General features: G+C 33.9%; 4 protein-coding genes across 5 annotated transcripts in view; 1 reads left to right on the top strand and 3 right to left on the bottom strand.

The window, feature by feature from the left end:
• Positions 1-32,123: 32,123 nt before the first annotated feature.
• LOC133185529 (glutamate receptor ionotropic, kainate 2-like) lies at positions 32,124-80,457 on the top strand. 2 transcript variants are annotated; one of them, XM_061320823.1, is made up of 15 exons: positions 32,124-33,032; positions 63,872-64,027; positions 71,218-71,475; positions 71,808-71,986; positions 72,391-72,444; positions 72,564-72,737; positions 73,009-73,161; positions 73,248-73,349; positions 74,897-75,004; positions 75,210-75,245; positions 76,757-76,969; positions 77,219-77,779; positions 78,132-78,354; positions 79,219-79,481; positions 79,678-80,457. In XM_061320823.1, exons 1-15 carry the CDS (start codon positions 32,933-32,935, stop codon positions 79,951-79,953), a joined length of 2,856 nt encoding a protein of 951 aa, XP_061176807.1. In that variant the 5' UTR covers positions 32,124-32,932; the 3' UTR covers positions 79,954-80,457. The 2 variants fall into 2 exon arrangements, with proteins under 2 accessions (XP_061176807.1, XP_061176808.1); XM_061320824.1 differs by lacking the exon at positions 75,210-75,245.
• A 751-nt stretch (positions 80,458-81,208) lies between these two features.
• Positions 81,209-102,612, bottom strand: LOC133185127 (glutamate receptor ionotropic, kainate 2-like). The gene is given in 26 exon segments (XM_061320186.1): positions 81,209-81,502; positions 81,713-81,975; positions 82,329-82,554; positions 82,675-82,892; positions 82,992-83,334; positions 83,509-83,700; positions 84,389-84,502; positions 84,906-85,070; positions 85,235-85,411; positions 86,084-86,243; positions 86,530-86,611; positions 86,874-86,969; positions 89,882-90,145; positions 90,622-90,847; positions 93,490-93,707; positions 93,901-94,243; positions 94,606-94,797; positions 94,946-95,041; positions 95,434-95,541; positions 97,133-97,294; positions 98,201-98,377; positions 98,477-98,530; positions 98,844-99,028; positions 99,291-99,566; positions 100,067-100,225; positions 102,376-102,612. Coding segments are annotated over 26 exon segments (4,908 nt in total). The 5' UTR covers positions 102,494-102,612.
• A 3,644-nt stretch (positions 102,613-106,256) lies between these two features.
• On the bottom strand, positions 106,257-108,389 carry LOC133185128 (protein toll-like). Its single transcript, XM_061320187.1, has one exon. It carries the CDS (start codon positions 108,387-108,389, stop codon positions 106,257-106,259), a length of 2,133 nt encoding a protein of 710 aa, XP_061176171.1.
• A 9,003-nt stretch (positions 108,390-117,392) lies between these two features.
• LOC133186118 (uncharacterized) overlaps positions 117,393-120,564 on the bottom strand; it is a 5,005-nt gene continuing 1,833 nt past the window's right edge. Inside the window, exon 1 of the mRNA XM_061321391.1 lies at positions 117,393-120,564. This exon is cut by the window's right edge and continues 1,833 nt beyond it. Within this exon, the coding sequence (XP_061177375.1) occupies positions 119,650-120,564 (915 nt within the window). The 3' untranslated portion in view covers positions 117,393-119,649.

The raw sequence follows: 120,564 nt of genomic DNA on the forward strand, positions 1-120,564 counted from the left end.
AATATATAATTTGTTTTAAAATTGGATTGCGCATTTTCTAGATTTTAGGTACTGTCATTTTCCCCATTTACCTAGTGTGTATACAATGGGCAAAGAAAGATAACTCTGACTTGTAAGTGAGAATAGAACTTTCGAGATAAAGGCGGAAATAGTATCGATGACGTCAGAGACATATACACTCTCCATATCAAAAATATTTAGACGTTCCATATATATGCACTCTTCTAAATGTAAGAGTACATTGGTTACCGCTTCCAGTGCATGTATAGTTTAAAGTTGCCAGTGTAGTGTAAGTCTGTATTGACAGTTAATTGATTTACACATGAATATATCTATAAAAAAAAATTAATATATATACTAGGTACCTAATTCAAGTAAATATATTATAAGCACTGAATATACATTTATAGTGATGGACAGACATGCAATTTTATCTATCTCGTATAGTAAGTTCAGAATACGATAGTTATAAGCCTTCTATAATGTAGACGATTTATTATTCTCTATGATTTGAATGCGAAATTATCCCGATTCCCGAGTTTTATTTTCGATATTAAAAAATAATACATACACTCAAAAAGGAATTGAGCGATAGAAAATTGTAATACAGTACTGTTTTAAAGCCTTTATAAATAAACTGATATCTGCCACTTAAAAGAAAGAAAATCAATCTATAGATTAGATTTGGTTATTACATGTATATTTGATAAATAGTTGAATTATTTATGACACATGATCTATACTCTATATACCCAAGGAATTATAAAAGATGTAAAAAGACGATTCTTGGATTCTTGTGAAATACTGAAAAGAGTTAAAAAAATATATGTGAAAACGCGATTCTGTGTGAAATAATGGTACGCTATATGTTTCTTTTGAAAAAAAAAACCATGATAAAAAAATTGCACAGGTCTCTTGATATGTGGGATAAGTATACCTGAATGAACACAATTTTATGCAATGATATATAATTATGTACATGCAACTGACGTCCGTACTTTTCCTTATAATTCATAAAACATAAAACTATCTAATTCTTTTGAAGAAGCCCCCCCCCCCCCCCGTCTTGATTAATATTTGGAGACGTTCGTGCAGCTAGGCATTTGAATTATATATTCGGTTTAGATTTAAATCTGGAACATGTGAATATAATTACCATTTACATGTATACAGAATTTCATATTCTATAATGGTAGATTTGTCATTATGAAATGTTCAATTTACGTCAGAGAGAGAGAGAAAAAAAAGAGAGAGAGATTCCCTCTTAATCCCGATCCTCCTATCCATTTACATAGACCAAAAATTAGTTCTTTATCGGTCACACCCATTCTTTATTAAATGTTTTCTTATTTCATAGTCAGGCATGGTCACATCCTGTATATTTTTCAGCTTAAAAAATATCACACGAAGTGCACGTGTGTTGACCTGTCAATCAAAATCACTTGACGCTGTATGCACTGCAATTAAGTAGCCTGAGTTCGAAATAATCTTGAAGTATGATCTTTAAGTAAATCTGATGCTACAAACTTGTGAAAAAATAGAACAAAACAAAAAATAAAATATCTCGGTATTGTGAACTTCGATTGTGGGACGTGGAGACCGGTCCTTTGGATGAGATCGTATAAATCGAGGTCCCTTGTCACAGAAGGTGCTGGCATAAAAAAGATTCCCCACTGCTCAATTGCGATAAGTGCTAAATTTGCAGTCTCCACCGGCGAGTGGTGGAGTCTCCATGTGAGTGAAAAAATTCTCGAGAGGGACGTTAAACAACATACGTATAATTAATCAATCAATCAATCGATTGCCGAAGAATTACTGTAATTGAATAATCTGTCTCATAGGTATGCTGTCAAATCTTGATATTTTAACTTTACAAAACTCAGTGACGTTACTAACTTAATTCATTATATTTTTTTATAACACCATCACAATTATGCCAAAACATACACATAGTGAAGTTTATGATAGTACGGTGTTCGTTCGTCTGTTTGTTTGTCTTGGAAATGATTGCAAACAATTTTTTTTAATTGCTAATGATATACGTATATCTCTTATAGGTGCCAAATGTATTATACAAGATTGATAATGAAAATCAAAGTACCTTAAGTACTGAAAGAACTTTTGTCCAGTTATTTTTTTTTCTTTCACAGTAAATATGATATATACGTTTTTTACACAGAAAAAAGCAAATTCTTACAGATTTAGAAGAACGGAAGACTTTTTTGTTGCCATGGCAACAAGAGTCTAGTTATTATTATTTTTCTTCCTGGGTACTTTTTTGTCCGTGAGTGATCTCCGAAACTATACATCCGATTGAGTTGAAACCTTTTTAGGGTAAGTAGGAATGTTATGTAGATTTGCGGAACGAAGGTCATTTTGCGCGCACGTGCATGCACGTGCGTGCGCGTGCAATGAGTAAAATGACCAATATACTTGATATAGCCATAACTTTCATATCTTTTGATGAAATACTTTGATACTCAGAATATAAGGATATATTAATAGTGTAGACAAGATGACATGGTCAGAATGTACATGCATGCACGTGCGCGCATGCGCATTGATTGAAATAACCAATACAATTGATATAGACTTTACTTGTACATTTTTTGATGAATTGCTTTGAAACTCAGAATATAAATATATATTAGAAGTGTAGACAAGAAGACTTGATCAGCGCACACATGCATGCACGTGCGTGCACGTGCAATGAGTAAAATGACAAATATACTTGATATAGCCATAACTTTCATATCTTTTGATGAAATGCTTTGATACTCAGGATATCAGGATATATTAATAGTGTAGACAAGATGACATGGTCAGAATGCACATTCATGCACGTGTGCGCATGCGCAATGATTACAATAACCTATACAAATGATATAGACTTAACTTGTATATTTTTTGATGAATTGCTTTGAAACTCAGAATATAAATATATATTAGAAGTATAGACAAGATGACATGATCAGTGCGCACATGCATGCATTTGCATGCACGTGCGTGCGCGTGCAATGAGTAAAATGACCAATATACTTGATATAGCCAGAACTTTTACATTTTTTGATGTAATGCTTTGATACTCAGAATATATAGACATATTATAAATGTAGACAAGACGACATTGTCAACATGCATATGCATGCACGTGCGCGCATGCAATGCTAAAATGACCAATATACTTGATATAGCTGTAACTTTTATACTTTTTGATGAAATGATTTGATACCCAAAATATGTAGATATATTAATAGTGTTGACAAGATGACACGATCATCATGGACATGCATGCACGTGCGCGCGCGTGCAATGCGTAAAATGATAGATATACTTAATATAGCCGAATTTTTTTTTATCTTTCAATGAAATTTGAATATAAAGATGTATTAAAAGTGTAGACAAGTTGACATGGTCATTTTGTACATGCATGCCCGTGCGCGCAAGTGTAATGCGTAAAAAAAAAACAATATACTTGATTGCCTTATTTAATGAAGCTTACAGGGAATAAGACATCAAAAGGAAGTTGGGGAGCGTTTGGGGAACATCTGTAACGGTCCCCGTTACAATTAATACTAGTTATTATTCTTTTTTATTCTTATTTCTTCTCCGGTACTTTTTTGTCCGCGAGTGTTCTCGGAAACTGCACATCCAATTGAGTTAAAACCTTTTTAGGGTTACTAGGTATGTTATGTAGATTTGCGGAACGAAGGTCATTTTGCGCGCACGTGCACGCACGTGCGTGCGCATGCAATGCGTAAAATGACCAATATACATGATATAGCTGTAACTTTTATATTTTTTGATAAAATGCTTTGATACTCAGAATACAAGGATAAATTAAAAGTGTAGACAAGATGACATGGTCAACATGCACATGCATGCACGTGCGCGCACGCGCAAATCGTAAAATGACCAATTTACTTGATATAGTCGTAACTTTTATATTTTTTGATGAAATGATTTGATACTCAAAATATTTATATATATTAAAAGTGTAGACAAGATGACATGGTCATCATGCACATGCATGCATATGCATGCACGTGCGCGCGCGTGCAATGTGTTAAATGACCAATATATTTAATATAGTCGTAATTTTTATATTTTTTGATGAAAAGCTTTGATATTAAGAATATACAGATATATTACAAGTGTAGACAAGATGATGTGGACATCATGCACATGCATGCACATGCGCGCGCGTGCAATGTGTTAAATGATTAATATACTTAATATAGCCGTAACTTTTATATTTTTTGATGAAAAGCTTTGATACTAAGAATAAACAGACATATTATAAGTGTAGAAAAGATGGCATGGTCATTATGAACATGCATGCAGGTGCGCGTGCGCGCAATGCTAAGATGACCAGTATACTTGATATAGCCGGAACTTATATATTTTTGATGAAATGTTTTGATACTGAGAATATAAAGATACATTAACAGTATAGACGGGATGACATGGTCATACTGCACATGCATGCACGTGCGCGCGCGTGAAATGCAAAAAACGACCAATATACTTCATTGCCTTATTTAATGAAGCTTACAGGAAATAAGACACCAAAAGGGAGTTGGGGAGCGTTTGGGGAACATCTGTAACGGTCCCCGTTACAATTATAACTAGTTCAATGTACATTTGGATTTTATAAAGCTTGATTACTGTTCGTTATCTTAACATTTCATTTTTTTGAATATTATATTCACGTGTAACATAAATCCTACGGCGTAGGACGATGTGTTTGCAATAAAGAAGTACATATGGTTAACTGGCAATTTATATAGAGCATTTTTGAGGGTTTCTTTTTTTATTGTACTATAGTTATAACATTGTAGTCGTATATAGATCCTCTAATTTAATTGTTTGTAAATAAAGAGACAATTAATAATAGCCCCAACAAAGATTAAAGAATGGTGTCCATCGGGAAAATGATCGAGGGAATAAATGTCACCATTCATTATTTCACTCTTTGTCATATCATTGAGTATAAACAAATCCTATTAGAGTTATCAAGAAGTAACGAAACAAATCACATCTACTAGATATATTAATGTCAAACTCGGAAAACAGAATCTTATTAATCATCAATAGTACGTTTTGATTGTGTACTTTATTTTCTTACAGTGAAAATAATTTAATGAGATAAGGTGTAGAGTCCAAATGTTCTACATCTGATCCGGAACGTCATTTATCATTTAAGTTACTCTCTCACTACTTAATCCCGTGTGACAAAATATTTCTGCACAAATATGCTAATCAAAAGCTGGCATGTCCTTAAACCCAGATCACGTGACCTAGCGGTCACTGATACTCCCATTGAGAAAACTGGCTTTGAATTCATATCAGCCAGCGTGATCGAAGCTGAATATGCGCTAATTATTTATCACTAAAGAAGAAAAATATCCTAAATTCAAAGACAATACTCATCTCTGGGAAAATGAAATCACAATAAATACCGAATTGGTTTTAATTATTTTTTTTTATTTAATTGATTATTGTATTCTGAGGAAAGTTTGTTCTGTCTCCAATATTCGCAAAATGTCCAAAGCAACTAATAAAGAGTTGTGTATCTGAAAAAAGTAATGTATCTGGCATGAAACTTAACATGACCAAAACAGAGTGTCTTTTAACAGGTCAGTGGAAAAATTTGTACCAGCAAATGGAAAATGTTGATGTCAATAATTCCTGCATAAAAGCTCTAGGGATTTACATAGGACATAACAAAGAAATATGTTACAATAAAAACTGGACAAAAATTGTAGATGATTTAGAAAAACTTTTTGAGTCTTGGAAAAAAAGAAAATTAACAATTTTTGGCAAAGTCTGTGTAATTAATAGTCTAGCAATATCAAAGATTATATATGTTGGGTCAATTTTAAGTTTTCCAAATGAATATATAGTTAAGAAATTACAAAGTCTATTTTTCAATTTTGTATGGAATAAAAAAGACAGTATTAAAAGAAACACGCAGATTGGAAGTGTCCAAGATGGAGGAATTGGTATTGTTGATGTACCTTTAAAACTAAAATCCATAAAAGTATCTTGGATTAAGAACATATTAAGTAAAAAAATTTCCTTATTCCTTTTTGTAGATAGTTTGTGTAAGGAAAGAAATTTTGATTTTGAATATCTATGTAAAACAAATATTATTGATACAAAAGATTATCGAATTATGGAAAACTTTCCTTTGTTTTACAAAGAAATGCTTGTATTTTTTAATGAATGTAAAAGAAACAAAAGAGAACTGAGTCTGAACCTTTATTAAAGGAACCATTGTGATGTAATAATAAAATTAAGTACAAAAAAAACAAGCCGTTGTTTTTTGTAAATTGGCTGAAAAGTGGATTTAAATATATTGGTGATATTGTAGACAAAAATGGTATGCAACCTTTAGAATGGTTTTATGATAAACTTGTATGTAAGAGAAACTGGATTTGTGAATATGTGATAATGAAAAATGTAGTTTTTAAAGTTTTTGTAGATCATGAATTTACAAATATACAGTATGAAAACATCATGTATGAGAATACTTCCTATGAATTACTTTATCAACATCAAGTTAAATTGTATGATATTACTTCAAAATTGATCTATAACATTTTATGTCATGATAAATTTAAACCTCCATTACATCAATATTATTATGAAAAAATGTTTGAAATTCCAAAAACAGCTTGGAAATCTATATATGAACAAAAAATATTAGCTATTGCAGATAGAGGCATATCAGACTTCAATTATAGATTATTAAATAACTTTCTATGTAATAGAGAAATGTTGAAGAAATGGAAAATTGTTGAAAATGAAATGTGTGTTTTTTGTAAAGATGCAAAAGAAAACAATGAACATCTTATTCTAAAATGTCAGAATGTTTCTCATATATGGAATACTGTCCAGCAAGTTTTGAAATTTGATATATCATGGAAAAATATTGTTATTGGATTTTATAATGAAAAAAATGAAAAGATATTATTTTTGAATAGCATAATATCCCTGATTGCTTGTAAAATTTACAAATACAAAATGTACTGTAGACTGGAAAACAAACAAGAAAAGCCTCAAGAAATATGTTATCATATTAAGAGTATATTGAATATTTTTTCTAAGGTATATAAGAAATTTCACCACAAAAAATATTTTAATGTCATAAAATGTATTAAAGACAAATTATGAATCATTAACCCAGTGTAGAATAAGCCTGTTGTTCTACAAATCTTATCTGGGAGACAATTGATAGACTGTATCTGTGCTGGAGGTGTGGTCTCCCAGATATAACAGGGTACCTATATACAATATTATACATATAATACTTAGCTGTTTTTTTTTTTTGTCTATTTTTTTTTCTTTCTCATTTTGATAGTTTGTGATAGGTTTTTCTATGCAGCTCTGTAAATGGCAGATGGTGGTGTTTCAAAAAGTCAAGTCAATGCATTGTATGTAGCATGTGTGTAATGTTTTGTTTTCAAATAAATGATTAAAATTAAAAAAAAAAAAAAAACTAATAAAGAGGCTTAATTATAGTAGTAAGTAAAATGGTCATTAGTTTTGCATGCTTTTTGACTGTGAGATTCAAGGTAATATTTTTTTAAAAAAATTTTCTTAAGAATATAAGCAGAAATTTCCCACATATCGAGGGTTCACAAGCATGTTGTTAAATAAACATGCTATGAATATTCATAAACAAAGACCTTGAACGACCAAAAAAATTTTAAAAAAAACTTTCATCGATAATGCGTTTGTGTCAAATACCTGTTTCAATTGACTCTGATTAGATCAGAATTTATTTCAGTAAACAATGGTCTGCCACTCTGCCTACGCTCACGCAATGTCTTGATTCTGTATGAAGCTTAAAGTTCCTCGACCTCGCTACTCTGCGTTTTAAAATAAGCTTAATTTCTCTTTTTTAAACAAGATCTGTGGATTTTGATTTTGTTTTATAAGACTCACCATTCCTTTGGTTAAGAATAAAAAATATATATCCAAAGTACGTTTCTTATAGTCTTTATCACTCAATTTAGAGTTTTTATATTGAATGTCTTTGTTGCTAGTGTTAAATGATAAAGTCGCCCGCGTAGCGCAGTGGTTAGAGCGTTTGCTCTAGAGTCGCAAAGAAGGAGTTTATCTTTACGTCGAGGGTTCGAATTCTACTGCAGGACGTGGAGACCGGTCCTTTGGATGAGACTGTATAATCCTAGGCCCCTAGTCGCAGTAGGGGCTGGGACGAAAAAAGATCCCTCGCTGCTCAATGTCCACGAGTGCCGAGTTCAGGTCTAAATTTGCAGCCCTCCACCGGCAAGTGGTGGCGTCTCCATATGAGTTAAAAATTCTTAAGAGGGACGTTAAACAACAAATAAATAAACAAAACATAAATGATTATAAATACATTTAAAAATTAGGAAATGGACTCATGAATTTCACTGCATTGAAGTCAAACCACAACAAACATAAATAGATAAAACGTAGCTCTCGCCTTAAAATACTATTTAAATCCCTTTCCCGAGCGGTCAGCATGATTACAAAGCTGTTTCGACTTCACAAATCATGAATGCGTCTTCAAGAATATACAAGAATACATATACAAAAAAGCAAAGAATTTTTACTTGTTTTGTTGAATAAAACTTTGAAAGATGCTTGGTACAGTGAATCATTATTGGTTAAGAAAATTCATGTATCCTCTTTGCGGCTTAAACCCTGTACGAGTTAAACTCACACTGAAGGATAACATATTATAGCGACATAACTTCATAGCTACATTTATGAAGAGTTGAAACACATCGATAATTTATAAGTAATGAATATCTCAAACCTTCCAACAGTGATTAGAACAAGCAACTGAACACATATGTCTGTTGTCAAACACAAACCAGCATTAAAGAATAATACTATTCTATGGAATTTCGTAAAATGTCATACTTAAAAGTCAAAGTTTGAAGAAGGCAAGCATCACCGAACATTTTGTTTTTAGCTGAATTTTCTTTTAACTGAAAGTATTTTTGAAAAAAAGAAGAAAAACTAGTCGATTCAGATTTCTGTTGGTACCAGGTATGTAAAATCCATCTTGTGCGTATAGATCAATAAAGAGTCTCCAACCTTACACCACTGAGCGTCTGGGAATTTCTTTGCAATCAAAGTTATTGTAAAAATATTTTCCTCCAAATCCTTCATAAAGATCACAGAAAAAATGGTAAACAAAGAAAAAACTGATTTATCTGTCAAAATCAGCCCAATAATTATATTTCCCATATAATTTCGAACTATAGAAAGAAGGTCAATGTCTTTGAAATGTAAGATTTATATTCTAATAATTGCTCAAAAGAAGGAAAAGATACTACTGTATCAGATCAATTTGAGAAATTTATTGCATCTGTTTCTGATTCTATTCACAATAAATTCTATAACTTTGTGGACTTGGTGACTTTTTCTTTGATTCTAAAGACTTTGTTAAGGTTCTAGAGTAAGACCTCCATGGGTTAGATCATTTTCCCCCTAAAGGAAAAATCGATACACATCAAATAGAGACAAGGGAACATACGAAAAGTTAGCTGAAAGAAGATGACTTAGATATTACAAGCATTCTGAGAGTATTGCATTAGCAACACTATAGTCCCCTAGCGGCAAGTGTAATCTGGTTCCTGTTAAAAATTGAAAATGCCGTAATTCCGTCAAAAATCATTGCAGCGGAACGAAATCTATAACTAATCAAGGTCAAGTCAAATACCAGAAATCAGCTCAATGTCTGCAAGCATTTAGAAAAAAAAATGCGGAAAACCCTTAAAAATCGAAAAGGTTGTAATCCCGTCAAAAATCAATGAAGCACAATGAAATACAAACTTGGTCTGTAATTCATCAAAATTCACTCACATACCAAAAATCAGTTTGAAATCTGCAAGCGTTTAGGAAAAAAGGGTGGAAAACCAAGTGGAACAGACTGACAGACAAACAGAGGGACAAACGGTCGGACAGACGCAGAGGAAAAATAGTCCCCTCCGGTTTCAACGGTAGGGGACTAATAAAAAAATCAACAAAATCCGAAACATCAATATAAAGATATCGCTTACTGGTTAAAATTTTGCATCTATATTTTTGAATTTTTTAGAAAAATAAGACAATTTATAATTATAACATGAATTGCATGATAGCACCTGATTTTGTATCACGAAAACCGCTCACTGATAGAAATGGTTGAAGAAATGTCCAGTGATCGTAGCCAGTGTGCGTGGATTCTTTATCATTTCAGGCGTAATTAAATTACAGCTATTTTTATCAGATATATTATATCATGACGTCAGCGACTTTTAATTCAGTAATATTGACCTGTGTGCAATATTGTGTTTCCTTGACAACAATATGGCTATCCTTGTACAGAGTCTGACACATCTGTTTCATATTTGGATATTTTACTTGGAAAAGACGTTAATGGTAATCTAACAACCAAGCTTTATGATAAACGTGATGACTTTAACTTTTCAATCGTCAACTTCCCTTACTTACGCAGCAATATACCTTCATCACCTGCATACGGGGTTTATATCTCTCAGTTGATTCGATACGCACGAGCATGCTCTTCGTATGTACAATTTCTAAAACGAGGTAAATTATTGACAAACAGGTTGATGAAACAAGAATATCAGCTGTCTCGTTTAAAGTCATCATTTCGTAAGCTCTACGGTCGATACAATGACCTTGTCAGCAAATACAATTTATCATTGAGTCAAATGCTGACTGACGTTTTTCATACTAATTGTTAGGCCATTATTTACACACTGAATTGTCGACGGATTTTTCCGTTATTCCTGATTATGACAAGGAGCACACGGCGGGTGTGACCGGTCGGCAGAGGATGCTCACTCCTCCATGGCACCTGATCCCACCTCTGATGTATTGGAGGTCCGTGTTTGCTCTGCACCTATTTTGTAATGTTTAATGGACTTTTGAGCTTGAATACTGTTCGTTATCTCCATATATTTCATTGTGTTAAGACAAACTTAGCAATATGTGATTAGAAGACAACATACATGCATTTAGAAATATATATGAAGTCTAACTTTAAGTTTTTTCAATAAACTGGTCTTTAATTGTTTTTGAATATAGAAAGTATGACGTCCATTTCTAATGGACAAACTTTATTTTCAGTCTTACTAGGTCTTTTCATTGCATCCTCTAGTTATACGGTGATTTGATGTAAGAATATTGATATATAATATTAAATTTCTCTGCATTTCTCTACTTAGCGAAGCGTTCTTATTAAAGAACATACCAGTATTATTGTGCTCATTAGAATGAGGCCAAATTGCGAAGTATGTAGATATATTGTTCATTAAATTCTTAGGTTTAATCAGAAAATGTATCGCTATATAACTATAGGCTCTGCTTTTGCACTTTAAGTTAAACTAAAATATGGTTTATTTTAGAATTTATATCAATAAAGTAAAATTATGAAAAAAGGTGAAGATAACAAACATATATCAATAAAGTACAAAACATAAGAAGATATATAAATAAGATTTATTTAAGAATTCATATCAATGAAGTGAAATTTTATCCCATGCCAGACTGAGTGTTGAAAAATTCCTAAGAGATATAGAGTTATTTGAGGAGTATGTCAATTTCATCAATGGAAATACCAACCTCCGTATTGTTATACTCACTTTACGGTAACCCACGTATAAACCTGTCCCCATAAGACAAAATCTCCCTAACTCCGGTGTATTGACACTTCCTTTGTAAGACAATGACCTTTGATATAGAGCCCAAGTATAATTACATTATTAAATCAAATAATATGATCACTGTCTGGGTATGAATTATATATATGTATATACATCAATCTAGAATTTAATCAAGTCTGAGTAATTAAGAGAAATGTGTAGCCAGGCCTACAAAATGTTTTACCTCCATGTAAATGAGAATGCATAACTACAACAGTGAATCCAAGCACTAAGACCATAAACTGAGAACATACTTAGGTCGAAATTTTTATTTTTATTATCTTTAGTTGTATCTAACGTACTTGCTAAAAAAATTTGTACTTTTGTACAACATTTAAACATATGATGAAAGTTTTCTTTCATTACCAAAATTACTCAAAAGTTGTAATGGTTTGAAATTTTGACTTAAGTCTGTTCGCAGTTTATGGTCTAGGGGCCAGGTTGTATTCATTCCTTTAATCAAATAAGTCTCATCTTGTAATATCAATCAATCAAGAGCAGAGATCACCAATTTTTAAAGTACTTACATAAGATTAAAAAATATTCGAATTAGATTTTGTTTCGTGTTCCGAAAAAAACATGCACAAGAATAATATGCATTTGCGGAGTAAAACTACAGAAAAACGTGATGAATGGCAATATTGAACATATCGTATAGAGAAACAAAGGGTTCCAATTATGTAATACTTCGTTTATAATTTATTGTAATGGCATAGCTTTATCCGGAATTTAGTGTCTAGAAGGTGCCATTATATAACTAATCTTTTATCTTTTCTGAACATGTGTTTCCTTTGAGTCTCCTTTTTTTCTACTTAAAAGAGACGTGGAATCTTACCAAGGTCGAGCTTTTAATTCACATGTGAAATAAAAGAAATTTTCTAAATATCATGATAATTTTTGTTCTAACATCAAAAAGAAATGTTTTTTTCCCGGAGGGATTTGATGTTAAAAAAAAATCCTTATCATTTGACTATATTCAGCGCAAAGCACCCAATAGCTTTCTCTATTATACAGTCATGCATATGTTGTATTTTTTTTTTTTTTGAAGCAAGGTCATGCATAGAACAAAATATTATGGCAATCTGTTCTTTCTGAAACGAAAATAATTAATCCTTTGTCAGCAAATTGACTTCGCTGAATTTTAATGTTCATGAATGTTAATGCTCCGAGTTCAATCGGGCTTGCTTATTTGAAGGTCTCTTTGTATATTGGTTATTTTTCTCTTAAATAACAACATGATCTTTAGGTTTTTTTCTGTTAGAATAAGTATCATATGTATACTATAAATACCATGGCCAAAGATACTTAGTAATAATAAAAAATAATGAATATAAACATTTTTACCTGTAAAAATATTGTTCAGTAGCGTTTAGTGTTTGAGGAAGATAGATTTATGTCAATGCTATTTCGTTACATAATACCACAGTAAAAGGTGGAGATAACAAACAGTGATCAATCTCATAAATACAGTAGACAAAACGAAAAAAACGAATCGTGAAAAGCGCAAAAAAAAGCGGACCACTGGATACACAAGAAATGGGATCAGGTGCCTAGGAGGAGTAAGCATCCCCTGTCGATCGACCAGTCACACCCATCGTGAGCCCTATGTTTTCATCCGGTTCGAAACAATATTCGTATTCGTTGACATTAAACGCTTTTTCAAAAACCCGTGATTCTCATTACTACCTACATTAATCAGAATATTTTATCACGAAACAATATTTCCTATCTTTAAGCATCATAACGGACAAGGCTGGGAATCGAATCGTCGACTTTCCTTATATTAAGGACCGTTCTACCAATGATTAATATTTGTTGTATTTTACACTTGCTATACAGTAATAATTTCTCAGATTTCTAAAACTCGATATTTTACCTTCTATGCAATCATAAAACATTATCATGAGCCAGGGAAATCATCAATCACGACTGAGTTGTTTTATTGTGGTCGTGTCCCCGGGGTAACATACAGCCTACGTACATAATGCCTCTATCACCCTAATCAGCCATAGTTTCCTTTGTACATCCTGCATCCCAAACAAAAACGAACATCGAAACTCACTGAAATGTTTAAGCCTGAATGATCATAAATATCCTGATATCTTTATGATGATGGGCTTTGTTTTTTGTTAAAAATTTATCCTCTACATCGGGTTCGGCATGTTGTAAAGTCTGTGACCCGCCATATTCCGGATGTATTGCTCATTCTAACGATTGTTCCCGATAGAAATCATGTTGATATCAAAGCATTAAAAAAAGGGATTGGGAATACAGATAGATGAGATGAAACAATACTGCAAGCAGTAACACAATTTTATCACATTAAATAAATTTTCTCATGGCTAAAGGGGTTAATCATTTAGATGGACTAGTTGCAATGGTTGAACAATTTGTTCCGTAATGTATCTAATAGTTTTCAATTTGTGTGATTCAATTAAATTCTAAAGACACAAGACGCCAATTGGCCTTCACTTTGTACTTAAACAAGCCCTATAAGATAAGACAGTCAGGGAGTTATTGGTACACAAAATCGGGGGAGGAAGGTAGATTTATATATGCAATTCTTAACCGGAAACAATTAAAATTCACCATGTAAAATATCCAAAAGCAGTACATTTCTGTTAATTTACACTTTCATATATATATATATATATATATATATATATATATATATATATATATATATATATATATATATATATATATATATATATTCACTCTATAAGGATATTTCCTTCCTCCCCAACCGGAGTCTAGACCTACAGAATCTAGACCGCTCGGCCATTCTATGCAAGTCCACCCCCACTCCATCCCACCCCCCTAAAAGAAAGAAAAAAAAACTCGTGGCACCAACCTTTCCTACCCTACACAGGTATGGATGGAAGTTAAGTTAAACATAAGTTTTATTAGAGGATCGTTACAAACCACATTGCAATGAAGTGTGTGCGATGCGTGTGTGTAATTTTAAGCGGGGGTATAATAAAATGAAATCCGCGTACAATTGTTTATACTATGAAGCAGAATTTATTCAAAATCTTCTAAATAAGAAGGACAAAACACTTGTTGTGGCCGTCAAGTCCACATTACGATATATCGACGACGTTTTATCAATTAACAACACGAGTGCTTTAGGTTTTACCAAACGTCAACATGCTCAAAAATTTATTTTTACAACAGCTCCAAAACTATGTGATGTATAAAGTTAAAACTTTTACAGTTTATAAAAATATCATTGATTAACAGATAGAAAGTATCACTTGATAACAAATACTAAAAGAAAGTATTTAACAAGAAAAATTCTTTTAAAAAAATGCATATATTTTTTTAAAAATACACCTAATTAATTCCGTACTTTTAGTGAAAGCCATCATTGCAGAAACAATATATGTTTTTCAATGAAAGGCAAGTTGGACTTCGATAGTCTCTGGAAAGTTGTTTTCCCTGTTTATTTTGTCCAAATATTAAGATTTGAAACCGAAAGTACATTGCAAATGGCGGATTTTATAGGGTACTTGTCTTTATACATGTCATGCTTTCAATAATAGCCTTTCAGAGACCATTCACGTCCAACTTGCCCTTCATTGATAAACATATATTATTTCTTCAATGATGGTTTTCACTAAAAGTACAGAATTAAGCAGGTGCATTTTTTTGAAATATGCAAATTTTTTGAAATTGTTTTTTCTCAAAAATATATTTTTAAATATTTGTTTTTAAGTGATACTTTGTATCTGTTAATCAATGATATATTTATAAACTGTAAAAGTTTTAACTTCATACCTCACATAGTTTTGGAGCTGTTGTAAAAATAAATTTTTGGGCATGTTGACGTTTGGTAAAACCTTAAGGACACGACCTCCCTCCTGATATAGACCCCTGGGCCCTTTCGACTTTTTTCTCATAAATTATCTTAAACTTACTTATTTACAAAATATCTCTACTATATACATTCTTGTTGTTTGTGCGTATCCTTAATCAAGGAAATATTTTTTTTTCGAACGTTTTCTAGATTTTACACGAAATATTTAGAGAAAAGTAGGTATTTTAATAAATTGTGTTTTTAAAGTTGCATAACTCTCAAAACGAAACCTGCAAATCAGGTAGTTAAAAGACACAGTCAAACCTCGTTATCTCGAACTCAATGGGACCTCGAAAAAACTTCGAGATATCCGAGGATTCGGGATATCTAGGGTAAAATATTTAAAGAATAAGGGATTGGAACTTCCAAATCACGTCGACATACCCATTTAATTCGAGATATCAGTGTTTGAGATACCGAAGTTGAACTGTAATTAGAAACATATCATTTACACCAGTGGTTTTGAACTCTACGAGAGGTTATCAAAAAGTTCGTGGACTAGCGCCATAAAATTAAAACCTCTTTAGGTACTTCAATGAATTTTAATAGATTTAGTTAGCATCATCTTTTCCATCTATAGAATAAATCATCAGTTTTAATTTTTAATAAGTGGTAATGTTTTGCAAGCAATGGTATGTCCAGGCGGCGCAATCTCAAATATGACGTTTTTTTTTTCTACCTGAGTGTAACGGAGAAAAAGTCGTTTGATAGGAAGGGAATGCTTAAACGGGATACTGAAAAATAAAATGCATCCAGAGTACTCGTTTTAAATACCCAAAAAGATTCAGAGAGAGGAAAGATGCACAGTTAATATCGATTTGTAGTCAGGGTGTCAAAAGTCAGTCACGTCGAAAAGTGACGTTGATCATATGTTGTAGAAAATGAACTCAACAAAGCTAAGTATTCTGGCATAATCAAGTGAGTATCTTTCCATATGTATTGATCCATTTACAATATTATATGCATTGAAAGCAGCTGTTCATGACATTGTAAAGTCATATAAAAAAAGACAATCTTAAGTCCTTACTTACCTCTAGGTAATCCCATCAAGATAGGTGTTTGAGGTAAAGAGAGCGGACATTGAGAAACAATGACGTCGTCAGACGTGATGAAACTAAACGGCAACAGCCCCGGTGATCATGTAATGTCTTTTTTATTTTAGAATAATTTGGCAAATTATCAACGTATCAAGCTAAAATTTTCAACATTTCTTTAACTTTTATTGAATTAAGTTCGTTATAAATTACTACATAGACTACATACTATCAATTTTATCGCATCAGTCCACGAACCTTTTGATAACCCCTCGCATGATTGCAATACATTTGAAATACATTGTTGAATTGTATAACAACATTTCTTCAGATGCTTAGTTAAAAACAGTGTTTCAGACTTTCTGCAGAATTGTGTATTTGGGTAGAAAGTCGTCTCCTAATCATTTCCAATGACTAAGTTTTGATCAGTTTAATTAAAAACGCTTACATCCTTCCGGAAAATTGGCTGCATCGACTGTTGAAGTGCCTAAACCTTTATGAGAGTTTGCGGTTAATGAAAAGAATATTTAATCTACGATATGATTTGTTGATTTTAGGGGTATTTGAAGATTTATGAGACAATTCAATAAAAATTCCTCGGCTGTACCTCTCGGTTTGCAGACGAAGTTAAAATTGGCAACCTTGTTTAAATTTATATATAGATTGAGGTAGTAATTTCAATACATGTACATTTTCTGTTTAAGCAATTTTCCGAATTGATGGTATAGATTATACCATAGACGTGTCGTTCATAGATAATTAATGAGAAAAAAGTCTAAAAGGCACGGGGTCTAAATTGGGGGCGGGGGAGTTCTGTTCTCAAGCACCTGTGATTAACAATAGCTACTTCCATTCTTATGTCGTACCGATATACACCAGTGAGATACCACAGAGTCTGCCACATCTGTTTCATATTTGGATGTTTTACTGACTACAGACGACAAGGGCCAACTAGCTACTGAATTGTATCACAAACGAGATGATTTCAGCTTTTTCAAATTCAATATTCCGATATCACTTGCACATAGTGTTAATGTCTCCCAACTTTCTTAATATCCGATATTCAAGAGCATGTTCTGGGTACGATCGGTTTTCAACCGTGGAAGGATACTGACAGGAAGGTTGCTGTTACAGAGATTTCAGCAACTTTCTTTAAAGTCAGCATTTCGTACGTTCTGTGGTCGTTATAATGATAATGTCAGCAAATATAACCTAAGATCGGGTCGTATTTTGGCTGACGTGTTTTATACCAATTGTTAGGCCTTTGTTTTTATACTAAATTTGACTACAGAATTCCTGTCTACCCGATCAATACATAGGACTCACGGCGGGTGTGACCCGTCAACAAGGGATGCTTTCTCCTCCTAGAAATCTGATCCTACCTCTGGAATTTCAGTGAGTCCGTGTCTTGTGCCCTTTTCACAGATCGGTATTAATAATTCGTACAATAATTAAGAATCATTTGCACATTTTAGAAAATTGGAGTAAACGTTATTTTATCGGTAATTAATCTGGTTAACTAAATTCTGTTCATTGTTTAATCCAGCTGAAGAGATGTAAAACTGTCTTTACCTCATAGATATTTAATCATATTCTTTATATAAATGTAAAGCTAAATTCTCTCAACTCATATATTTACAGGAGAAATTGATTCTTTTCTTTTAACAAAGTATATATAAGGAGGAGATATTTATTTGAGTATCGAATAAAGATTTGTTGAACAAAGAAAATCATTTCAAAAATTTTCTTTAGGACAAAACATATTTTTTCAATCATATTAACGATTTTAAAAATAATGCAAAACGATTTTTTAAAGAAGTTTATGACTATTTTTTTCTCTTGCATGAAAATGGCAAAACACACTGCCGTAATTAGATACATACTACGCACATACTATTATTGAAAATCGGTTGATTTTTTTTTTCTTCTTTTGCTCATAATACATATGACATACTCCCCTGCATTGCCCTCTTTTCGTTTTACGTCTTATTTATCAGTACACTATTTTCACAATGAGTTACATTCTCTTGTTATTTTGTGTAAAAAATAAGCGGAAAATTGCAATTTATAGCCATTTGATAAGTTTAGCTGGCCTTCTGCGTAGCGTCATTTAGGGTGATTGTTGATCAAGGTTGTTAATGCCATATTCTATACGTACTACGCCTCAGAACTGCAGGAAAAAAGAATTTAATCTTGTGTCATTTTTTATGAATATTGACATAAACAATGTAATTTAGAATTGAATTGATACTGTAAAGGAGATAGTAATAAAACGTAAATTTATGAAGATACGAAGACCAAAAAACATTTCCTTTTTCTTTACCAGGGAGGTTAATCATAAAGATAATGTTTGTATATTATTTTTTTTTATTCTTATGCAACCATTGTATTTTACAGAGCGTTATCAAATTACAAAACATATGACATTTTCAAATGAGTAAATACTACTTCTAAACATTTCACAGATTAATAAAAAAAATTACAGTGTTCATATTTACGAGAACTTTCATTGCATGCTTACGTTTAAAATTATTTTGTTTCTTTACTTAAGTATTATTCAAATTTTCTATTATAAATATATATAGTTTGCTGAATAAGCAGGATGTCAATCAGTTGTTCATTCTATCGTGAATAGTTTGTTTGTTGTTTAACGTCCCTCACGAGCATTTTTCACTCATATGGAACGCCACCACTTGCCGGTGGGGGACTGCAAATTAAGACCTATACTAGTACTCAGCTCTCAGGATCATTGAGAAGTGAAGGATCTTTTTCGTGCCAGCACCTACTGTGACACGTGTCCTCGGTGTATACGGTCTCATCCGAAGGACCGGTCTCCACGTCCCGCAATGGGATTCGAACACGCGACGTAAGGATCAACTCCTTACTCCGCAACTCTAGAGTAAAACCTCTAACCATGACGCAACGCGGGTGACTTGTCACTTAGTATATCGGTAGAATTGTAACATCATCAGAGTCGTACGTATCAGAAAGTCAATGTGCAAGCCACTTTCACTAAATTGAAAGTAATAAAAGAACTCGGAAGACTACATGAACAATTAAGCATTTAATCATTATTTTTTGAAAGATGTTGTCTCAACTGCAACGGTGTATGCAAACAAATTGAGTAACGCGTAATGAAAATTTGTTAGCATACACCGTTGCAGTCACGAGACTAAATCTTTAAAAAATAGTGATTCAATGCTTATATTTACATTTAAACCCGTTGCCTTGACTACAAATGTGATTTATATTTCAAAATCCTTGTATTATCCTTTGGGTAAGTTAATAGAAGAGCCATTTGCAACAGCTTCTGTTTTGATTTTCGCTTATAACGTTGCACTTGCAGGGCGTTCATTGTTTGTGACTTCAAAATAAATTGCGCACTTTAAACTTTTGACCCCTGTTCTGTGTTATTATATTATATTTACATTCCACATGTATTTTGCTTAAAAAGTGATGGCATTCAAAACACCATAACACGGACAGGGGGTCAAAAGGTTAAAGTATGCGTTTTTTTACGTCACAAACGTTGAACACCGAGGAAGTGCAACATCATAAGCAAACATCAAATTTGAAAAGAAAGCTGTTGCAATGATTCTTCTATTAATTGTAATTTACCCGAAAGATAATACAGGGCTACCGTGCGTTACTCAATTTGTTTGCACCCAACGTTGCAGTTATGAGACTATATCTTTCAAAAAATAATGATTCAATGCTTAATTGAATGTCGTCGCTTTCCACACGTTTAGAGGCAAAATAAATGTGGAATGTAAATATTATATCATTTACGAGGCTTGTAACAATTTTGTCTTTGTTTGTCTCATTATTATAACTGTATTCTAGAAGAACTTTGTTTAAATTCTATCTTGAATTTCAACTTTTACTTACAGTGCACTTTCCGAGAATGAAATTCTTCAAAATCACATTTCAGTGTTTAATTCTTTTAAAATCCAGACAACCAAGACGGTTCGATGTATCCTACCTATACTGGATTCCTGAACTCTCATAAAACTCCATAGAACAAAGATACATTGCCAAGTCCAGCAAATGCTCTATCAAGCTCCTATCTTTACTCCTAAAAATATTAACTGCTGTAAAGAAGTAAACTGTGCTACAGTATGTTCCAGAAGTTGTATAAATCAGATGTAAATTCTTAAAAACTCCAAAGAACTTTTCGAAAATTAAAATTTTTCACAAGTCACTAATATCAAAAAGTAAGACTTTTCTAATCTTTATTCAACCATTTCTAACCATTTCTAACAATAAATTAAATCAAAGAAAACTGCTTCTTCAATAAAAATGGAACTTGGAAATTTTGGTATCTTGTGAGTGGTCATTAACAAAATTATTTTGTTAAAATTCGCCCCGATTCTAACACAAGTACTCTGAAGTTGATATTGAAAGAAGACTGGAATTCCTCATTGACAACATTTATGTAGTCTTCGGAGACAAGGTCTTTATACAAACAGTTGGAATTTCAATAGGCCGAACTGTTTTTAAATTTCTATGAAGATATTTATTAAAAAATTCCTACATTCGAAAAAGGAAACAATTTCTGTGGCCTTCAGTTCTACATTCAGATATATTTCGACAACGTTTTATGAATTAACAACGGTTACTTCCATTCATATGCCGATTCGATATATCCCAGTGAACTTGAAATAAAAGATACTACAGAGTCTGCCACATCTGTTTCATTTTTGGATGTTTTATTGACTACAGACGATGAGGGCCAACTAAGAACTAAATTGTATGAAAAACAAGATGACTTCAGCTTTTCCATTGTCAACTTTCTCTTTTGTTGTAGTAATAGCCACCTGCATATAATTTTTACATTTCATTTTTTACTTATTCGATATTCAAGAACATGCTCCGAGTACGATCAATTTTAAAACCTAGGTAGGCTACTGAGATAAGTTGATGTTACAGGGATTTCAACAACCTCGTTTAAATTCGTAAATTCTTGGCCCTTATAATGACCTTGTTAGCAAGTATAACCTGAGATTGGGTCGTAATTTGACTGATGTGTTTTATACCAATTGTTAGGCCTTTCTTCTTATACTAAATTTGACTGTGGAATGTTTCGTCTACCTCTCTTTAAGTGTGGCGTAGCAAACGATGATGCGTGGACCTGAAATGACCAAAATGAAATTAAATAAAAGAAATGAATCTTTTGAACAAGGATTATTAAATTTGATTGTGAATACACAATAATAAGATACAGTATTGCTAACCAAAAAAAATGGATTGACATTTTCTGATTGAGTCAAAGTAAATTGTGTGTTGGCAAGTAAAGCTACCCAAAATGAAACATATTTACGAGTAATCTTAAACTTAGGATTATTTTATTGAATATTAAATTTTGTGCATGTCAATCCTTTGACAGGTTTGACATATGCAACACATAGTGAAATACTAACAAAATGTTAAAAATAACAAGAATTAGACAATTTTAGAACCTTACATAAAGAACGTAGTATCTTCTCATAAAAAGGCAATGCTTTATGTTCTTTTAATTATGTTAATTTTTTTTCAGACAGATTTCTTCAGACTTCACAAAACTTCAATCACCTTGAGATAAGAGCGCTCCACACCCGCAGAATAGAAAAATTTGACGTAAAATCACAGCAAGAATTAATGTGGTGAGATTTCTTTAAATATTGATGCTGGTAAGAGATTTATAGATATCGTCCTTCCTCCACTACAAAGATGATTTAAAATCTTTTCATCGATTTTTATTTGGCTGTAACACTGCAAAGTCTGTACAATGAAATTCTTTTAAAAAAAAAATCTGATAAAATATAACGTGCATGTATATCAGGGAGTTTTCCCCCTCTAATCAGAGCCGGAAACAGTGTACTTAATTTAACGCGATATTGCTGTACCTTATAATTCAGACTTTGAAACACAATGAAGTTACTTTAAAAAAAAAGATTGATTGATTGACTGAAAATTTTTCACTCATATGAGACGCCGTCACTTGCCGGTGGAGGGCTACAAATTTTGACCTATACTCGGCACTCAGGGCCATTGAGCAGTGAGGGATCTTTCTCGGGCCAGCACCTTCTGCGACAAGGGACCTCGGTTTATACAGTCTCATCCGAAGGAATGGTCTCCACGTCCCGCAGTGGGATTCGAACCCGCGACGTAAGGATCAACTCCTTACTCCGGACTCTAGAGCAGATACTATAACCACTGCGCCACGCGGGCGACTTTAAAATATGAAAATGTAAATGAATTACCCTGTTTATCCAATCAAGGCAAAGGACTCAAGGCAGGAGGAACGGTCGACATGGGATGCTTTCTTCTCAACTTCCCTTATTTATGTAGTAATATTCCAACATGACCTGCATTAGGTGTTTATGTTTCCCAACTGATTCGATAGCAAGAGCGTGCTATGAGTACGATCAATTGTTTAACTGAGGCAAACTTCTGACAATTAAGTTCATGTTACAAGAATTTTAACAACCTCTTCTAAAGTCGGTTTTTCTACGGTTGTTAAAATGACTTTGTTTGTAAACACAACCTAGCTTTGGGTCGTGTTTTGTCTGATATTTTGAAATGCATTTGTTAATTCATCGCTTTTATACTAAATATGACTAAGGAGTACTCCGTATACCTGAACAATTAATACATAGGGCTCACGGCGGGTTTTATCGGTCAACAGGGGATGCTTACTCCTCCTAGACACCCGATCCCACCTCTGATGTTTCCAGGGGTTCGTGTTTTTTCCTGTTCACGATTTGTTTTGTTTACTGGATTTATGAGATTGATCGCTGTTCGTTATCTTCACATTCTACCTTACCTGATCCCACCTTTGATGATTCCAGGTATCAGTGTTCTTTTAATTTGAAATATTTATTTGGACGATTTAGAATTATTATTGATCGTTATCTTTGCCTATCACTGTTATGCAAATTCATGTTCTGTTAACAATCAATTTCGAAACTGAGGCAGGCAATTGACAAATAAGTTAACGCTACCAGGTTATCAAAAATCTTCTTTAAAACTATTAGTCTGTAAATCTAGTCTTTCTAGGGTTGCAGGAGGTGGTCTTAAAGGAATTTCACTATATCTTAATAGTAATCAAATTTAGTATAAAAACAAGGGCCTAACATTTAGTATGAAATATGTCAGACAAAATACTACCCAATGATAGAAAGTATTTATAAACCAGGTTATTATAACGACCATAGAATTTTAGGAAATCTGAACTATAAACCAAGTTGTTGAAATCTTTGTAACATCGACTTATTTCTCAGTAGCCTGCATACGTTTAAAAATTATTCGTATTCAGAGTATGTTCTTGTATATCGAATAAACATCATATGCAGGTGATAGTGGAATATAACAACATAAAGAAAGAAAGTTGAAGATGGAAAAGCTGAAGTCATCTAGTTTGTTATACAGTTGGTTGTTAGTTGGTCCTTATCGTGTATAGTCAGTAAAGCATCATAATATGACACAGATGTGGCAGACTCTGCGGTATCTTTTATTTCGATATCATTGGGATGTGTCAAGTCGACATATAAAAAGAAAAACATCGTAGATATATTGAAATATCGAGTTTAGGGCAATCACAAGAGTTCTCCTCTTTTATTCTATAAGGTGTAGAAAAGTCATACGTTTTGATGTTACTGACTTTTGAAAAAGAATTGCAATTTTAACTTTTCTAAAAGTTCTCTGGAGTTTAAAATCTTTTTTTCCTCTTCCTTGTGAAAGTTTTGTTCCTATATAGTGGTCCAAATCTAGACGTAATGAGTGAATTTGAATCCACTCAACTTCAGGATGCTATAATATGGATAAATAAACCTAGATGCTCTGGAGAAAAAGATTTTTAATTTTTTTAAAAATATTTTTCCCTGTATACATGTATATACATTACATAAAATTTGATCTCTGTATGAAATCCCATCCTTACCCATTTTTTTAAAACATGAGAAAAAGTGAATTCAAACAATTAAGGAATGTTTACATTTTAATATGATTTAGTGTGCACCTGCTACTCTTCAAAAAATTCTTTATAAAATCCTTACCTCTTTCCCAACCAATCCTTCCCTTTGCACCCTGATTTGAACAAACATTTAAATCTACGCTACACTATTTATCATGATTTTGCTATTATTATTTTTTTTTCATTTTATAGGTTTTTCCTTTATATTCCCCAGTAAAAATAAATTCAATTTCTTAATGTGGCTCCACCCTGCTCCGAGGGCGAGGGGGGATATGGCATGAATTGAATAAACTTGGATCTGCACTACCTGAGAATAATTCCACATTTAAATGACTAATCAAGACACTTGTGTTCTTCAAAAGTTTTTTTTTGAATATACACACCTTTCTAAAACCTCCCCTAGGTGATCTGAATACATTTGAATTTAAAATTTATGATGAACTTTTCGCATAAGTTTCATATGATTTGGCCAACCTGTTCTTTTCAAAAAAAAAGATACAATCAAATATCACTTATTCTTAATTATCTCCCATTAAAAGAGGATGTGACTTCATTGGAACAAACCTGAATTTCCTTCATCCAAGGATTCTTTTTGGCAAGTTTGATTGAAATTGGCCCAATGATTCTGGAGTAGCTGAAAATATTAAAAGTTTAAATACTAAAGACATTTCATAATGTATTGCAAATGTAATGACGTATAACGGACGGATTCGGCTCAATTCTGGATCCCGTATTTTTGAATATGTATTTTGAGAGTATCGATAATTTCTTTATTGTGTATCATCCCCATTTTACAAAAAAGACTTTTGTCAATTATAGGAGTTTTTGTTTGTTCGTTCGTTGTTTTTAAGTTTCCTTTGCCTTTGTCTATGCATCAAAATTTTCAAAGCAGAAAATGTTTCCAAGGGCAAAGAAAAGCAAAATTATGAACAAAGTGAAGAAATGTTGAAGATTGACAACATTGTTATGTACGAGTAATTATAATGCAAGAGTACAATTTTCTATACATTTTTTAGCAGTAAGAATAACCTCTACCCATTCCAAAAGCACAAACGATCATAGTACAAAGTTAGATTAGGAAAGGAATGTGGAAGCAGTTAATGGTCCACTGCATCTTCCTTTTCAGCACCCATGTATTTGTCTACATATATGTGTCGATATTTAGTTTTTTCAATATTTTCTTCATCCAAAACTGTGCTTCATTTTCAATCTTTCAACTATGTACATTTGTTGTGGATACATTACATAAGAAAGTGAAGATGATAATGCAGTTACACATTGGAAGGCACATGGTCATTTATTTATCTTTTCTTCTCACGAACCTTTTCAGTAAAGAAGATGTTTTTATATCTCAAATTCACGCAAATAATTATGGTGAACTATGGTAAGGCAATAAAGGTATGTAAAAAATTAATCGAAAAATGCCTGAACAAATTGCAAATAAAGTATTATGTAACTATTCTGCGCAAAAAGATTGGTTAAATAACGTGACTGAGAAGAACTTGTCTAAGGATCATTATTCTGATATGTGGCTTGAATTTTCTTGTATAGTTTTGCAGCATTAAAACCCCATTCATGAAGAATATTATTGCTAGTCGAATGCTGAATTGAACTGGCCATTCATTCCCAAAGTAGCTTATTCCAAAAGGTAACACTTTCAGAAGGAAGAACTTGTAAAAACTCGGGAAAAACCCAAATGCTAGCTTCTACAAAGCATTAATATTTAAACTGTTGAGCATGGACAAAGATTTTAAGACAAACTATGTTCTGATTCCACAACTTCGTGGTGCAAATTTAATTCCAGAGAAAAGATTTTTGTGTTTTATCGGTTTTTATGTCTTATCAAAGGCTCAAGTGACCTTTTCTGAAAAGGTATCACAGATAACCGTCTTTTTGTCTTAGTCATTTGCTCTGTGTTGTTTGAAAACTTAACATTTTAATTATCCCCTCCAGAATAAGAGTATCTTTTTCTATAAAACTTCAGGTAAAGAAAAACAAAGTTAAAAGCCTTCGATTTTTCTTCAAATGAAGAATCATATCCATATCAAGGGAAATTATTAGTCCCCTACCGGTGAAACCGGAGGGGACTATAGGTTTCCTCTGAGTCTATCCGTCCGTCTGTCTGTCTGTCTGTCTGTCCCTCTGTCTGTCTGTCAGTCTGTACCCTCTTGGTTTTCCGTACTTTTCTTCTAAACGCTTGCAGATATTGAGCTGATTTTTGGTATGTGAGTGTATCTTGATGAGTTACAGATCAAGTTTGCATTTCGTTCTGCTTCATTGATTTTTGACGGAATTATGGCATTTTCATTTTTTAACGGGAACCAGATTACACTTGCCGGTAGGGGACTAGTATTGCTAATGCAATACTCTCAGAATGCTTGTTAGTCCCCTACCGGTGAAACCGGAGGGGACTATAGGTTTCCTCTGAGTCTGTCCGTCCGTCTGTCCGTCCGTCTGTCTGTCTGTCTGTCCGTCTGTCTGTCTGTCTGTCCCTCTGTCTGTCTGTCAGTCTGTCCCACTTGGTTTTCCGCACTTTTTTCCTAAACGCTTGCAGATATTGAGCTGATTTTTGGTATGTAAGTGTATCTTGATGAGTTACAGATCAAGTTTGCATTTCGTTCCGCTTCATTGATTTTTGACGGAATTACGGCCTTTTCAATTTTTACGGGTTTTCCGCAATTTTCTTCTAAACGCTTGTAGATATTGAGCTGATTTTTGGTATGTGGCTTTACCTTGATTAGTTATAGATCAAGTTTGCATTTCGTCCCGCTTCATTAATTTTTGACGGAATTATGGCATTTTCAATTTTTAACGGGAACGGAACCAGATTACACTTGCCGGTAGGGGACTAGTATTGCTAATGCAATACTCTCAGAATGCTTGTTGATTTTAATATTATTAAAAATGATGTCAAAAAAAAATTTCAAGAACCACTGGTTTATGTATTAAAAAGAACAAAATTTACAAAAAGCTTCCTTTTTGAGTGCAGAATCAATTTTGTTTTAAACACTACAATAGGGACCACAATGGAAGTTTAAGCTTTAACACAGGGATATTCGTACATAAGTTTAACATAGGGCTATGAGGCTCCCAACCTATTGCATGGTCATCGCAGCTTAAATCTACTTTTGTACATATTTGGATATTTTACTAGCAAGAGACGTTAATGGTAACCTAATAACAAAACTTTATGATAAACGCGATGACATCACTTTTGTATCGTCAACCTCCCTTATCAGTCCCCTACCGGTGAAACCGGAGGGGACTATAGGTTTCCTCTGAGTCTGTCCGTCTGTCCCTCTGTCTGTCTGTCCCACTTGGTTTTCCGCACTTTTTTCCTAAACGCTTGCAGATATTGAGCTGATTTTTGGTATGTGAGTGTATCTTGATGAATTACAGATCAAGTTTGCATTTCGTTGCTTCATTGATTTTTGACGGAATTACGACCTCTTCAATTTTTAAGGGTTTTCCGCCATTTTCTTCTAAACGCTTGCAGATATTGAGCTGATTTTTGGTATGCGACTTTACCTTGATGAGTTACAGATCAAGTTTGCATTTCGTTCCGCTTCATTAATTTTTGACGAAATTATGGCATTTTCAATTTTTAACGGGAACCAGATTACACTTGCCGGTAGGGGACTAATATTGCTAATGCAATACTCTCAGAATGCTTGTTTATATAGCAATAATACCCTTATCATCTACGTATGGAGTTTATGTCTCCCAGTTGATTGGATACGTAAGAGCATGCTCTACGTACGAACAATTTCTAACACAAGGCACTGTTGACAAACAAGTTGACGAAACAAGGACATCAGTATTCTCGTTTTAAGTCAGACTTAAAACGAGAGAACTGTGAGTCAACATTTCGCAAGTTCTATGGTTGATACAATGACCTTGTCTCAATTATATTCTATCATTAAGTCGAATGCTGACTGAAGTTTTTCATACTAATCGTTAGGCCATTATTTACACACTGAATTATCAACAGATTTTTCCATGTGCCCGATCGTGGCAGGGGCACACGGTGGGTGTGACCGGGCGACAGGGGATACGTGTTCCTCCGTGACACCTGGTCCCACCTCTGATGTTTTTGGAGGTCTGTCTTTGCTCTGCTTCCGATTTGTTTTGATTCAATGGACGTTTGAGCTTGCTTACTGTTCGTTATCTCCTTATTTACACAAATTTTAATTGAAAAAAATTAAAAAGCAAAGAATTTTTTTTCATAATTTGCTGTCATTCCCTCAATTCAACAAAGTATTTAGTCATTAAAATAAAATTGCTATCTCCACTGTCACTGTTTCAAATGAGATGAAAATTGAATAAATAAAACATAATTAATCTATCACACTTTACTTGCAAAAGTGAAATTTTCCTTTATGCAATGGGCACTTAAAATGTCTATCAGTTATAAGAACTAATTAAAATTGCCGCTTTTGGGGATACAATTTTCAACATTCCATAAAATGGAAAGACGACATTTCCCATTAGACAAAAATGAGTGTACCAGCAGATTGGAAACCGATTACAGAGAGAACAGTCAAGGTGCAAACTCATCAGAGACAGTGGAGTTAGCGGGTATCTGTAATACTGCAAGCAATGGCATAATCACGTCATCCCAAACTGACCCTAACTGTGGAATAAATGAGTTGAACTCAGAGTAAGCAACTACTATTTATTAATTTTTTTTTCAAATGGTAAAATTGTCAGAAATGTACACTTCTTTGTTTCCACGTCAACGACAGCTTCAAAAAATTTAAACCCTAGAAACTTGGGGGAGACACTTACACATCAATATTATACAGTTTGAAATGCCTTTAGACGAAGAAGTAAGTTTTTTTAAAAAAAAAATCTCCCTTTTCGTTTCCATGGGAACTGGGACAAACTTTACCAATCAATTGCAATATTTTAAAAAAATATAAAGTAGTTGGGATTTGATGCAAGGAATATCATTTAAAATTTCAAAAAGATTAGTTGGACTGAGAAAAATGAACTTAGAAAATTTCGCCTATTTACACGACAATGGTCACCATTTGTATAATTTAAAACGTTGAAAAAACAATTAGACTTGGTGATTATAATTTCTGTGAAGTTTCATTAAGATGGGCAGAGCCTTCTGCGAGATTATAGGTGAAACAATAACAATATGTTGTTCCGCCTTCGTTCGAGTTGACATAATTAAGAGAAAAGAACAATTAAAAACAAATCTATGAGTGGAAAGATTTTGCTTCATTTTGATTTAAATAATAATGTTGTATTAATTGTATACTGTAAAAAGTAGGGTGTTTTCATGTCGGTATATTCCTTTTCATACAGTTTATAGTGGTATATTGGTTACGTATCTATATATATATCCTTTGATAAAGACTTTGCATATTCTGTTTTATGTATTTACAGACTTTTGCCCTTCACTGAATATGCTACCCTTTATCCATCTCTATATATCAGTAACATTGTTAAGAGGGATCATGAGACAAAAGAAAGACTCCACTTGTAATTAATATTTCAGCAAAGGAGAAAGCACGTGGAAGTCAACCAATCAATATATTCTTTTATTTTCTAATGTTTGTTTTCCAAAAAAGCATTACAAGATTTTTCTGTCATTAATCAACATTTCGCATGGCATAATTCTTTAAAAAGTGTATTTTTGTGAGGAATCCATATAGATATGATCAATAGATCAAAGGGTTTCCTTTCCCATAATCCATAAAAAGAGACTGATCCAGAATTCAAAGTATTATTTTTATTTGTGTCTTAATATAGGTGATTCAGCAAGCATATTCTATCAAAACAAGAATAGAGAGTCAGAGAAATATGAAACAGCTGAGCATTAAAAGATATCTTTTTTAATCGATGGACAGTATGATGAAAAAAAAGAGTCGTCTAGGATAAAAATGGAAATAGGTTCATGGTCATTTTGGGTATTCCGAGATCAAATAAAAGATTTCATTTGCGATTATAACTAAATGGTGATGACAGATAAGAAATTTGAATATCTATTATTTTGTGCCAAATGTGGATGAAATAGGTCTTAAGTTCTATAGAAAATGTCTGAAGTGTGAAAAAATTAATAGATGACAATTAAACGACAGACGAACAAACAGTAACCAGAAAAGCTCATTTCGAGTCTTTGGTTCAAGTGAGCTAAAAATATGCAAGAGTTCAGGCGATATTACCTTCATCAATTGCTGTGGTCTAATTTTTTAAAGCCACTTTCCCATAAGACAGAATCTGCTGAAATAGTTTGAAATGTGAATCTGCAAGCTACATTTCTTGTCAGAATTCTCAGTGGCGTATGCACCTTGACAAAAACATGCCAAATGGGAAAAGCGGTTACACCGTAACGTAAATATGAAGAAACTTGGATCTTATTCCAACAAACATGTGAGATTTGTGTATTTAAGATGAGAAGACATTCCTACTTCATGTTTGTGTGAGGTTGTCTGTTACGGATAATTTTATTTTCTATTCTATGAAAAGAACATTGTCATAGCTCCTTCTTTCATAATTGTGGAACAAAATAAATACAAAAGGACCTCTGAATTATTAACAATTATCCAGCTAGAGCTTAGTGTGTGTTCCAATGTAATAACACCAGAGGAATGAAAAATTGTCTTATACTCAATAACTTCCTAACGGGAAAATAACAAGTCTACAGGGATTTCATAAACATCATTTCGTACAGTATCAAGGCAATAACTGGACAGGACCACAAAATATGAAGTCATTAATAGAAAGTCTCTGCTTATGAAGGACCTAATCTGGAACCAGGGCAGGTGGACCTGATAGAAATTATTTTTGACTGTTTATTCATCAGTCGTCTGGACTAAAGAGATTTGTCAAATTATGGATATGGATATGTGACGTTGTTTTGTATTGAGTTTGTTCCTTCAAAGGGATGAAAAGGCATTTTTAAAAAATTTTCTCGCAGATATCATTTAATATGATATAATATATATAATATAATAATATAATATATAATAATAATATAATATAATATAAATTAGTTTGGTTATTGCTGATGAGTAAATCACATGTTGGGGGTACAAAGTAATTGGTCTCTTTAATGTTATGAGTAAAGAATTGAAAAAAATCACCCCTGTTCAAATATGCAGATATTTGATCTTTTCAAATGATGGCTAATTTGCTCTTCCACACGTTTTAACCTTTAGCCTCTTTGTTTCATGTTTGAAGACATTATGTCTAAGAGCTCGTAGTTTTTAATCATACAATGGGATAATTCTCTGATGATTGCTTTTCTTGGGTACTTGACTGAATATCCCAATTACACGTGTTTTAGAGAGCTATCACATTTTATGCGCAGGTATTGTAACAAAACCCAAACTAACAATCACAGAGATAATTCGTATAACCGTTCATTTTAACAGCTCGTCTACATAATGGTTTTACGAGTCTTTGAAGTATCAGACCAGTTCAATTTAATGGCGATAGGAGCAATTTTACCCCTATCTTATCACAAATCGACAGATCCGATGATCGGCAACGACTTTCACAATGCGCATCAGTCAACCGTGAGTGCACTTCAGCAGGGTAGGACTTTATTAGACAACCACACACCAGACTGATTCTCTGCACTTTTTGCTGTATAAATCTCCTATTGGGGTTATAAAATTCAATTAGGTTTTGATATCCGCCTCCTCCTTGATTTTTTTTTCTCTCGTTGATTAAGGAACATCTCGGACCTTGAATAGACCTCGGTCGGAGCGGGGTACACTCGGGCCTTATCTCTGAAGGGAATTGCATCTGAGCAAGAAAAATCAATTATAATCGTCCTGCTATTGTTCTCCTGCAAGTTTTGACTCCAGGGTTTCTTGGGATTTTTTTTCGCTACAAATCGGCTTTGACATTACATCGTTCCAGCTAGTACAGTCTTACGAAAGAACGAACAGGCGTATTTCATCGATACACGACGGGCCGATTGCTATCACTGCGAGATACCATGTGGCATTGGGCGCGTGCTGCTGCAATAGATTTCTGTGGTGTATTAAAGTGTGCCAGTTGTCAAAGTTTGTGAAAATAAATACTGCAATTTTAATTGAAGTTGTATAAACAAAGAATTCTGGATGAACTTTCTTTGATGATCCTGCACAGTTTGGTGTTTATCCTTAAAGAGTGCATTTCCGTAAGATAAATACGTTTGGGATTTTTCCCTACCTTATGGTTCCTATTCCGACATGCAGAAGTCCGTCGTATATAAGCTGTTAGGAATCAACTCGAGATTTTTTGTGTTTGAAAATTATTGCGGTGAATTTACACACAATGAATGATTCAAATAAATGATATTAATGTGTGGAATTGAGGTTTGTTTCGGGACTCTGAAAGTCCTACATACAGCTGAGAAAAGCTCAGGATGCCGCTCTATACATGTATAAAACCATTTATAACATATCACTTGGCAGGACTGCTGTTTATTCACTGTGTTAATTGTCTACCGAGAGAAATAAAGATAGGTAAGTCATCTCATTAATTAATTAATTTTACTTTTATTTTATAACATTTATCCAATTTTATGATACTAATTGAGAACAAAAGTTAATTGAGCAAACACAGTGAAAGAAATCTACTCCGTAGAAAAAATTTATTTATTTCCCCGTCTGACCCCACAATCATTTATGTACTTCGCGAAAACCATGCCAAAGTAACATGAGGAATTTTCGGAACTTGTTATTATTAAGGCCATCGCTTTCATCTTCATCCTATTCCGGAACCTGGTATGCAGAAACTACTGCTATAAAACACCATTAATTAATTATTCAGATTTAATTCATTAAAAGTGTAAAAGAACACGACCAAATAATGCTAAATAGAACCCGAACACACTCGGGGGAATTCTTATTTAAGGTCCATCGAAATCAAATGTGCAATTTTAGAATATTATTTCGACGGCGAATCAAAATCACATGCTCGAGGTCATTTTGTGTGAAAGATAAGTGATTATCAAAATAAGATCAATGGATTGTTTATACAAAATATCAGTTTTAATAATAACTTAAATCTCTTTAATTATCATTTTGCTTTTTCCGCGGGAAATAAATTCAATCTTCTCCGTACGGCGAATCTAATGGTTCAGATTTTTCGCTTTGTTCCCTTTGAAACTTGAATGTCATTTCTCACGAAGAGTTCGGGTCTGGACACAAGGAACTTTTGTGAGATAATTCATTATTAGGCTTTTGAGACCGGACACAATTTGAAAGAAATATAAATTAAACATATTCTTACAATTCAGTGTAATTAAACCTAAGTCAATATTCAGCACCTATACTTAACGTGTCTAAATGCATTGAAGAGATTTTTAAAGCTAATATTTATCGTGTTTATTGCTTACCGAATCTTTGTAAAACTTTCCTTAGTCACTTTTACAAACCTTCACATAATATTTCAATTGTGATAATTTCAGAGTTTCAAAAATATTTCAATTGATTTTATTAATAATACTAAATATTTTTGTAAGCCTGTCGATTGTACAGTTTAAATACGATTTTACCACGGCCTTCAGATTGATCAGTTATATGCAGGGTGCAGCATATTGAAGGGACTAGAAGGCAGTTGAAAGGGAAATCAAAATACATTACCTAGGTCGGATTTTAAATAAACAACTGTATATCTGCTGGAAATATAAAGGTCTGCATGACTCTTGTTTAATTATAACCGGAGATACAAGTCACAAATAACCGCGCATCTGTGCATTTTATTTTTGTCCGCTCAAATTGTAGATCTTTTAATCTTATGATCACGTGAATTTTCCTACATTAGTTTTCCTTTATCTCACTCTTAATCCAGTTTCATAACATACATAAATTGGGAGTCTTTTAGTGTGCACTAAACATCATATCATCTGCCATATTTCAAATCATCTGTCGATGTAAATTCAATTAAGAGCTAATTTGTTCCGTAATCTCAAGGAAATAGACTCCTTAAAGACTAGATACCTATCTGTGCACTCGTGTTTTAGTGTAATGAATTTGAAATTGTTTAATCAATTTTTATCTTTTGAATCGTCGCGGAGATCGTCTGTAGGAGTTTTGTATTCCCCGTTTTGTGGGATGGGCTTCGTTTTGTACTGGGCAGCTGTGGGCTTTTGGGGTGATAAGTTGGCGGCACGTGGGAAGGTCATGATATTGATTTGATCGTATTAAAGTCAAAATGTAAAAATAAAGTTTCTTAAAAGTAGGGTGTAGGAATTACCATTCCTTCTATCTCTTATTAATAAGAAGATCGAAGTTCACTTCATTAATTGCAACTGAACTCTCTTCAGTTGTATAAAAATCTTTTATATTTGTAGTTGTGCAATGAATCGTCAAAAATAAAATTAAAAAAAAAAAAAAACACTTTTTAATCTTTTAATTAAATCTCATACTAAAAAATGGAGATGCATGCATAAATTTTTACGAAAGTGAGCAAGTGACAAATTTTCAAAGATAATGCGGAGAAATCATGACCAATGTGTACTATTACTACCAATCAATTACTATGGCTAAATATTATTCATTCATTAATTTTTATCGCACGACCCAAAACGATATTATTTATGTATATATATATATATATATAAAATATTCGAATCTACCGTTTAGTTGTTTTATTTGTACCAATGGGTCGTTATCAAATGTACGATTTCATGATCGGATTCTATTACCGGAATTTCTTGTTCCTCTGTGTTGATACAGAGATAAAGATAAGGTACTAGTTAACATTGAACTCTACCCTGGGGAGGAGTATGTAAATAGTCTGTTCTACTCATCCAGAGTCCAGCCTCCTGGGGCAACCCAATATTCACCTTATATTGCCCGTTGAACGACTAGTCATTAGGCATCAGCTTCTAAACTCTACTTCACCAGAAAATATGGTAATTTCATTCACTTTTTATGAAAACTATTGATAATTAATAGATATCTAAAAACTTTTCTTTTTGAGATGTAGCTAATCGTCTGACATATCCAGGTACGCATTATGATTTTTCTAAACTTTAAATTAAAAAAAAAATCTCTTTAAGCAGTTCTCTCTCTTCGTCATTTCTTCTTTTGATATTCAAATATGCATTCATGGAAGTGCCCTTTTAAAATATGATATTTCAATAGTAGACGTGATTGTTATGGTACTTTTAGCATCCTTTGGTGTTTTTAGTACTAGCCCGTACCTGTCAGACACGTCTTCCGTTATACAGAACTTAGAGAAGCGTGGCAGAGACGTGTTAACACTGAATCCGCATAATCACTGACAGCTAAATCCTAAACATGGCATGTGTTTAACCATGAAAACTGCAACATTCTTTTCTTCTTGTTTAAAAAGATTTTCATTAACCAGCAATTAGAGCCATGGACTGTAACTAATTAATGGATATTTTTCATCCGGTTAAACACCCCTTCAGTCAACACATTTTGCCGATTCCTTGGTATTTGGAATATGAACATTATGTTATAGTAATTTAATCAGTTTTATCCGATTTTGATTTGTGTTTGATTAACACCAGAGGATTGCTTACATTTTGTCGTCTGGATGCAGTTAACTTACTTTTTACCCGTTCGTGGCAATGGCTCACCAATACAAAACATCATACGAGGGTATAACAAGTCTACCTCTGGTAAAGCTGTTTGCGAGTCGAATCATTTATAATTTGATCTACAACGTGGTCTGCCCCACATGAGATCACATTTTATGTCAGAATTATTTGTCCTCTTACGATTCAAGAATTTATTGGTCTTTTATGACAGCAGAAAGGATGAGAAATGGACGGACTTCCCGGTGAGAAAGAAAAAAGATTTTCAGTAAAACAACAAGGTGCCCTTAGAAGTCCACTGAGTTTTATGTTCTTTTTTGACCGTAAACTTCACGGCAATACATTGTCAAACTCTGGGTCTTTTTTCACGAAGTTTGCCTGTTGTTAATCAAAACAACAGGCACTTTTCTTTACACAGCTTTGAGCATTATTCATGATTGATTCAGATACTTAGCCCTAATAACATGTAGTAAAATGAGGGAAAAAATATGGTTAGTAATTAATTAAATGTCATATATGTGTAGGATTCTTTCTTAAACCTTAATTTACTTCTCTGGTACATTTAAAACGAAAGCTGTCTTAAAAATATTCTATAAAAATGAGACTGAAGTTGAAATAATGAAATAATACTGAGAACTAGCTATATTGATTATAATTTTAGTTCAAGATCGACATAAATAAAGTTTTCATTTGAAGCAGCTGCGTGTATTTTGATATAATTGTAAGGTTACTTTGAACTTTCACCCACAGATTTGCTTCTAAAAATTGTTAACGAGTTAGGAGTCTTTTGGCATGAAACTTTTCGAAGGTATGTCAACACGAATTTTAGCTCATAAATGTCTAGAGTGTAAGAAAACGTTAAAATTTTTACTTTGATTAAACGGATGTTTTAATGATAAGGTCTGCTTCTTATGAAATAGCTCTTTTACATTTGTTTTTTTTGTAAGAGTATAACCATGACAATTGAAATAAAGCTATAAAGTCTGTTTCCATTAAAATTTCTTTCCATTAATAATCTGATATATGAAAAATTAACTGGAGAATACTTTTAAAGCTACTTTGGCATTTTAGCAGACATGAATCCTAATCTAAATCATGTCTGAAATTAATGAACTTTCATAAATTTCATCTGAAGAAAAGGACACAATTGGTTTTAACAATTTTCAACACTATAAATTTATTGTAAAGACACTGATCTTTCTTAAGTACAGCGTTAAGTATTTGGTCTAAAAGATACAATTTAATGAACATAAGTACATGAAAATCCCGATTTTCAATTGAGCTATCAAAAATTTCTTTTCGAACACTAAAATATTCGTATCATACAATTGCTTGAAGAATGTGCATTTATGAAACATAATACTTGCTGGGCTTCATCAACAGATGACAAGATAACAAATTATGAACAATAAAAGAAAACCAAAGAAGCTTTTAGCTCTAATCTTTTTTTGTAAAATCCTCTCCTCTGAAAGAATTACGCACGAGAGATTAAAGAACGCAAATAAATTTATTATCGCCAATATCATATCGATATGATTCTTGTATGAACATTTTATTTATCGTAAAGCTGTTGTCAGACAGCACGTGTATAGATAGGGAAGATTATGTGAAAAAGTTTGACTTCAAGATTTTAAACTTTAATATAGGAAAATTTAATATACACTTTAAAACAAATCAAACTTCCATCGGCTGACATTATATCATGCTATTTGGTGTTCATAAAGGTTATGATTCAATTGTTTGTTAGCAATATTAAATTTTCTCTGTTTCCATGGAAATCCTTGAGATTATGAAATATCACAGGCACTCCAAAATTTCTATTATCACTTGGACATTCGGACAGCTGTAAGCCTACCGACCATTGGTAATCCATAGTGAGCGCTATTCCAGATATTGGTCCGTCTGAGAATTATTACAGTATTGACCCATTATGACATTGTATATTTGCTTATTCCATCTATTTTATTTCACGAAATATTCGTGTCCTTGGATGTTTCATTAATCTTGTTTAAGCAGCTATCTTTGGTCCTCCGTTCTTCCTCACGATAAACTCGTATAGTACTTTAACATCCTTTCATATATAACAGAATATATCTGATTCCTACTACCAATCTTTGATAATAAAAATATAATTATCAAAATGTTCCAAGTTGTAGATTTAATTAGTGTATTTATTACTAAGTTATCTGATCTACAAATATCCTGTAAATGTTTATTTTATTTCCTTCATCAAAAATGAAGCTTATATTAGGATCCAGACGGGTCATGAACCGTTTCCGATTTCTACTGTTAGGTATAGAAGTATTATATAGCATTAACCGTTTAATTTATATATCACATCTTTGTGAGCCTTTGATGTGTTCTTGTGATGAGAGATAATAATCACGGTATTCATTTATACACGTCTGTATACTATAATACCGTGTACTTCATGCACTACATTCCGGAGGACTTAATCGTACTAGAAAAGAAGCATCTAATCTATCTGATGATCAACCTGTGTTAAATTGATTGTAAACAATCATTTGATTCGTCCGATCGGTGAGCGAAGATTCTTTTGTGAAGCCTGTTGTATTTTCGAGATTAATTTGTTGTTTTTGTACTAAATTTATTGAATTATTGCAACACATTAATCATAAATTGTTTTATATTATATATATCACTTCAATTAAGAGAACTACCGCATTCAGATGACTTAATAGCCAAAACTAGTGGAGCAATGGTGCAATTAAAAGACAAGAGGCCAATCAAGCTGGAATGTTTACGTTTACACTCAAACATGATTGGTACCAATATTTATAGAATCTAGGCACCATTATAGATTAGAGGCAAAATATGCATAGTCTGCCTGCACATGTCTGTTGAGTATTCAGATTTTTTCGTCTAATTATAAACAGAGAGCAGTAAAACGAAACACCATAAGTATTTAAACAAGAGTGATCGGGTTATATGTATGTATGACTCCCAAACACAGACAAATAGACAGACAGACCAACAAAGGAAAAGTGATCGATAAGAGTCGTTCGTGCTCCTCAAGTAAAACAAATTCCAAACTGAACGCACCAAAACAGAAAATACGAAAATATTTAATGAACTGTATAAGTTTCTAAGTCAGGAGGCATGCTATCTTAGGACTAACAAATATTTAGAGATATCTTGGTCCTAAATGAGGCCAACGATTCTGTTCTAACTTAGATATATTATATCTTAAGGGTTTTCCTAAAGTTAAGACATTGCAAGATCCGTCCTAATATAAACATAAGAGGATCCTTTAATTGTGCAACCGTTCATTTTCAATTAGGCACGTAGTACTGGGGGAGCAACTTTTTCCCGAGAATAGTCTTTTACTCTTCATTTAGTATGGAATTTTTCATTAAAATTCTTCCCGCACACTCTTTCTGTTGCAGTATGGCCATCCCTGCCCCCGAAATAAAATTATCGAGTTAGGGTGGTTTTCTTTTTAGAGACTTGACAAAGATTTTTTAGGAACCTTTTCTTTTTTGTTTGCCAATTATTATTAGTATGTGCCCCTCCCCCAAACTTTGGTTTTAACTTTGCTACGAAGGTATATTTTGGAGAAGCTAGGATTTCTTTTACAGCTCATTATATACGTTGAAGTCTTAATTATATATTGGCCATGATTCAATTGAGGGTCACTTCAGCACGATTTTTTTTCGAGATATTTTGTAACTTGAAGTGGTCATTCAGAAATCTTCTTCTTCTCAAGAACCACTTGGCCAGAAAAGATGAAACTTGTCTGAAACTTCCTGACATAGCGTAGATTCAAGTTTGTTCAAAGGGTAGGGTGGGCCACTATGGGCGATTAAACTTTTACATGAGAATACACTATAAAAATCTTTAAAATTCTTCTTTTCAAGAACAGCAAAGCCATGATTAGTTATATTTATATGGAAGCATCATAAAGTTGTGTAGATTCAAGATTTTGAAAACATGATCCCCGGTGGTAGGATGGGGCCACAAGATCAATATCTTACAAAGGAATATTTAGAAGACAGCTTATAAAATCTTCTTCTCAAGAACAGCAAAGTCATGATTAATCATATTTTTATGGAACCATCCTCAGGTAGTGTAAATTCAAGTTTGTTCAAATCTTGAACCCCTGGGTAGTCTTGGGGTACAATGAAGGATCAAAGTTTAAATTGGAATATATAGGAAAACTCTTTAAAATTTTCTTCTCAAGAACAGCAAAGCTTAGAATAGTCATACTTATATGGAAGCATCCTCAGGTACTGTAAATTCAAATTTGTTCAAATCATGACTCCAGGGGTAGAGTGGGACCACATTATAGATGTTCAAAATTTTACATAGGAATATATAGGAAAAATCTTTAAAATCATCTCCTAAAGAACAGCAAAGCCTAGTTTAGCCATATTTATACGGAAGCATCCTCTGGCAGTGTAGATTTTAAGTTTGTTTCAAATCATGACACCTGGGGGTAGGGGTTGGGCTACAATATATGATCTTAATCTTAAATTGGAATATATAGGAAAAATATTCTGCTGATGAAGAGCAGAAGGGCCATAGTGACCCAGGTGAGCACCGTGGCCCATGGGCCTCTTGGATTTAATATTGGCATTTCTTTGTTTAAAAAAATTGATCATCCCCAGAAGTACTCTTCTGAGAGACATCAACAGCATACATGTATGTAGCTGATTTGGAGTATCACTTCATAAATACTAAAATAGGGAACTTTAACGATGGAAAAGCTGTCATTCTATTTGTCATATAATGTCTATCGTCAGTAAGAAGCAGATGTGGCAGACTCTCTGATGTCCTTTATTTCGAATTCACTGGGACATATCGAGTTGACATGTAAAAAAAAAACAACAAAAAACTATTTCCAATTGATAAAATGTCGTTCATATATCGAAATATTGAATTCAAAGCAACAGCAAACGTTTTTTCTTCTCATGTAGAAGTTTTTGAAAAAGTTTTGCTTCATAAGTATATAAAAACAGACAGACTAATAAAGGAGCTCAATTTATGCCCCTCGAAAATCCAACAGATTATTAGAAGAGGAAACAGTTGTTTCTGATGGCAAAAGGCCTGTTCTGGAAATAATCTTGTTTTCTCTACAGACTATTTTAGAATATGAAATCCTATATAGGGAAATTTCCCAGTCTATGAGCAATGAATATTTCTGTCTTATAGCGCCCCACAATAAAAAGAAAGAGATACATCACTGAAGATCTTACACGAGACGTAACCTTTAGATAAGCTCATACGTAGGCAATAATAGAGAACATTATTTATTATCCGGCTCCGAATACTCTGTTAACGTCTGATCCAAATACTTTGACTCTAGAAGAAGCAGAGACATTCTATAGTATTGACATATCGCTGTAGCCATAAGTCTTGATAATTGACCGTATGGAATCGGGAATTCTCTTTTGGAAGTTGGTCATAGTCATATTTTCTATCACACTTGTAGGATTTTGTGGCTCGGTAGACAGAGAAAACTTTTTCCTCAAACATAAGATTCTTATTTATTGTAGGGTACAAAAATTGAATTAAAATCACCTACTCTAAAAAAAAAAAATAATGAAATTTAAACTATTTTTCTCTTTATTTGGTTACAATATAATTTAAAAAAGAACATTATAATTCAATAAAATGTACCATACAAGGTTTTCGTGACTGATGAATGATTTGATTTTGAGAAAAACCTTGATCTGGATAGGAAACATGGGTATCGCCAAGCCTCAGATTGGGTCTCGGGTCTCCAAGCCTCTTTAAGAATGTTCTGATAAACTAGACGACCTGGAAAAAGTCTGGACTTACATGTATGTAACGCCTACACTCTTCTAGGTGCTCATTCAAACAAGTGAATATGCTGAGGAAAAATCCATCGAGGAAAAAATTCCTTTGGAGGATAGTTGAGTGATACCAAGTAATTAAATTGTTCCAGTGCGTTAATTCGAAAAGAAATGAATAGTTAGTATCAAATGGTTTAATTTACTAGTACTCTCGTAATTGAATAGAACATGTTTTATACAATGTTTATTATGGATAGGCTCTCGAGAAAATGTTGCTTTCGTTATATTTGAATACTTTTAATAATAATTTGATAATTAAATCTCCAGAAGGAAAATCCTTTGCGTATCCTATTGTTAAATTCAGATGACTTGGAAGACCGCTATCAAAGAGAAGTCAGTGAGTACATGTACCCTGTTCATAATTACACAACATAAACTCTTTGTTACATTAGCACCTTTTTCTTCCAGTAAGGTTTCCTTTCTCGTGTATCAAATACATCGTAAGTCATTATACGCAGCGGGAGAAAGAAACCGCTCAGATCGCAGATTAACAGTGTGTGGCCATGCGATATTATGAAACTTTGATGAATTTTGTTTTTGACCGCTCTGTATTTGGCAGTGTACGTTTATGATGCACGTGATCTTTGGTCCTCTGAGATTTTGTATGACATCCTAGGAGTCTGTTGGTGGCTAGGGTCATAAAGAGTCTGGCCAAACGGTTAACTCTGACATCTAATCAATCCGCTCTGACTGATCCCCTCGTCTGAATCGAACACTCTCTGTACTCCTTGCCCTGGATAGTATACTACTTTCAGTGTTATTTCTGTGTTGAGTAATTTAGTCCATCGTCTTATTTTCATCCATCATTTCAAAATGCGTGAGATTGCGCTAACTTCCTCAATGATTTTATCAATTAAACAAGTGTTGATAATTTTATTGCAACATGACATTTTTATGTCTTTAACGTAATATCTTTCGTGTTCAGTTTTTAATGCTTTATCCAGTTGTAAAGAAACATATCTATTATTTTACATGCAGTTTTGTAAAAGCCTACGCATTCATCCGGGTTATTTTTATTTTGGTCTATTACATCAGAGAATTGGACAATGAATCATTTTTATAAGTACAACAATAATCCTTGCTGCAAACATGACGTAAGTGAAAAGGCTCTTTATAGATTAAAAGGACTGCTAATTGAACAAAAACTTCACCATTATAAGACTTATTTTACAAGCTCATACCGGTGTAGAGTAGGATTTACCCTCTAAAATCTTTCCCCCCGGAAAACTGGCTCTAGGTTAGGATTCTTCCCCCCCCCCCTGGAAAATAGGCTCTGGAGTAGGATTTTTCCCGATGGAAAAAAAACTGTAGAGTAGGATTTCCCTTACGAAAATCCCGCACTAGATTCAATTTTTCGGAGGGAAATCCTACTCTTTGTAATAGTTATAGAGTGCGATTCCCCCCAGAGGCAATCCCCACCATAAAATATCATATCATGGCTGTACTTATGTATGAGGGGGAAGGGGCGACATATTGTTACAAGTGTCCCTTCTTAGAAATAGCGACAAGTTCCATTGAAACATACAAAGTATGAAAAATGTCATTTTTTCCCTGTAACCGTCCAAAAAAAAAATTAAGAATTAAAATTTTATTCTTTTCATCTGGTCAAACTGGCTTCTGAAAAAAATAGTACAACGTAATCGGTGGACAAACTTCAACTTTCCCCATAGAAACAAAAGGAATTTTATTATTTTTTTAATGGATTTTTCTCTTCAATTGTATTTCAAACTACATGTACATAAGTGTCTCTTCAAAATTCTGGTGTTTAAATATTACCATGGAACTAAAAATGGCCATTTATTTCTAAAAATTTAAAATTTTGCAAAACCTTTAGAGAATGTTTGCTCTCTGCTTTCAAATCCAATATTACATCGCTAGGGTCGAGGGGACATTCTTTTGCTTCCGCTTGCAAAAGGTGTTTCTTGTATTGTTGTGTTTTTGGCCTTTTTTCCAGTGAAGAACTACAATATTTTAATACTCACATAATGGCATGTGCATAAAACCCATCAATAACATAATTTTAGAATTTTCTCGCACACTCTTTGTAAAAAGGATGGACCCACAGATGAAATACTGGGCCTTTAGAGGGAAAACAGATTGTCAAATTGTCAAATCACTAAAAGTGTCATGATATAATTTTATAATTTGTGAGCAAATACGTACCGCTGCACCGAGAGAGAGTATTGAAACTTGAGTGTTAGATTTTTAAGTGACTTATTTACAATTTCCTATGACTTAAAATTTTGGGTTGACACCCAATGATAAGAGCTCTTTATTGTAAGATTTCATACTAGATTAAAAAATTCTTGAGTCGAAAACATTTATAATTTCATTAAAAAATCAGTTGACTTTCAGAGAAAATGTTTGTCATATTAATTGCCAGTGATTCAAGCATTGATTAAAGAGGGGGGAATCCTACTCTGAGAAAGAAAGGGGGGGTTTGGCTATAGTGTGAGATTTCCCCTCGGAGGGTAATCCAATGATTCAAGCATTGATTAAAGAGGGGAAATTCTACTCTGAAAGAGAAAGAGGGGGAATTTGGCTCTTGTGTGAGATTTCCCCTCGGGGGGATCCAATGATTCAAGCATTGGTTATAGAGGGGAAATTCTACTCCGAGAAAAAAGAGGGGGAAATTTGGCTCTAGGGTGAGATTTCCCCTCGGGGGAAAATCCTACTCTGGATTACAGATTTCGGGGGGAAAACTGGCTATCGGGGAAATCCTACTCTACAACACCGGTATTCCTTTTCTAAAATACAACCATTTTCATTAAAACTTTGCAATTTTTAAGAAATATTTTCTTTATATTCAGCCATGTTATAGGAGTGCATATTTAAAGAAACATTTGAAATTGTTTAAAAAGAGTTTAGGAAAAACCAAAAATTCAGATAATTCTGATATTGAGACGACACAGTCTTTTTAAAAGAATTAATGCAAGGACCAAAGAGCCAGCAAGAAAGTAATTCGCCATAGGTCAGAGTATTACGAGCTACATATTGGTAGAGAATCAGTGCATGTTTTTATAAAACATGCCGTGCGGAGAGTTCTTTGAGCTTTCATAATCAATAAACATTTTCACTGAAGGATGTCAAATAAAACCACGCTGATTGAGTGGTCGAGCAGTAAATACCAGCCAAGTTTCCAATTCATTGAAAAAAGGCACTAGATTATGACTAATCATGTATCAAAGATGGCATGTAACATATCTAAATATGGAAGAATATGGAGGAAAAAAGTATGATATTCTGTGACTGTTCTGTCAAGTTGACATAATTTAGAATAACAGCCCTGTTCTCTACAGAGGTCATTTGAGAGAAATATACAGAAAAAGATGTGAATGATATATTGATTTAGACAGAAGAGTTGCAAGGGAATGCAAACTGTTTGCGACATTTCAATTTACGACTATCATAAAAATTATATAGATATTTAGTTACGAAACGTTTAACATGTGATAAAAATTGACAATGTATAATGCAGACTTTGGTTCCACCTGATGGTAATATTTAGCAAACACACATTGGTAGTTGTAAATACTGATGATTTACATAGAAAGCTTGGTACATTATATATATTTATAGATATATTTATTATGAGTTACACATTTTGAAATAAGACAAGGAAGCCGTAATAAGATTGATCCTTTATATCCAAGCTTTGTCATGACTGGTGTGTTAAATTCAAATGGAGGTAACATTACAAGAGTTCTTGTTTTTGTGAAAATAAACCGTTTTCCGAATTATTGCTGATTCTTATTGTATGGCAGACAAGATTGTCAAATAATATACAACCAAAATCATGAAAATGATAATCTTATACTGCTAAAAAAAAAAAACCATGGTTAAACTGCGTTCCTTTGTGAAATTTTAATATTTTCAAGAAAATAAAATTGATTTTTCTTGTAGCGACAATAGAGGAAAATTATTACTAATAATGACAAGATGAAGACATTTTTCTTACAAATCTTTTAACTCCAAAATGAAAAACTAGAAAATGAGTTCATTATGAAAAATTGTTCATAAAAGAAACATAAACTTCCTGCTGCAGTGAGATAATCAATCATGTTAACATTTTATTGAATGCTCGAAATATAGAGAAACTTTTTTTAATTACAAGTGTCCTTTCACATTTCTGCGCAGTGCATTTGTATGCATCTTTTGTAGAGAAGAACACATTTTTATTTTAACAGATTGTTTGTGTCCTTGGAGAATTTTGCTACAGCTTTCCTGGTCAAAATTTTAGCAATTTCTTGAGTTAATTAACATTTTCAAAAATCATCTTTGATTTAGAGTTCAATACTTTAGATCCAAGCTAATTTGTGCCACAAAAGAAGTAAACACGCACTCTTTGTCAACATAAAACAAAGAGTCAATGGACTCAATATCTGAAAAGTCAATGGACTCAATATCTGAAAAGTCAATGGACTCAATATCTGAGATTAACAAAAACATTTTCATTTTTACATGGAAAGAAGAAGTCTATTGCTCTGACTTTCAATTGACATTAAAATATATCGGTGACAGTTTATCAATTAATAATATTCAGTTTCAGTTTTCCTACGTTGATTCGATATATCTCTTTGAACCCGAAATAAAAGACACCACACATCTGTTTCATATTTGGATGTTTTACTAGAGAAAGACATTGGTGGCAAACTGACAACAAAACTATGAAGAACGTGATAGCTTCAACTTTTTTTTATCGTCAATTTCCCTTATTTATGCAGCAATATACTATTATCATCTGCCAAAGGAGTTTATGTCTCCCAATCTATTCGAAACGCAAGAGCAAGTTCTACGTACTAAAAATTTTAAAACGAGACAAACTATTAACAAAGAATTTGATGGTACAAGGATATCAACAATCTTGTTTAAAGTCAAAATTTCGCATATTCTATGATCGATAGAATGACCATGTTTGCAAATACAATCTATCGTTAAATCGAATGTTGACTGACGTTTTTCATAAAAAATTGTTAGGCCATTATTTTCTTACTGAGTTAATCTACGGATTTTTCCGTTTGCCCGATCATGACAAGGAGCACACGGCGGGTGTAACCGGTCGACAGGGGATGCTCACTCCTCCACGACACCTGATCCCACCACTGATGTTTTTGGAGGTCTGTATTTGCTCTACACCCGACTTGTATTGTTTTAATGGACTTTGAGCTTGAATTTTGTTCGTTATCTCCACATTTCATCCAAGCTCTGATGTTTTTAGAGGTTTATCTTTACTCTGCTCCCAATCTGTATTGTTCTAATGGACTTTTGACATAAATTGTAAGGCCATTATTTTCACTCTGAAATATTTCCGGAATTTCCTGTTTACCAGATCATGGACAAGGAGCACATGGCAGGTCTGACAAGTCGACAGGTGATGCTTACTCCTCCAGGGCACCCGATCACACCTCTGTTTTCCGTTTTGGCTCTGCTCATAATTTTTTTTTGAGAATTATCTTTGTTCGCTATTTTCACAATTCATCTCTATTACGTTCAGTTTGTCTCTACGATTCTTACTTTGTGTCTTTATACTCACTTTATCACTTTATCGCACTCATGTTTTTTTTTCTCATGCACTGTTTATTTCTGAAATGCTCAGATTGTCTCTGTTTCATGCATTGATGGTCTTTTTGTGTTCAGATCAGATAGATTGTCTTCATCATGTTTATGTCTAACGGAGTTTTCCTCTACAGTGTATAATACTCAGTTCATCTCGCAAGCTCAGAGTATCTCCAGCACGCACTGTCTAAACTCGTGTACAACATTTTGTCTTTGTCATGCATAGTTTATAATTTCAAACTCAGTTTGTCTCTCTCATGTTTTGTTTGTCGCTCGAATGCACATACAGATGATCTCTCTAACGCATAGTTTTCACATTCGTGCACTGTTTATCGCTATCGTGCTCGGATTATCTCTATCATGCATAGTGTATAATGCACAATTTATCTCTCAAACTCATAATGTCTTTATCGTGTATTGCCCAAACGCTAATATAAAATTGATAGTCTTCACTATGCATTTGTATGTATGGCATAGCACCTATTGTTGTACAATGCACGCACAAACTCAATAAAGAAGGCGAATTCCTGATCCAGACAATAATTTATTAAAAACTGTTTTAACTATCCATTAATTTACGTTATCAATTATTTTCGGAGCTAAATAGACATCATACCTTACATTGTTTATGTTGGTAAATTCTTCGTAACTTTTTCACAAAAGAATATATATTGTAGATATTTGAAATAGGCACCAGTTTTTGTTTACTCATAATAACTAAGTCAAACAACGAAATTAAAAAAAAAAAGATATATAAGCATTTGCAATACGAATTGTAAAGACCGCTCCAACTTTCCAAATAAACTGTGGATAAAATGAGGTAAATCTTGATTAACTCATTTCGCGTCTCCAATGGGTTAATTTAACCTTTAACCATATTGTGGACTATATCAAAAGCAGAAAAAAGCTGTGTTGTCATCTATTTCTCAGTAACATTATCATATCAGAATTTGCATTAAAAAGGGTGGAAGACTGCATGGTCATCTTAAGACTGTTTAATCATGGTATTTTCAAAAATTTTTAGATATACATTGTCGTCAAATTTTAAAGTTATTGCTGATAGAATTATCTATGGCAAAAGCCCAATTATACACATTTATATCTAAAAAGGAAAATAAAGTTTAACAACAACTACTGATTAAAACTGAAACATTAATAAACATAAAATTTATCTCATTACCAACGATGTGAGATACCACTTATCTTTGACGTCATAGTACAGTACGAAGTTAATGTGCAGCTGATAAAAATGACAGTGCATTAGGGTTTTGACTTTCCAATTTCCATCACATATAAATTTTAGGGTTTACAATCCAATGAAAAAACTAATGCATGATACGTATTTTGCTCCAACTAGATTCAGAATTGAAGAAGGGTGTACGTACATGCAGATTAATATTTATGAAACCACTAAAGCTTGAATTGAAAAAAAATAACTTGTAATTGAAGAAAAACAATCAAAAGTCCATGGATATACTAGTATAGCAAAGAAGAACAACAAATATTTAAGAGCTATCAAGAGGGCATGTTGAATAAACTATAGGTAATTCTGCAGTCGCTGACTTCTGTACTGTATGACCATCTTCTTAGAACTGTTCTGAATGAACGTTATCGTGAAAAGAAGAAAGTGAAAGCTTGCAAACTGTGGTTTTTAGTAAACTGTAGATTTGACGATTCTAAGATTAATGTATCAATCTTGAGCTTCCCTAATCTTCTATCTATCTGGTAAATTATGTTTGCAACACGAATGGTGTTTTGGGGGTCTCCATTGTCATACATGGAATAAAGCCAGGTTATATGCCTACATTTTTTTTCCAAACCCCCCAGTGAGAAGGGATGTCAGGTTTCTACACAACAGAACAAAAATATTTTCATATAAAACCAGCTTATATACTTCACGTTCGGTGAAAAAAAAATCATGATTGATGTACCTTATAGCAACAGAGCCATATTCTAATTTAATGATGTTCATGTCACTCTTGTATGAGAGTTTCGTTTCTTGTCGGCTGTCCCTTTTCTGAATATGTGCACTGTATCAATGTTCTTATTGATTGTTGAGATTTTTTTTTATTTGAAAGATTTTTTTTTTTTCGAAAATATTTTACATGTACATGTAATACTGATGTTTCATTTTTTATGTAAGATAAATATCTAATTTACAAAATGTCTTTTGCGTATGAGAAAGAAATCTATAAAACTATAGTAAATGCTAGGTAATATAGTTCTGATCTCTTTTAATATAGGACAAAAAGTAAAGGTCCAATCTAAGATATTTCAAGTACATGTAAGTGCATTTACACGTTGAGTCGATATATCCCTTTGAACTCGAAATATAAACACAACAGAGTCGGACACCTATGTTTCATATTTGGATATTTTTCTAGAAAAAGATATTAATGGCAAACTAACAAGAAAACTTGATGATAAACGTGATGACTTCAACATTTCTATCGTAAACTTTCCTTTTTTAATGTAGCGATATACTATTATCACCTGCATCTCCCAGTTGATTCGATACGCAAGAGCATGATCTAGGTACGGAATAGTTTCTAAAAGAAAATAGGTTTATGATAAACGGATATCAACACCCCCTTTTAAGGTCAACATTTGGCAAATAAATTCTATGGTCGATACAATGAATTTATTAGCAAATACAATCTATTGTTAAGTCGAATGTTGTCTTATGCTTTTTTCATAAAAATTGTTAGACCGTTATTACCGTACACTTGTCTTCCGAGAGGACAATCGTACAGATGTATTCTTTTCTTTGAAAATATATATATATATATGAGTGTTTCTGCTCTTTCATGTTTTGTATCCCCAGCATTATCTGTTGACTACAAGTGGCATTATTATAGTGTTATTTCGATACAAGGATTGATGTCTTTTTCCAATTTTTGATATGAATTAATTGTGAACCAAACCGGCCATGCATTGTTTTATCATAACTGATTTGATTTTAGATTGATCAATTATTTGTTGTTTAACGTCCCGTTCGAGAATTTTATACTCATGTATAGAAGTCACCATACGCCATTGAATGGCTTTAAATTAAGACCTTTACTCGGCACTCAGGGTCATTGAGCAGTGAGGAATCTTTATTGTGCCAACGCTTGCCGTGACATGGGGATTCGATTTTTTACCGTCTCATCCGAAGGACGGACAGTTTTCACTTCAAGGTCCCGAGTGGTTGGTGAATGGACAGTTGCTACCTATTTTTGATCGACGTACGCCAGTCGCTGCCGGAGTTTGAACTCTCGTCTTTCCGATCGCACATATTTGGTTTTGGAAAAACCAGGAATAATTTCTATAGGAGAGGGGGGTACCTACTACCTACACAAAAAAATTCTCACTGGACTCACTTGTATTATAATTCACTTTAAAAGTAAGTACAAATGATATCACCAAATCAAATATGAAAAATTGACGATTTTCTTATATGTCAGAAAACAAAAATCTTTAAAATTAAGCAAAAATTCCGAATTATTAACACGAACAACATTCAAGCAATCTGCAAGTTTTGTACAGAAAACGGGATTTGGGGGGGGGGGGGGAAGGCATTTAGACAATTGTAAGAATAAAAAGAAAACACTGACTGAGGATGTTTCATTTCCAGAAATTTTGCTCTGTCGGAAAAGAGAGGCTATCAAGATATTTGCTGGTTTTGTTCTCTTTTTTTAAAGATAAATATAATATCTTTGTTTAATAAATGTGATATGATGTAGAATCTAGGAAAACCATATTGTAGAAACAGTGTATTCTGTAACATATCCTAGACGAACTTCATTTACTATGTATCGTTGACATGATTTCGCCGCTCGTCAGATAGAACTGCATGTGCTCTCTCTAATATTCTTTATTGCATCAAGTGCTAAAAAAGTCTTTGCAAGATAATATTGTCATTTAAAAATATTAGCACAAGCATGTGGTGCATTAAATTGTATTTTGAATATTTTGAGCATTAATGCTTCATTTAAATTAAGTTAGATATAACAAGTGTGAGATGCTTGCGGTGAGATTTTCTATTTCATTTCATATGTAATTTAAAAACCTGATTCTCTAACTTATGTTACAATCAAATCCATGTAATATATAAATTCTTAATGCCTTTTAACACCAAAGAAGTTGGATTATTAACCACAGAAGTAAATATCCCCACCAAATTTCAAAAATGCGAAAAATGTTCAATTTGAGACAACGGATATATTGCTATGCTCGTTCGTTAATGAATCATTTATTCGTAAGAGGAGAGATTATGATATTCATTAAAGATCACGGCATGTGGTACTATTTGTCTTCAAAAGCTAAATCTCTGATTTCTAACGCTCATACTGTATGGCTCTCATAACGAGATGATGAATCGAAACGATTTATCGGGTCAATGACGAAAACACAATCATACATCTGTTTGGTATTAATAATAAATCACACATTAAATAGGTCAGTTGTACAAGGAAACAAGTAATCAAGATTCTTTCATATACCTTTTTCCCCATGTTCTTTATCAAGCTCAACAACACATGGACAGGCCATGACTAAATTATTGCAATCATTAAATTAACATATATATCATGCAGGTTTTACCAAAGCTAAAATATTGATCCTTTTAATTGATACGTAATGAAAATTTGAAAATTTTGTTCACGTATAAATAAAGTAATGTCATTCAGTGTTCTGTCTAGAATTCAATATATGGTAATTGTTGAGAAATGTTTAATTCCTTTGGGACTTTGCATTACTGCCTTTGAAGCATTTGCAAGTCACTAATAGTAGGACTCTACAGTCGTGATGTTCGTCCTACAGGGGTGTGAGACTGCAATATATAGATGGGTTTCGCCACATTTTGTCTCGCACAAATATTTCATTCGGCACCATCTTATAGTGCCATTTATGTAAGAGTTCCAACTCAATGACATTAGGAATTAGTCTGATAGACTTCATAATTTTACACTGGCGACTGCATGACCTAGAAATGTTCATGTTTCGTGGGGGAAAATGAAAATGAATATTTAAGTTGAATACAAAGATATTTAAATGAACTCACCTTGATCTTAGTTTTTAGCTCACCTGAGCCAAAGGCTCAAGTGAGCTTTTCTGATCAAAATTTGTCCGTTTTCTGTCGTCGTTGTTGTCGTTGTTGGCGTTGTCGTTGGCGTAGGAGTTGGCGTTGTTGTTGTAAACTTTTCACATTTTCATCGTCTTCTCAAGAACCACTGGGCCAAATTCAACCAAACTTGCCACAAAGTATTCTTGGGTGAAGGGTATTCAAGTTTGTTCAAATGAAGGGCCACGCCCTCTTTCAAGGGGAGATAATTAGGAATTAGTGAAAAAATAATGACATCATTTAAAAATCTTCTTCTCAAGAACCACTGGGCCAGGAAAGATAAAACTTATGTAGAAACATTCTCAGGTAGTGTAGATTCAAGTTTGTTCAATTCATGACCCCCGGGGGTAGGGTGGGGCCACAATGGGGGATCAAAGTTTTACATAGAAATATATAGGAAAATATCTTTAAAAATCTTCTTCTTAAGAACAGCAAAGCCATGATTGGTCATATTTATATGGAAGCATCCTTAGGTAGTGTAGATTCAAGTTTGTTCAAATCATGACCCCCAGGGGTAGGGTGAGGCCACAATGGGGGATCAAAGTTTTACATAGAAATATATAGGAAAATATCTTTAAAAATCTTCTTCTTAAGAACAGCAAAGCCATGATTGGTCATATTTATATGAAAGCATCCTCAGGTAGTGTAGATTCAAGTTTGTTCAAATCATGACCCCCAGGGGTAGGGTGGGGCCACAATGGGGGATCAAAGTTTTACATAGAAATATATAGGAAAATATCTTTAAAAATCTTCTTTTTAAGAACAGCAAAGCCATGATTGGTCATATTTATATGGAAGCATCCTTAGGTAGTGTAGATTCAAGTTTGTTCAAATCATGACCCCCAGGGGTAGGATGGGGCCACAATGGGGGATCAAAGTTTTACATAGAAATATATAGGAAAATATCTTTAAAAATCTTCTTCTTAAGAACAGCAAAGCCAAGATTGGTCATATTTATATGGAAGCATCCTCAGGTAGTGTAGATTCAAGTTTGTTCAAATCATGACCTCCGGGGGTATGGTGAGGCCACAATGGGGGATCAAAGTTTTACATAGAAATATATAGGAAAATATCTTTAAAATCTTCGTCTTAAAAACAGCAAAGCCATGATTGGTCATATTTATATGAAAGCATCCTCAGGTAGTGTAGATTCAAGATTGTTCAAATCATGACCCCCGGGGGTAAGGTGGGGCCACAATGGGGGATCAAAGTTTTACATAGAAATATATAGGAAAATATCTTTAAGAATCTTCTTCTTAAGAACAGCAAAGCCATGATTGGTCATATTTATATGAAAGCATCCTCAGGTAGTGTAGATTCAAGTTTGTTCAAATCATGACCCCCAGGGGTAGGGTGAGGCCACAATGGGGGATCAAAGTTTTACATAGAAATATATAGGAAAATATCTTTAAAAATCTTCTTCTTAAGAACAGCAAAGCCATGATTGGTCATATTTATATGGAAGCATCCTCAGGTAGTGTAGATTCAAGATTGTTCAAATCATGACCCCCAGGGGTAGGGTGGGGCCACAATGGGGGATCAAAGTTTTACATAGAAATATATAGGAAAATATCTTTAAAAATCTTCTTCTTAAGAACAGCAAAGCCATGATTGGTCATATTTATATGAAAGCATCCTCAGGTAGTGTAGATTCAAGTTTGTTCAAATCATGACCCCTGGGGGTAGGGTGGGGCCACAATGGGGGGGTCAAAGTTTTTCATAAGAGTATATTGAAAAAAACTTGTGGAAGCATCGTCCAAATGATTGTTCAAATGAGCACCCCCGGGGGTAGGGTGGGGCCACAATGGGGACTCAAATTTTTACAAATGAATATATGGGAAAAATCTTCTGCTCAACAACAGCAAAGTTATTTGTTATATTGATATGAAAGCATTGGTAGTTTAAAATCCCCCATCCCCCCCCCCCCCTCTCTCCCCCGTTAACTTTTCAATACTGAACTGATTTTTGCTTTTTTTCCTAGCCAGTGTGCTCAGGTGAGCGATGTGGCCCATGGGCCTCTTGTTCAGTATATTTTTTTTGTTTGTTTATTGTTTAACATCCCTCTCGAGAATTTTTCACTCATATGGAGACGCTTTTCAGTATATGAGTTTAAATGAATGTTTAAAGTATCACAAACTATGTTTTTCTTTTTCTTTTTTTTTAAGATGTATATCAAAATTTAAACTGATACATTAATAACATTTTACTTATGTCTCTGCCCAAACATGGATAATTAATCACACATAAACTGACGTTTAAAGATATCCACTCCTTAGCCAGGAGTGATAACCTTTAAAATTATTATTTTATCAAAACATTCTCAAAATTAAGCTTGAATTTATTATCTTTTGGTGCAGCAATTAATTTTCATTTTATTCATTTCAATATGATTTAATGCTCTTCGAAGTATTAAAAAAAAAGCAGATATTTGTACCCCAAAAAAGAACAAAAAATACATTTATGGAGAAATCGGATTTCCTTTAATCCATCGTAAGATTCCCATGATATGAAATTAGAAGTGATCTGTGAAGTCTTAAAATGATAGCACAAACATTTTACACTATGCCTTATAAACAGAAGAACTAAGGTACCGTATAAGTATTAAAAAACCTGCACTTTTTTCCACATGTATGAATGCCTATAATTTTTATCCTAAAATATATTTGTTGATCATTTTTCAAAAAGAAATGCATAATGGGTGCTTTTATTTGCATTTCAGGAAAATATATTTGAGATTTGATAATTTTTTCTATATACATGTAATTAATTATAATGGTGAACTTTGAAGAAATACAGAGAATGTGAGAATATTCAGAGACACTTATGTCAGCACATTGAATTACCCAGTTCCTAATTTTTATAACCTGAGGATCGGACTCCTTAAGTCATTGAAATAAAGATGAAGCATAACCATTTGAAAATTACTTTCTTTCTAATCAATTTAAGATGAATTCTGTGAGAAGTATGCCAGACGATGGGCTAAATGTGAAGGGTAAGACTTTGGCAACATTGTCAGAATGGATAAAGAGATTTAGGTGTATATTAAATATCGTATTAGACAATTAAAACACAAAATGCGTACCATCCATCTTTCCGTTTCCAGTACACTAGAAGTGATTAAAGAATAAGAAAGAATATCAGCATGCTCACAGGCTTTGAAAGATGGAAGGTACACTTGGAGACATGATAAAGTTCTAGCCAGTATAGCTGACACCTTGGAGTATCAAAAAACCAAGGAAAAAGAGAGAGGGCCTGAGATTTGTCAACTTCGTGAAAGAAGGTGAAAAAGGACATAAAGTTAGTGTGGAAGGAAGTGGTCTGTTAGGGACAGCAACAGATTGGCAGATGCGGGCAGACCTCAAGAGAAGATTAGAATTTCCACCTGAGATAACTGCTACAAACAAGAGGCCTAACATAGTTATCTGGTCAGTGGCAACAAAACAGACAATTCTTATGGAATTAACAGTACCATGGGAAGGCAGAATGGAGGATGCATACGAGAGGAAAAACCTAAAGTACCAGGACCTAGTGACGGATTGTCAACAAAATGGATGGAAGGTCTGGTTTTTCGCAGTAAAAGTGGGATGTAGAGGATTTGTGGGACAGTCTATGTGGGGGGCACTGAGAGTCATTGGTATTACTGGAGCAGAGAGAAGGAGACTGATAGGGAGTCTGTGTAGGGAGGCAGAGTCAGCATCTATGTGGTTGTGGAGAAGAAGGGCAGATAAGTGGAAAGACAGTTAGATACAGCAGTGATATAGACAGTAAAATAGAACAGCAGTGATGTTAAGCCAAGTGGTTCCGGGCTGGGACCTGATCACCCCAGTCGGCGCACCTCTGGAGGCTGTAGTGGACAGCGCCGAAACAGCTGATGAAGGAGGATCCACCTGAAGACGGAACCACGCATCTTTCCACCAGGATGTATACAAGTAATAGTAAAACATGAACGATATGTAATGATTCCAGCTTGCAATTCTTCTAAATCACAATCCTTATATATAAGACTCAATATTACAACAGCATATTAAAAGAACTCATCCTAGTCAACAGAAGTAAAATTGAGTTATCATACCTATACTGAATTCCAAAACATAACAAAGAAAGATATAGGGATAAATCTTTACTCCCCACGACAATATTAAGTGTTGTGAAGGAAAACTTCAGACTTGGTGTTTTACAGCATACTCAGGAGGTGGTGTAGACAAAACGTGGATTCTACATGGACTTTCAGAAAACTGAAATCACAAAATCATACCAAAACCAGCAGCTTATCAAAGCGTTTAACTTTCCAACACTTTATGCAGCCACTCCTTAGAGTAAATCTAGTAATGACTTTTGATATCATAGACAACCACTCCTTCAATTAATATGGAGCTCGGAAATTTTGTATCTTGTGATTGGTCCTCTACAAAATTACTTTGCTAAAACTTTTGATTTTTACTCACAAGTACTCTGAAGTAGGATGCCGAAGTTCCTCATTGACAACATTTGTGTAATTTTTGGAGAGCAGGTCTTTCAACATTCTGTTGGATTTCAATAGGACCAAATTGTGTTCCTTTATTAGCTAACCTGTTTTTGTAATCTTATGAATCAGATTTAAAAAAAAAAATCTACATTAGAGGAGGAAAACTGTCAACATTTAGAGGTTTCGCCGCTCTCGATAACAAAAGTTATTTTACCAGTGAGCTTGAAATAAAAGACACCACAGAGTCTGCTACATCTATTTCATGTTTGGAAATTTTGCTGAATAAGGACGTTAATGGCAAACTAACAACTAAACTACAAGACAAAGGGGATGATTTCAGCTTTTTCATCTTCAACTTCCCCTAACATTAACTCACGCCTGTAGTGTTTATGTCTACCACTTGATTCTGTACATATGAGCATATTCTTTTTCAGTTTTTAAACCGAAGCAGGATACTTACGAATAAGGTGATATTACAGCAAAACAACGTATTATTTTGTCGAATTTTGACTTACATAATCATGTCATACTAATTGTTATACCATGGATTGCTTTCAGACTAATTTTGGCAACGGGTTACTCCATTTATCTTATCAACTACGGAGGGATCACAGTGGATACAACATATAAATAAATAGAGAAAAGGCTGAAATCATCCCCTTTGTTAAATAGTTTAGTTTTTTTTACCATTATCGTCTATAGTCTGGAAAACATCGAAATACGAAGCAGATGTGATAGACTCTGCTGGGTAATTTATATCGAGTTCACTGGGATATGTGGATTTTAAAAGATTCGTAATTCTTAGTCTATTTAAGAGATTGTTAAAAGACTGGTCTTCAAAGACTTGATAGATACCGGTATTGTCAATGAAGACCCCCATCTTCCTCTTAATATCTAAAATCAAATTTTCATCATTACAACATCAAAACTATGACTTTTTAACATTTAAGACAATGCATAGTTTACCACATTGTTTAATATTTTGACGATTTACTAGCAACAGTGCATATATGGTATTGGCCAATGAGACCACTCCAGCTTTTCCACTGTCAATTTTCCTTTTTATCCATTAAAATCCATTGTTACTTGTTTATCGTGTTAATGTCTCCCAGCTGATTTGTAACACAAGAGCATGCTCTGAGTACGATCAATTTTTTAAACCGAGACAGGGAACAGTTCTGACAATTAAGGTGAGGTTGCAGGGTTCTCAACAAATTCGTATAAAGTAAGCATTTCCCCATTTCTGTGACCGTTATAATGGCCTCGTTTGAAAATACAACCTTTGATCGTATTCTGACTGACACATTTCAATTGTAAGGCCTTTATTTTTATAATAAATTTGACTAAGGTATTATTTTCTTAACTTGATCAATGCAGAGGATTCACAGTCAACAGGGATGCTTACTCCTCCTAGGCACCTGATCCCATATCTGGTATTTGATTTTGCCCTATCCATGATTTGTATTATTTATGAAGCAGAATTTATTCAAAAACTTATACATGAGAAGAAGAGGACACTTGCAGTGGCCTTCAACTCGACATTTAGATATATCAATTATAACTTATATTATAACTTCCATTCATATGTCGACTCGATATATCCCAGTGAACATGAGATAAAAGATACAGCAAAGTCTGACACATCTGTTTCATATTTAGATATTTTACTTGAAAAAAGACGTAAATGGTAATAACAAAACTTCATGATAAACGTGATGACTTTAGCTCTTCTATCGTCAACTTCCCTTACTTATGCAGCAATTTACCTAATCACCTGCATATGGGGTTTACATCTCCCAGTTAATTCGATACACAAGAGCATGCTCCACGTATGTACAATTTCTAAAACGAGACAAGCTTCTGACAAACAAGTCGATGAAACAAGGATATCAGCAGTCTCGTTTAAAGTCATTATTTTGCAATTTCTATGGTCAATACAATGACCTTGTCAGCAAATACAGCCTACCATTAAGTCGAATGCTCACTGACGTTTTTCATACTAATTCTTAGGCCATTATTTATACACTGTATTGTCTAAGGATTTTTCCCGATCATGACAAGGAGCACACGGCGGGTGTGACCGGTCAACAGGGGATGCTTACTCCTCCATGGCACATGATCCCACCTCTGATGTTTTTAAAAGGTTTACCCTGCTCCAGATTTGTATTGTTTCAATTGACTTTTGAGATTGACTACTATTTGCTATTTCCATATTTCGTAATAGGATTTATGATATTGATCACTGTTATTTTCACCTCTCTCATCTGTCACTTCTTGAAAATTTAGGGATGGGTGTTCAAAAATAAATTATTTGATTTAGAATATTAATGTTATCTAGAGTAATTTATCATCTAGTTATCATATTATTTTCTACTTGATTGATACTCTCCCAAAAGTCACAACCTCCTGAAATTTAGCTCAAATGCTGCTTTTCAAATTGCAATTGTCTATATCTAGGTTACACCCATGAATTTGTATTTATACATATACTGTAAGAAATATATGAAATTATCATCTATGCTAACCAAATATTTCTCTTAAAAAATCATTAAAATATGGGATTCTTTTTTGTTTGTTTGTTTGTTTGTTTTTTTTAAATTTTATTTTATTTCCTATAAACGTGAACATTAAATTATTTGCATTTATCAATATTTACAAAAACGTTTTCGTAAGAGAAATCAGTCAAACTCTGATAGGATCTCCAATCTGATTTCTATCTCTAATGTGACACATAAATGTTTCTCTTCCACAGTGTCTGCGATAGAATTTTTTATATTGTGAAAATTTGCCGAACAATAAACAGCAAATTATATAATACTAACGCCCACCTTGCTTGATCGGAAAATCGATCATACGTCAACAGTTGCCGAGAAATACCCTTACTGAACACGTCCCGGTGTCGAAGAGAGCATCTTGCTTACTTTTTTAGACGAAATTATAGTGTTCTGTGCGTAAAACATATCTTTTCTGACGGTCATGGTTATATAATTGTTTTAGGTGGAACAACTTGGTATCTCTTCTTTCTCTCGCCAAAAAAGGCGGTGATTATCATCTAGGACAAGATTCATTCAGAGTAATTTAGGCCATTGTGATTTTTTCCAGTGTTTCAAATCACATCAGCTTCCGAGATTTGATATAGTGCATATATAGAGCGAGGTCTGTTTTATGGCATTATAATTGCTCTTGGAGATAGCGAAATATACAGCAAGAAAAAAGAAGCAAATCACACAAAGTAATAAAAATATTGGCCTGTTTTCTACATTAGTCTGCGAACGAATTTCTTTGGGTTTTATGTAATATTGGCATTTTAAATACAGTAGATATCGCATGACATCTGCTCTTTTGGCAGATTTACAAAATCATACCAAGGACTCAATATCTGACACAAAAGCGAGGAAGTTGTTAGGTTGCATAATGGCGCAGAATAATCGCATGGAATCTGAAAAGTGAAAGTAGACTGCATTATTTTCGTGTTATCAATGGTACAAAAATGGAAGGTAAAATGAGGTAACATTAAACATTCAAGTCAATTAATGGAATGTTTTTTTTTTTTGTGGTTAAGGAGAGTCATAAGACATTAACTTGCCGAGATATGTATGATAAATAAGAGTAGTTGATTTCTATTTCGAAATATTTACATAACTTAGACAAAGGAAACCACAAACAATTCTTAAAATAAAACTAATAATTTTCTGAAGTCTAAACTTTTGTCGAGCAACGGCTTTTGCAATATATATATATATATATATATATATATATATAAAGCACAATTTACAACAACTCTTAAACTAACATAACTGCCCTAAGTGAAGAAATATTAATATAGAAAGCACAAAGAAATTCACTTTTATAAGGATACCCACTTCCGCCCCAGCCCGGGGTTGAACTCTCGACCTACGGAATCTGTCTCCTAGCAGTATAGGAACAGCGCGTTAGACCGCTCGGCTATCTAGGCAAGTCAAAAAACTTGCTTTCGATGCCGATGGAATTCTCACAGCGCTGCCCTACAATAAATAAAATTAATTTCATTACAACATGTATTGGTAACAATCCTCTAATAAAACTAATGTCCAAATAACTGTATCTCACTTCTATTCTCAATTACCGTGTAGTGTAGGGCAGCGCTGTGAGAATTCCATCGGCATCGAAAGCAAGGTTTTTTGACTTGCCTAGATAGCCGAGCGGTCTAACGCGCTGTTCCTATACTGCTTGGAGACATATTCCGTAGGTCGAGAGTTCAACCCCGGGCTGGGGAGGAAGTGGGTATCCTTATAAAAGTGAATTTCTTTGTGCTTTATATATATATATATATATATATATATATATATATATATATGTATTTTCAAATTTCTTTTATTGAAGCCATATTCTCTTTACGAAGTGAATCGAACTGGGCAGCAGCACAGCTTATATAGGCCCTTGCCGCGAACTTTAATCCATCATTGCAAAACAGAAAAATTTCTTAAATATAATCTCATGAAATGAAGTCACTTGAAATTATTTTCAGATATAACTTATTCAATGCTTTAAAAAGGGCTGCTTATCAATTCCCTCAATTTGACATAAAAATGCGTTTTTGAAAAATTGTAGGTTTACGCGTGAACTTCCGTGGTGCACCCAATGCTCCACTTCCGCTTCTTTCGAATTTGATCATTTTCTTCCGTAAATATATCTTTAAGATAATTTCTGTGTAAAGTGTGTCAAATTTTTATCAAAAGGCTTTAAAACACTATTACAAGCTTAATCTACAATGTGTATAATAGAAAATGAATGAATTGAGAGGAAATGGTTTATCAAACCTGGAAAAATCTTTCACGGATTCTATAAGCCTCTTGTTTCTGGTTTTCTTATTCCCTGTAAAATGGCGGTTAATTGACGGCGAATAAATAAAGAAGTTTTGACGTTGCTGGTAAATAAGACCTACCGGGAATTAATATTCCTCTCATGTCCCAGAATTTGTGCTTATATAACGTGAAATTAAGGCTATGACAGATTTAAAGAATTACAACTATTGGTCATTTATGTCTAAAAATAAATGGTTTTGACAATAGAAGGAAAAATGATAACATGGAAATAAATTTTAAATCTTTTACACTTTTTTATTGGTTTAAAAGAATACGGTGAATGGAGTCAAACTGAATTGATTTAAAGACATGCAGATGATACAAACTTTTTCGACAATCTTGAACTTAAAAACTGAAGTCATATTTATAAAAGATAAATGAATAAGTTTAATGGCATATATTTTTATTTTTAATTCAAAATTTCACAAAAATGTCCTTAAAGTGATAAACAATTTAATAGATTTATAAGGATGATTTCAGAAAGGTGAAATTTTTTAACAATACAGAAAGTTAACAATTTCTTAATATTTTTGAAATTTCATTTTTGCATTGTTTACGACCAAAATAGCTCCGAAAATATATACCAATCCAGACATCATTTTTTTTGTATCATCTGTCCTTAAGAAAAATTTCTAAAGACGTAAAACAATTATGATTGTAACAAGAAGCCCATGTTAAATAAATTCCCTCCCCTCTTATTACCATAAAAATTTTTGGTTCTTTATTATGGTTCCACCTTTGGCTCAGGTTAACTGAAACCAAGGGGAAAATCTGCAATGTCAATGAATCAGACTTTGAGTTTTACACAAACTATGAAGCAATCACTAGATGTTAAAAAATTTAAAATCATTAATAGGAGAATAAAAGGATTGATTTAATATTTCTTGAATTATATCGTTCATAAGTGTTATATTTAAAAGAAACATAATGCCTTTATGAATAATTTACAAGATTACGAATTATTTGAATTTTTTGACAACGCTACTTCCGGTAAGGTGGTGAAAGTATGAGTTCAGCGGAAACTGAACTTTGGAGGACGCTAATTATATTTTCATCAATCATCCTTGTCTTTGTCACGATAGTTTCCGAAGTCGCCACTCGGAACACGTCCAGATTAATTTTGTTACACGGAACATCTCTCACTAATTATTTTTGGTCTTCATTTCCATTGCCAAGGGTGAATTGTATTATTTTCTCCACGAACTGGCCTTTACTGTAAAAACACGATTGTGCACGTTTTGTGTTAGTGGGTCTCATTTTCCACAAACTTAATTATGTAAATATGGGGGTCTTATGGGATATGCGTTTGATTCCTTTGGCTGCTCTTTAGATTTTAAATGTGTATCCCCAGCCTTTTACCATAGCAGGTGACTCGGTGCCAACATGAATTAGGATTTTGTGCTTAGAGAACAACTGATTATGTTACATCCTGGATTAGAGATGAAAATGGCTTTCCCCCTCCTTCCTGATGTAATATGTGTGATTCTTATCACACGTCTGTTTTCTGCTAAAATGTGATTACTGATCGAACACTTTCATAAGAAAGAAAGAAACAAAACCAATCTTTGATGATAGAATTCATTTCATACAGTCAAGTAGATTATCTTTCATTACAATTAGTGGATGCTATTATTAGATTTAAATGCATCATATATTTTATGCTTTGTCAATACATTGTTATTTGAAGAGTGTTCGTTACACTTTCGTGCTGAACTCCACTCTGGCAATCAGAAAAAAGAAACCTTTCTTCCGTTTACTATTAACAAAGCAATAAAGGGAGAGATTCACGTACAAATAAGGGATTACTCTTGTAAATGTCTTTCATGAGATTAATTTTCACGAAATGGATTGAGTACGTTACATAAGACTTTACATACATTGTTTACGATTACTTTTGATGAATGTTTGACTACTTTTAGCAGTTTTATACGTCTTCACGCTGCTTTTATCGTTCTTTTTAAATACTTCAACTTTTGTTGTTTATAGGAGGTTTGTTCAGCAATGAGGAATCCACAACAGAGAACGCATTCAAGTATGCAGTCTACAGGATTAAACATGAGAAAAATTTATTGGGCGGATCAACGCTTAGCTATGATGCGCGACGTCTGTCGGTGGAAGACGCATTCACGTCATCAATGGAAAGTAAGTCATCCATACAAAATCCGGGTTTTGCAATGCATTTTACCTTGTGTGAATGTAATCAAATTTGAAAGAATAATGCCCTGTTCACACGGAGATTTTAATTCGCAGTAAATTAATGCGAAGTAAAATGATGCGAATTAAACTAATGCGAATTAAATTGCGTTCACACGACAGCTAATGCGAAGTAAACTAATGCGAATTATAATTTTATTTCTACAGCAAGGCTATTCAGTGAGGCTATTATGACGTCATTTACAAATCACGTCATATTGTGCCCAGCAAATATACATTTGACATAATGTCAGTGTCTGTGCACATTTTAGTGTTAACGTAGTTTTCCTTTGTTTTCCACTCAAAAATAGCACAAGTACCTATATTTGACCATCGACATGTGGCCTGTGACTTAATTCTGCCCTTACGCATGCGTCAAAATTTAATTCGAATTAGCTTCGCTTAGCGTTCACACGAAGCTAATGCGAAGTAATTTAATGCGCAGTAAACTAATTCGAATTAAACTAATTCGCATTAAATTCTCCGTGTGAACGCCGATCAAATTTAATTCGCAGTAACTTACGTTTAATTCGAATTAAACTCTCCGTGTGAACAGGGCATAACACTACAAGTTTATGACAGAGATTTGATCTAATCAAATAACACTAAGACATATTCAACATCTCCAGTTCCAGACTCGTTGCATGGGCGTCAGAACTGGAGGGGGGCTGGGGGGCTTACCACCAATTTTTGCAAAGATAGACTTAATAAAGGCAATGAAAATTGGGGCTTAGTCCCCCCTCCAAAAAAAAGGTTTTTTTTGTTGGTTTAGCCCCCCCCCCCCTTTTCGATAAGAAAATTACTTCACTAGAAATATGTCACTTATTAATACGCATATATCAAGAAATATGCATTGCAAGGGCTTGACGAAGAACATTTATAGGTCACCTGAGTCACGCAGGTGACCTATTGCTATCCGTTTTTTTTCCGTCGGCGTGCGGCGTGCGATGTGCGTTAACATTTGAACATTTTTAGCTTCTTCTCTGAAACCGCTCAACCAGTTTCAACCAAATTTGGGATATAGCATCTATGGGTGAAGGGGAACAAAAATTGTGAATTTCATGGTCCCTGCCCCCCTGGGGCCTGAGGGGTGGGGCTAAAACCACCAAAATCAATGCAATCTTTAAAAACCTTTTTTTTTTTTACTCCTGGACAACAAGCAGTCAAATTGTTGGCATAATTGTAATAAGCATTGATCCCTCTACCAAAATTGTGAAATTCATGGCCCCAGGGTCAGGGGTTGTGGTGCTAGGGCGGGGCTATATAGATCATATAGTGAAAGTGCATCATTTCTTTGAAAATCTTCCTCTCTGCTCCTGGGTATTAAATAAACTAACTAAGTACATAGTTATGATGAGCAAGAGTGCCTCTTCCAAAATTGTGAATTTCATGGTCCCAGGGTCAGGGGTTCTGGTGTTAGGGCGGGGCTATATTGATAACATAGTGAAAATACATTAATTCATTGAAAATTTTCTCTGCTCATGGGTATTAAATAAACTATTTAAGAACATAGTTATGGTGAACATGGCTGCCTTTTCAGAAATTATTAATTTCATGGCCCCTGGATCAGGGGTTCAGGTGTTAGGGCGGGGCTCTATTGATTTTATAGTAAAATTGCATTAATTCTTTGAAAATCTTCTCTGCTCCTGGGTTTTAAATAAACTACATGTAACTTAGTGCATAGTTATAATGAGAATGGTTGCCTCTTCCAAAATTGTGAATTTCATGGCTCCTGGGTCAGGGGTTCTGGTGTTAGGGCGGGTCTCTATAGATTATATAGGGAAAATGCATAAATTCTTTCAAAATTTTCTTCTCTGCTCTTAGGGATTTTTCAAACAAAGGAAGTGCATGGTTATGATAAGGAAGAATGCCTCTTCCAAAATTGTGATATTGATGGCCCCAGGGTCAGGAGTTCTGGAGAAGGGGGGGGGGGCTTTATTGATTATATAGTGAAAATGCATAATTTCTTTCAAAATATTTTTTCTACTACTGGTTATAAAGCAAAGAAACAAGTGTATAGTTATGATGAGCAAGGGTGCTTATTCCAGAATTGTGAGCTTATGGCCAATGGGACATATGTTCTGGTGTAAGGATGGGGCTTTATTCATTTAATAATATAGTGAAAATGCATTTCTTTTGAAAATTTTCTATGCTTCTTTGCATATTCGAGGCAAACAGAGAAAAGTTTTAATATGCAAGGGTATTTTTATCAGAATTTTGAACACCTAGACCATTTAATCAAGTGTTCTGGTCCTGCCAGTGCTCTATGAACTTGTATTCTGATGAGCAAAGTTATTCCTCTTTGCCATTCACCTTTGTTAATAAATCACTGTAACTAATGTATTTGAATGCTTAATAGAATAAGAGAATTATGCAAGAATATCTATTGTATGATACAAAAAGTACTTTCATAGTTTTAATGATCAGGTAGACTTGGAAATAATAGATGAATAAAATTGAGACAAAAATAACTTATCTTTTTTAATTGTTCTCCAAAGGCCAAGAGAGGCCAATGTGAGAAGTAATAATATGGGGTTAAAAAATAGACAGTTTGTTAATAGTCTGCATGGTAATAGTGATAAATGGGGGACAGATTAGATACTAATCCAATTATTTTGTTGATGCAAATCATACTATTTTTCTTGCTTTTGGGCAACAAAGCTTCATTTATCAGTTTATGGATCCTCTAAATTGTTGTATTGGCCCTCGGGCCTCTTTTATATATATATATATATATATAAATATATATATATATATATATATATATATATATATATATATATATATATATATATATATATAAATTATACATTGCGAAAGATCTCAAACGTCCATATCTGACACTCTTTGTCTCTACAAATAAGTTTTAAAAAAGTTTTCAGAATCACAGCTCTGAGGAACATTTAACCTTCCTTTGGATATAAAAGGATTTTCTTGTAAGCATTTCAAGCAAATAAATGTGTTTTGATTCTATTATACATGTATGACTATTGTTTCGAGGTCGCCAAAATACATTTTTATTGAGTTTTCTTTTTTCTCATAGGATTCAGATTTTTTTTTTAATTTTTCAATTCTTCAGAATCTCCATATATTTGCCCAAGAAGGAAACGCAAATTTGTACTCCATATATTCCTTCTCTATCAAAATACACGCCAATTACTCCAAGTTGCAGCACAATCACTTTCAGTATTAGTAATTAATCTCATCACAGGCTGACTCAGAATTTAGTCTGTCCCGTCTTTAATTCATTTCCTTAAGGTTTTACCAAAGGTCAACATGCCCAAAATTTTATTTTTACAACAGCTCCAAAACTATGTGAGGTATAAAGTTAAAACTTTTACAGTTTATAAATATATCATTGATTAACAGATAGAAAGTATCACTTGATAACAAATACTTAAAGAAAGTATTTAACGAGAAAAAATCTTTTTAAAAAATGCATATATTTTTTAAAAATACACCTAATTAATTCCGTACTTTTAGTGAAAGCCATCATTGCAGAAACAATATATGTTTATCAATGAAAGGCAAGTTGGACTTCGATAGCCTCTGGAAAGTTGTTTTCCTTGTATATTTTGTCCAAATATTAAGATTTGAAACCGAAAGTACATTGCAAATGGCGGATTTTATAGGGTACTTGTCTTTATACATGTCATGCTTTCAATAATAGCCTTTCAGAGACCATTCACGTCCAACTTGCCCTTCATTGATAAACATATATTATTTCGTCAATGATCGTTTTCACTAAAAGTACAGAATTAAGCGGGTGCATTTTTTTAAAATATGCAAATTTTTTGAAATTGTTTTTTCTCAAAAAATATATTTTTTTTTAAATATTTGTTTTTAAGTGATACTCTCTATCTGTTAATCAATGATATATTTATAAACTGTAAAAGTTTTAACTTTATACCTCACATAGTTTTGGAGCTGTTGTAAAAATAAATTTTTGAGCATGTTGACCTTTGGTAAAACCTTAATTTCTTACTGAAATATCAAACAAAAACTAGATATACTGTTTATTTAGCGTACTTAACTTTGTAAAGTTTCAAGGCCAACAGTAAAAATATAGATATATAAGCTATTGCATTGAAATATATTTCGAAGTTACCATTCCAAGTCTTCTCGTCTGATCACTAAGTATTCCGACTCCACATATCTCTAGACTCTGAAGGAAACTTAACCTTAATAGATACGGTCCTCATAGATTTCAAGTTATAAGATCTACCATTGCAAAGATTCGATTCCTCTAGAAAGATTTAAATTGGTATCAAGATAACGGTCCCTGCAGATTGGTATTTACGTGAATCTCCATTAATTATCCGAAATAAGATGTACTGCATACTGTGAAAAAGCGGAAGTTTAAAACAAACTGTAACTGAATATGCATTAAGGTTATATAAATTTTTGAAATCATTGCAAAAACATATTAAGATGGAATACTTTTTGCATTGCTCTAAGGGAAAACTGCAATAAATCCCCCCTAATGTGACAGGGATTATCCAAAGAGTTTTTGCATATGAGATAATTCCTTTCCTATCTTAATAGTTTAAAAGATGGCGATGTCTGTCTCTGTTAAAAAATAAGCTAGAACGAGTTGCTTGTGAGCGTATTGAAACAGATATTTTCATTCATAAACAGTAAAAACTGAAGATGTCTGCTGAAACAAGTACGCGATTAATCTTAAAGGGACGGAACCTCCTTAATTGAGATAGATATATTTGACAAACATCTTAACGTTGAAGATTTTTTGTAAAGTTAATTCGAAAATAAATTCATTTTAATTAAGCTAGTTGCATCGTATTTCAATGTGTGCATCAAAAGTCTTAAACATGATTACTTAAACAAAATTGCGTTTTACTCTGTAAATTTACATCCCAATATTTTCTCCATGTACTTATTGATTTGCTAGAATATACCTAGAAATATGGTTAGATAGGTCACTTGACATAACATTTTTTATATAAAGAAGATGGGCGAAAAAAGCATGCAAAATGCCCATAGCTTCAAACGTATAGAAATCAAATTCAAGTATTCAAGAGCAAAGTAACTATTAAAAATTTATGAAATTATGACAAACAAAACTTTTCTGCGTAACAATTCTTTAAAACTTTTGATTGGTTGAATCTATGGATTTCATACTTATATGTGTATTCCTTGTGACAAGACCTTCCTTTGGATATAAACAACTTTGACCTTGAAGTTTGACCTACTGTTGAAAAAACTTTAACCTTGGCCATAACTTTTGAACAGTTAGTGAACAGTTAGTGCTAGGGCTCTCATACTTCAAATGTGCATGTCATGTGACAAGACCTTCCTTTGGATACCAACAACTTTGACCCTTTGACCTTGAAGTTTGACCTTCTTTTGAAAAACTTTAACCTTGGCCATAACTTCTGAACAGTTGGTGTTAGGGCTTTCATACTTCAAATGTATATTCCTTTGACAAGACTTTCCTTTGGATACCAACAATTTTGGGCATTGAACTTGACCTTGTAGTTTGATCTACTTTTTAAAAATTTTAACCTTGGTCATAACATTTTAACATATGGTTCTTGGCCTTTCACATTTCACGATCATGTGTATCATTTGTGACAAGACCTTCCTTTGGCACCATTTGACCTTGACTTTGCCGTTCTACTTACTTTTAAAAACTTAAACCTTCGCCATAAGCTAAGGCTTTTATATTTCACAGGTATATACCTCGGTTCAAGACCTTTCTCTGGGTACCAACATTTTTGATCTCTTGACCTGGAGTTTGACTTGCATTTGAGAAACTTTAACCTTCGCCATAAGCTGTCATACGGGGCCATCAGTATTTCACAAACACATCTTGTTTCGTGATACGGTTATTTTAAACAGAATGAACAAAATAACATTTCTCCGTTATTTAGTCCCCTACAGAGAAGTATGAAAGAGAACAATAGAAAGAAACTCTAGATTCTTGCTAGCGAAGAGAGAACTTCTGCATCTTAAGAGACGTTGAAACCGTTGATTTACACTTTTGTCTAGTCTTTGTATATGCATGCATATTCTTGTGATTTGGTTTTGAAGTTTGTTTTTATAGAAAAAGAAATCGCTTTTATTGGTTTCTAGTTTCAAATTCTGTTCAAATTTTCAGTCGACATTTATTAATCTAATTTCTAGCTTTTTAGGCCTTAACGAGAGAAACGATCTGAATGATTAAGGTCTTTCTTGTTACTCCTCAGAGGCAAGTTCGCTATCTCAGGAGACACTTAACTAGACGGAATGTCTAATTCCGAAATAATTTGCAGGAGTTGTAAGCTCATTGGAGGAAAGCTCAAATGTCTTCTCTTGAGAGTTTTCTCTCCTACACACGAGTAAGGGGATAAAAACGATAGTTGTGAAACGTTATTTTAAAATAAATACACCCTCAATACTTTAAATTTTAACAAGTTTCATAATATCTGAATGTTGGAACTCTATAACACTATTAGACAAGCAATAAAAATGAACAATGAAACAGATATTCTGTCAGAAACATTAGAATCAGTGGTTCATTAGCAAAATTTAATTTGTTTTTAAAGATTAGGCATTTCACAATAAATTGGCACAATATTTGTTTAGAATTGACCGACAATTACAAACATCCTTAACAGAGGATGCATCAGACTCTGGCTTCCGCCCCTGTCATCGTTTCCCAGGCTGCATTATTTATCAATATTATGATTTTTTATATATATATCAAATCAGACCCGTAGCAACGGTCGGTTTCAAATGTGTGTGTGGGGGGGGGGGGGGAACCTAAAAAAAAAACACTCCTGGAATTTGCCAGTATGCTAGACCTTTCAGCAACAAAGGGGGCGGGGGTGGGGGCGGGGTTGGGGGTTGGGGGTTGTTGGGCTACCAGCATCTAAATGAAAATGTACAACAGAGAAATTCGATACTCCGAAAAAAGGCCCCCTGTCCCCTTTTGCGTTCCACGGGACTCCAAATAATGAAAATTAAAAATGTTAAAAATTGTTGAATCCTTTAAATGTCTTGTAATACTTGTATATAAATGACGTTCTTTATATGATAGCCTATTATCATTCGCTTCATACCACCTCTTCTTAGAACACTCTAGTACAGTTTTAATAGCATAAATCAGTCCAGATATGAAATGTTTGATTTTTTTTCAGTTTGTGATCAAATCACCCTGGGTATCTCCACATTATTCGGACCACGATCTCAGGATCTTTCCGCCTTTACCAACACAATGTGTTCACATCTTCACATTCCACACATCGAATATCGGGAAACCACGCTTGCGCAGACATTGCTTTCCGGTTTCTCCATCAACATCCATCCAAAATCAGACCATTTATCAAAGGCATACATTGATCTCATACACAGCTATAAAATGAAAACTGTTCTTCTGATTTACGAAAATCAAGGAGGTACACACAACATTTTCTTTCTTTCAAGAAAATAAGTTTGCATTTTTTTAGGCTTACAGTGAATGAAAAAAATTAAACAATTTAACTGCTTCAACATCGTAAATTTTTACCATAATTAATTTTGAAAACTAGATTGATATTTGATCAAATTAATTGAAGCAGTTGAAAAAAAAATACAGCTGTAGATAAAACTATCTATTTGAGATTAATAAATTTTCAATATGTATAAGAAGTTACTCGAGTTCTTTAAATAGTGTATCTCTCTCTTTTCTTTCCTTTTTTAAATGATTATTATCCATGAACAGTAATCTAAAAAAAGCTTTTCCTTCCAGGATTAATAAAAATGCAGACAATATTACATGAAATAACTAAAGACGTCACAAGAAATGTATTCATCCGCCAAGGCGACAGGACAAATGTTAGAGACGTTCTTAAGGAGGCCAAATCTAAATCGTGGACCAACATCATTGTAGACATGAACATTTCGAACACAGCTGTACTACTCCGAACGGTTAGAGGAATAATAACTAAATTCGTGTTTTAGAAGCAAATTTTGAATATTTTAAAACATGAATTGATGTTGTATTACAATGTTTTATTCAAAACGAGATTTTAATCGCCGATATAACGACACTGATAGCCTTACTTGTCTATTTATAATTTTTAATGTCTATACTTTTATCTGTGTGTCTGTGTATGGATAACTGACAGAAACACATTGGATTGCATAGAGCACCGTCAGTACTAGTAATTGTGATTTTCTTTATTTCCACGCCAAGAGCGGTTGCAATTTTCCATCAAAGCAAATTTATCATGGCTACTGATACTCTGTGCGGTGTTCGCCTTTCATTGATTGCCAATCATCACATCAGGATTATGTAATTTAGTTTTAAATCTTATTCTGTTTTCCCCCAGGCTCTTCAGGAGGGTATGATTGATCCCTATCATCATTATGTTCTGACAACTTTGGTATGTGTTCTTACAGAAATTATCCATCTTATTTTGAAATCTGTCACAATTTATTCGTTTGAGTTTCTTCTTGATATCAATTTTTTTTAAAAAGTTATATGTTTACTTTTCCTTCCAAGGACATCGAAGGCATCAATTTGTATGACTACAAATATAATTATGTGAACCTCACTGGATTTCGATTGGTTGATCCTAATGACGAGTACACACGTGACATCATCAAAGAAATGTATTACTACGAAAGAGACACAAATCTCAAACTTTTATACGACAAGGATTATAGCACAATTCCGGTATGTGACAACAAGCAAAAACCTGAATAAAATTGTTTTCTTTAAATGATTTTACATGCAAACATGATCATAAATATGTCTAAGAACAAGCATCCGGGGCCTTTTTGACTAGCTTTTTTTAAAAAACTATTTTTTCACAACTGCATTATTGGTTTAATTTATGAAAAATATCTATCTTCTATCTGACAGAAATTATGAGGAAATATCTTTGAAGCCACTCTCTTATTTTATTTTTGGATATATTTTATATTCGAATGTCTTTTCCCCTTAGTATGAATCGGCATTGATATTTGATGCTGTGTTGCTTTTCGCTAAAGCAATAACAGACCTGTCAAAGGATAAGATCTTTATTCCGCCAAATGTGTCCTGTGACGTAGAAGAAGTTTGGAGATCTGGGAAGGACCTCTATAACTATCTACAAAAAGTAGGGTCATTGTCGAATCAAATTTCTTTTTTAAAGCTCACTTTCTTTGATGTAAATCTATGAATTGGTGCTTTATATTGTGTTAGTCAGAAATCCGCGGGTTGACGGGTGATATAAAGATAAGAAATGGACGACGCCAGACATTTAAACTGGATGTCATGCAGCTGACGGAGGAAGGACTCAGAAAGGTCAGTTTTACCGGACTCCGGCCACGGTCCACAACGGATAAACTAATAATAAAATCTTGTAGCGTAAACTTTTTATCTAGAATAATATGTTGACACTCTGCTTTTATTGAAAGCCTTTTATATTAATTTAAAATTATACCGTTTTTTAAAACCTTTTCTTCATGCAAAAATGTACAAAATCCAAAAAAACCATAAGCGGGCTTGCTATCAGAAAGAACACGCTACGACAAACTCTACAATTCTTTCCTGAAATAAATTATTAGTCCCTACCCGGCAAGACGCTTCCGAATGGAAACAAAGCATCCTGGGTGTAATTAATGTTGGTCTACCCGACAAGCGCTTCCGAATGAAAGCAAAGCATCCTGGGTATAATTAATGTTGGTCTACCCGACAAGCGCTTCCGAATGAAAGCAGAGCATCCTGGGTGTAATTAATGTTGGTCTACTCGACAAGAGCTTCTGAATGAAAACAAAGCATCCTGGGTGTAATTAATGTTGGTCTACCCGACAAGCGATTCCGAATGGAAACAAAGCATCCTTGGTGTAATTAATGTTGGTCTACCCAACAAGCGCTTCCGAATGAAAGCAAAACATCCTGGGTGTAATTAATGTTGGTCTATCCGACATGCGCTTCCGAATGAAAGCAAAGCATCCTGGGTATAATTAATGTTTGTTAACGACTCGGATCAATTTCCTAAGATAAACTGGAGATACTGTGAGCACTGAGCTCATAAAATGATACCCCCGCTTCCATATGAGTATAATTACAAAAATCCATTTTTTTTCTATAGGAAACCCCAAATATCTATCCGATCAGAACGTAAAATAGGGGGTCACAATGGCATTATGTAATTAATTCTATGAAAGTATCGTTAAATTTTGTTTAGTGATATAGGAGGAGTTGTGCATAAGAGATGAGTACCCCCACATTATAGAAAGAATGACAGTGTCCATGTGGGTCCTATTGGAAACCCCAAATGCATGTGTCCGATCAAAACGCAAAATAGGAGGTGCACAATGGTAGCATGTGATAAAGGTTCTGTGAAAGTTTAATTCTATTCAGTGATATAGGAGGAGGTGCAGATAGGGGATGGCTGCCCCCAAGCGTAACAGATGTACAGACGGACACCCCTATCACTCTATATCCCCAAAAATACCGGAGGCATAAATTGAAGATCTGTCTTTTGTGTTTATTCCTAGAATCAAAAACATCTTTAAAACCCTTCAAGTTGATAATACTCATAATTTTAGGTATTCTTGATTTCATTTTTTGTATGAAAGGTTTTAAAAAATATACGCTTGTGTTGGATATATACTAAAGAGGAATAAGATGAAATATGGAGATAACGAACAGTATTCAAGCTCAAAAGTCCAATCGGGAGCAGAGCAAACAAGGACCTCCAAAAACAGAGGTGGGATCAGGTGCCATGGAGGAGTGAGCATCCCCTGCTGACCGGTCACACCTGCCGTAAGAAGGAATTTTAACCATTTTCGATGATACTGTGATTACATTGAAGTTTATATTTTGTACATGATTTACTTCCGCAGGTTGGGATCTGGAATTCCAATACTAAGACAGGTGTTAATTTTACACACCGCTACATCAAGGACAACTTCCCTTTCGGAAACAAGACACTGGTTGTTACCACTAAGCTGGTGAGTTTGGATCCAATCACCTTCTTACCAGACACAATCATCTTTTATACGAGAATATTAGACTGAAAATCAGTCTTTCACTGCTAGTATCATAGCTATAGGAATAAACAGTTTATGCATTTTTGTGTAATGTATGCCAACACGAAATAAACATTCGATTCTCACGAAAGATATGAAACGCAATATATTTCTCTCCATTTTTCAGAATCTCGATCGTCCTTTGATAGTGACAACCACTCTGGTACGAGCCCTATTAGAAGCACGTAGAGAATTATTGCCCATGGTCTATCTGATGTAGAATTTATAGGCTTGCTCCTACTAACAATAAACTACTGCTCTCCTTTAAACAATAATACAAAACAGGCAGAAAAAAATCTTCCTGCTTTCTCTCCGGTTTAGTGTGGCTTTTACTGAGTATATTCTAGATATGGGTGTTGAATGGCTCGGAATGGCATTTGGTACATGTATATAATGTATACATGTACTTTTTGTATATAGTTTCTTGTTTTTATAAAATACATTGTTCTATTTAAATCTTAAGACTTTGATATCCCAAAGGAAAACATGATTGATTGAAAATATTTTATATACCGGTAGCTTTTAAAAGGCTTATTAAACAAACAAGTTTGTTTTTTGATAGAGTTTTGTAGAACTAATTGAACAACTATCAATTAAACGACAAATGAATAACGACAAATTATCAATTAAACGACAACTAAATAATATCTATAAATTCCAATAAATGATAAAAATTAAGCAATGGTTGAGGGGGGTGGGAGGGTGGGCTTGACCACAAATATAAGGATAGTTTGATAGTAATCATAGTATATGTACTGTTTTTTTTTTTTTTTTTTCATAGAATGTTTGATTCATTTTACATGTGCATATGTACATAATTCACATTTATATCATTAAAGTGTTTGCATACATTTAATTTGTTGTAAACTCTAAAGCCTAACGTTGTCATTTACATGTTGTGGTAGCTATTATTATCAATCAATGGGTTGCTGGCATCAATGATCAAACCCTTCAACATCTGCACTGAAAGGAAAACTAGTAATAGATTGTTTTTTAACAGCTGTTAAACTGAAAAATCTTAGGAAGAAGTTCATCAAGGAACCTTAATAAAGACAATAATAAACATTCTAAAAAATATTAGGATCAATTATTTAACTGTTATCTTCATTCACAACATGGTCATTCCTGCAATAAAAACAGCACATTTAACGTCTTGAACAAATTAGAAGTTCAATTTGTCTTCCTGCAATTCATGATATTTAATCTCTGTTCCAAAAATTATAAATTCCGAGTAATGTGTTTTCTAGTGTTTTACATCTGCCTTTTGGAATTTTTTTTTAAATCTTGATTTCGAAAAAAAATCCTCTCTTATTTCAAGTGACTAATTCATCATAAATAATTAGATATGCTATTGAGGAAATGTTTAGAATCTTTGGTCTTGATTAGAATAATCTACATGTGTAACACTTAAATCACTAAATCTTGAACCGGGATATTCAAAACAGAGAATTGTATTTGATTGTAAGTCTTGTTATTTCGGTGGTCCAATATTTCGGATTTTTTCCATTTTGTTTTGTTTTTGTTTGTTTGTTTTTGATTGCTTGTTTGTTCGTTTGTTTGTTGTTTTTTTTATCTTTATGCCAGCATCAGATTTAAAACAGAAGTAAATCTGAAACCTTGAGTGATTGAGTAGTACCCATAAAATGATGTAAATTTAACCCTTACCTTTTTCAGGATAAACCTTATGTGATGAAAAAGGCCCTGGAGCCGGGAGTTGACGGTTCAAAGCTGGGCAATGACTTGTACGAGGGATTCTGTATTGATCTCCTGAAGGAAATGGCGGCCATTGTTGGGTTTGAGTATAAAATCGTCCCTGTTGAGGATGGCCTGTACGGTATGCTTAACGACGGAGAATGGAACGGGATCGTCCGAGAACTCATCGACAGGGTATAACACACCATTTCCTCTGATTTAATGTACACAGATACTGCATTCTGTTATGCTATTTAATTGGTTATTCTTCATTTATAGAAATACATTCATTGATTAATGTGATGCAGCAAGCATTTGATTCACTTAAGGGAAGCTCTTTGTTTGGACAGAAATATAAGGTGCAAGCTGCCTTCTACCTATCTTTTCACATTAACTGATGTGCTGATCACAAATATGTCTCACCAACCTTTCAATTTTTCTCAGAAAGCTGATTTGGCAGTTGCTGCTTTAACCATCAGTTACCTCCGGGAACAGTACATTGACTTCACCAAACCATTCCTTAATCTTGGCATAAGCATACTATTCAAAACTCCAGAAAGAAAGAAACCGGGGCTATTCTCGTTTCTGAACCCTCTTGCTTTGGAGATTTGGGTGTATGTGGTTGCCGCCTACATGTTAGTGAGTTTCTGTATATTCGTGCTGGCGCGATTCAGTCCGTATGAGTGGTATAACCCCCACCCTTGTAACCCAGACACGGACACAGTACAGAATACGTTCGATCTCTCCAACAGTTTTTGGTTCTCGGTGGGGACTCTCATGCAGCAGGGCTCTGACGTAAATCCGCGTGCTATTTCAACCCGGATTGTTGGCGCCACCTGGTGGTTCTTCACACTAATAATTATTTCATCCTACACCGCTAACTTGGCGGCATTTTTGACAGTTGAACGAATGATTTCTCCCATTGAAAGCGCGGAGGGACTAGCAGCCCAAAATAAAATTAAATATGGAACTTTAGAAGGAGGATCTACGATGACATTTTTCAGGGTATTTTGATACTTTAACATACATGTATATTATGAAAGTAAGTTCTAGAAATAAGAAGTCTAAATACAGTTAATGTCACCATTTTCATTGAAACACTTGTTATAAATTTATGGTAGTCAGTTACAATATTCTACAAAAAATTGTATCTATATTTCTGAATATAACACTTTTTTTTTTAAAACTGAATAGAAGATTTAAAATTATTTTCTTTTAATTTCAATTTCGAAATAAGAAATATTAGACTAGTATCTTTCATAACAGGAAAATCATATATCTATATTTTGGCTTTCGATAAATACAGGATGTAGTCTGTTTATAGTCGCATTAAAAGATTGTTTTATTGTTATTTTAGGATTCCAAAATAGACACATATCGTCGAATGTGGCACTTTATGAGGACTAACCCTGATATGTTCGTGAAGGACGCAAATGAAGGCGTTGCGAAGGTCAAGGCCGGTAACTACGCCTATTTAATGGAATCTACATCTATTGAATACGAGGTTCAGCAGAACTGTGACCTTATGCAGGTCGGGGGTCTTCTGGACTCCAAGGGATTCGGAGTTGCCACGCCCATGGGTAAGTCATAGAACAATAGTGTCCATGAGGTTTTAGACATTACTTCTATTTTGTACTCTCCACATCCTCACAACATCAGGGGTCCAGAGTCAACGCGTTGCCGTTGGACCCCTGACAAATTTCATTCGGTTTTATTGGGGCTTGCATCTCTCACTGAGAAGCATCAATCAAAATGAAGTAGACAAATAATGTGAACAGAAAGGAATCAGTTGACACCTAAAATGCACGTGTTACGCATTATTTATCACCGAAAAGTTTAATGTGATTGGTTGAGAGATAAGAAAAACAATCAAAATTTGTCATTTTCCCGAAAGACGTCTCTGCAGTCAGCCCGCCAGATACCGAATGTGTTGTCTCAGGACCCCTGACGTTGTGAGGATTTACTTTCCAAATCTTATTTAAGAAAGGAACGAACATTGACTGCAGCAAACTTCGTAACTAGTATAATATTTTTTTTAAATTCAGTCTTTAACATATTAGACATTTCTAATGCCGACACTGAACCAAAAAGAATAAATTTTAACATTTAATGAATAATCAACTAGGATGAAGGCTTATCGAAATTGAAGAAAAAACACTTATTGTTTATCCCCTTTGTACTTAGTGCTCTAATGCACAGGGTTCCTAAAGCCTTTTTTCATTATGCATGAGTCTACTCTACTTTTTCCTACCCCGGCTCCCATGAGAGGCCAGTGTCTAAAAGAAATTCAGTCAGAAACACATAAAAAATACTGTTCATTCCTCACACGTCCGATAATGCATATCAATATTTGCACGCCTTTTAGACTTAACAGACACATTAGGGCTGCTTAGCGTCTTTTGACCATAATTCAAAGTTCGTGGTTAATTTATTTCTGTCTGTAGGTTCACCATTAAGGGATAAGCTGTCACTGGCCATTCTTCACCTACAAGAGGACGGCAAAGTACAGGAACTGTACAATAAGTGGTGGAAAGGGTCAGGCAAATGTATGTCTGAGCGCAAAGCCATAGAGTCCAAGGCCAACGCGCTGGACGTGAATAACGTGGGCGGAATATTTGTGGTACTCCTCGGTGGTTTAGCAGTGGCTGTCATTGTGGCCTTCCTAGAATTCATTTGGAAATCCAAGAAAAATGCCCGAGAAGACAGGGTAAGGAGTTATACTGACCAATTTTATAACACAGTATTGCTATTCTAACAAGTTGGGTGCATTTTCAAAATTTGCAGAGTAAATGAAATCGTAATAGATATGCAGAGAAAAAGTTTTAACCGCATGAGCATCAAAATATGCCTTTATTCAATTCTTCACTAACTAGGGATAAAAAGAAACATATTTTTTATTTCAGCAATCATTGTGTTCCGAAATGATACAAGAGCTCAAGTTTGCAGTTCGATGTCACGGTTCATCAAAAAAATCCAAAACAAAGCGGAGATGTGCAAAGTGTAAAAAAGGTCATAACGCCTCCTGCCCATTGTCTGTTGATATGCCAAAAGATTCTAGTTCATCTAATGGAATTCTGCCCCTCAGGGAACTCAGAAAATCCCCTGTATCTAGGGGTAGGGAATTTTCATTTGGAGAGGGGGCATACATGCACGTGGAATATAGTGACGCAGAGACGTGACAAAAGGATTGCTCCGTCACAAAACGGATAATTTTGTCAGTGTGCCTTATTACACTCGTATCATTTCCTCTTTGGTGTATTTATTTGTCAGATCGTTCTCTGTTTACAGGTTATATATTTCATGTTTATTCATGATCGTGACTTTTCGCTGAATAATTTGTGATAGACTGTGATATTTTCCATGTTTCATTTGATCATTTCATCAAGTCATCATCAATTGGACATTGTCTTATAATGTGAAATGAATACTAGTATGTAGAGCAGTATTGTCATATATTTTATTTAAATTTTGTTGTTTACAAGAGTTCTTTCACTTGATTATCCATTTGGATAAAAACATCAAGATTATATAATGAAGCTTGTATTCAAGTCATTTTAAATAGTAAAGACGTGACTTTGTCTTTATTATTTTATGTTCTGAGTTTCTCTGCTAGGGGAGCATTTTGTTAACATGAATTAAATATTAAATGAAAATTACCCAATTAATTTCTTTTTAAATACGTCAAATGAATTATTCATGTATATAAGATAAATTACAGTGAACATATATTTGGTTGTTACTACAATTTGATAATGCATAATCACTAGTATAGACTGTGAGACATACTGAGTTACAGCCCATATTAAAAGTCCACAAGTCATTGTACATGTAGTTCGTATTTTGCCCATAATACAATAGAGAAAAAGAATACGTGAAAGGTTATTCAGAGAGAGAGAAAAAAAAATTCCAACTACGCTGTTATCTTGTGTAGGAACTACAGACTAGTTACACTGAAAATCTTCATAGGTTACATTGAAAATCTTCAAAATGTCGTTAAACATTACAGAACTGTTTTGGATAAGTGTTATACGTTTGTGCCACTATTTATCCTCTTAATCTAGAACTTTAATCTATGGCCATATTCAGAGGATATATAAAGATGATTTATGATTATAACTGATTTAGATTAGTGAAGTGTCAGGGTTCTTTTACAGTTTAGTACAATATTGACTATCTTTGACCTAGATTTAACATATTTAGAACATTTTCTTCCAATATTGCACAATCGTCATCCACCTTTTTGCTTCCTGTGAAAATGCATTTGGAAGTAACATAATTGGAATTACAGGTTTTACGACTCAGTTATTGCACATTGTTAAAATCATTAAAAGTTCCTTCAATTTTTAGTGTTTGTGACAAGTGGTATTGGCGTCAATTGATTCATTAACTGTATAACAGTCTGGTTTTCCAACATGATGTATATCTCGAAACTTTTTAGACTTCACTTGAACTTTCAGTCATAATTCTGTCAACATTTGTTGAAGGAATGATGCCATTACTGAGAGTTTTCTCTTGATCACTGTTTTGCAAAAGCAGCACCTTTTCTTTAATTGGTAAGTTCTGATTGTTTAGCGTATCGCAGTCATCGCACTTCCGCTCGTCTTCGTTCTTCGTTTCCAAATCGTCCGCTGCAACGCTTAGCGACGAGACACTTTTGGGAATTCTACGAAATTTACAGCATCTAACAGCAAAGTAGAGTTGCTGTTTTACTTCAAACCACAATGAATTCTGTAAAACAAAATAGCCATCAAAAAGCTCACAATCATATCTTTTGTGTACAAAAAGTACATGTATATGAGTTCTGTAAAACAAACAATCCAAAAACTCAATATTACCACGTGATTTGTATACAGTAAGTACTAGTATACTGAATACGATGTTTACGTAAAATGAACGACTTATTTGTCAATGGTGCGTTTAACATATAATTAAATATACCTCTCCTTTCTTTGATATCTTTCTTGCATTGCAGATGAATTCAATTATAGCAATCAGCAACCCGCAGACAGTCCCCGTCAATACGAGAACAAAGACGCCCCCTACATTCTTCAGTTCCAAAGCCTTTGTAGATGGCGCTTTATTGTCGTCACAAAATTTGTTGATATTTTTTCGTTTCCACCATTTGTCGTACAGGGATTGAATTACTCCCCCTTCTTGTAGATGCAAGATGGCGCTTGATAGTTTGTCTCTATATGGTGAATCTTGAAAAAAAATTATTTTGAAAATCAAAACAAATATATAACGTAAAGATGCGTTTTTATCTAGCTGGTGAAATAAATTAAAGTCATACTTTATATATTCTGCTAATTTTAAAAACACCTGAATGTCGATCACTAAATACGGTCAACAAATAGGATTTGCTTACATGATTGTCCTAGACTATAACAGTAGATCTGAGTTTACCTAATATACTAGTTAATTCTTCAACTGTTATTGAAAAACTTTGCTGTGCTTAGACAAAAAGAAATTAGAGTACCATGAAGCAATTACAATAGTTTTGGAATCCTTTTTCTAAGACTATTTATATATTTAGTTCAATTTGTCAGCATCTTACCTCTGGGGAGTCCAATTCCATACCCTTTAGAGTCAAGTTGTTGTCCCACCTGCATTAGGTCACAGTTCCTGGCAATTCTATACTCTACCGTTGTCGATTCAGCCAAGTAAGCATAGTTTCCCGCCATTACTCGCTTTTCTCCCTCATTGGACGATTTTACAAACACGCTAGGAGTAGCTGATTTCATGGCCATATACATCTTTTTGTATAGTTGGGCGTTGGAGCCCTGTAAGCACACAATGCTCAAAAAGATCAAATTAATCCAATTTTACTATGAATAAAAACAAACGAATTTGACCGTTAACAAAAATGAAAACTCAATCAACTAAACTTCACGGTGACTCACAGCAAAAAATGCTCTACTGCTCCCCGATTCGAGTGTCCCATACTTGATTTCGTTTTGATTTGCCAGATCCTCTGCGCTCTCGATTGGATTCACCATTCTTTCAATCGTGAGGAACGCAGCCATATTGGCGGTGTACGATGAAATCATGATCAAGGTAAAAAACCACCAGACGCCTGCTACCAAGCGAGTTGATGTTGCTTTTGGAGAAATCTCTGAACCTATTTCATTTTAAAAGTACTTGTTATGAATTAATTCACCCAATACACGGAAGTAATTCTTACTAAAAAAACAAATCAACTGAAAGACTTCCACTACACCTTGTTGCATTAATGCGCCAATGGTGAACCACAGACTATTCATGACAGAAAACTGGTTTTCCTGGATATCGTTTTGGGCGTCACACGGGTAAGGATTGTCCCACTCGTTAGGGGTTAGCCGGGCAGTAACAAACATCATTATACTGACCACAATATACACCGCTAACACGTAGGCCCAAAGTTCGAATGTAAAAGGTGAAAGAAATTTAAACAGTTCGGCGGGGGGTGCCATGGGCTTCCGAAATAGGATCGTAATTCCAAGGTTCCAAAAGGGCTTTGTGAAGTCAATGACCTCTTCCCGGCTGTAAGTGATAGTCATCCCTGCCACCGCTAAATCGACTTTCTTGATGAAAAAATATGATGATTATTATATTACACATAGTCATGAATGAAGCTGTGAGCAGGTAAAAATCACATTTCGTATCTATGCAGGTACATGTACCAACTCATTATCGTCAGAATCTTTAAAGGAACTGATGAAATTTATTTCTAAAATGACATTTCTAAATAAACTTGCCCTCTCTACTAGCTGTTTGACCATTCCATCACAGATGTCGCCATCACAATTACCATAGTGACCGTTTGGTTCAGGGGTCACATTGTAATTGAAGCCGAGTATTTCAGCGATAGAATCCAAAAGATCAATGCAAAATCCCTCATACGTCACTGTACCGTTATCGTCTATGACTTCGAACACGTAGGGAGGTTCCTGAAAACAGATTGAATTTAATGTTTAATACTTGTAATATACATTTATTGACTGGGTTCGAGGGCAACATGCGTTTTGTTGGACCCAAGAACCAAACTGTTTGCCTGAGATTAGGCCTCAGGCAAACAGTTTGGTTCGAGGGGTCGACAAAACGCATTTTGCCCGAGAACACAGTCAATAAATGTTTTGTTAATACCTTTTATTTACTTGTTGTTGTTTTTTTTTCTTGACATACATGTACATGTATGTCGAACACCAACGAATGCAAATGAGATTTAACTGACCCCGCCCGTTGTGTGACGTAAGAGGTCCAACATCTCATCGACAGGTCCAATATCTCACTCCGCGGTCAAACATCGATTTTTTTATGCCCGCTCAGTAAAACATTGGAAATGTTAGACTTTTATTAGTACTGATTTATATAGGAACAAATTTTTAAAGGTATAACAATATATATTATTTATTGTTATAATTGTAATTCTTTAACATTCCATACATCTATATTTAATTGAAACAGCTTAATATTCAAAAATACATTAGACTGAATTCCGTCAGATTGCCATTTCATATATCTTTTTTCACGTCCATTCTTATTTTTTTTTTACCAGTTATCACCTTAAGGTATTTAATTCAATATTTTGTTGAAAGAATCACAAAACGTACAACACAGGTCTTTGTCATGCCTTACCAAGACTGTGATGACAGAGAGCGTTTTATTGGTCAGAAGGTTCTTTCTGACGTCACTAGGAAATTCGGATTTAGCTGTGATTTTTATCCCTCGTATGTGGTCCCAACTACCGATCTAATAAAAACAAAACAGTGGTCCCGTTAACTTGCAGTTCATAATAAATATTGCATCTTGATTATCAAGATGTTCTAAGAAGAAATTTGTATCAACAATATTGTGTTTGTATTTTCCTGCTGTTGAATTGTGAGACCAACATATTAAAGATATCGAATTTTCTTGCAGTACTAATACATGTATAACAATCGGTCAAAGTAAAAACGTGAAGAAAATACCTTGTAGAGAGGCTTCTCTTTAACCTTAACCACGTCAAGAGAGAAATTATGGCGTTGTCCAAGATTGTCCAATCGGATCCTTCCAGTCAGTCCCTCATACGTCACCTAGGCAACCGTTTAATCAATGAATTGTCGAGTCATACAATACAGAAAGAAGTGTAATCAAAGCCTTCTATGTATCTTACCATCTTGATAGCGCTGATTAGGGAGTTTCCGTTGAACCATGGTAGAGAGTTATTTCCACCTTCACAACTAACTTTCCGGTTAAAATTGACATGTCGCCTCTTTGTAAGGAGGTCAACGCCACGATACAGCATATTAATGGCGTCATGCATTAGCGCTGCTCCAATCTAATATTTAAAAAAAAATTAAATAAATTTCTTTATAGTAATCATGCCAGTCTGTTGTCTGTTTAACATCCAAAAGAATTATTTCCTCAGCTGGAAATAATGGTTTCAGGTTCCAATCATATACATTATTCAGCGACTTTCATATCCGTATAGACAGTACTGACCGGTACTTGCGTTTGACCCGGGGTCAAAGGTGAAAGGCTGAACGAGCTGGATTCTAGTTCTTTCTTCCAGAGATTTACGACAGCAGCAACCTTAGGGTTTTCAAGGTTAACTAGCCTCATTCCCGTCATGTTTGCCCCAGAATACATAAAGGGAGACAAATCCACTATACTAAAATCCTGAACCAAAGATGTAAAGAAATATCAGTACTATTTATGCATAGCAAAGATGATCCGCAGAAGGGATCAAATTACGGCATTATAAATGAATACAGGAAATATTTTAATATATTGAACATTTGAAACTCCAAAAAAATTTTTGAAACTCACCAAATTTGTAAAGTGAAAGTGAAAATACTCGGTGAGTACGTTTACTTGCATAGCCTGAAAAAAAAAACCCAATAAAATGTCAAATTGTTACTACAAGATTTCAGAATTGTTCAAATTCGTATTATGATCATGATACCTTTTTCAATATCAGCTTTATGTGAGTGGCATGACAATCTATTACAATCCTGTTTTCGCCAGCATCTTTAAGGCCTAAAAATAATTCAAGAAAGCTTCCTGGATCCCTAACGTTGAGTTGTTGTAAGTTGATTCTTACGTCTGGTAGAGTAGTCAAACTGAAGATTTCTTGAAGTCGAATTAGACCTGGAGCAGAATTTTAGAACATCACAGGGGTGATATCAATAAATAGGAAATGGGTTTCTTTATTCATCATCATTAATTTGTGTCTCTTGAAGACTTACCTGCGTTATCTTCATAAAGCATCGTAAACTTTCCCCATTTCCAATATTTGATGAGATCTCGGTGTGCTTGGCTGAGTGCGAGATAGTGAGGGAACAAATTAACAGAGACCCCTCGGCTCTCCTTTGACCCGGAAGGAATCTCATTATGGATATTGATTAGCGGGATTTCCAGGTTTTTACTGATAGACTTGATATAATGTGCAGCTTTTCCAGGAGTGGGACCAAAAATGACTTTCGCACCAGCTTCAATTCTGCGACAGACTAAATAAGAGAGTGTTTATTGTACAATATTAAAACTTATGAAAACCCTTACCAATAAGACCTGGTTATGTTTAATTGACTTAAATGTACAAGTACATATCAATTTTCAAATTGATTACAGTTTCAAAATTAGATTGACATTGACATTTTACAATCACTTTACATTATCTTCGTAATTTGATTATCTGGGTTGTTTTTTTTTTTTTACCATCCCTGCCAATGCTTATGGAATTGTTCTTAACTCTGTTGACGGTGTACACCAACAGAATGGGCGTGGTCCTGTTTTCCGGAAGTCCCCTCAGGTTCACATGCTGACACGTCCACCTGAATGACAGCTCCGTGGGCGTGTCTTCCGAGTCAAAGAAACCATCTAGCAGTTCGAATTTCCTTCATTAGATTTTCCTTTCATATTTAGTTACATTTGAGTGTAAAATGATTGATGGATTTCATTGTTAAATTAACTAATAAATAAGATAGATATTAATAACATTAACAGAGATACATCAAAGAATCTACATTAACAGAGATACATCAAAGTATCTTAGCAATTTGCTAGATTCACATTGACGTATAAGTCTATTGTCCCGTGTTTAGATACATTAAATTAATTAACTTTGATGTCACCAATATACCTATTAGTATATCTGTGGTGTCCACATTTCTGAGCACCAGCGTTACCAGGACCAAGGCGAGTAGTGATGCCATTCAAGACAGAACACACGCACCTGTAAATCGTTAGACACTAGAAATGTTCATCAATATCTCTGTTCACGGTACTCTTAAAGAATCGAATCACCAAATGTAGGGTTACTAAATGTCCAAAGATTCATTGATAATGGATCGGTACTACTAACATGACTGTTGTGTTTTATTGGTATTTTTAATATTTTTGAAATATCATGATTAAAAAATATGTGAAATAGGAAACTTAAATGAAGGTTGAAATGAAATTGACAGCAGCATGAAACTATATGAAATGAAAAATTTAGTATATGTAAAATGAGACAATTTTGAAGGAAAAGAATATCCCGAATTAAAAAAAAAATGGAAGATTCAAAATCGCAGAACACTACATTGAATTCGATTATAAATAAATTTACATATATTCATGCTTTGAAACTTTTATTGAAATCCGCGATTGAACCACTGGGCAGGCGGTTGTACAATGTGTCCACATCATTAGACCCCCTCTAAATTCTGTAAAAACATACATAAAGGGAAATCCATATACAGCATTCTTTTGGAATTAAACATTTAGCAAGAAAATGTTTTCAAAAAATTCTATGTCTAGGTAATCAAAATTTGTCGTAGATTATTTTTGGTTTACCGTAAACTTACCTTAGATGTCTGTTTGTTTATTTCACTACAGGGGTAATATGTCCCTGTCTAACCTATTTTCTAAGTCCTCGTGCAGCTGGACATCCTCAATAAAACGCCATCCTCATTTTCAAATTAGCAATCGATTGACAAATCCCAATTTCAAATTTTTGGGGGCTTATAATGCAAAACTTCTCATTCTAAGCGTGAAACGTGAAACACAAACTTAGTTATGTAACTCATCTTTCATAAAAGGATAAATTAACGGAATTTAAATCAACTTAAAATATGCTGTGGACAAATGCTGGTATAATGTTTCTAATTAGTCAAGCCTAATGACAAAGGGAGGAGTCTCAAAGGGGTATCGATGTTGTAATATAAGAAAAAACATGGCGGAGGTCACGGGACTAATAACTTAAGGGATGTTTTATGCAAACATTTTCAGATTTTAACGATACAAATCAAGTGAAATGAGAGTATATTGATTTAATTAATTATACAAGGTACATCAATTAATAGGGATTTAAGCATTTAACAGATGAATAATGAATTATTTTACCTCAAAAATATTTTTTGAGATTTTTTTAAATTTTAAAATCGTGCCTAACGCATCCCTCCTTCTAAAGGACTTGATATAGCAGAAAGAAAATGTGCTGGCACTAAACAACAACTCCTAAACATATAATTCATATATGCAACATAAAAAAGAAAAAAAAAATCTTTTTATTGTTCAATACACCTCACACTTGTTCAAAACAATACATTTCAATAATATTAACTAATTTCTTCAGCACCAAAAATACATGTATACTTGTGATTAAACAGAGAAATCATGCAGTGCCGATACGAGAAAGACGGAACATATGGTGAGATTATAATATGTTTATCTTTTAAAAGACATTTTTATTCGAAATCAAAACCCCTGACAAGCACAATACAAATGTGATATATTCATTCAAAACACTAGGCACTACTTGACCTTTTAAAATAAAGTTGTCATTACTATAGAATAGAAACATTTTCAAGTTACAATTTTAAGTTGTAAGTAATAAATTAAAACTTTTGTTATGACAAGTTCTACATTATGAAATATGAGGGGCGGTGATTTTCACATACTGACACATGAACAAATAATTAGTTTCTCTTCTATCATATCTACACAAGAAGTTAAAACCCAGGAGCCATTTAAAATCTCTATCAACTACATAGGTACTACAGTTGTTGTGACATTAATTTATACAGGAAAAAACTTAAAACTCAAAATATCAATCAAACTTATATACTTTATAAGCAATCTAAAGATCTAGAATAACCACCATTTGATCTATATAGATATATACAGTATGATATAAATATATTAATAGTAAAGACAACATAAATGGCAAACATACGTATCAAACACAATCTCTTCCACCTAATATAAAAGTCTGAGGCTCAAATATGTCCTGTTTTAATTTTTTGAATATATATATATATATATATATATATATATATATATATATATATATATATATATATATATATATATATATATATATATATATATATATATATATATATATATAAAATTCAAATCCAGTTGAATTCAAAACTTCAATTATAAATTATCATATACAAGGAGACAATAAACATATATTTATGTAAAAGGAAAGAAAGGTGGCATTTTTTTACTAATCAGATAATATCATTAAGTCGATAAACTCATTTGGAAACACACAAGTAAAACCTAAATAAACACTACACGGGAATGTTGGAAAAGTAATTCTAATGGAATGAAATCAAATGAAAATTAACATTTATTTACATGACATATAAACTTGCATGGAATGAAAATCAAATGAAAATTTACAAATTTCGATGTACACATGAAAAAAAACTAAAAAATATATCAATATGTACAGATTCTGCCATAAAAACGAATGAGTGTAGTTTCATGAAATATAAAATGTAACATAACTGTGAAAAAATAATTACTTTGGAAAAAGGCAATTTTCAAACAAACTTTATATATTTGAATCTTTGTGGCGTGAACAAGTTAGGCGTGTATATCTCGGATAGTGTTTGCGTACTCGTGTCCTAAAGACGCTGTGGACACTGCATTCCGCGAGAGGTCGCTTTTACTGGCCCTGATCACGTGGTCAGCCGGTTTGGATGAAGGTCCAAAGCAGCGCAAGGCAAAACATAATTCGTCTTTAACTTGAGTACATATCGGGTCCTGCAACACCATGAAGAATTTTTTTAAAAATGTATAATGTAGATATACATATGTAGAAACTCAATGTTTGTGTGTGTGTGAAAGATCAGAGAGAGAGAGAAGAAAGTCGTACCGGAAGATCCCTTTTAGTCCAGGCATAGTAGACAAACTCAATCACTGCTATCACCATAGCGATGCCAACACCGCCCATCAGTACTACAAATACCCCGCCTATGTTCTCGATTTTGAGAGCATTATTATTCTCCTTCTTCTCTGTTTCACAGGTCTGGTTTATGTACTTCCGTTTCCACCATTTGTTGTAGAACTTCTTGATGATCTGTTTGTCCATTAAATATAATATCTCCTGCGATATCTTGTGTCTGTACGGAGAGCCTTGTTACAAACATAAAGGTCAAGATAAAAAATTCATAATTACTTAAGCTGTCAAATATCCAAACAATAACTTTTGGATCCCCACCCGCACCCCGGAAACATACCTCCCTTTCGTTAAAAGGAAGAGACATATTTATGAAGGAACACGTTTTAGACTGTCGCAATTTTGTTTAAATCAATGTAACTTTGTCTAGCTTTTATCTAGTTATCGTGAGAACGTAAGATGGGCAGCAATTTACAATTTGATGGTAAAGTAAGGGCTTGATTTTTCTACCCCCCCCCCCCTAAAAAAAAAATCAGCTGGATTATTTAACTTTTCTCTTTGCCTAATGAGATTGTTACGTTCGATATCAAAATTCTAACCTTCAGACACAGCTAATTCTTGTAGATGTTCGTAATTATACCAAGAAGAGACAGATCGAGGCTTATTAAAGGTTCTAACTTTTAATTAGAGCTTATTTGTTACCGGTTCTAACCTTTAGGAAGAGCTATTCCATATCCGACCGAGTTGAGCCAGTTTCCGATCTGCGTAAGATCACAGTCCCTCTCCACCTTGTATTCCACAGTTGTGGATTCAGCAAAGTAGGCGTAATTCCCCTTAAGTACACGTTCCTCTCCCTTACCAGAATTTAGTACAAACACTGAAGGTTTCTGCTTTTTCATAAACGCAAACATTCTCTGATAGACAGGAAAGATGGAATTCTGAAAATATAACAAGAATTCCTTATAAAGGAAATGGTTGGGAAGTGCATTTTTCAGATGTCAAACTTGAAGCCTACGTAAAAACGTAAGCTTATTTACTATGTAAGTGTATAAATGTTCAAAGTAATTGCAGTAAAACAAAGCTCCTCAGTACTTAAAATTTTATGATAAATTTAAAAGAAGGTGTGAGTATTAAACAAAGTACAGTGTAGTCCATCGCATCATCTGTGCGCAAATGGTTACGTTTGCCAGATGCCTCACAAGGAATCAGCTGTGTTCGGCCAATGCCTCGAGATGCATTTTTGTTTCATTTGAGAAATATTTTAAAGGCATATTCCCACTTTCAGCAAACATTGAATTCTATTGCAGAATTATAAATTAATAAAATCTTGTAACCTTAGCCTGTAATAATATTTCCTGCAATTGCAATAAATATCTTATGCCTTAGAATCCTATTTTGGCTCCCATCAGAACCCATGCTTCATGACTTAGTTCTAAAGATGCTTTGATTTCACTTAAACAATATAATCAAAAGCTTTTTTCTTACCCAGATTTTCATTTTGTTTTTAAATTTACACTGCTCTATTTACATGTACTTTATTACGTCCAACCCTAAGGTGTATGATTGAGGAATTTTGAGCAATATGTTAACGTAGTAGATGTGGTACAAAATGGTTGTTATGAACATTTTCCCTGGCTTCCTGCTATTTAAACGTTTTAATTCCAGCGGAGATCATATCATTTAACTACATAAGGATCTTCGCACACTAGTATTGAAATTTTCAACTTTGAAGAAACTCCGCGGCTGCTCAATAAATAGAGCGCACGAACGTGTGCAGGAGATCTTGAATTTCGGTTGAATAATACCTGCATTTTGTAGGACTTTCAAATAATTGATTAAAAGGTAAACTCTATATGTATTATAACCATCAGAATAATACAGTCAATCTGAGTCGCGTGCTGAGAGACAATTCGTGTTATTATACTTTCATGTTAAATACTAAAATCTGATTGGTTAAGACGCATTTAACAATCCGTAATGTTACCTTCAGCGTTAGCAACACACTTGACAACGGGTAACATTACGAAAATGTCACATGCGTTCAAATCATGCGCGTACGGTTCACCGTAGAATTCTCAAGACGTCGGTTGTGCGTTTGAAAGAAGCCGAATTAACGACGTCAATAAAAGCTTGCGTCCGATGTAGCTTACTTGAAAACAACAAACGACAGACGAAACATCCTTGCGAGTGCAAATTTAGATGATAAAGGACTTTTTGAGTAGCAAACAAACAATAAAGAGGTTGGTAAATCTTTTCCGAAGCTTTCTGATTGAGAAAAATGGAAGCGGGGAGTTTGAAAGCTGTCTAAGCGTGAACTTAACGACGATCTCCGAAATTTTTTATGACATCCGAAATCAATAAGACATTCAGTATAATAAAATAAATAGTGCACGTTTTTGAGGGTAACAGTTGAAATTGACACCCCTCGGAAAACCATTGTCAACCTCCGCTGACGCGTCGGTTGACAATGGTTTTCCTTGGGGTGTCAATTTCAACTGTTACCCTCAAAAACGTGCACTATTTATATAATGTCTCACGCGCAGGGTGACAACTGTGTTGTCTCCCTTCAGATGACAATGAAATAGCGCAACTGAGCGTGCAGGATGACAACTATGTTGTCTCCCTTTAGACGAAAATAAAGTGAATCACATTTATAGTTATATAACTGATATAAATGCGGGATCGGTAAACAATAAATTCTAACGGTGACGTAAAAGTTGTCTGTTGACATATTTTGAAAGCAGTGTGTAAGAGAACGCAAGAGGTTTGATCGGTATTTTCTACTCTTTTATTTATAATTTAAATTCTTCAGAATAATAAAACTATTATGGACTGTTTAGAAGGGACTTCAAAGGAGACAACACCAATTATCATGCCTGAGAAGGGTTGTCACCCTCGGGCGCAAGCGCCCTTGGGTGACAACCCTATGCAGACCTGATAATTAGCGATGTCTCCCTTCTGAACAGTCCATAGTTGTATATTAAATACTATTGAGACAAATCATAGGTCTCTCAAAGAGAACAGCAATACGTACAAAGAGAGTCTCGGTTGGCGCTGACACAATACAGTACCTAATGAGATTGCCGTAGAGGATACAGAAAGGGTACGTACAACTAAACAATTTTAGTTAGGTCTAGTGCCAATATTGTAATCCTGTGATAAAGAGAAATGCCTATCCATTTCCCTTAAATGCTATGAAAAAAATTAGTTGAACAAGATGTGTTTGTGAAACACTATGCCCCCGATGGTAACACAATTCTGGAGTGGGGCGTAGACTACAATGCAGTAGTTATGGCCAATGTTAAAGTTTTTCAAATGTAGGTCAAAGGACACAGTTGAGGTCACATGATGAAAAATTTCTGTACCAATGGAAAGGTCTTGTCATAATGAACACTTAGGTCAAATATTAAAGCCTTACACTTGAAAGCGCAATAGTTATGGGCTAGGTTAAAGTTGACAACAGAAAGACAGACAAACAGACAGACAGGACAAAAACAATATTCCCCCGGGATCTTTCGATCCAGGGGCATAAAAATACGATTCCTTTTATTACTTATATTACTCTGTTTAATATGAAAACCTGAAAGAAACTGTAGGTTGATCCAGTTTGTAAGGTGCCGTATTTGATTTCTGTTTGCTTAGAAAGGTCAGCGGCGCTTTCTATTGGTGACTGCATTCTGCCGGCCGTTAGAAAGGCGGCGAGATTAGCGGTGTAGGAGGAAATGATGATCAGCGTAAAGAACCACCATACACCCGCTACCATTCTGGTAGAGACAGTCCGTGGCGCAAGCTCGCAACCTGAAATAAGGAATATGAATTACAGCTTAAGATAAAAATCGGATTATTTAAAACTATTAAAGCAATATCATTAGGTTAGAATTATTTCCGTATCATATGCTGGTCATATTGTGTTAAGAAACTAAATCATTGGAGATTCATGTATCCAACTCAAAGTTACAGAATGGACGGTTGAAAAATACGTTGGGTTTACCTTGCTGCAAGATTGATCCAATTGTGAGCCACATACTATTGAGAACAGAAAACTGGTTCTCCACAATGTCTTCGTCCTGATCACAGGGGTAAGGGTTACACCACTCGTAAGGCGTCAGTCTGGCAATGACGAAAAACATAAAACTCACACACAGATATATGGCAATCATGTACACCCAAACATCCTTGTGGAAGGGATCCAGGAAAGAAAAGAGACGAACAGGTTTCGGTTTTGGTTTCCGGAATAAAATCGTAATACCGAGATTCCAAAAAGGTTTGGTGAAGTCGACATACTGCTCACGGGCCGACGTAATGGTGATGCCCCCAACAATTAAATCAGCTTTCTGTGGGGAAAAAATGAAGAGAAAAAAAAACTTTATGCATAAAATTATCAAAGTGGTTGATCATCAACATAAAACTAGGCAGTTCTTCCTTATATTTATATTTTTACCTGATCCTTGATTCAATAAAAAATGAGATATTACATTAATTTTATTCAAAAGTTAGAAATCTTAGACTACCCAGTGTGTAAGTCACAAATAGCGAGAAGACAGTTCTGTCACGTGATGAGCAAATGGCTTTAATAAGATAAAAAGCAATTTCCTTATCGGACAAAGACAAATGAAAATGTTTATATATGAGCATAGAAAACAATCTTGGAAGCGAGACCACACATGATGAATCTGGCAGATTATCAAAGTCATACCCTGTCAATTAGCTTCTGGTACATCCCAGTGCAATAATCCTCATCCGGGTAACAATTTCCGTAGGAATCTTCCGCTTGTATTTCGTAATTGAATTTCAACTTCTCCGCAATGGCGTTCAGAATATCAATACAGAATCCCTCGTATACAACGTTACCCTGTTCATCTGTCCTCTTCCAGGCATATGGGAGTTCCTTCAATGGACAACCACATGGTCAATAATTGTCAAAATAACCGGGCATAAGATCCAATCTTCTTCCGAGTATGTTAGGCATCTTGATCAAAATGGTAAATAAGTTTTCTTTGAAAATCAGAACCTAAAAGAATTTAACGTACACTCACCAATACAGTCAACACCTTAAGGGTTTTATTAAGCTGAGACAATGGTTCCTCATCGTCAGTAATGTTGATGAACGACATGGAATTCCAAGTGCCAATCTGCAGTAAAAATCTTAGTTAAACCTCGAGTGGGACGACTTTGGTATTATTATGATAAAATTTATATTTCTAGTACTTTACTTTAATAAACAAAATTACAATTGTAAGTGCTATAGAAAGGCTGATTTTTTAACTTCTTGAGGTGTTATCAATACGGGTCCAGTTTGGAAACTGAAGTTCATTTAAATAACATTTCATCTTTATACCATGTGTTTGGCAAAAGGTTAACTTTTTCGGTTGAGTAAAGTTTTAGGACCAAACGGCTCTGACTCTGTTGGGACTAGAATCCATATATACAAGCTTAAACTCTCATAAATAATTATGTCATGCAATTTGCAATATAGACCCCAAATCCGAAAAAACCACTTCCAATTGAATATACATGAAATTACCTTGTGGAGGTTGTTTTTCTGTCGGAGTTTAACGACGTCCAACTCAAAATTGTTCCTCTGTCCATACTCATCAAATTCTATATTCCCTGTGAGCCCTTTCGTCTGTACCTATAATATCATAGAGGTGTTATATGTAGCCACAATAACAGAGAAAAACAAATAAGGTACAATGTATCTATGTTAAATGGTGGGGGGGGGGGGGGGGGCGGGGCGGTAATAGAGATGATACAGATGGGTGTTATAGAGAGATGATAAAGTGATGCAGAATTGACCAAAATATGGTATACAGAAAGACGACACAGAGAGGTAACACAGATGTGATACGGGAAGAAGATACATAAAGTTGGTACAGAGATTTAATGTAGAAAGATTATTAAGGCATGTGGTATAGAAATGATACTTGGAGATGATACAGATAAATGATTCTGACAGATGACACGGAGAGGTGATTCAGAAATGATACAGACAGGTTATTCAGAGATAATATAGGAAGGTGATTTAGAGATGATACAGAGAAGTGTTACAGATCTACAGATGATACAAAGAGTTGATTCAGAGATGATACATCGATGATATTAAGAGATAATAGAGATGGTACGTAGAGGTGATACAGAGAAGCGTTACAGAGAGGTTATACAGAAACAACGATGATACAGAAAGGTGAGATTGATAGATGATACAGAGAGTTTTATAGACAGAGAGATGATTCAGAAAGGTAATGATGATGAAAAGGAGATGATACAGAGATGTGATATACACATAGAGATGATACAGAGATGTGATAAAGAGAGAATACAGAGAGGTGATATAGAGAGATGATATAGGAAGTTTATATATGCAGAGTGCTTATGTAGAGAGGTGATAAAGAGAGGGGGTACATCGATGATACAGAGAGGGGGTACATCGATGATACAGAAAGGTGATACATCGATGATACAGAGTGGTGATCAAGAGAGGTGATTTGGTTTGTTTGTTTGAATGTTGTTAAACGTCCCTCTCGAGAATTTTTCGCTCATATGGAGACGCCTACACTTGCCGGTGGAGAGCTGCAAATTTTGTCCTATACTCGGCACTTACGGCCATTGAGCAGTGAGGGATCTTTTTCGTGCCAGCACCTACTGCGACACGGGACCTCGGTTTATACGGTCTCATCCGAAGGACCGTCTCCACGTCTAACAATGGGATTCGAACCCGCGACGTAAGGATCAACTCCTTACTTCGCGACTCTAGAGCAGACGCTCTAACCACTGCGCCACGCGGGCATAGAGTAGTAATTAAAAATGATACTGGGAGATAGTAAAAAAGGTGATACATAGAGGCCATAGAGAAGTGATTCAGAGAGGTGATATATAGACATGCTACATGAGTGGTCATACATAAAGGTGCTACATAGAGATATACATGTACATACTGATAGATGTTAGAGAAAGATGATACAAAGAATTGATACAGAGAGATGGTACAGAGAGTTGATATGTAAAGAACATACAAAGAGGTGACACAAGGCGTACATAATTACAGATACTTTATACTTTTTTAAATTAACTGATCGATAAAAACTAAATGAAAAGGTTATAATGAAGACTGTGTTTTATGTAGGTGCCCGAGAGTGCCATTCAACAAGCTCTTGATTTTAAACACTAAAAAACTTATGTTCTGATTCTGCCATTGAATATTTGTCTTAGAAATTGTCACCTACACTTTTCATGAAATCCAGTAATTCTTTCCCATAATTCCAGGGTGTTGACGTGTCACATGATACCCTGTCAAATGACGTCAGAGCACTTGGGTTCTGTTCGTTTAAAGCGTTTACTGCATGAAAAAACACCCACACAGCATCATGCATGAGGGCAGTCTCTGTCTGTAACAGAAGATAATATTTTTAAATATGGTCCCAAAATAAATTCTATTACAATTATTAGTAAAGAATGCTATTAATTTTCTTTTACTGATACATGTATAAGAAAATCCTCAAAAGAAGACATTGTATATTTTGATTGAATGGTATACTGCATCATCATCATGGTATCTTTTTTCAATGAACACATAATGCCAGTCTATTTTGAATAAAATGCTTGATTTCTCAATTCTAACATACAACAGACTAATCAAAATAACTATAAAGGTTATATAAAACAGTAACTAGTATAACGTTTCACTTATTAAGCCTTCTGCTTGAAAATCAGGAAATATATAGATAAGTGGGCGTTTCCGTCCTTCCGTACATTTTTCTATACGTCTTTCCGTACGTCCGTAACACTAAATGGGGTACCCATCTCTTATCTGCATCTCCTCCTATACATGTACCATTGGATAAAATTTAATGAGACTTTCAAAGAATCTTTATTGCATAATGGCACTGTGGATCTCCAATTTTATTTTTTTTTTTATCAGGCAGATAAAGAGGGTTTCCCATAGCAAAACACAGACACTGCCACTCTTTCTATATCAAGGGGGGGGGGGAGGGGTTTACCCATCTCTTATCCACAACTCCTCCGTAACCACTGAATAGAATTAAATAAGACTTCACAGAATATTCATTACATGGAGCCACTGTGACCCTTTTACTTTATTTTTCGATCGTTCAGATATACATGTATGAGGTTTCCAATAGCAAAACATCGGTGGACTTTACAAAATATACTGCTAAAGACCACCCTGTTTATAATTGCATGATACGAATATAGTCAGACAAAGAGGTTCTTTATTTTATTCTGCATTAACAACCTCTCACTGATTGGAGATCCACATCTTTGTGAATACTTACTGGGATCTGCAGCTGGCCTTTTCGTAGCGGGGATTTGTTTCCCCGGATGTTGAATTGCAACTGTTTCCATTCCTCTGTGACGTTCTTGACCAGAGATTGTTCTGGGTTAACCATCCTCAGGGCCGTAATGTTGGCCCCGGATGCAGCGAAGTCTGAGATGTCGGTGACTCCCAAGTCCTGAAATTTAAGGAATATCCCTTACGGACAAAGGTGACTGATGCTGATCGCAATCAAGCACACTAATTCATAATTCAGTAATTCATAAACAAAACTTACCAGTGTCATAAAATGATAGTGGAAATATTCCGACAGAGCCTCGGTTTCAGCAGCCTGTAAAGTAGAGTAAATTTTGCGATCTAACTGTGGATTTCCTTTCATTCTTCGGTTTTGTCGCTTTGTTGTTGTCTTTGTTATGTCCACAAATGTATCAGGAAGGGAGAAAATACAACATGCCTGATCCATAGCATAAATTAAATACTAGTACGTGATCCCAGAGGTAATCAACTTAAGGAAATTAAACTTTGCTATAGTTAACTATAGGGAATTTTTGTTGGCTCTGGTCTGGTCCGTCGCTTGTTGTTTTCATACTTCTTATTATCAACTTCAAATTTCAGTCATTTTATTACTATAAATTCATACAAACCTGTTGCAGGACATTGTATACTCTCTCATAATGACAGTCGACAACAATCTGTTGATATTCCGCCTTCTTCAGCTCCTCTAAGACGTCCTTCAGACTCCCTCTATTTACAAAGTCGATTTTCCTTGTTGCAATGACAACACGTCCTTTGGCTGACAGCTTCAAAATGTCTTGAAGTCGGATAAGGCCTAACATTTAGGAAGGTGAAATTGAAAGGAAATATTAATTTCAGTTTACAAATTCAAATTTTCAGTCTTTTTTGCTCAAAAAATCCCATTTTACATATACACTGTACATGTAGATTTAATATAGTAGTATTCTTTTTCCAAAATAGGTCATACAAAATGGAGATTGTAACCAAAAGGACTTCTTGGTTCAGGGGAGTTACCAGGATATATATATTCCCTAGTGATCTCTAAAATATTCCTTTTAACTTCAGAAATAACATACCGTCATTATCTTCGTAAAGAACAGCAAATTTGTGCCACTTCCAGAATCTGATCAGATCTCTGTGGGCGGCGCTGAGTGTGTGGTGGTAGGGATAAAGGTTCAAGGTCATGTGGTTCCTATCAGGTCGTTTGGTGTCCGTCACAATCTTGTTCGGATTCCAGTGTATCTGAATGTTAGGTATTGAAAGTTGACTACATAGTGACGTCACATATTCCGAAGACGTTCGAGAGTTCGTGCCGAATATCACTTTACTGCCGAAGGAGATCACTCTACAAACTGAATTAATTTAAAGTATTTATCACAAAACATATTTCAAGCTGGATTATTGCAAAGGTGCTTAATAATCTGAGTATACTAAAAGTTGCAGAGAAGCTCTAAACACTTACAATGTGTATTAAAAATGTTTTTGGGCATTGAGCAAATTATATAAATATCATATAAAGGTGTACATATTGAGTTTATGTAGTTAATTTGCAACATAGGGTTCCAGCCTTTTTCCTCCAGGAAAATTGTTTAAAGACAATGGATTTTAAGAACAGAGAAATCACTGTTGTTTGCTTAAATGGGAAACTTTATCTTGCTCTATACAATGTTAAGAATACTTAGATCGATTTCAAATTGTGTCCTATAACACAGTAAAATTATGTATTATTTGTTCAACATCTAAGAAGAGACCACTCTATCTGCAAAAATTTTTTTCACTGTTTTAGAACTCTAGTTTACAGTGTTTAGAGCCTCTTTAAACCACATGTATATGAAAAGTAAAGCCGCTTTACGTTCCGTGGAAACTTCAAAACTGTCTTCCGAATTTACTCTGTAGAAGAAGTCTTCTATTTTAAGATTTTTGTTTCTGTAGACTGCACGTTGTTGGGCCTTATCCATGGTTTCCTTGAAGGCGAGTTCTAAAGCCGCATCCTCATAGCCAACAAGAGCATCTGGAATGAATTGTATTAATATTAACTTATCTTATATGTCCCAGTATACGTACACTGCTACAACCGTAAATACTCAGTAAGGCTATAAAGAACATTGATATGACATGACAGTTTGAAGTCTTAAATATTTATGAAAAAAATTCTATTCAATCTTAAGATTAAAAGAATGTGGCTCCCATCAGGGATAAAACTCTTACAGTGAAAAATGATGTACTTACTTAAAAAATCCCTTGTTTTTGTAACAACGTTTAATCATGGACTCCGAAAAATAAAACGGAAATTATTGAAATTCTGGTGCATCTTTATATATATATAGAATTCATGAAGTGAAGGAAAGCTGTGCCCCCCCCCTCTCCCCCCTTTCCCGCCTTTGGAATATTTTTTTTGAGTGGACCACCCCTCCCCTGGAAAAAAAAATTCTGGATCCACGCATTAAGGGTGTATTCTTTATGTATATACCTGTATACAGACCTAAAAAAAAATGACATGACAGCATTCAGTGGTATAAATTTAATTTCTTGAGTGGGAGTAAATACAGAGGATATACGCCATTTCTGATTGCTTACTTGGTAAATAAAAAAAAATCGGAACATTTCAAACTGTACGGAAGCTACCAGTATAGCTTTCAGAGTTATGCTGGCATTTTACTTTTCAATAGTAAGTATATCTCTTTTACAATTTTTTTTTAAGTATGCTGACGACTTAGTACTATATTAATGCAGCAGCGGGAAAAATAATACACTTTTTGAATAATCATTAAAACTCACTTACTATTATATCTGTATAATCTAGTGTTCACTTTGAACTAACCCTCCCCCCCACCCCCGGCCCCAGTTCAGAAATCGCTACTATATACTTCCCTGTAAAGTATATGTGGATTTACATGTCCTTATTTAAATAATATGCATTCACCTCTGTGTGTGGGCACTTGTTTCATGACAGTTCAAGGCTTAAACAAAATTCTTCCTATACTACTTATGTTTATCGGCCTATTTAAAAAATACCCCAGGGATTTCGTTCGTACTAAAATCCATGTAGTAAACAGGTAACGTGTTTATACATTTAGACTTAAGACTTCCACATTGTTCTTTTTTTTTATATCTTTCCCGATACTTTTCCTCTTCATTCGACAAATGTTTAGTTCTTCCTTATCAGCCTATTCCAAGACTGAAGCGATTTGTGTCCTAACAAGTTACCGTATACAAGGTCATAAATTAAAACAAGCACAATAATTATTTTCTATTCGTAAGACGATTTACCTCTCTTTAACCGAATAGCTTCATTGACTGAGAACCGTTTAATTAAAAAATTTTGGCAAAAACATTTATATTTTTAATACATGGGGTACGATGAACATTAAAGTTTTAAACGCTTGTTAAGAACAATCGTACTCAGTTATGAAAAATTGTATTGGAAAAAAACTGTTTCCTCGGTAAATAATATGCTATAGGTAACTTAAGGTCATACGCAACGTACATGTACAAGTATTTTACAATGTACCTCTCCTACTGATAATTTTTCGAGGTATTCTTGATTTACAATCATAGTACCATGATATGTTCTTACACAAAACATCAGCAAACATTTTCAGAAGTTTTGAACAGATATCAAATGATTAAAATCCTTGTATTTTTTTTAAAGAAAAAATTAACAAAAATATACTTTTAGCTGGTATTTCCTCAACGTTTGGTTCAGAAAAGGTGTACAACTTTACTAGACATCATAAAATTGCACAAAGGTCCTTCAATTATTGGAACTCTTCAACAGACATTAAGAAAATAAAGTTCAAATTTTTTATGAGTTCAAAAACACTAGCTCTTTTCATAACCATTCTTAATCGCTGTATTCCACGTAGAATACCGGTATGTCAATAAACCGAGGACGACTCTCGTGAGAGAGCTCGAGTATATGCATTATAAAACTTTCCTTAAAAAGACACTTCCTTGTTTCTGCTCTCAACATCGTCGGGGGGGGGGGGGGATCCAAACATTACACATTTCTTGAGTCAGAAATGTCTCTTGGTCAATAATATCCACAATGAAATAAAAATTGTGGAAACTTTTACGGAGATCTAACGAAAAGTCGGACATATTTCGGATACTCTGTTTGTATTCCTTCGCCACTAAGCAGGTTGTGCTTATTTGACTTACCTGCCCTTATTATTCTCTCCTGGCAGTCGACTCTAACCAACAGGGATGAACATATTACCATCAAAACGATTCTCCCTGTCCACTGCATGATTATACGTCTGTATTTTTCTTCAAACATCACATCATGGCATTTCAATTTCAACCCAGTTTCACATTAGTAAGACTTGTGTCCATGATAAACCTATAAACAAAGAAATATCTTCACCATGTTCACAAAGTTTTCCTGATAACGAAGTAAATGAGTCTGGCAATGGTTGTTGGTACACCAGTGTATGCGCGTGTGTTATTAACAGCAGATGCTCACATCAGAGAGGTGTGTTAAATATAGATGTAGGTATATTACAAAGATATAACATTCACAGTTGTTATTTAGCACTTGTCTTCGTAGCTTTTCTGTAATTTTCTCTATACATTTCATTTGTTATTGTAAAAAAGGGACGGACCAAGGATTTCCACCGGGGATGGGGTTAATAATATAGTAAAAATGAAAATTATAACGCAATATAAAAAAAAATGTATCGCTTTTGATGGGTTGTAATGCTAGATGGTTCAAAATTCATTACTTTTGTTTTTTTTATTCTTTATATATGAATAACACAAACTTAGAGCCCCGGGGATACCCCCATCCGAAATCCGCCACTACAAGAAAAAATAAAATATCCTTTAAAAATTATTTAAAATTACAAGTTTCAACCAAGCTTTCATTTCAATGCTTTTTTTTTTTAATTTAATACTCTTGCATTCATTTATTTACGGTTATGACCAACACCAATATTTTAACAGCTAATGATACGAACAAAGTAGTAAACTCTTTGTATAAGCTACCATATCAAATATATAACTGGCTATCATGTAGACACTTGAAAGGGGACCAGGATTTACTAAAGTCGATCCTCTCAGTTTTCGTTTAATCCGTTCTTAATCCTTTACTTGCCGTTTTAAATATAGCGTCGTGTTTTGGAAATTCTTCGTATTATAAAAAATTCAAAATCATTTTTTTTTTTGGTCATATAATTTCATTACACATAAATATGGTTCCTCTATGATGCATTATGCTTAAATATAAAGTTAACAATGTAATGTAATAATCAATGATCTTACCTCCCTTTGTACTACTCTATATATTCATTCCGTATCTGGCAAACGATTCTGGTTCGATTTTTATTTAATTATATGAAAATTAATTTGTACAACTGTCATTTCGAGAAGAAGCATAATTTTATCTGTAAGTGCATTCTTGTTGCCCTGTCAACATATAATTAGGCTGTTATTTTTCTTGAGACACAAGATAATTTAAAAGAAAGCGGTCAAGTTTATTCACCATGGCTCTATACTGATATTTTTTTTTATCTCCATTGACTCCAAATGGGTATAGAGTTTATTTAAAGCATACTTACCAGCTTCCAGCTCGGTACGTGTTCCCGCCCTCACCAATTTTCTTTATTAGGTATTTCGACTTTTTTTGTTTACTTCTTTGGCAAGACGTGTGTATTTTCTGTCCAGGTCGATAGCCTGACAGCTGTTGTTGATGAATACAGTACGACAGTTGTTACAAAATGGTTGTCGTCGGACTGTCAATGTGTTTTTAATGAGATCAATAGCGGTCCTTTAATTGATGTATAATTAGTTTAGATACCCATTTTTACAAAAAGACCAACTAAAACAAAGTGAATATTTAAAATAATACTTTATTTGTGCATTTCATGAAACATGTAAGGCATTTATACACTATACAACTCATTTAGGAATTTACAATCTGAATAACTGTGGTGCAATATAAGAACGTACAAATAAAATATATAGATGTTGACATGTGGTAAGTATAGTACATGTAGCTGCATATCATGAGCTAGATGGTGTGGTTTGAAAAAAAAGAAATGAAAAGGACAACCAGAGAGCTACAGATTCACTCACTGAAAAAAAGAGTATATCTATTTATTGCGCACAAAAAGTGCGCACGTTTCTCAATTTATTTCTCTGCCATCTCAAAATACATACATGTTTTACTAACCGTGTATTCCAAACATTTTCTTTTACTATTGCTACAACAAGACACTCTCCTAAACCATTTTAATATAGCCCTTCTCAGGCCTGGAACTAAAATTCAGACCATCGAATATAATACTGTCATTTTGGGTAGCATGACAATTCGGTCCAAGAATTCTAACATATGAATCCTATGTGAGGCCTAATACCCCCCCCCCCCCCCTCCCGATTTTTATACACGTAAATACTAGTAGTTCGGTACCAAATGTTCATATTTACCTGATTTATGACGTATTTAATCATTTCAGATCGTACTGACAGAACTTCTGCAGCGCAAAGCGTGTACAACTCGCTCTGTTATTTCAGGACTCGTAATACGTTTTTGACATAACTATTACTTAGCTGCAGTCGAAGGACTTACCAAGGTACTACTTAAGTAAGGTTTATGCCTTTATAACATAAAACGAACTAAGCGAAGTCTTGGCTAAGTCAAACTTATGTTCACAATATTTCTTACGATTTCTTTTATTTTCAGTATATTTACATGTATGAATGAAAAATTATGTATTAGATTTGTATTATTTTTAAAAATAGATATACTTATTTTAAAAATGATTTTTAGCATGCATGCGCAACTTTTCATTGGTATTACTCGATCATATCCTCATTATATTATATAAATGTAAAATGCCTAATTTTTGTATAATATATATTTTTCATATTCTGTTAATTGTATTAATCCGATGAGGCATTTGGCTTAAAGAATAAATGACTGAAAACTAAAATTAAATTCTGTTATGATTTTTAATATATTATTTTTTTTAAGTCGATCTCATTTTTTCTTATGCGGATTCTTGTATAGAATAGTTTTTGTATTGAAACTATAATTATGTTTAAATTAAGAAAAATAATCTTAATGTCTGAAAAAAAAAACAAACAAATAGAGCACAGACACAAAGTGACAATGGTTCAATGTGAATGTATGACTTTTGTTTATTATTGGAAGCAATTGAACACTTCAATGTTTCTAAAATACTTATTATTGTCACTTCTGTTCTGACAAACGTTCACTAGCTTTGTCATTGTCACATAGTAAATATTGTGGTGTCAAATCTTAGAAATTACTTTATAGATCATTCTAGTTTATGTGTTAAATATTAGTTTTATTATTATGTGACCTTGGACATGTATTATGTCTCAATTACTATTTGTTATTATTTGCTACTTCGATTTAATATGCTTGTGATTAGAATGCCCTGAGGAAGAATAGTGTACCACACTAATCAGGATTACCTATATTTTAAATATATTATTATTATTATTATTATTATTATTAAGTATGATTATAATTATTTTAAATAAAAACCAACTTAATAAAATCCAAAAATAACCTGAAAATTATATTACAATCCTCATCTCATCAAACCCCTCTCGAAGTTATTTGTTCTCGAAGTTATTATGTGTTCACACAGTTATTATGTGACGCAATTCATGAGAAAAAAATCATATTTGAAAATGAAATGATTTGATATGCATGCATAGTGATATATGTATATATACAAAAATTGATAGGAGCGCGAGAAAGTTAACGCCTTAATTTGCACTGACATTGGTCAAGACAAATATGCTTTTTCTGTCTCATTTATTCAGTAATACATTTAGCTAAAAAAATCTTTAGATTTGACCCAGTTTGCGCATGTTTCAACTTTATATTACTTAGAACTCTTGATGGGGGGGGGGGGGGCGTTACAAGTTTATTCTCTCTATCTTTTCCTGATTTGGGCGCTATCTACTGACAAAAATCACCCTTTACATAGGCCTAAATGGGTTTTCCACAATCTTTGAGTATAATCACAATTTCAAATTTTATTTTTAAACAGATGTTGCATGTTTATTTAATTAGTGTTTGTTTTGTCTTGATTAGGAATCGGAAGTGCCTCTGTAAGTTTCTGTTTGACTCTGTATTTCCGGCTGGTAACTTTAAAAACACGTTTAAACCGGTTTAAAGCTCCCAAAAAAGAAAACCGTTTCTTGTGGAATGCAAGTTTTCCTTCAAAGACGACTGCAATAATATTTTCAATTTCATTGTTAGAGAACAGACACCATGCGTGGTTCATCCCCATAAGCACTTCATTTATGTCGTCACCATCTTTCGGCATTGACAAGACCGCCAATACTGAGCGGCTTTTCTTAATATTCTCATACAGTTGGACGTCCCGTACATCGCCGATCTCTTCGTGAATTGGTGGAACAAAACACTTGTACCCATTGTGTTGAAGATACCGAAAAACGTCAAGTACATACTTGATAATATCTGAATTTGTGTCGTCAAAAAGAACATAAACATCATAGCAAAAATTTGTGTTCTTGTTTTTTGTAAAACGACTTTTGATTATGATGGCATCAAATCTGAAGACTTTGGCTATAACCATGGCCATCAAAGCTGTAGCGGGAAGAAGAAACAAAGCGAAAAATGTTTTGTCGAATTCGTTTTCTATACAACTGTCAAACGCTACCTCAGCACGAAGAATACCATTCGAATCTGTTCGACACAGTAGAGGATTTGAACTATTGACCTGTGACCCTAATCTCCAGGCCTTTATCCATTTTTCCTGACAGCTGCAGGGCACACTGTTTCGTCCAAACCAGACCTTACTTGCATCGATATCTGCAAATCCTCGTGTGAGTTTTGGTAGACTGTGGTCCGTGAGGTATAGATTTTCCAGACTTTTTAGCCTGGAGGGAACTTTGTCAGATATCTCTGTGACTTGATTCCCGGATAAGTCTAAGACAGTGATGTTTTTGAGATAGTTGACGGGCTCTACTTCTTTAATCGCGTTGTTGCTGCAGTTCAGTTCTATGTTGTAAATAGTTTCAGGAAGATATGATGGAAGACTTGTGAGATTTTGATTCGAACAGTCCACAATCATCCGATATCGACTAGGTTGTTCTATACAAGAACAGGAAGACGGACAAAATTTTTGTTTATGGCAAACGAACATGTCTAATAACGACGAGTCATTAAATACATTCAAAACATTGAACTTCTTCAGATGCTCCGGGGACGAACACGTATATAAATCGTCATCTAAATGATAAAATCTTTTAAATACCGCCATATCTCCACCCAGCAGCGCTCCTAAATTACAATCACAAGGGATGACTAGCTTCTTAAAGGTAAACCTGCCATTGAAGTCATACTTGTATATATTTCGAAGCGACGAAATGCTAGATCCAAATATTAACTGTACAGGGTGATGGTTAATGGTAGAATCAGCAAGTACAACTTCTCCACCACCATATTTGACCCCTGTTTGCAAAGTTTTTTCTTCTTTTATCACAAATGTTATATTGCAATCAACCATAGTGATGTTACAAAACGCCCTACGCTCAAAGTAAACATTAGATACATCATAAGATAAGAAAGTATTGTTTGATAAATCTGTGACAAAAATTTCTGTGCCCGCCGAATTGAATGTGTTTGGTCCAACAGTTTTTATGTTCGTATTGGTCAGAAAAAGAATACGTAAGTTAGGCATACCAGAAAATGTTTCATTGGATATGGCTGAAATCGAATTTTCACTTAAATCCAAAAAGTCAAGAAAATTCGTGCAATTAATTCCTTCAATACTTTGTATTCTGTTTCCTTTCAGCTTAAGAGTAACCAGGGTGTTGTTAAATTCACACAGATTGTCTGGTAACCTGCTCAGTCTTTCATATTCATGAATCACCCAATGGAAAGAAGAAGACGAGTCATTTCCAACAATATTTGATCTTCCAAACGAATTCACGTACTCAACAAACAAAGGGAAATAAGTAAGATTGGAATCGAGGTGCCAGATCGGTTTTCCCTCACAGGCGCAGCATCGGTCATAGAAGTGCGTGTCTCGGAGGAAACAAAAATCCGGACAGAGGACGTTTGGCTTTTCCGACCCGTTTTCCGACTTCCAGCTGTGAAAACCCGTCACGTTTGCTCCAGAAACAAATGAAACAATCTGAAGAACGAGAGTTACTTTTAAAATATCCATTGTATAAAATGATTGCAACACAAGCTTATGTCCTTCCCTCTGAACCTTTCATCCCTTGTCAGAAATGTAAAATGGAAAGTCCTATCAGAAGATTTTATGTGTGAAAGACTTCCGTCAACTTCCTCTTTAAAGTGTTTAATTTAAAAGAAAACTATTGTTGAAATGTTTTCATATTTACGTTTAGAGTATACTGTTCTATTAACCCGATCATGACCGGAGCCAGGTATAGATATCGCGTGAGCCAATCATTTTCGGCTTTTTTTAAAATGCATTAAATCGATTATAATGTTAAAGGTTGGTGGTTTTATTACATTTCAATACAATAGACACTTCGTCACTTACAGTTATTTCTTACTCAAAATGCTTGGTTAGTTTGCGTTGTAATGAATTTATGTCAATGTAAATGATATAAATTAATGAATTTTTGTCAATGTAAATACCCGTGGCAGAAAGCGTGTTATTCTTAATTATCTTTCAGTAATTACACGAAAGGGTCTTTTGTATTAAAAAAAACTTTTTTTGGAAAGCCACCAGTCTAATAATTGGCGAAAATTTCAACCTTGAGAAAATTAACAAAGATGGAACTTCTCTTTAGAACTAGTTACATCTGGATAGAGTTGTCACTCCAAACTATTCAAAGTATATGTAATTCAGCTAGATATATGTATATAAAATAAATCCCTGCGAACAGCTAAGTTTATTACACTCATGCAAGGTTCAGTGTATATGGAGATCTCACAGTTAATTCATTCTTAAGCGTGCTTGAAATGTCAAAATTATTCCACATACATGTACATGTATTACCCCTTAACTTTTTCAGTGTTCATTTTGCTTTGTAATGTTGTAAATATTGTGTCATCAATGTCATCAATATGTCTACAGCATATCAAAGTATTCGAAATAGAGGTAAGTTAACCAATTTTCCTCAGAAGAATTATTCTTCTAATAGGCAGGTCTTAATTTTTGTAATAAAGTACTTTAAAAGGTTCATGAACTATATAATAACATACAAATAACCTGACCATTTCTTCCTTTTTCTAATCCTTACCAATGTGTTGATAGTTTTGTTTTATTCAAATAGGCATATTGTATCATGTTCTGAAGGAAATGCTCAATTTAATGGCTTTGTCAACAATTTTTAGACCCATGCCGTTTTGTAAACCCATGTCATGCATAATTATGTGGTTTAAATTAAGAGAGTTTGTAGAAATATTAGGACATTAGTATTATGGTTTTTAGGTCACCTGAGCTCCAGTGAAATTTTCTGATTGAAGGGTGTTCTGACGTCCGTCTGTCGTCTGTAAATTTTTCACATTTTCCACTTCTTTTTAAGAACCACCTATTTGAACTAAACTTGTCAAAATAGCATTCTTGAGTGACATGGGTTCAATTTTGTTCAATTGAAGGGACACGTCCTCATTCAAGTAGGGATTTAAAAAAAAATACTGAAAAAATTAATGAGATCCTTGAAGATATCTTCTTTTCAAGAACTAATGCCAGAAGAGATGAAACGTTTGTGAAAGCTTTATTACATACTATAGATTCAAGTTTGTTCATATCATCAACAAGTGGCTAGGGCGGGACCACTATGGGCGATCAAAGTTTTACCTAGGAATATATGGGGAAAATCTTTAAAATTCTTCTGAAAGAACAAGCCCTTGATTAGTCATGTTTAAATTGAAGCATCCTCAGGTAGTATAGATTTAATTTTGTTTAATGACCCTGGGGTAGGATGGGGCCTCAATGGGCGGTCAAATATTTTCTTCGGAAAATATAAGATCTTTGAAATTCTACTTCTCAAGAACAGCAAAGCCAAGATTAGTCATATTTATATTGAAGCATCCCGTGGTAGTGTAGATTCAACTTTGTTCAAATCATGATCCATAAGGATAGAATTCACGAGACCAAAATGGTGGATCAAGTTTTTATTAAGGAGTATATATATTTAAAAATCTTTTTTATAAGAATAGCAAAGTCATTTTTGCATATTTATGTGACCGGAAACATCCTTAAGTAGTATTCAAATTATAATCCCCGGGATAGGGTGGGGCCACAGTGGATGATCAAGTGATGTGCATGTTTGAAAAATAATCTAAAATTCTTCTCAAGAACAGCAAAACCATGATTAGTCATTTTTAGCTCACATGAGCCGAAGGCTCAAGTGAACTTTTCTAATTAAAAAAGTGCTCGATGTCTGTCTGTGTGTCATGTGTTTTCTGTAAATTTTTCAATACCTTCTCCAGAAACACCGAGTTAACCAAACTTACCACAATGCATCCTTTGGTGAAGAGAATTTTTAAGTTTGTTCACATGAAGGGTCACGTCCTCTTTCTAGGGCAGATACTTTAAGAATTAGTAAAAATTTGATATCACCTTTTAAGAATCTTTTCAAGAACCACTGTGCCAGAAAAGACGAAATTTACGTGAGTTTTATTACATATTGTAAATCTAAGTTTGTTCAGTTCATGAACACCCGAAGGTAGGATGGGACCACAACAGGGGATCAAAGTTTTACATGAAATATGAAGATAACGAACAGTATACAATCTCGAAAGTCCAATTAAACGATACAAATTTGGAGCAGAGCAAACACGGACCTCAAAATTTAGAGGTGGGATCAGGTGCCTTGGATGAGTGAGCTTCCCCTGCCGACCGGTCACACCCACCGAGTGCTCCTTGTCATGATCGGGAAAAAAAACGAAAAATCCGTAGACAGTTCAGTGTTTAAATACTGGCCTAACAATTAGTATAAAAACGTCAGTGAGCATTTGACTCAATGATAGTTTGTATGTGCTGACAAGGTCATTGTATCGACCGTTAAACTTGCGAAAAGATGACTTCAAACGAGACTGTTGATATCCTTGTTTCATCAATTGGTTTGTCAATAGCTTGCCTCGTTTTAGAAATTGTTCATACGTAGAGCATGCTCTTGCGTATCGAATCAATTGAGAGACATAAACCCCATATTCAGGTGATAAGGGTATATTGCTACATAAGTAAGGGAAGTTGATGATTGAAAAGCCAAAGTCATCACGTTTGTCATAAAGCTATGTTGTTAGGTTACCATTAACGTCTTTTTCTAAATATCAAATAGATGTGTCAGAATCTGTGGTATCTTTTATTTCAAGCTTACTGGGATATATCGAGTCGACATATGAATGAAAGTAACTATTGTTAATTGATAATACGTCGTCGATACATCAATATGTCGAGTTGAAGGCCACGGCAAGTGTTTTATTTCTTCTCGTGTAGAAGTTTTTAAATAAATTCTGCTTCATATGAATACAAAAATAGGTCTGCTAATAAGGGGGCGCAATTGGTATCCATAGGAATTCAAACAGGTTGTTGGAAGACCTGATCTCCAGAAACTACATAGATATTGTCAATCAGAAACTCAAACATCTTTTTAATATCAACTTCAGATTACTTGAGTGTACAATCAGAGTGTTTTTTAACAACATAATTTTGTAAATGACCAATGACAAGGTAAGTATATTTACGAGTTCCATTTTTATTGAAAATACAGCTGTCTATGATGTCAAAAATCCTGGACTTCAATTTATCGTGGGGAATGGTTGTATAAAGTTTTGAAAAGTCGTACGTTTTGATGCTATTGATTTTAGTAAAATTTTGGGATTTCAAATTTTCCAAAAGTTCTTTGGAGTTTTAAGTATCCACATCTGATTTACACCACTTCTCGAATATACTGTTGTACAGTACTCCTGAAGTTTCTCCTTCATTACAGTGCATATTTTAGTGAGAAGTAAAGAAAGAGGTTTGATAGAACATTTACTGGAACCCTCTATGTATCTTTGTTAGGATTTTTATGAAGTTTAGGAATCCAGTAAAGGTATGGTAATTCAAATTCATTTTGATTGTTGGGAATATTAAAAATATCTACATAAGAATATATAGGGGAAATCTTCTTCTCAAGAACAAATCCATGATTAGTCATATTAATACAAAAGATCCCCAGGTAGTGTAGATTCAAGTTTGTATAAATCATGACCCCTGGGAGAAGGGCAGGGATCGAGATCAAACTTTTACATAGGAATATAAAGAAAAACAGTCTTTTAAAATCTTTTAAAGCCATGATAAGTCAAAGCAATATTGAAGCATCCTCAGTTAGAGTAGATTCATGTTTGTTCAAGTTATGGCATCCATAGAGGGTAGGCTTGGATGATTATACGAGTCCTGTTAGAAAAGTTCTATTGTGAGCGCACTATCTGCATGAAACCAGTAAAACTCTGCAGATAAAAACTATACTTATTTTCAAATAAATATGCAAAGATTTGTTGTTTTCCGATGATTCTTAAAAAATAAACAGCTATATTTTTCAGATAAAATATGCTTCACGGAGCATGTCACTATTTCACACGTTTACATAACATAGACGGGTTTTTTTTCAAATTAAAAATTGCACTGTTGTAGCGCGCAAAGATTTATGATATGTCACCAGTCGCTATAATATTTATGAAACGTCATTTGGTGAGATTTTGAATCGAACTGGAGAAGATTTGACTGATTCATTGCTAATTATAGATGAACAATGCGTAAAAACAAAGTCAAAAATGGCAAAAGAGACTAAAATGGTTTTAGATCTGCCGAGGATTGCCTACACGTACCTAGCACCAAAGTATTCAAAAGGAAGTTTATTTGTAAGAATGGAAGCATTGACATTTTCGATTATCAACACCTGTGATACCCCAAAACCCCATGACCACATATCGCACGGACATTGCGCCTATGGATTTTTGCATTGTTTCCATACCTGATCGCTTAATTGCATAGACATTAATTTTAGGATCTCATTAATATCCGATACGCAACAAAAAATGTCTTGATATAGTTATTTAATTTTTATGTGGGAAAAAGACATGCAATGAAAGATAAACTGTGATAAAAGAGTAACAGGATTGATATGACGTTGTTCTAACTTCGAAAAACGTCAAGTTATTGCTCCGTGAATCCTATGACCGCACAGCAAAAATCAATGTATATTTTCAAAATGCTAGTAAATGGACCTGATTTTTTATATACTAATAAACAAAAGAAAAGATTTTCATCAGACACACGTCATTCTTCAAAGTACACAATAAAATTTTCCGTAAATCAATGTGTCCGCGAACTTTTCTAACAACTATCGTATATATTAACTTTTCAACAATGAACTGATTTCAGTTTTTCTCTCGCCAAAGTGCACAGATGAACGATATGGCTCATGGGACTCTTGTTTATTATTTTAAAAAATGAATGTCTCTTTTATGTCAATTCTTTATGTCTCTGATGTATAAATGGGGATTCCTATATTTGAATCTGTTCCTCCGTCTACCTGGAAGCCATATTTTGAAATAAAAAGAACAGAATCCTTATAGCAACTTCATTATGATAAGTTCATCAGATATAAAAATATATTTTTCAGGTTTGTCATTGTAAATCATATCGCTTATCTGTTATCAGCATTTGAGTCTATGCGAAAAAATTTAACGCTACACATCTTGAATAGCTCGCTTAATATTCTTGAGGAGTTGTTTATGAACCTAATACTGTTATCAATACATTAAAAAAGAAATAATATGGGATCTTATTGAACTTGAGACAAAACTAGTTTGATTATAGTTTCAAGCTTTGCTAATTGCGTAACTTCCAGATACCTATTTCGAAATGTTCTAAATGATTTCCAGTGAAATTTGAAGGCAAGAAAAAAAATTGTTAATTTTGAAGTAGAAGTAGCATCTGGTGGAAAATGCAGGTGGTGATAATTTTCCTTCATTCTATAAGAAAAGATTAGGAGAGACAATACTAGGTTGTTACTAACATATGCAGAGGTCTATACTAAATGATTCCTAATCATGCTCAGACAATACAAATTTTGAGAAGAGCTAACACGAACCTTTGGAAACACAGATTGGATCAGGTGCGCTAGAATAGTAAACGTCGCCTGCCGACAGATATCATAAGTCGTGTGTGCCTTGTTATGATCAGGTAAACGAAAAAAATCCGGAATAACAGAATAAACAATTCAGTGTGAAAATAATGGCCTATCAATTTGAATAAAAGAAGTCGGTCAACATTTGACCTAACGGTAGATAGTATTTGCAAACAAGGTCATTGTATCGACCATCTACTTGTAATTTACATTTGGCGGTGTATTCTATTTAGCGCCTTTTGCGAAAGGCAGGTTCTGCTAAATTAACTAAGTCGCCAAATTTTTGCATATGTATATATCTATATATAGCACGTTCAGTTTGTTTGCTTGTTGTTTAACGTCCCTCTCGAGAATTTTTCACTCATATGGAGACGCCACCACTTGCCGGTGGAGAGCTACAAATTTTGACCTACACTCGGCACTCAGGGCCATTGAGCAGTGATGGATATTTTTCGTGCCAGCACGTATTGCGACACGGAACCTCGTTTTATACGGTCTCATCCGAAGGACCGGTCTCCACGTCCCACAGTGGGATTCAAACCCGCGACGTAAGGATCAATTCCTTACTCCGCGACTCAAGAGCGAACGCTCTAACCACTGCGCCACGCGGGCAAGCACGTTCAGAAAGCGCTATATCAAATCTACGCTAACTTGTTGTAAAATCGATTTCCGCTAAATATTGAACATGTTAAGTACAATACGGTATTTCATAAAGTTTAGTTATATTTTTCCGTCTATGTCTTTTTTTGGTGAAACAGCCAAATATGACACAGATGTGTCAGACTCAGTGGTGTCTTCAATGGAGTGCATCGAATCAACGTAGGAATGAAACTGAAAATTGTTATCTGATATGACTTTGTCGACATATCTAAATGTCAAATTGAAAAATTGAAGGCCACAGCAGGAAACTTCTTCTTTTCATGTTGAAGTTTTACAAATAAATTCTGCTTTATTAGAATACAAAAATAGGTTTGCTTATAGGGGATGGGGGGCACAGCGAGAACCCATGGAAATTCCAACAGATTGTTGGAATACTAGTCTCCAGAGGTGGAAAGAACAAATATGTACAGTCAAGGTCGGCATATATTGTCTTTGATGTATTGTTTTGACGAATGTTTACTAGGAAAGGAAAAAGAGATTAATTGACAAACACACACACACGCGCACGGAAGAGACAGACATGTATTGTCAATGAGAAACTCAAGAATCTTTTTAACATAAGCTTCAGAGTGCTTTCGTTTAAAATCAAAATGTTTCTTTTTTTTTAAATAAAATAAGTTTGGAGATGTTGGAGTTTTTACAAATAAATTCCGCGAAAGGAAATGTCACTATTAAGTATTCATATCTTATATTGCGTAAATTTAATTTTTTTATATTATTATACTCCATTGTGCTTCTTTTGTTTTTCTTCATCATTTTAGTTCTGTTTTGATGTTGCAGTTTCTAAGTAAATGATTAAAGTTTAACAAATAACTCTTTTCTATTTACTACTATTCTCTATTTGAGTAATTGAACTACTTTTTTTTCAATCTTTCTCTAATTTAATCAATTCTTATGTTCGTTTTATTTATATCTACATGTATGTTACAAATTTAGTTATTCGCTCCATTCATCTGCTGTTTTCATTTATCTCTTTTTATTTAGTTTAACTGATATCTCCTTTAATCTCTTTAACGAATGCTACTATTCTTAGTCTTTATATCACAAATTAAAGTTATCTTTATTCCGATACAACATGTAATAATTAATATATAATATATAATATAGACTTTTTTGTTTCTTAAAATTCATTTTCAAAAAAAGATTAAATTCGTCACCCAACATGCAAGAATCAAATAAATATAATAATATTAACAAATATTTGAACCTTTCAACATTAAGAAATTCAAAAATTGAAATAAAATATTAATGACTTAAAAAAAAAAAAGACAGTCGTCAAAAATGAAAGATATTTTTACTGACGTCTTGTGACGTCATCATCCCTCTGCCATACCTTGTCAACCATTGCCTATTCGATTGTCCTTAGTGAGATGCTTTGTATTTCATTTTCTGCAACATTGAGTTAGACCCTAAAATTGGTGACAAAAATGTTTGATTCCTATCTATTACAAAGATTAGATAATTTTGAGAAACATCACTGTATGAATCATTACTTTTCACATAAAGCAATAAAATTATCCGAGAGAACGAAGTGTTTTGCCTAAGAATCCACTTCACCCATTGGAAGACCCATCCCCTTTCCTTTGAGTCAAACCAATTGTCATTTTGCATGAAATCACATATACATTCCTCGCAGTATTCGATGGAGGGCTACTCTGACACGGCCACCAATCGCTCTAACTCATATCCAAATGATATGAAAAGGGTTTTGTTATCGGGATTTCTGGATATGCGTTGGAGAGACTGTTTGCATTCGCTTCGGAGGTAAATTGATCTCTCTTTTTCTTGTAGTTCGACCATTTTTACAAAACAAAACAAAGAATGTGATTCGACACCTTTTATTAAGATATTGCCTCACTGTGAACTGATAGGGCTGAAATTAGTATTGAAAAAACGTTAGAACTTTTATTCTGTGAATTTCGTCACACAAAACTAACCGGCGGCGTCTAAGTTCCTCTGAAACAAAGTTGCCAAGCGGTTTTGATGTATTTTATTCTGATAAGTAGGCGTAGTACCCTTGAAAAAAAATCGTTTTCCCCTTAATCTGTTTTTGGGCAAAACATGGCGACCTACCCTATTTATTACATTGTACATTTGGCGTATGTGGGTTTGCTAGAACTATGTGAACAGTCTAAATCTGTATAAACTCAGTATATTTTTAAGCCATGCCCTGAACTACAAGTTATTTGTAAAAAAAAAAAAAAAAAAAAAAAAAAAAAAAAAAAAGTGGCATATTTATCGTTCAAATTTTATATCCGTATAGAATAAGTGAGTCTGTCAGAAATCTATGTGTCCATTTGGGAAAAAAAAAGTGCGAAATGTTTTATAATCTAAATAAAGTGATAAGAACTGTTAGAGCTACATATTTGTTAGCAATTCTTTATTGATTCTTGCGACTTTATTGTCATAAAGTATACAATCATCTAATTTTATACAGTATCAAAAAGCAAAAACACAATTACATTGTACATTAATAAAGAATGATATAATTATAGTTATAACACGGTATTTGATTTGATAAATTGGGTTGCCTACATCACAATCACTTGCGTCAAAAACGTATCGATCCACCCGAATTTACATTTAGATTTTGTACAATCTGCGGTCAATTCTTTGGGCAATCATCTTTTTTACACTAAATGAAAATTAAATTATAAGGTACGAATTTAATAGCTAACCAATTCATACGGTGGGTTGGGGCAGTTTAACGCTTTTTCATAAACCGCTTCGCAGTTTATAGAGCGTAAACAGCCCAAACCCAGTTGAAACCTTATAAATTGGGAAGCCATTAAATTAATTCCTTAAATAAAATCATTTAGGAAGACAATAGTAACTTAAATGTAGTTCATTTTGAACAATGAAATACCAGATCTACAATTCAGTAAATGTGCTCTTGTTAGCATGTCAAGCATTCGACCTTGTTAGGTGGATATTGTGATATTTAGCATATTAAGAACCCTCTCTACATTGCACACTAAAGAGTTCCGATTCAATGGTATTTTTCTGCAATTAGAGTGATCTGCCCTTAGATCTAAATTCCAATAAATAGAAATTCACAGTATATTACTCAATTTGTAATCAATACATATATTCTTAACATTTTAAAAGGCCAAGATAAATTAATTGAACATGTTATTTACATGTATTTTCTTCATGGAAGTAAACAACAGTGATTGCTGATCACTGATACTGTGTTGTGTTTGAACATTTTTCCTGGGGGTAAATGCCACGCACGATATATTTAACTTTAAATAGATAAGCTCAATATTTACACCTTTATTCAATGTAATTTTCTCGATGTCCAAAAAACATTTTGCACTGGTGTAGAGAGGGTCCTTAAATAAAAATTAAAAAAAGAATAACTTTGAAGGAATAATAATCACAGATGACAATAGTATTGCGAATAGTTAGTTCAAAATTTCGAGCAAAATAATCTGGAGAACGTTGTTCCAATTAAATCAAATGTGGGTAATATAATCCGATATCCTGCCGCTGAGGTTATACATTGTTACCAGGTATACAAAATTGATTTAAAAAAAACCTATTTTTCCTGTATTTTAAAAACTTTTTAAATGCATATGAAAATAATTTATCGCTAAATAATATTTCTGAACGTCTTAAATAGCTATTATTAAATTATGTTTCAAGTAAAACGGTACTGGTCACTGATCCATAAATGAGCCCCGCTCTCTGTACTTCTGAGTACTTTGATTTTTAATCTAGACAAGTCGTTAGAGTTAGCAAATTTTACGTTTTCAATTCAGAAATTGTGCCTATCCTCAAACAATTTTCCTGAATATTTCTTAATTGGACCATTCTTGTTGATGTTTTGAACGGGACGTGTATATTCTTCCCTACAACAAACAGCTGGTGCAACAGGTGTTGCAGTACCTGTGTCATAAGACTGTCAGACTGTGTGTCGAGATTAATATCAGTCTCAGATTATCATATCAAATCGTGTAATTTTTCATGCTTCAATTTCCCAGTGTATTGAGAAACGACGGTCTGAAGAAGCGAGGGTGCTATCCAAAGACATTACACTGTACAAAAATATAATTGATATGTAATGAGTTTCTTTGATATACTTTTTAAATTATGTTTATTTTCTCCAATATTCAGCACAAATTGTGGAATTTCAGAATCAAATCAATTTGAAAAAAAAAATCTTTTAAACAATTAAAGTTCATTGAGGAACTTTGAAGTTTACAATCCCCTTTTCCTTATCTAGCTCTGCAGAGTGTTAAAATACAACATTTAAACTCGTGAAGAATTTTAAAAAAAAAATTTCTCTTGAAAATGTTTCACACATTTCTACTATCTAATAAGCATGCTAATATTTACAGAAAAAAATATGGCTTTGGGACTTGGAATCTCCTTAACATCATGAATACATTTTAGTATAGTTCATAGGCCATATTTATTCTTTTCTGACACATATACTTGTACTAATCATTTTTCTTTTCATCATAAAATGATGAAAAATAAACGTTAAAAAATACACTGTAATTTTAAATGTTTGTGTACTTTGAACTTTTGATAGACAGGAATGTGAACTACCCTATCTTGAGTGACATGCTAACTACTGAAAAATTTCACCCATCTTATAAATGGCTTTTTCCATCCTCTTTAACTTCAATGACCTAGAAGTAAACGTTTTGTAAAGCGTTGACTTTATTTGATTTGTGCTGTTCTGTTGGACATGGTACCAGTTCTAAGTGCCTCTGTAACTTTTTGTTTAACTCTGTATTTCCGGCTGTTAACTTTAAAAACACGTTTAAACCTGTTTAAAGCTCCTAAAAACGGAAAGCGTTTCTTGTGGTATGCAAGTTTTCCTTCAAAGACGACTGCAATAATATTTTCAATTTTATTTTCAGAGAAGAGACTCCATGCGTGGTTCATACTCCGCAATTCATTCATGTCGTCACCATCGTTCGGCATTGACAATATTGCCAATACTGAACGGCTTTTCTTCATATACTCATACAGTTGGACTTCTCGAACATCACCGAACTCTTCATGAATTGGTGGAACAAAACAGTTATACCCTTTGTGTTCAAGATGCCGAAAGATGTCAAGAGCATATTTAATAATATCTGTTTTTGTATCGTTAAAAACAAAATAAACATCATAGCAATAATGTACGTTGTTACGTTTTGCGAAACGACTTCTTATCATGATAGCATCAAATCTGAAGACTTTGGCTATAAATAAAGCGATTAAAAATGTAGCTGGAATAAGAAACAATGCATAAAGAGTTTCGTTAAATTCATTTTCTGTACAACTGTCAAACGCTTCCTCAGCACGAAGAATGCCATGCGAATCTGTTTGACACAGTAGAGGATTTGAACTATTGACCTGTGACCCTAATCTCCAGGCCTTGATCCATTTTTCCTGACAGCTGCAGGGAACACTATTTTGCCCAAACCAGACCTTACTTGCATCGATATCTGCAAATCCTCGTGTGAGTTTTAAGAGATTATGGTCTGTAAGATGCATCTTTTCCAGGATTTTCAGCCTGGAAAGAACTTTGTCAGATATCTCTGTGACTTGATTCCCGGATAAGTCTACGACAGTGATGTTTTTGAG

This window comes from Saccostrea echinata, unplaced genomic scaffold, assembly GCF_033153115.1.
Source record: "Saccostrea echinata isolate AGI-Se365-2 ecotype Australia unplaced genomic scaffold, CSIRO_AGI_Sech_v1 ptg000012l, whole genome shotgun sequence".
Taxonomy (NCBI): domain Eukaryota; kingdom Metazoa; phylum Mollusca; class Bivalvia; order Ostreida; family Ostreidae; genus Saccostrea; species Saccostrea echinata.

Bases quoted from the DNA above. Each gene is read 5' to 3' on its own strand.
- LOC133185128 (XM_061320187.1), bottom strand. From the start codon at position 108,389: ATGGATATTTTAAAAGTAACTCTCGTTCTTCAGATTGTTTCATTTGTT.
- LOC133185529 (XM_061320823.1), top strand. From the start codon at position 32,933: ATGCCGCTCTATACATGTATAAAACCATTTATAACATATCACTTGGCA. The intron at 75,246-76,756 runs GTACGAGCCCTA...TACCTTTTTCAG, and splicing joins TGATAGTGACAACCACTCTG to GATAAACCTTATGTGATGAA. The intron at 78,355-79,218 runs GTAAGTCATAGA...TTCTGTCTGTAG, and splicing joins CGGAGTTGCCACGCCCATGG to GTTCACCATTAAGGGATAAG.